The sequence below is a fragment of the Eubalaena glacialis genome, chromosome 7, assembly GCF_028564815.1.
Source record: "Eubalaena glacialis isolate mEubGla1 chromosome 7, mEubGla1.1.hap2.+ XY, whole genome shotgun sequence".
NCBI classification, from domain to species: Eukaryota; Metazoa; Chordata; class Mammalia; order Artiodactyla; family Balaenidae; genus Eubalaena; species Eubalaena glacialis.
Window position 1 is genome coordinate 8,055,729 of NC_083722.1, and position 107,572 is coordinate 8,163,300.

General features: G+C 40.6%; 2 protein-coding genes across 2 annotated transcripts; one reads left to right on the forward strand and one right to left on the reverse strand.

Moving 5' to 3' along the window:
* Positions 1–21,954: 21,954 nt before the first annotated feature.
* GCM2 (glial cells missing transcription factor 2) lies at positions 21,955–28,458 on the reverse strand. Its single transcript, XM_061194825.1, has 5 exons — positions 28,369–28,458; positions 24,746–24,998; positions 24,501–24,613; positions 23,948–24,073; positions 21,955–22,893 (listed from the first exon to the last, which is right to left on the reverse strand). The coding sequence occupies exons 1-5, from the start codon at positions 28,456–28,458 to the stop codon at positions 21,955–21,957; spliced, it is 1,521 nt and encodes a 506-aa protein (XP_061050808.1).
* A 4,242-nt stretch (positions 28,459–32,700) lies between these two features.
* On the forward strand, positions 32,701–103,530 carry SYCP2L (synaptonemal complex protein 2 like). The gene is made up of 30 exons (XM_061194826.1): positions 32,701–32,713; positions 34,003–34,071; positions 35,696–35,833; positions 35,927–36,046; positions 38,922–39,026; positions 39,430–39,454; positions 43,817–43,902; positions 44,013–44,101; positions 45,842–45,876; positions 46,986–47,128; positions 49,150–49,202; positions 49,844–49,889; positions 52,037–52,129; positions 52,229–52,289; positions 63,752–63,894; positions 65,475–65,568; positions 66,047–66,201; positions 72,481–72,493; positions 74,715–74,728; positions 75,430–75,577; positions 76,151–76,200; positions 78,261–78,390; positions 79,784–79,857; positions 80,021–80,090; positions 90,127–90,228; positions 91,286–91,392; positions 92,283–92,374; positions 92,910–93,009; positions 93,115–93,173; positions 103,452–103,530. The coding sequence occupies exons 1-30, from the start codon at positions 32,705–32,707 to the stop codon at positions 103,522–103,524; spliced, it is 2,496 nt and encodes an 831-aa protein (XP_061050809.1). The 5' UTR covers positions 32,701–32,704; the 3' UTR covers positions 103,525–103,530.
* Positions 103,531–107,572: the final 4,042 nt, after the last annotated feature.

The following is a 107,572-nucleotide window of genomic DNA, read 5'->3' on the forward strand; positions in this document are numbered from 1 at the left end:
TTCTCAATATTAAGGCATTAATATAGAGAAAGGTAACACCCCCTGCCTCCTCACCTATTTCCTGACCAAAATGTGTATTTGCTTTTCTTCATTTTTCCTTTATCTGGATAAGGAAATATAATTTTGAAAGCTCTTTGGGGGTTTGTTTTGTACCCTGTGCTATGAGTAAACAAAACACGGACTATGAAGTGTATGTCTTCTGATCACTTGGAATCTTATTAAATCAGTATTTTGCATTTTATTATCTTTCTTTCTCTTGGCACTATCACTAGTTTTTCTTTCCCTTTCTTTTTTTTTTTTTTGCTGCACCGGGCAGCTTGTGGGATCTTGGTTCATCAATCAGGGATTGAACCCCATTCACCGCAGTGAAAGCGCCGAGTCCTAACCACTGAACCGCCAGGGAATCCCTAAATTGCTTGACATTCTTTTCTAGCTTTTCTGTTTAAGGTGACATACTTATCTCTTTTAAGGAAATGTGCTTTCTAGAGGTTTACTGATTCTTTCTGGTTAAGTAACAATACAGAGAATAAATTTGTCCAAAAGGCCATGGTGTTTATCATATCAGTAAAATTATACAGTAAAAACACAGAGGGATTAAATGACCTATGAGCAATCAGAGAATCAATGACGGAGTCAGTCTAATAGTTGCATTAGCCTGAAGCTGTTTGGTTTTTTAGTGCAGTCCCCAACTGCTAAACAACCCATTCTTGTCAGCTTTTACAATCACTGGTGCAGCTAAAGGAACCAACCCTCTTCACTGCCAAACCGTGTAGAATCTACCCCGCAATGAAAGCTGCCCACCCCCTCCGCCCCCTAAAGATTCCTAACTCCTCACCCTAAAATGCCAAGATGCTATAAACAACCGGGAAAGTGCACAGGGTTCTCCCCACCCTGACTACACCCTGGGGCTACATCTGTCTCGTCCTGATACCTGGAAGGACTTAGTAAAAAATTATAGGCCAGAAACAGTGACGGGAAAGAGTGTGAGATGGGGGGAGAAGGGAGTCTTCCTGGAGTTCCTTAAGAAAATTATTATTTTTACCCAACCCCCCAAAATTATTTAAGAATTTTAATGGGATAAATAGCATCTTCTTTTCTTTGCAAATCTGCTGCATATGCAACAAATTATTTTCATGTTAACACCTCACTGAGGACAGGCATTGAGGGTCTGAGAGGTAGGCAGTTATATAGGCACTTCTGGAAAAGGACAAATGGCTTGAGAAGGGAGTGAAAGAGGGAGCGGCCCAGATGGGGAGAGAAGTTCAGAGGTAAGAGGTGCCAGAAACATGGAAACTTTCCCTTGCAGCGGCTCAACAACCTGCAAAAGTGGAATTAGCTGCCTCTTTCTGGTCCACTATTAAGACCATCAGCCCACCATCATCAGTACTATTAGCACAACAGACCATTCAGTCATTGACTCCTTTCTGCATTGTCCTGGAAGCCCAACCGGTTTTGGAGTGGCTATTGTAGAAACTGCACTCCAAGCCTAACCAATCATCTTCCAAATAAACACTGGAAACGCAAAGTTTGTTTCAAGTGCTTTAGCATAGGATACTTATATTCAGGGAAAAATAAGTAAGGGACACAGCCATTTCCCAGTTTCTTTCGTTTGAGGGGTGAAGATTATGGATATGACATAGATTTTAAAAAGCTCTGATTTGTGGCTCTCAAGAGAATTGGGCCAGTTTACTAACCTTTAAGTAACACAAGTTTACATACTATGCTCCCAAACAAAACTTTAAAAAGGCCTCTTTTGAGTCATGTTAAATACAAAATAAACAGCTCTCCAGGGTGAGAAGCTGACCATTTCAGCTGTCCCCTTATCCCCCTAAAAATATAAGGATAATGGCCTAATGGCATAGATATATAAAGGTAAAGGATTTTTTTTTTGTAATCATTACTCCCATGCACCTACTCACTGATAGCATATAAACAACTATTTTTATCAGTGTAGAATAGGAAGGTCCTAAACAGATTACTAGTCAAAAAGCAGTATATGTAACTTAAAAGACAGACTGCCTATGATAGGTCCCCAGTTCACACCCAATAATATTTCTCTGCAAGTTACATATATTCTTCTCTGTGGACCTTTGGAAAGCTAATTCTGCAAAACAGGGATGTATTAACATGATTTCTTATGCACATATTTCCATATATTTATATTTCCATATATATGCAACAAAGCAAAACACAAGTAAATGTAATATAACTATGATCCTCAATTAATTTAACAGAACTGTTAGGAACTTGGAATTTTCTGCAGTCAAGCTCCAATACTTACTGACTTCCTTATGAGTTATACAAACCTTATATTCTGGTTTAAGGAAAAAGACATTTATTTAGAGGCTCAATTATAGGCCTACATTAGATAAATACCCTTATCATTTCTCTCCCATTCTAGTTGTCTTACTTTTATCTAAGTGCGCAATTACTGTAAATTTGAGCTTTGTTCTCAACAGCTTCTACCAGCTAATAAGGGATTTAGATAGGATTAAAGAAGATTAACAGAGAGGGCAAATGGAGGGTAAAATTTGTGTCTGCCCAATCACTGAGCAGATAACTTTTCCATGTCTTCAACTTGTCTTTGTAGAATCTGCTGTAATGTTATTACCCTAAGGCTGGCATTAACGTTTGTTTAAAAAAAAAAAAAAGTAACGCCATAAGAACCATTGTTTCAAAAGCAAAAGAAAAAAGATTTCAAACTAACCAAATCATACGTTTACAGAAATTAAAAGGGGAGCTTTTACAATGGGAAAACAGGATTCTGTGTTAAAAAAATAAATAAAAGCATGGTGCTTTGTGCTAATATCCACAAGTTGTTTTAAAACGAAGCATAAACCAAACCAAAATAACCCACCCCAACGAAGAGATGGAACAGCCAGCTTTGCGTAGGCAGAAGGTGGCCGGCCTGGGGGGGGGAGGGGAGGGTAGGGTTTGTCCCTTCCCGGTCACTCGGCGGTGAACAGGGCGGGGGGCCGATAAAGGAAGGCCAAAAGGCTGGAAAGTAACTTTTGCCTCCGCCACTATTTCGACCGAACGGGTTGTTTTTCTGATTAAAATCATTCCGATAACTTTGACTCTCTTTGAGAATTCCATTACAATTAGAACAAATGCCTGATCATTTTAAAAGATTAAACACAATTACATACATTTCTTTCCTTTTAGAATTGAGATTACAAACCACTAAAAAGCCAGTTCTATTGCCTCCCCTCCCCCGACTCCAGCCCTGTCCTTAAACTGACCATGTCTCCGTCTTATTTGTAGTAAAGAAGCAGTTTTCGTTCCCAGACGCTCTGATCTTTTCTCGCAAACCGGGGCTTTTAAAAGACTCCGGTCTGCGGGCAGGGCTCGTCCCCGAGGCCCTGCGTGTCCGGCCGCAGCGGGCAGGTGAGCCCCTGACCCCCCCGCGGTTGGCTCGGCGTGAGGACTGGGGGCGCCCGCTGGTCCACCCGGTGCCGGGATTCCGCTTGTACCTGGGAGTCATTTGGGAATGCACGAATGAGGACTGAATTTGGACCCAGTTTCTCTTTCTCCTTTCTCCTTTTTAATTTTGTAACAGTTCTGAACTCAATTCCACTGCCTTCTCCAGACCTGATCCCGCCCCTCACTCCTAAAAGTAGCGTCCCCTCCAGCCTAAGCACTCAAGGGAGCGGGGGAGGGCGGGGGGTGCGTTGGGAGACCCTGGGGTAGAGGCTCGGGGGTGCGGGTCCCTCAGACTGCTGGATTTCCGCCGTCATCCTCCAACCCAGGACTGACCGCGCCGTCTAGGAGCGCAGGGAAGTGGTCGAGGGGGTCTCGGGGCGAACCGACAGCTACAGGAGCAGGTTGACCGCCTCCTGCCCGCCCCGCCCCTCCCCGAATTCTCCTCCCTCCAGTCCCTCCCCCTACCAGTGTCCAGGCCCCTTCTCTCGGCGGAGGTTGGCGCTGGTAGGACAGGGAGCCGAGGGGACATGCCGGGCCGCCTCGCAGGACAGGCTCGGGCTGGCTCGGACGGAGGGTGGCGGCCCCGCTGCCCTCTCGGGATTACCTGACCGCGCCGGCCGCTTACCTTGTTCACTCCCTTGTCAAGCTCTGGCGTGCTGTGTGTTTCATCTCCTAGGAAACCGCGGGGATGCTCCAGCTCAGCCCGCCCGCCCGCTTACGCCCCGCCCACGGGGCGTGATCGAGCCGGAAGACCCCGCCCGATACGTGCACGCCCCGCCTCCCGAGGGGGCGGGGCTTCCGGCAACACCTGGGTGTCAATGGAGTTAGCGCTCTCTGCCGTTTAATTTGGGGCTTGGGAGAGTCCTGATTACCTTTGTAGTTATTTATTGGAAGTTGGTTGGTTTGCTCTTTATTTTGTTTGCTCCAATTTATTCTACAAGTCTTGATTTATTGAATCTTGTTCCCAGACTTGTGAAGAGCAAGTTGAAGGCAACGTTTGCCTCCTAGTCCTTGTATTTGTCTATACATGTACTGCCTGGGGAAAAACTGCACTGGATTGCAACTCCGGTTGCAATCCAGAGCAGTCAACTCCTCAGGCATGTGTTATCTCCATTTTCACTTATTCGTTCAGAGTACTTACTCGGTACCAGTCACAGTGTTAGATCGTAGTGATCCCAAGGTAAATGAGTGAATGTGTGAATAAATGAGTTGTGAAAGAAGGGCACACTTGTGTTATTACCAAAAAAAAAAAAGCTCAATTGGCTAGAAAAAAAAAAGCCCATAAATCAGAAGCATGAGACATGGGGTAGTGATGTACCTATTAGTAATTATCCATTAGGTGTCAGGCTCTGGACCTGGCACTGAGAATAATGCCAGGGTAGCAGGACAGACATGTTCATGGTCCTCTCACAGCTTAAAGCGAAAAAGACAGGGGTAGTAAGAAGCATAAGTTAGATCATGGAGGTCTTATATGCCCAGTTATGAAGCCTAAGCCTTATCAGGCAGTAACTGGGGAACCAAGGAAGAATTTTCTACAGAGGAGTGATATGTTCACGTTTGCATTTCAGAAAGATCACAAAAGCAGCAGTGGGTAAGGTAGATTTCAGCAGTGATTGTACAGGCAACAGAATAAAAAGGAGGCTATGGCAACTGATCAGGAAGAAATGATGAGGATCCAACTATAGCAGTGAGGCTGGGAATAGGACACAGAGGGAGAAAATCCAAGGGATATTTAGGAGTTAAAATTGACAGGACCATGTGGCTTAGATGAGTGGTGTCATTCCAGTGCTAGGATCCTCTGCACCTGCCTCGGGGTGATCCCAGAAGTTTCAGGCAGAAGCCAGGGAGGGCTCATACCTAGGAGATCAAAAGACATTGAACCCAAAGCACTCAATTGGAACTTCAGCCACAAAACATCCCTATGGATGACTTTGACCATCTTGAAGGGCCACAGGACAGGGTTGGGAACCTGAGATCTGGCCTGTCTGTCAAGAAGCAGGTACTTCACTGCGTTATGTTTAAACAGATTATTCAGTTCACTTCGTTCCTTTTGCAAATAAGTCTAGAGTCTGTCCTGCTTCAGAGGAAGTCATAAATTATATCCCCTCAAGTGTGTTTGCTTCTGTCAAATGAATTTGAGGAGCTGATCTTTATCAATATGTTTCTAGGTCCAGCAACTTTGTTTATATGTTTTATTCACTGACTTAGAAGATTCTACTGTAATATGATATATCATCAAATTCCTGCCCAAAATGAAGTTTGAAAGCTCTGAAATAAAAATTTTTAAATACTAGAGGGACATCATAAAGACAAGTGACTATTGAAATTAAAATTTTCATTCCCAGCTTTTTTCACTTCTTAAAATGCATACTTTTTGATTTGGGTTATGATGGGACATTTGGGGGAGGTTAAGTTTAAAAACTCAGGAAATCAATGCAGCTTTTTAAAGTACAGGAGGTAAATGTAAGCTTCACATTTTTTTTTTTTAATTATTAGCACCTTTAATTATTATTTATTTATTTATTTATTTGGCTGTGTTGGATCTTCGTTTCTGCGCGAGGGCTTCCTTTAGTTGCGGCAAGCAGGGTCCACTCTTCATCGTGGTGCGCGGGCCTCTCACTATCGCGGCCTCTCTTGTTGCAGAGCACAGGCTCCAGACGCGCAGGCTCAGTAGTTGTGGCTCACGGGCCTAGTTGCTCCGCGGCATGTGGGATCTTCCCAGACCAGGGCTCGAACCCGTGTCCCCTGCATTGGCAGGCAGACTCTCAACCACTGCGCCACCAGGGAAGCCCAGCTTCACGTTTTTAAAACGCCACACAAGTCTTTGATTGATAAGTATAGTTTTTAATTGGCTTCATACGATGGAGACTTTAGAGGTATTTATTTAGATATGTTTGTATTTTATTTATTTATTTATTGGCTGCATCTCCCGTGGCTGGCAGGATCTTAGTTCCCCGACCAGGGATTGAACCTGGGCCCCTGCCAGTGGAAGTGTGGAGTCCTAACCACTGGAGTGCCAGGGAATTCCAGATATGTTTTTATTTAAATGTCAAGATTTATAGTTTTTTTTTTTAACAGAAAAGAGTTTGTTCTCTTAAGTTTACCATTTATTAATTAAAAATTAGTCCAGTTCACTAGGTATTTTAACAACAATTCATGCTCATTTTTTGTTTACTTGTAAACAGTCTCACAAAGCCTAAGTTTGGGTGAATTAGGACAAGTAAAGTACTTTTTCCTGAGGATAAATGTAAAAACATAACTGCAAAGACTAAGTGGCAAAGGAGAAGGAAGCTGATTCACACTCCAAACTCAGGTGAAGTTCAGCAATTGAATGTTTTTGCGGGACCCCAGAGAGTGGCTGAGGTGGAGCTGAAGAAAAGAGGCTTGGCTGAAAGTCTGTAAAAGAAGAAGACCCCGGGCTTCCCTGGTGGCGCAGTGGTTGAGAATCTGCCTGCCAATGCAGGGGACACGGGTTCGAGCCCTGGTCTGGGAGGATCCCACGTGCTGCGGAGCAGCTGGGCCCGTGAGCCACAATTACTGAGCCTGCGCGACTGGAGCCTGTGCTCCGCAACAAGAGAGGCCGCGACAGTGAGAAGCCCGCGTACTGCGATGAAGAGTGGCCCCGCTCGCCGCAACTGGAGAAAGCTCTTGCACAGAAACAAAGACCCAACATAGCCATAAATAAATAAATAAACAAATACTTAAAAAAAAAAGACCTTCGATATATGTTAATGACATTAAAATTTCCTTTAATAAAAAAAAAAAAAAAAGAAGAAGACCCCACGTCTTATCCTCTAGCCTGTCCAAACGGGCGATGCCCCTCGCTAGCACAGCAGAAGGCTGGATGAGGCAGCTGCTGAAAATAGGCAGGTTAAGAAAGGGGGTGCATTTTGAATGGTGAGACCCTGGACCACTTTCTCTGCTTGGCTTCCAGAAAGATGGCAACTGGCTCATGCCGTAGGTCATAGATTAGAGCAGTACTTTCTGGGCAAGTGGATTGGAATAAGAAAAAATCCTGCAGGTACTGAGAGTTGAGTCCCCCGGATTGACAAGCCCCATCCAGATAAGGACTGTGACCACTATTTAGGGCACTGCTTCTCAAACTGGGCTGCACATTGGAATCAACTGGTAAGATTTACCAAAAATACTCATGGCCTGTGTCCCGCTCCCAAGGTAATCTGATGTAATTGGTCTGGGGTGCAGCATGGGATTTGGAAGATTTTAAAACCACCCCAGGTGATTCTAATGTATGGCCAAGTTTTAGAATCATTAGTTTAGAGAAGATTTTAAACCCATTTTTCACCTTGCCCAAATTCTGGTTAAATAGCTTTGTATAGCCTACTAGTAAAATATGCCGCAGCGTTCATTGGCAGCATTATTCGCAAGAGCCAAAAGATGGAAACAACCCAATACCCACTGATGGATGTGAATGGATAAACAAAACGTGGTCTATACATATTATACAATGGCATATTATTCAACCTTAAAAAGGAATGAAATTCTGATAGATGCTACAATATGCATGGACCCTGAAAGCATCATGCTGAGTGAAATAAGCCGGATACTTCATGATTCCACTTATATGAAATTCCTAGAATAGTCAAATTCGTAGAGATGGAAAGGGGAATAGAGCTTACCAGGGACTGAGAGAAGGATGCATGGGGAGTTACTGTTTAATGGGTATAGAGTTTCAATTTGGAGATGATGAAAAATTCCTGGAAATGGATAGTGGTGATGGTTGTGCAACATTGTGAATGTTCTTAATGCCGCTGAATTGTAACCTTAAAAATGGCTAAAATGGTAAATTTTATGTTATGTATATTTTAGAACAATAAAAAATATTTAAACAAACAAACAAGGCCAAATAAGGACTGTGAGACTCTTAAGCAGATTCTGTGACTCAGAGTAAACAGAAACAATACAGGCAACATCTTCTTAAATGGCAATACAAACCAAAACTATAATTCATATTCTCCAAGCCATAAAGAGAAAATACTGTATCCGTGAATGTAACAGGAAGAGGATCCTGTAATAGGAATTAATATTCAGGGAATAATAAAGAGCTCTTAGAAAATAAAACTAGGGTGGCAGAAATCTAGAATAAATTAATAAAATAGTTGAAGATAAATTTAAGGAAAACTCCCAGAAATTAGGACAAAACAACATAAAGGTTTTTGAAAAAAAACAAGAGAAAAGATTAGAAAACAAGAGGATCAAGTATTTCCTCTAACTAATGAATGTGCAGAAGAAAGGAAAGAGGAAGTGGAATCAAAAATCAAAAAACTAACACAAGAATAGTACAGAATTGAAGGACACTTGTTTCCAGATTCAAAGAGCCCACCAAACACCCAGTAAGACAATAGGGGGAAACCCCACACAAAGACACATCACTGTGAAATTTCAAAAAATTAGTGATAAGTAGAAGATTCTAAAAGCTTCCAAAAAGAAAAAACAGGTCACACACGTGATTAGGAATCACAGTGGTAAATGATGCTGGAAACTGGGAAAATATCCAAGCAAACAAAAAACTCTTAGCAATGAAGAGACCATAAATTCAATAGCTGCCCATTTCCACACCTCAACAAACACAATTCCAGATTTCTAACTTCGGAGCAACCTGAATTATATTGACAGTTTCCTCAATTTTCACATTCACTTTGTACCAAATGATATATGCTGGAGAAGGGTTATCATTGGATTTGATCAGTGGGTATCACTCTTGCTGGGTCATTTTAGGAGAAAGCTGTAACATCAAAATGTGCAGGATTGCTACGTATTTCTCTGCTCTTTGCAGTACCAAGAAGGGGTGGGACATTAAGTGATCCACAATGTGTGACCTTAGTTCATACTCCTTCCATCAACCTAAAGAGGTTTTTTTTTTTTTTCTTTAAGTGCCTTGACATAATCCCAAAATGGATACCAATCTTCAAGAATATAGCAGTTTCTCACCAAACACTTTTCAGTAGGATTAAAGGATTTCTTTTTAGACTATTTGCCTCTCTCCCCAAAGTTATTTCATTTCTAGAGAATTATTCATAGAGAGGCTACTATTTTATTCTAGGAAATGCAAAGAATTTACTTTCTAAAAATTTGAGGCAAACGTTACATACATTGAAATGCCAGACCTTAAGTGTACAATTAATCGGGTGTTTATAAATGTGCACACCTGTGTTATTACTACCTGGATCAAGATATAGGACATTCCCATCATCCCAGAAAGCTCTCTTGTGTCCCTCAACAGCCAATCCCTACTCCTTTTCTCCACAAACTTCAGCTGATTTCTATTATCATGTATTAGTTTTACCTGTTCTTGAACTTCATGTAATTGGAATCATAGAGGATTTAGTCTTTTGTGCCCTGATGCTTTTGCTCAACATAGTGTTTTGAAACTCATCTGTGTTGTTGTGTTTGTCTGTAGTTCATTTTTGAAATTACGGAATAGGAGTCCATCATATGAATTTACCATCATTTATTTATTCATCTTCCTGTCAATTGACATTAATTAATATAAATAAAGCTGCTATGATAATTCCCGTTCAAATCTTTTAAATGAAAATATGTTGTCATTTCTTTTGAGTAAATACGCAGGAGTGAAATGGCTGGATCATAAAGGAGGTGTATGTTAAGCTTTAAACGAACTACCACATGGTTTTCCAAAGTAATTGTACAGTTTAACAATTCTACCAGCAGTGTATGAGAATTCAACTTTGCTCCACATCCTTGCTAACATTTGGCACTGTACATTAAAAAAAAATTAGCCATTCCACTGATTGCAAAATTTCTCATTTAGTTTTAATTTACATTTCCCTGATGACTAATAATTTTGAGCCTCTTTTCATGTATATATTAGCCATTCATACGTTTTCTTTTGTGAAGTGACTATTCAAGATTTTTGGCAATTTTTTATTCGGTTGTTTGTCTTCTTGTTACTGATTAGCTTGAGTTCTGTATATATTCTGCATACAAGTTCTTTGTCAGATATATGTTTTGCGAATATTTTTGTGGCTTGCCTTCTCATATTCTTAACGATGTCATTTGATGAGCAGAGGCTTTAGATTCTGATAATGTCCTATTTATAAGTTTTTTTCTTTAACAGCTAGTGCTTTTCATGTTGTAAGAAATCTTTGCCTACCACAAGGTCACAAAGATATTCTCCTATGTTTTCTTCTTGAAGCATATTTATAGTTTTAGCTTTTACATGTAGGTCTATTATCCAACACAAATTAATTTTTTTCTGTATATGTAGGAGTTGTGGTTTATTTTCCCCCCAGGTGGATATGTAATGAATTACATTAATTTTAAAAATATGTTAATATTTATTAGCACAATTACAATGATCAGTATTAATATTTAATGTTCATTATTAACATATGTTAATATAACAGATTATATACAACAAATATTTAATGTATTACATTCTAGTCACTCATCTAGGTAAGTGGATCACTTTTTTATGAGTTTGAAAGGTTATTTTCTTTTTTTAAATTATTTTTTTAATTGAAGTATAGTTGATTTACAAAGTTCTGTTAGTTTTAGGTGTACAGCAAAGTGATTCAGTTATATATATATATATATCTGTTCTTTTTCAGATCGTTTTCCATTATAGGTTATTACAAGATATTGAATATAGTTCCCTGTGCTATACAGTAGGTCCTTGTTGTTTATCTATTTTATATATGTGTGTATCTGTTAATCCCAAACTCCTAATTTACCCACTGCCTTTCCCCTTTGGTAACCATAAGTTTGTTTTCTATGGCTGTGGGTCTATTTCCATTTTGTAAATAAGTTCATTTGTATCATTTTTCTTAGATTCCACATATAAATGATATCATATGATATTTGTCTTTCTTTGTCTTATTTCACTTAGCATGATAATCTCTAGGTCCATCCAGGATTACATTAATTTTTAAAATGTTAAGTCAAAGTTATAAACCCCACTTGAAAATGATGTATTAACCTTTTTATATGTTGCTGGATCCAGTTTAATAATATTTCCATAAGAATTTTTCACTTATGTTCATGAGAGATATTGATCTGAATTTTTTTTTTCTTGTAGTGTTTTGTCAAATTTTCATATTAGGGCTGTGCTAAACTTGGGAAAACAGTTAGGAAGTGTTCCTTCCTCTTATTTCCTGAGAGAATTTGGGTAGACTGATACTATTTTTTCTTTAAATGTTTGATAGCCTTCAATGGTTTAATTATCTAGGCCTAGAGTTTTCTTTGTAGGAAGGTTTTTAATGACAAATTCATCTTCTAAAATAATTATAGGGTTATTCATAATTTTTATTTCATTTTGCATCAGTTTTGGTAAGTTTCTTTCAAGGAATTTTTCTCATTTCATCACACTTGTCTAATGTATTGCCTTCCAGTTGTTATAATCTTTCCTTTTATCCTTTGGATGCCTATAGGATGTGTCCTTATTGTGCCTTCACTTTTGAAACACATTTCTGCTGGATATAGAATTCTGGGCTGACGTGTTTTGTTTTGTTTTTCTTTTGGAAATTTGAAGATGTGATTCTATCCTCCATTATTTCTGGTAAGTCAGAAGTTGTGCTTATTATTTTTCCCTAATTTTGTCCGAAGATTTTAAGATTTTCTCTTTATTTTTGATCTATCAGCTGTTTGACCATGATGAGCCCAGGTGTGATTTTCTTTGTGTTTATCATTTTTGAGATGCACTGATCTTTTCGTATCTGTCTGTTGATGTTTTTCCACCAGTTTTGGGAAATTTAATAGAGTGATGATTTTTGTTTTAAGTAGTCAATTATGTTACTGACTCATTTGTGGATGCTTGGTATTGCACTTTTTTTTTTTTTTTTTTGGCTGCTCGGCTTGTGGGATTTTAGTTCCCTGACCAGGATTGAACCCAGGCCCCTGCAGTAAAAGCGCCGAGTCCTAACCACTGGACCACCAGGGAATTCCCTGGTATTGCACTTTTTTAAAAAAAATAAGGTTTCTTTTATTTATTTATTTATTTATTTATTTATTTATTTATGGCTGTGTTGGGTCTTCGTTTCTGTGCGAGGGCTTTCTCTAGTTGTGGCAAGCGGGGGCCACTCTTCATCGCGATGCGCAGGCCTCTCACTATCGCGGCCTCTCTTGTTGCGGAGCACAGGCTCCAGACGCGCAGGCTCAGTAATTGTGGCTCACGGGCTCAGCTGCTCCGCGGCATGTGGGATCTTCCCAGAATAGGGCTCGAACCCGTATCCCCTGCATTGGCAGGCAGATTCTCAGCCACTGCACCACCAGGGAAGTCCTGGTATTGCACTTTTGAAGATGGATTTCTTTTAGTTTTGCCATTAATTTTAGGGTACATTCTTTGGACCTAGGATATAAACTTTACTCCCTACGACCCTTCTAGGGTTTCGATGGAAAGCCCATGGTGTTTGCCAGGCCCAGCTTGGAGAGACTTAACTCCTCATTCTGTCTCCCTTGCAGCTGGCAGATGAGATGGTTGCCGTGTTTCTGCAGCTTTTCCAGCTGTTGCTTTAACAGTCTCCTTGGAGTCTCGTCTACGCAAGCACAGGTCAGGGGTCAATTTAAAGTGAGTTTGTACCTAGATTTAGGGGGCTTCCTCTCTGTGGCTCCTCTTTTCCAAGGTTCCTCCCTCAATTTCCAGCTGCTCTGGCAGCCCCAGACTCCATCCTCTGACAAGCCAGAAACGCTGGGTTCTGCTCCGGTTCTAGCTGCCCCGTGTCGTGTGGACGGGGATGTGTCCTGAGGAGAGAAGCTGTGTAGTCGTGGACCACAGCCATCGTGGTTCCCTTCCCTCCAAATTCCCTCCAATTTCTACTTGACTTTGGTGATTTTTCTAAGGCCTTCAAATAGTTACGCTTTATATTTGTCCAGAGTTTATAACTGCTACCTGAAGGAGAGTTAGTTCAATACAAGCCACTCCACCATTTCCAGAACTAGAAATTCAACAATTTACTTTTGAGTGTTGATACTTCAAATATTCCAGAGCAATATTGTATTCTATGACCTTAATATTCCTATTTGTATTTTGAAGGACTGATGTGTAGATGTGTAACAGCAAAATGGCAAAATATGTATTCTGAGTCTCAACATAACATCAGGATTGGCAGTGGCTTAATGTAATCATTATTTTGGGGAGTCCTTCCTATACATCCTCATTCTTGTGCTTTCCATAAATTGTTTCATCCTCAAATAATAAATTTTTCAGTGGTTAAACCTTAATTGAGGAATTCCCTGATGGCACAGTGGTTAAGAATCCGCCTGCCAATGCAGGGGACACGGGTTCAAGCCCTGGTCCAGGAAAATCCCACATGCCGCAGAGCAACTAAGCCCGTGAGCCACAACTACTGAGCCTGCACTCTAGAGCCCGCGAGGCACAACTACGAGTCCACGCGCCACAACTACTGAAGCCTGCGTGCCTAGAGCCCGTGCTCTGCAACAAGAGAAGCCACTGCAATGAGAAGCCCGCGCACCGCAATGAAAGAGTAGCCCCCGCTCGCCACAACTAGAGAAAGCCCACACGCAGCAACGAAGACCCAACACAGCCAAAAAATAAAAAATAAATAAAATCCTTTAAAAAAAAACCCTTAATTGATGTTTCTTCCAATTCTCCTTACAGGATGGAGTGTTGAAAAGAAATGTGTATATTTTTAAACTACCAGCATATTCCTTATCAAAGATTGGCAGCATATCCTTCAGTACTTGATTCCTATCAAGACAAGGGCTGACCTAGCAGCTTCACGGTTCTTTAAGGCTGCATTTCACATTTGAGCTTTTTCTTTCCTAGGAAGATAAGCATTCTTGAAGATGTCATTACACAACCTTCTCAGAACTTCCAATTGATAATATTTTGTAAGCCTAAAATCAATAGAGAATCTCTGAACTTCTTAGTACTTAAGATCAGCAATAAAATAGTTGAAAGACAGAACAAGAAAAACTTAACACTTGTGTATATCCTATTTTCCAAAAAAAAATGTTCTATTAAAAATATCTTTCAAAAAGTAACTTTAAAAAAATTGAAGTATAGTTGATTTACAATGTTCTGTTAGTTTCTGGTATACAGCGAAGTGATTCAGATATATATATTCTTTTTCAGATTCTTCTCCATTATAGTTTATTATAAGATATTGAATACAGTTCCCTGTGCTATACAGTAGGACCTTATTGCTTATCTATTTTATATATAGTAGTGTGTGTCTGCTAATCCCAAACTCCTAATTTATCCCTCCCCCCCCTTTCCTTTTTGGTAACCTTAAGTTTGTTTTCTATGTCTGTGAGTCTGTTTCTGTTTTGTAAATAAGTCCATTTTTATCATTTTTTTTAGATTCCGCATATAAGTGATATCATATGATATTTGTCTTTCTCTGTTGGACTTACTTCTCTAGGTCCATCCATGTTGCTGCAAATGGCATTAGTTCATTCTTCAAAAAGTATCTTTGATGTTCCAAACAGAAGGGTTAGTGGGTCAATGATTGCTGCTGTGTTATATTCATGAGTAATTACTAGGTAATGATACTTTATATTTGAATAGCATTTTACAACCTACCAATTACAAGTTTGATTGTATGCTGATGATTCCCAAACTTGGATCTCCAAATCTGTGCCTCCATCCTGAACTCTAGACTCAGATGCCAACAGCCTACTCAACACTTCACTTAGAAATCTAAGAGTTTGAACTTAACATGTTCAAACTCAGCTCCTAATTCTCTCTCCTTGCCCCACTTCCCCAAAGTGCTCCCCCTTCAGCTGTCCCCAACTCAGTTGATATAGATATATCACCACTGCAAATGTCCAATTAAAACAAGAAGAATTCATCCCTTACTCCATTTCTACTTTTTCTAGAGGGGGGGGGTGTGTGCCACGTGGCTTGTGGGATCTTAGTTCACCGACCAGAGATCAAACCCGTGATCCCTGTGGTGGAAGCATGGAGTCCTAACCACCAGACCACCAGGGAATTCCCCATTTCTACATTTTAGAATTGATTTCTTACTTAGTTTAGAATTTCCCTTGGAGAACACTTGAAGAGTAAGAGGTAACTGTGGGAGTTCAAATTATATTTATCCATTCTTTGCTGGATTATTTAAAGTAGGCATATTTATATTTTTGAGAACAACTTTTACATTTACAGTCCAAGGAATACTCTAGAAACTCAAGGTTTTGGAATGCCTGATGTTACTAGCCAGCAGCCATTTTTGATTTACAATCTATTACAAATACCTGAGAAATCACCTTGAAATTATTTTCCTGGCATTCGCACAACTGATACAGGTCACTGATAACATTTGTTATTCTGTCACCACTTGCTCCGCCCTTCAAGTTCAGCAAATGCTTGGTATAACATTTCCCAGACTCAAGGCAACTTGTCCTCATTAAAGAAATGAATCTCCAGGGTCTCATGACAATCATGCATATCTCTTCAATATTTTCCACCAGCAGTGCAGAGTGTAGAAGACTATCATTTGCTACCAAATAGTAGCAAAGTAAGAGTTACAGATTACTATGGTGAGGTTACCATGCTAATGAGTACACAAAGTCTTACATATATTAACTTTGCGTATTATTAGTTCTCTTTTCTTCTCCACGTAAAATATATTTTAGTTTTTTAATGCATAATCTGGTCTAATCTTAAATTATGCTAATTAAATTTTGTCAAAACAAACCAAACCTTTAAAGTCTAAGTAGTCTAAGCTGTGTTTTATGTTTAGGCAGTTTGTAAGTCTGGCCTGAACTTTTGTCCAGAGGGAATCATGGAAGAATACAAAACAGGAGACGTGTGATGGAATCGATATTTGAAATGTTGGAGTCTTACCATGTATCTTCCTTCTAAGGATGTCCTGAGTCCCATTCTCAGAGGGCTTAGCTCAATTCATGGATTCCAAGATCCATGGAAAAGATTCTATGATAACAAACTGCTTTTGCTTAATCTGATGAGTTTTTCTCCAGTCTTTTCCTGCGTGTCTGAGGTGGGTTGCTTCTAAGCAAACTTCTAGACCACATCCTTTTTTCTGGCTCACTTTCACTCAATTATTTTAGATTGTAAAGCACGTTTCCCATATTTCTGTACAAATCCTCCAAATAATTTAGAACCTCTGCCCCTGAATAAGAAGGAGAGATTTCAGTTCCCCTGAGAGGATGGAACTACAGCCCTCAATTCTTCCCAAAAAGGAACTGCCTTCCCCATGTTCACGGTGCATGGAAGGGCTGGGTCCAAATCCCAGCTCCCTCTAAACAGCTGTGGGAGCCCTGGCGGAATCCTTTCTCTGCTTACTATTTTCAGTTATATCTGAAGCCCATGACCCTAAATGCCACACTATCCTACAATCCCATCTCCGCTGGAGGTGACTGCAAATATTTCTAGATTTTATCATGTCCCATCTGAGTCTTTTCTTCTAAGCTAAATATCCCTGGTCCCTTTAATCCACCTTTATCAAGTGGGATGGTTAATTTTATGAGGTTACTGGCTAAGCTAAGTTGTTTGGTCAAACATTATTCTAGATGTTTCTGTGAAGGTGTTCACAGATGTGATTCACATTTAAATTGGTCGACTTCGAATAAAAGCAGATTGCCCTCCATCATGTGCCTGGACCTCATCCAGTCAGTTGAAGGTCTTAAGAGGAAAGACAGAGGTTGCCTGAAGAAGAAGCAATTTTGCCTCAAGACTGGAACTAGAAACCCTGCCTGAGTTTCCAGCCTGCTGCCCTGCAGAATTTGGACTCAAGACTGTAAGATCACCTCTTGCCAGAATTTCCAGCCTGTGGGCCTGCCTTACAGATTTCTGACAGGTCAGACCCCACAATTGTGAGCCAATTTCTTAAAATCTCTCTCTCTCTCTCTCTCTCTCTATATATATATATATATATATACACACACACACATATATATATATACTCATCTAGAGATATATCCTATTGGTTCTTGCTAAATTTGGTCCAAGCACCACCAGTCTGATCAAAATCCTATACAAGAAAAAAAGGCATTTAAATAGGACATAAGCGGGACATAAGGTTTTTGATACATAGATAAGGACATTTTTATCCTAGTGAAAGGCTCTGCTCTGTCATTCCTTTGTGCCTGGGATTTTGCTGTCAAAGGTGGGACCCAGGAGGAGGAATATTTATTTTTTACTTTTTTCTTTTTAATTTATTTTTTGGGTGCGTCAGGTCTTAGTTACAGCACACGGGATCTTCGTTGCAGCACGTGGGCTTCTCTCCAGTTGTGGCGCGGGTTCCAGGGCACGTGGGCTCTGTAGTTTGCGGCTCGGGGGTCTCTAGTTGAGGTGCACGAGCTCAGTAGTTGTCGTGTGTGGGCTTAGCTGCCCCGCGGCATGCGGGATCTTAGTTCCCCTATCAGGGATCAAACCCACGTCCCCTGCATCGGAAGGTGGACTCTTTACCACTGGACCACCAACGAAGTCCCTATTTTTTACTTTAAATAGACCTTATTTTTTAGAAGAGTTTTACATTTACAAAATAATGGAGGAAATAGTACAGAGTTCATATATGCCCTGTACCCAGTTTCCCCTATTATTAACATCTAACATTAGTGCTGTATGTTTGCTATAATTAATTAATACTTTTTTTTTTTTTTTTTTGCTGTACCGTTAGGCACATGGGATCCTAGTTCCCAGACTAGGGATCGAACCTCTGTTTTCTGCATTAGCAGGAGGATTCTTAACCACTGCGCCGCCATGGAAGTCTCTGAGATGCATCCTTGATACTAGGATTGTTAAGGCTCTCCAGGTGATTCTAATGTGTAGAGGGATGTTGTGAACCATAGAAAGATAGAGGCAGTGAGAGACCATTTATCAATCTTTCTTTTGTTGTTTGTAAATTCTATTTCCAGTGGTTTTCTTAGCACAACGCCTCACAGAATATTAGTTAAAATCATTCCATGAGATCCTAAAATTTGAGAAGAATTCTGTTAGCTTCTCCAACAGATGTTCCATAGAAACAATTTGTCAGAGGTTAGGTTCAATACTTTGAAGTTCTTCCAGGTAAGTATATCAAGTCTACTCCAAGACTATGCACTGTTCACGGAGAGGAAAGAATGGTTAGCAAGTGAATAACTTGTGTTTCTGTTCAGTGTCCCGTGGCACTGGTTAAGTCTAACTGGGGACAGTTGATCACAGGTGTCACCTCTCAGCCTGGCCTCACCTCCTTTGCATTATCCTCCCTGCTCTCAGTAGCTGATATAGTCAGGGGTCTGATTGAAGGCTTGGGCTCAACCCAATCATGAGCTGATCAGAACAAAGTATGTCAGAAGCTTTGGCTGCTCTAATTTACACCGGCTGCATTTGAAGGCTTTAAATTAGGAATCAAATAGTCATTACTCATAACTCATAGTCATAATTAATATTTCGTATTAGTAATATAACATTTAGGCCCTTGTAAGTTTCCTACTTCCTTTCATTTTCCACAAAACTCTTTTGCTTCCTAATAAGATCAGTTTTTTAGAGCAATAGCTATGACCCAGAGTCTAAATCTTCCTGTGCCTTCTTCAGGTGGCTCAGTTTGCAAGAACTCATCTGTGCTACACAGACACTCCGCCCTGGAACCTGGCTCCTTGGAGGATGGCGTAGCTGGGGCCCCCAGCCAACACTTGAGGTATGTTCTGTCTTCACCCCCTTCCCTGGGATCAAGTCCCACCGCCTGGCTCCTGAGTGTTGCCCAGTGTCTGGACTCCTCAATACTGGGGTTAAACTTGCAGATGTCCAACGGCACACCTGGGCTTGTTTGCCCCATAGGCTCCAGCTTTATGCAATCTTGTTGTCATCACCATTTCCCATTTTCAGCTGAGTCAGTTATTTTCGGGCCCCTGACCCATTGCTCTAGGAAACTATTGTTACTGAGTCCAAGCTTATACTGCTTGCTGAGTGACAGGCCAATAAATCAAGGTGTTAGGGCAAGGAATAGCGACTTCATTCGGAAAGCCAGCAGACAGAGAAGACGGCAGGCTAGTGTCCTAAAGAATCTTACCCAAGTTAGAATTCAGGCTTCTTTTATACTAAAAGGGGAGGGAGTATAGCTGATAGCTGCAAACTTCTTGGGGTCCGCCAGACCCCAGAGGGGATATGATAGTCCTTTGTTCTAGCAGTTGTCCAGGTAGGTCCAACAATAAACCTCCAACATGACAAATGTTATTCTCTGTTCTGCAACTTTTTATCTTTGTGTGAATGAAAAATGTCATACATTTAAAGGTCAAGCCTGGGAGGCAGAGCCTTGAGAATGGGCTATCGCATATATTTCAGGCTCTAGGCAACCTTCTTTTACAAAGGTGCAGAGCCGGCATGACTAAGCATAGGCAGCAGAGCACAAGCTCTCAACCATTTTGATGATTTTTTTTTGCATTTTCTTGTAACATCTGTGCTATTATTTGCTTAATATTTTTCCTTACATTACCTTGCCTTAAAACAAAAACAAACATTGTTTTGCTTTGTCTAGGCAAAAATATCCTGAAATCATAGGTTTGATGTGTTATTTATATCACTCCCTATTACACATTAAAATAAATCCGTAACTATTAACATAAAATATTTGTGGACCGTGTAAAATCACCCTGTAACCCAGAGCACACTTGTACCACGCTTTGGGAAATGCTTACCTCAGGGCTTTGCCTAGAGTCTGCTCACTCCCTTCCCTGCCCTTTCTACCCACGCTGCATGGATCCTTTGCATCCAGTGTTAGGACATAAATACTTAGAAGTAATAAAACTCTCTACTTCATGCCAAGTACAACACTTGCTAAGTACGAATGGGATTTCATTGATAAATAACTAATCAAAGCTAATGTAATGTGGTGCTTAAAAGCAGGGTCTCTGGAGATGAATTCAAATTCCAGCTCTGCCACTTACTGTGAAAATCACTTGGCCTCTCTCAGGTAGCTCAGAGGACTGTTATGAAGATTAAATAAATTAATACAACATGTTTAGGGCTTAGAACAGTGTCTGGCCCACATAAGTGCTATATAAATGTTAGGTATGATTAGAAGCTGCGAGTTTTGGCAATGGAAGTCTAAAGAAAAAAGTAGTCCATGAGTGTACTAGGCATCCTTTCCTTTGAGAAAAAGTTGGCTAGGGAATAGGCGTGTGCTGATATTTATTTAATCTTGTGGCCAGTACTGCGTGTATTTATTACATCAGGGTATGAGGGCTTTCTGAATCAGGTGAGCAGTATGTAAGGCTCAAAGATTTAAAATGGCATCTGATTTACTGCAATTTAGTTGTGCAAATTGGGTATTCTATGCAAATTTGAGGATAATCCTTCCCCCACTCCATTCTCAAAAATTTATTTACGTAGTTTGTTTTTATTTGAAAACTGAATATTTTCACTTAAGCATTGGGTGCTGTGCAAAAGTGTGTGTGTGTGTGCACGTATGCGCACTGTTTTGAAGAGGATTTCCGTTATCAGCATGGCAAATAGTTTTTTCTAAAATAAAGTACAAAACTTAAATAAACTAATATGTTTAATCTATTATAACAACTGTTTCCCAGGTTATAATATGAACTTTTTTTCCTATTTTTGTTTTGAAATAACTCAAGCATCAGCTACATTATTTTTAAATGTCTTCATTATGTTTAATTGAATAACATTATCAATTACATTTATGAGGAGTAACAAAGGAACAGTAAAGCTAAATTTGAATAAAACATCTCTATTCTAATTTTGAAACCTAACTGGAAAAAATGTATATTATGGTACAATAAAAATGCATTAAATACATATCATCAGTGTTAGGCTGTCTCTGTTAGGAAAACATTCATCAATGTTAAGAAAAGGTATTCAGCTGATACTGGAAAACAAAATTCTCTTAAAAACAACTGCACTTTATCATTGCAACACGGTAGATTTCTTAAAAAGCTATAGATATATACTTTGCAGGTAAAATGATCAAAATTACTTCCTGAAGTTATTTTAACAGGTTGTAAATGCTAAATAAAATCTTATGAAATGACTCAGGAGATAAGATTGTAAAGATTTCTTCCCCAAGCTATTTTGACAACCCCTAAGGGCCGAAGAGAGATTTGTGAAATTCCTTAATATGATCCAATGGGGAAAGGCTTGGAGTGGGAACCAGGATTCTTGACTTCTACTCCAGCTAACAAACTAAATGGACTTACTTAGCTCGTTAACTTTCATGCTTATTTGTTCATTTGGAACAGTCGCATTCCAGACCTAATTCTATGTGCTGTAGTGGGTTTGAAAATGCCATGCAGGGACTTCGCTGGCGGTCCAGTGGCTAGGACTCCGCGCTTCCACTGCAGGGGGCCCGGGTTCGATCCCTGGTCTGGGAACTAAGGTCCCACAAGCCGAGTGGCATGGCAGAAAAAAAAAAAAAGTAAGTAAAATGCTGTGCAAGATTTCCCTATATTATCTAAACATTTCCAACCTATAATTTACTCCACTGATAATTGGTTTTACTATTATATATATACATTTATATTATAATATATATATTTCTTTGCATGCTAAATTAATCTCCCAACTTAAGAGAGAGTTGCCATGTCATGTTCTACTGCCTGCATGGAGACCAATCTTATGCTGTGCCCCAGGACTGTTGTTCAAAAGTCCTCATGGTCATAGCTAAAGAACGGACTGATTCTCTCTGAATAACCAATTGTAGACCCCGGTGCAGATGGACACACATCCCATGTCTCTGCTACGTCTGTCCAGGAGGGTGCTGAGTCTTGAGGAAAAGGCAAAGTATGTCTGATGGCCCGGCAATCTCCAGGAATTTTCAAAGGAAGTGATGCTGTTGGAGAGGCTGCCATGGCGACTGTAGCTGGAAGGTCCAAGTCTTCCGGGTAGATGGACATTTGGGTGTTTTCAGAATCATAGTTACAGCCAGAAAGGCTCTTAACTTCCCGCACATTGTCACAGCATTTCAGAGCAGGAGGCTGGTAGGCCTGGTAGGACACTTTGGTGGTGGTGGTGATTACTGTCTGTAGGGCTGGGGCAGCTGGCGGGGCCGTCGTGAGGTACCTGCAGGGAAGCTCTGGGTTGTAATAAGGGCGAGCGGCCACGGCCTGGAACTGTCCATGGTCAGCGCTCTCCCCAAGGTCAGCTTTTCCAAGAGCTGGTTTCCAGCCAGGCTGTTTACTGGTGAAATCAAAGTTTCTCTCAAAGCTGCCGTAGGAGTTGATATTGTATTGCAGCGCATTCAGATGAACCCAGTCTGTGTCATCAGGAATACTGCTGGCATCTTTACAAAGGGTGGGATACGGGCCTGAATTTGTGTAACCAGGGCCTGCCAATTCATAGCTGCAGGGCGGCCTAGGCAAAAAGATTCTTGGGTTTGGATATTTCTGAAAGGGTGGTACTACATCTCCTTGAAAGGCAGCTAGGTCACAGGTAGCTTTGTACGCATCCGAGTTTGGAAAAGAAAAGCAAGGCTGCCCTGGAACAGGGAAGCCAGTGTCAGGAATTATATCAAACTCCTCGGGGTTTTCCAGGGAAGGTATGTTGCTGAAATGGCCACCGTTATCTTGATTCTCTCCTGCCTAAAGAAATGACACAAATTTTTGTTTGTAAATAAAGATGTAAATTGCGTGGACACCCTCACCTGTAACAGTCGTCAACCAACCAAATAACAAGCTTTCAGTTGGTGGGCTGTGTGTTAGGAGCTCAGAAACGTGATCTGAGCACACGGTCCAGGAATTTCACAGCTTGAGCTCAGGCTTGGATTCCAAGCTGCTGAACTAGGAGGGTCCATGGTAGCCAGGCAGGGTGGGTCTGAGTGGCAGATGGTCTGTTCTCCCTATACTATGTGCATACAGCAGAGGCTCAGGAGCCTGACGCAGACCTGGGTTCAAATCCTGACTGTCCCTCATGAACTGAACAAGTTACTTAACCTCTCTGAGCCTAAGATTCCTCACTTAAAAATGGGGCTTAAAGAGGGAGGAGATATGGGGATATATGTATATGTATAGCTGATTCACTTTGTTATACAGCAGAAACTAACACACCATTGTAAAGCAATTATACTCCAATAAAGGTGTTAAAAAAAATGGGGCTTAATAACAGTAATTTCTTCTTAAGGCTTTTGTGACCAATTCACGTGTAAGACTTAAACCCTATGTGCCTGGCACATAGAAAGTGCTCAAACAAGGCCAGTGTCTCTTATCTCAAACTAATATTCTGCCTCCTTGGCATACTGTGGTTGAACAGCCAAAGTGGATCAAGTTGCCCAAAGAAATTTTATCTGTTCTATGTAAACAATGTAAAGGACCCGCTCAAAGATGCACCGTTAAGTCATTGGTATGCACCCATTTGTTTCCGTATGACCATTCGATAATTGCCCTTGTATTAGGATGTCAGCTCACATCCTCACTCTATCATTAACTGTAGAGACATTCTGCTTTTTTATCAAGAAGAAGAAGGAATTAGAAACCCTATTCAAAATGTTGATTCAATGACATTGTTAGAGATATATAATTTTCACATAAAATCAAACCTTTTAAATGAAGGTATGACATTCACATCTTACATAATTCTCAGTGCATTTGGTGATGACGGTGAACACAGACCACAAGTGTAATGTCAGCTCCCTATTACCTTGGGTTCTCGAATTCTCTTTTTCTGGGGTTGGTAAAAAGAAGCCATTTGTCTCTTGATAGCACTTCTTCTAGCTTCTGTCTCTGATTTACTCTCTGGTCTTGGGTGATCATGAACTCCCTTGGCCTGCATTAATAAGGAGATGAATCACATTATTCCTCTGAGGGAAGCTGGCAACGCTGATCAAAAATTGAGTGTGCCTTTCCCAATACCCCAAGTTGTTTGTTTTTTGTTTTTTCAAAGAGACAGGGAAAAACATTCTTGAACAAATAAAAGTGCACCAATAATAATAGACATCTTAAAAGATGACCTAACAGTCCTTTTGCCATATGAAAACAACTATAACTAGGTTCACCCTCTCCCCCTTAGAGAGCACACAGTAGGTAAACTAATTGCTAGGAGCCTGGTAAGGCCCTGGGAGCCCCAGCACCTATTTCTGGCCATCAGAGCTGTATCTGGTTTGGTCCAGGGCTTCTGAGACACATGGCAGGTGGTTTGGTCCCTGTGACATGATGAGAATGTCCATCACAAACCGTGGTGTCCCCCCACCTACCTGAAAAAATATTGCGTTGCCATCAAGCCGCCAAAAGTTGGTTACAGGGTACCCGCTGTGCCCTCGACAGGGGATCAGTTCCAAAGCAGCTTGACAGTTGGGGCATGCCTTCTCTGCAAAGCCAGAGGCGAGAAATATTAATAACACCCTGACCCCAGACCCTGCGGAAGGAAGGAAGGGGAAATTCGCTGGGAAGAGGGAACTCACGACCGCAAGGCCACCCCGTACCCAGCCCCATAGCTCACTTTGCTGCTTCAGCCTGGCCTTGTCGCAGATGGCGGGCCGCAGCTGCAGACGCGAGCCGTCGGGCAGGGCGCAGTCCCGCGCACACACCACCACGCCCAGGCACGACTTCTTGAGGATGTGTCCGTTGTGGTTGTTGGTATTCCGCATGGCCCAGCCGCTCAGATGACGCTGCGCCTTCTTCTCGTCGCCGCGGTAAATGAAGCGCACGTAGCCGTCCGGCCACTCGCAGAAGCGGTCGAAGTGGGCTGGCTCCTGGGAAGGCGCCCAGAAGGACGGGTCGTCAAGTTTATCAAGCCCGAACCAGAGACCGCACGGTTTTAATCTTCCCCAAGCACATTAGGATAAAAACTGAGTCTTTTTAATTCCAGAAACTATGCTCTTAGAAAATGTCACTCATCCTGTGTATGCCCTTCTGACAACTGGCTGTAAATTGACGCTTACATAGTGCTTATCTTCTAAAAAGCTGTACATGTATTCGTTCATCTAGCCTTCATACTGCATACAGACAATAGGTACTATTATTATCCCCATTTAATAGAATAGTAAATGGAGACCAGAGAGCTTCATTGACTTGCCCAAGGTCACACAGCTAGTAAGACTTGGCTCTAGGATTTGAGCCCTCACAGTTTGATTCCAGAGTCTATTCTCCTTTCCACTATGTGATACCACTTCTCGGTGTATTTAAATGTTACAGATATTTTCTAGTTAAGCAGTAAACACCGGGGCAAAAAGTGATTGGAAAGTTCTATCACTGACATACAGTTGAGCCTGTAAATATCTTTACTTCCATCCAGTGCTTTTTCTTCAAAAGCTCTTGGCTTGATACCCAGCACAACATCAGAGAGACATGAACAGTTTCCCAAATTAGCCCTCCAGGTTTACAAGGGTGTTATGATGACAGCCTAACCATAAGGTAAACCCGAGAATTTGGTGGAGCCTGCTTAGCTAACCTCTTCCCAGAGCAATACGGATTGTCATTCTACTACACAAAGAACTGCATGGCTAAAATAATGTTACATATAAAATACTGAGCACTGCTTTACTGTTCATGTTTGTTGGTCCTTTGTCCATATTATGCATTATTTATACTGCAATATGGTTCTTGTACAAACTAGGGACCATGGGCCGAATCCAGCCTGCCACTTGTTTTAGTACAGCCCACAAACTAAGAATGATTTTTATATTTTTTAATGGTTGGGGGGAAAATCAGAAGAATTACATTTTGTGACACACGAAAATCGTATGAAATTCAAACTTCGGTATCCATAAATAAAGTTGTAATGGGACATGGCCATGTACATTTGTCTATGTATGGTCTGTGGCTGTTTTCACACTACAGTGCAGAGTTGAGTATTTGGGACAGAGACAGTATGGTCCATAAAGCCACATTATGCAGTATCTACAATCCTCACAACAACTTTGCCTCATAGGCATCCTTCCTCTTATTTAATAGATAAGGAAGTGGACGTTAGATGGATAACCTTCTCCAGTGGCAGAGCTGGGGTTTAAACAGAAGATCTGTGGCAGCCAGGCCCCACTGACCTTCCTGGTGTGATAGAGGCTCAGAAAACTATTATCGCAGTAATAAGCCATTTACACCTTCTCTCCCTTCCCCCAGCCCAGGATAATTAGATCCAACATCTGCAAAGCAAAAGTATTCTTAGTTGGACAATTCAGACTTGTGTACCACGTTAGTATTGTACATTCTAACAGTAATAAGTAAATGGGCAATTTTGTTTCCAAAACCGCAGAGATATTGTTGAAATCATTATTATTACTAATAGGCATTATTTATCTTTTCTCAGAAATATAATTGACATAAATCAATACATTAACTTAAGGTACATCACAAATGAAATCTATAATGATGTGCTATCAACTCTAAGTTTATGCTAAATGCTATATCTTTGTTTTTAAAGTGAATATTTCAATTTAAGGACCTTAGTAACAAATAGACAGTTTTCCAGAAGAGAATGTTTTGTTCATACTCCCCTGCAAGGGTACAGACTAGACCCCCACTACCAAAGTAGTGACACTGAAAATGAAGACACAGAGACTGCATTTTAAAATCAAAACAAGAATGGAGGACTCCTAGATTGGGTTTCATTTGCTCTAATGTCTTGGTGCAGGGGAGCACATGTGGTCACATACAGACAAGCGTGCCCACACTGAACATGACAGTAGATCTGGACGACAATTTAAGATTGTTGTCTAATTCCACGGCTTGATGACAGGTGAGCAACCTGAGACTAAGGCAAGTTCAGGAACTGTCTCAAGGTCATACAGCTAGTTTAGCGCTTCCTCCTTTGGTTAGCCAGAGCAGGGCTAGGATCCTCTTTCTCCAGTTCTCCTTCTATAGCCCAGTGCACCTGCCTCTTTTGAGATGTCACACACACACACACACACTTTCTCTCTGTTTAAGAACCAATCTCCCAGAGGAAAAATTATTCACATTTACATGGGAAGTCTAGAATAATACTCATGAGAGGAACCACCCTTCCCTTATTTGGATGTGGCTCTTTTCTAAAATGCAAGATTAGATTTTTTTTTCCTATGAAGATGTATGTGGACAGAAGTCAGTGAGAACGAGATGCCCTTTCTGTACTGTGGTCCACTTTCACAAAAATGGCACAGTGTGACTCTAAAGTAGGCAGACTTGAAAATAAACAAACTTACTGCAAATACGTACATCCCCAAAAGTACTGATCTCTTTGAGAGGCTAGACAACCTTGCTAATGAATTGTTATACGCGGCACACAGTAGATGCTGAATAAAGGCCAAGTCTCTTACCCCTATACCACAGTATTGCCAGAAATCCACCTTTGCGAATGCTTCCCAGGTCGCTCCTAACTCTCCCTCCACCTACACCCAGGACTTTAAAGTCACTTTTCAGTTTTTGCCCCAAACCAGTATGACGAATTATAACTGCCCAGCTCATTCCCTGTACTAGGCTCCAAACCCCTTCGTTCGGTTAAAACAAAACAAAATAAAACAAATTCACCCTAAACGGATGATGGTGATTTCCTTGTCATTAGAGAAGTAATCTCAGAAGTTGCGTCCAAAAGCCGGATTCCAGGGGCTCTCCGGGCGCCTGTGCCCTGGTTGGCATGACTATAGAGGCCCCCCAGGAGCCGCGCTTCATCCAGGCAGCCGGGGCAGGCGTCCGATGGCCCAAGTCCTGCTGTTTAAGAGTCGGGTCACCTCGATTTACAGTCCTATCTCACAGTTTTGCTGCGTGAGAAGCGCTGGTGTCTACATTAGCCAAGATTCTCCCCTACCTTTCTCGTGGATGGCAAAGAATGGATAAGGAGAGACTCAGCGGATTTCCACCTCGGTTAAAAGAAAGTGAAGGACGAGGTGTCCGGCTCCTGCCAGATGACCTGGAACTTGGAGCCTGATTGACAGTTCCTGTTGCTTTCGCTGTGTTTTCTAACAAGCGCGAGGTGAGAGCTGGGAGAAGACACATCTCTAAACCCAGCTCTGCCATCTGTGGAGTCCCTGTACACTGGAGGACTCTCAGGGGTGTGTGTTTGGGGGTGGAGGTGAGGTCTGTCCACAGTCTCTGCAAGGACATCCCTCCTCTTTGGATGGACAGCGCCGCGCGCGCGGGGGTTTCACGCACCCGAGGCATCTGCGGGTCGTTGATGTCCCAGCTGAGCTTCATCCCGTGGGAACACGCACCGTCCGCCTGCTGCCCCGCCTCCGCCGGCATCTGGCCCTCCTCGCTGGCGCTCTCCGCCCAGGATCCTGAAAGACAGAAGAAAAACAAACCAACCCAGAGGTGCCCAAGGTGATTCTCCCCCCGTCTTATAGGAAAGTGGAGAGAGACAGAGACAGAGAGACTGATGTCGAAATCCAGAAGCGGCGGACAAGGGTTAAGGACTCGGGCGGAGCCATGTCCTTGGCCGCGGTGCTGAGAGGTCTCCCCTCGGAGCGCAGCGCGGGCGCCCGGCAGCTGCCCGCACGTTTATACGGATGCACCCCCTCCCTCCCCATCCCGCCCCACTCCGCCTTTCCTCGCTCACCCGCCAGCTCCCACGCTCCGGGCACTCGCAGGGCCCGTCATCCCCTCCCGGGCAGAACTGGAGACGGAGGGGGAGGTTGACCTGAGCCCTTGGGGTGACAGGAAACTGAAGCCAAGGCGGGACAGGGCGGGGGGAGGTTGGAGTGTCTCTTGTAAGTTGAAAATCATTTGTGTTTCCCTAACCGCGCCCCGCCTCTGGGGTTTCGGATTGGATCTAGAGGGAGGCTTTTCAGACAGGGCCTTTGCAGCAAAGTCCCGAGAGACAGGACTCCACTCCCTGGCAGCCCGGGCACCACCTGTAAGAGCCTCGGCTGCCGCGCGCCCTAGTCTGAGTAGATGCGCCCAAGCCAGCTGGCTTTGGGCTGGCCCTTTCCGGAGATTTTGTTGTAGCTGATGTGCGTGGTCTGGAATCTGTGCTCATCTTCGGGGGGAGGGGAGGAGGGACGCCCGAGGGAGTGCCAAAAGTCCCTGTGTGGTCGTCGGCCTAGGAGGCCGCCTGCTCCCGGGGGCTGCGGAGAGGCCTGGCCCCGTGGGAAGAGAGTCCTGGAAAGTGAACCCGGAGAAGGTGGGGGAGATGAGCTAGGGGGAGGAAGGGGCCGAGTTCTGCCCCCAAACCCGTAGTTGTCTCTGCCGCCTCGGCTACTTCTGAGCCTGTTTCCTTATCTGTTTGAAAGAGGATTTGGGGCTCAGTGAGTTCTCAATCGCCATCCACCTGAAAGGACCCTTTAAAAAAATAGTCTGCATCGGTATTGTCGTGAAAATACCACGACAACCTTCGATTTACACCCCTTCCGTCTGCAGAGGCTTTCTGGAGACTGGAGGAACCAGGTGAGAGCATAGGGCGCCGTGGGCTCCCCAGGGCTGAGCCCAGGCCTTCTTCACCTGTGCATCCGTTTCATTAGGGTGATTGGAAGCGCCCAATACAAGAAACCGATTGAAGTGGCTTAAGTCGCTATTTAGCCGCTCTGGGCAGCAAGGGAAGGTGGGTTTCCGGAGTTTATTCCTTGCGCCCTTGTTCTGCGGGCTACACGCTCCAGTTCCCAGCCGTAGCCAGGGAGAAGCCGGCCTCTAAAGGCGGATCACTGTTAGAGGAGGATGCGCGCAACCTACATCCCGGCAAATCCTGAGACCTGCGGGCCCTAGACTCAGCATCGCCGAGCGCGCACCAGGTGCGCGGACTGATGCTACTTGGGAGCCGGCGGGGAGGGCGCCCAGGCCAGCGCCCGTTGCAGGATTACAGCCTCTTCTTTTGGCGAAAGGCGGGAAAAGCAGATGCGCCCTTACAACCCCAGGAAGCGAACCTCTTCCACGCTCCCGGTCCTCTTAACCTCCCTGGTCGGGGGCACAGTCAGGCTTGTTAGAAAAGTCAACCCGATAGTGAAGTTCGACTCTGAGCCGCCGACCGGCAGAGAACTCCCTAGACGGGAAAAGCCAGATTTGGGTAATTACACGAATTTTCTTCTTTCTCTGGTTTCAAGCTGGGATTTCTCCCCACCCTCCCCCCACCCCCAAGCAGAGGCGCAAAGTTCTCAAGAAAGTGACTAGTTCATCCCCTAGCCTCTTCCCACCCCCTCGTCTCCAAAGTTCTCTTTGGTCATGTCGGTCAGCGTTTCTGGTTAAAATCGCTCTCACAGAGTTGCCGCCAAGGTCTGGGAGGAAAAGAGGAAACGCGTTCACTCTTCACCTACTAGTTTCATCCACAAACTTTCATCATATTAACCGCCTACCGAAGGCCCGGCAGCTCCTGTTATTCAGTTGCTTTTTTGCGTTGTTTTGTTTTTCAAAGGTTAAAATTACTGACACTTCTCTGTTTATTTATTTACAAATTGACATTTCTTTGTGAAGTTTAAGATAATGTACTCTTTAAAATGTTTTTAACATAACTTCAAAGACTAACTTAAAATTACTTCTGAGAATTCATGGAAACTAATTTCTGGTCTTATGGTAACCATTGTTAAGACTATTTCTTGTCTCTGTAACTTTGGAATATTTCTAGAGAGTCCTTACCCTTCAAAAATATAAAAAGTACAATTTTTTAAAAATTAAAGCTAAATCAATTAATCAAATACTTTTTTTCCTAAATTGATTCCGGTGGCCAAAGAAATGTCATTGTCTCTACCATATTTAGTTTGAGCAGAATTAGAATACATATTCCCAGTTGCCCTAAAACTATGTCTGGGTAAAACATGTTAGTAAAAGAAGCTAATCGAAGTGAAAATATAACAAAATAAAATAAATAAATGGTGTTGTCTGTGGTGTTATCTTTAATGTCTCCTGAATTTTTGACTGTGTTAACAACCATATAGTTTGAAAGGATGTATGTTTTCCCCAAAGTCTGAAAATAATTGATTAAAACTTTTAAACTGATATTAAGAAAACTTTAATTTTGTTTTATATTATATTCTTATTGTATTACCTGTTTTATTCTCTAAAATAAAGTGCTTTTAAACTGTATTTTGATTATTATTTGTTATTATCCTTCAGTTTTTCCTGCACTCATATTTGCATTGATTCAGAACACTTTATAGTCACAGCTGGTTCTTCCTTGGCTAGTATTTTGAAATAGTAAAAGTCCGTTAATACAAAAGCAAAGGAAAAGGGCTTTGAATTTACTTGGTTTAGATTAAAATAGGTAAATTAATGTAAGTATATTTACGTCATATTTGCCAGGAAATGGATATGATGAGTTTTGAAATAAGTATGTATTGTTTTGAATGGACTTGGAGGTACAATGCAGAGATGCTGGTTATATTATGTTTTGGTTTGATGTAAACAAATACCTTCTGTAAACGTCATGACAGGAAATACCCATGCATCTACTTATAACACAAGTTGATTTTTTACAAGGAATGTTTGGATTTGAGGGGTCTTGTCTGCTTGCTTGTTTTTTTTTTTTTTTAATCTCTGTCCTCTTAATATACACTTTTATTTATTTATTTATTTTATTTATGGCTGTGTTGGGTCTTCGTTTCTGTGCGAGGGCCCTCTCCAGTTGTGGCAAGCGGGGGCCACTCTTCATCGCGGTGCGCGGGCCCCCCACTATCGCGGCCTCCCCTGTTGCTGAGCGCAGGCTCAGTAGTGGTGGCTCACGGGCCCAGCCGCTCCGCAGCACGTGGGATTTTCCCGGACCAGGGCTCGAACCCGTGTCCCCTGCATTGGCAGGCAGACTCTCAACCACTGCGCCACCAGGGAAGTCCCCTGCTTGCTTGTTTTTTCAAAGAAAACTCCAGCCCAACTTATTTTTGCCACCCTGTTCACATAACAGACAACCTATCAGCCTAAACCCGGCCATAAGTACATATTCTTGTTGGGTTAAAGGAAGTGGGCAGAAGAGCAGACTGGATGAAAATGTTTGTTTGTTTGTTTTTATTTTGGCTGAGCACACCGGGGTATGTATTAAAAGAAAACAAAACACTTCTTTTGTGATATCAGGAATAAACTCACAATTTCGGGGACAAATCTGGTTCCTATGGGGAAAGTTCGGTTTCAGTCTATAGCAGTATCAATGGATCACAATCAGCTCTACCAGCCGTTAAAGGTGGAGAGAAAGCAGCCGGCTTCCGCACAGGAGACGCCTATCAGTTCAGAATTTCGCCGACATGTTTACATCCTTTAAGTAATCGCTTTTCCTAAGGTGCGTGTGCGTGCGCCCAGGTGGCCTGACCCTGATTGCTAGTTAACTCCCAAGCGTTTCTCGCTCCTCAAACACGGGACTCTAGTAGATTTTCAGGGGCGGGTTTATTAATTAGAGTTCCGGGGAAGCTTGGCATCCGGGAGCCGCGGGCTCCCCGGGCTCTCGCCGCAGCGCACCCCCGCCCGCTCGGGCCTCGGACGGCGGAAGCGCGGGGGCTGAGAGCGGCGCAGCGGCGGGGCGCGCCCTGGTCCGGGTGTGCGCCCCGGGGCGGGTGCGCGGCGGCCTGCCGGGAGCCTCGGGATGCGGGAGGTGAGTGACCTCGAGCGGAGCCGGGCACCCGTCGAATCCCGGCCTCCTCTCCGCCGTTCGAGGCGGGCGCCAGGGCGCGCGTCCGTCGGCCTCTGGGCTGGGAGCCTCGCTTGCTCGCCCAGAGACCCGCCGCCGGGGGAAGAGCTCTTCGGGGGCCCTTGGGGCGCTTCACGTCCTTAGGTTTGCTTGGAGTTTATTGGCAGCTTTCAATGAGTGCATGAGGCGGGATAGAAACATCTGGTCCCTCGCTAGTAAAGCGTTCGGAGAAGGGGGAACTGGAGTATTAACGTTTGAAGGCAACGAGATGGTTCTTTTTTAAGTTGCTCGGGATGTTTTCCCAGCCCGTTTTCTCCCTCGCCGAGTAGAAAGCGCAATGACGTTAACCCACCCGGGGCCCCAGGTCTACGGTCCCAAGTGCTGGGACCCGCCGCCCGGGGATTGGGGTCGCGGGGTGGGAGGTGGATTGGTACCGTTACTGCGCCTGCTTTTCAGCATTCACTTTACTGAATACACTGCTGGTGGGGAAAAAAACAAATATGGATTTTGGTCTTTGAATTCATCCTGTTTTTCATATTTATAATAATGATATTATTGTAAAATATGCTGACATTTAAGGATGGTGGTCAAGTACATATAGGACCGTTAGCCCAAGCTAGATTTTTTTTTTAAACCTCTTTGGAAGAGGTTAATAAAATTTTTTAAAATTATTCTTTGATTGTTGGGATGAAGTGAGCAGATGAGATGCTGTTATTTAGCATGTTTGTGAAAACGAGGTTGGTAGATCCAGGGATTACTTCTTGAAGAAAACGTGTAACAACACATTACTCAATGTTTTGTAAATTTTCTTGTTGCTGTTCAATCCTTGAAGTTTCAGTTTTAAGTCCTAGAGTCACATTTAAAATTCATATAAGTCAGAAACATAAAGCTTAAACTCATGACTGGGCTTGAAACGCACTCTGAAAAACTTTGTTTTACAAGCTCTCATTCTAAAAACCGTTCATTAATTCAAAGTCTTTTTTATAGTTGCCATTATAGAGTTTAAATTTATTTTTTGTGATCATTTATTACAATGATGTTAGCTTCTTGTGATAGTTTGTATTCGTCAGAGGCAGTGTTAAAGAAGATTGGATAAAGCTTTTGGTTTTTTTTTAAAGTAGTGTCTTAGCTCTATTATCAGTGGCATGAATGAACAAAAAGCTTTATTCAGGAAAACAATATGAACCTTTATTTTAAAACTTAATGCATTTCTTTGAAATAAAATTTAAAAAAATATCTCTTTTTGTACACAGGAGAAGGAAGTTCCTTTGCAGTCTGTTCAGGAAAAGGATGGGAGTGGCGTGGCACAGGATGCTTTCTATGTAAAGATCAAGTTTGTGTTCTTTGTGTGTGTGCTGTCTCTAGTTCTGTGTTTCCTGGGCTATCAGCATACTTTTTCCTCCAGTTGCTCAACAAGAGGCAGAAGAATCCTCTTCTCCTACTTCCCTAATCTCTCACATCCAGTTTATCACCACGTCTTGTCAATTTTGCCTTTGATTACCCTACTAATATCCTAATCTACTTTGTACCTAGCACTGTTCTGGGTGGAGGTAGACAGTATTGAACAAAACAGACACAATTCTTGCTTTCATAGAGCTTTCAGCCTGGCAGAGAGTCAGAGACAGATTAGGAACAAAAGTAAGGTGGTAGGAAGAAAAGGAACAGGGTGTTGTGATGGAGAATAATTGCGGGGGGAGGGAGGCACTTGACTAACTTTAGGTCCTGGAAGACCTACTTGAAAAGATGATACTGAAGCTGACATCTGAGGGGTGACAAGGAACCAGATGGTAAGTGGTGGGGAGAAGCAGTGGAGGCATAGAACAGCCAGTGCAAAGGCCCTGAGGCAAGGAAGAGCTTGACTTATTCTAGGACTCAGCAGGGCAGTCAGGCAGGAGAAGCTGACAGAGATCAAATCGTGCAGAGCCTTGCAGACCAAGGCAAAGGGTTTGGATTTGTTCTGAGTATAGAGAAGCCAGGCAGAGTTTTAAGTAGGAAGAAGCCTGAATTGCTGAGTCAGAGAATTTGAGTGTGACTCTCAGCTGGGTGATCTCATACAGCCTTGCTATTATTATCCCCAGATAAAGAGGCTAACCGCTAGATTGGTGGTGGGGATTAAATAACATCTACAGAACACTTAACCCACTTGGCTCAAAAAAGCTTACTATATGGTAACTTAAAAAATCTGTTTAAATGTTTAATTTCAAATGCTGTCTCATTATTTAAATCAATACTAAGAAAAAGTGGAATTTCAGGCTGTATGTAGTAAAATGACTCCTTATTAAAAGAAGATTGTAATTTAGCCTGTAGAATTGGACTGCATTTTTAAAATATCTTTTATAGCACAGATATTTAAGAATGTTTCTGTTATTCAAATATATATATATATACACATACACACTTAGAAATAGGTCTTAACAAGCTTTCAGGCAGAAAAGTTCAATTTCATCCATCATGGCAATTTGCATATTTATCAATTGCCTTTAACTGTAATTATTACTGTTGAATTCATTTTTTTCTATTATGATCATTTATGTAACTTAATAAGTGATAATAGGCTTGAATTTTATAGTGTTTAGAATTTCTAGCATTACGGAGGATAAAGTCTCTTTACCCGCAGATACCTGTAAGTCAGGTGTAGTTTTCCGTAAGTCAGCGGTTCTCCAAGTTTAGCATGATGAGAATCACCTGACGGGCCCTGCGCCCAGAGTCTGACTCCTAACAAGTCCCCAGGTGATGCCCGTGCTGCTGGTGGTCTAGGAACCACACTTTGCCAACTACTGTCTTAAGACAACAAAATCACTGTCTACATGATTACTGTTCAAGATATAACTCTCTATATTTACCTTCTATTTCTGCACTGAATTATTATTGATAATGATAGAAATATTACTGTGAAATAAATGTTCTTGGGGAAAAATAGTAATTTTCGTACTATCAACTTTCCAGCTTCAGTCACTTATTACTAATGCATTCCATGATGAAGGATTTCAGAAAATAAAAGAATATTTTCAACAGAGAGAACGCCACGTTCCTCAAAAATATAATAATCTTTTGTTACACCATCTTGACAGATCAATAAATAAGGCAAGTGAGTTGTTTTGTTTTTTTGGTTTGTAACCAGAATGCCAATGTGTAACTATGTGTAAGGTTTTTAACTTAGTGTGGTCTAATCCCAAGGCACTGGATAAAAATGAATTTCAGTGTGTTTCACTGTTGCTGAGATGTGTTCAGCGATTCTTCGTTGATGGCCTCAGAGAAGATGAGCCTTTGCTAATTCAGCAGGGACTGATCCCAAAGATAAGTGTCATTTCATTTTGTATAGGTTTGGGTAACTTAAAGAACTAGAGAGGATTCAGTTGCCTAGTTTGGTATTTTATGTTCCTTTGAAATCAAATTTGAAAAGGAATCGGTACCAGTGCTTGTTGCCTACATCCAATCAAAAATTAAGTTCCACATATGTTTCCTGATGTATGGGGTGGGCAGGGCACTTTGGGGAGTGTACAGGAATAAGTCGGACACAGCCCTCTCCTCCCTTCGACAAGCCATTGCAGTAATAGTATGTTTTTTATTAGTGAATTTGGAGACATAGGATGGAGAGAGTGGACTGTTACACGCTCCCCCATAACTATGTTAATAAACTTTATCAACAAGATTGGACCTGGATAAATTATCAAATACTTCCCCTAGCCACAGCCCACTTTCCAACTTTCTAAAATCCTAGTTGAGTCTGAAAAAAATGCCAAAATACTTTTTGCTTATTCTAAGTCATCCCAGTTACGCAATTCTGACCTGTTCTTAATTAATCAGGAGGTAACATCATGCGTGCCTTAATAATGGCATCTGGAAGCAAAGCGGAGTTTGCAAAGTCTCTTGCTGCATTTCTCTTTTTTTCATGATAAGATTTGCAGCCCTGTGATTGATTATTGGTGAGAACGTGAGGGCAGAAGGGTGATCTGGCTGCCATTAAATCTCTGATTTACCCCCTGGACTTTGGTACCTGAAGTTTATCAAGATCAGGTTGGGCCAAGGAGATGTCTCTGTCCTTTTTCACTTTAAAATGCCTCTCATTATGGGGCTGCCCCTCCATGGGGGGGAGAGAGTAAACTCCAGGCTTTCCTAACTTCTCTCAGGAACTTTAAAAGTGTTTGCGGCTAGGGTAGGGGGTGGGTGGGAATGTAAATCTCAGGGCTGTATTTATGCAAGCCGTGTATATTTCATTTTGAATTATATATTTCATTTAGCCCCATCTAACTCCCTGATACACTTACTCAGGCAGATAACAGGAAGCAGGGAAAAAGAGCAAAAACTCCAAAGGAAATGGGGCAGGGATGTCCCAGGGGTACTTTGGAGCCTTAAGCTGATTTGGGGGAATGAATTGGGATCTGCTCCAAACTGAAATTCCTATTGAGACTTAAGAATGCCATCCCAAGGTTGAAAGTGTCAGATCAAGTCTCCACCGGAATTTTGAAACCAAATAGGAATTTCCACATCCCACTGGAATTCTAGCTGGTGATGGAAATGCCATAGCCATAATTTAAACACATTCTAAAGCATGTACTATTAATTCATGTAGGTTTTGGCCAAGGAGAATAGATTGATATTATCAAAGTGGATGGGATACTAGATTTTACACTTCTAAAGCCCACTGTGTTTGCAGGCTCAACATGAAGTGTGCTGGGAAGTTATTCTCCATAGAATAAGAATTTCCTACAGAAAGGAACATATTTGGCCCTGTACTTGAAGATGCAGAAGGATTAACTTGTCCTTTACCATATGCTTAATGAGTAACAGCTATTGCATCTGTCAGTAACCATCTGGCTTCTGGTAATGACGCAGCTGTGAGGGCAGCTGGTATATGGGTTACCATGTATGATCACGGCACATAAATGGCTTCAGAGTGACCTCCTGGTCCAAGTCTTGATCAAGTAATGTGGCATTTCCCCCACTTCTCTGAATCTATACTCAGCCAGTGTATTTTGGTGGGCTAGGAGGGGGACACGATTTGGGGGCATAAATAGAATAGTGACAAAAATGTATTAAAAAGCATAGAATTTTGAGTATGAACATGGGGAGGGAGAAAATGTCACCCTAGTGGTGAGTTTTGCTGTGTAGAGGGACATTTCTTCCCTCGGGCTGTTGGAGAAAGGTTTGCTTCAGGTGGTGGATGATTCAATCAAATGCAAATATTTGTCTGATTTGAGATAAAAGAAACATTGCCTAGTGACTTCCAAACCCTGCTGTACCTTAGAATCACCTGGAGAGCTTTAACGAGATGCACTGCGTGGGTCCCATCCCCAGAGATTCTGATTTTCTGGATCCACGACGGGTCCCACGCGTCAGGGCGTTTCAGAGCTCCCCAGGGTTTCCTAACGTGCAGCCAAGATGGAGAGCTGATCGGTTTGTCCATGGTCTTCAGCTGGTACCTTGGGTTCCTGGCTCTAAAGTGGACAAAGTTTCCAAGGCCCCACTCCTATAAGAGTTACTCATCACAAACTCATGTCACTAACTTCTTGGTCAACTGATGACTTCTAACTAGGATTTTTTCTTTCTTTTCTTTTTTTTTTTGGTAAGAGTGACTAGCCTCAGCAAAAAACGGTCCAAAGATGGCCTTTGCTTTATTGAATAAGTATGTTCTAGGAAGGTTTATGTAAGTTAATTTTAAATCACACCAGTTCTAGCAATGTAATATGAACTTGGATATATGTTCCCATGGGGAAAAAATCTCCAATTAGCTGGAAGCTTTTGACAAAAGGAAGGTGGCCAGGCCTGAGGCATGTGTACTGTACTAGCATACTTCTGGAGCACTTCCTAAAATCTGCATGTCCTTTGATATTTGATGACTTGTTTTCTACAGCCTCCCAGGTGTAACAGGAATTTCTCCTGTGTTGACAAGGCTCATTTATCTCTTAACCATTCACTGCCCCCTTTACAAGCCTTTCTAGTGTTGATGATCCTGGCAAAGTCTCCAGTTCTGGCTGGTATCTGAGAACTTGTTGCAACTCTGTAGCAGTCTGATTCCATTCTGGAGTGTTCTAGATGGGGGCCTCAGAATCAGGCCTAAGTGAAATGGAAAAGGGTCTTTAAAATTATAGAACTCTGTTGTGAAATTTTATCGAATGAGCAGTAGCTATTCAGTCATAGAGGTTGCATCAGTGTTTCTTCTCTTGTGTACATGGTTTCCTGGTTTGAAAGAACAACAGGATTTCTGACCATGACAGACCTAGCCTCGGACACATCTCTGATTACTGTGACAGAAGACTTTTTTGACACAGCCTTGGTAAGGATGAGGTTGGATGCTTTACTGAGCAGTTACCATTGGTAATTTGTAGGAATCTTCAAGTTGTTCATAAAACTTGTGTTTTTCTAAGATGTGGGTTTTACTAAAAGACTCTCATATTTTATTATTAGAAATATTATATGAAATAGTAACAAATGTATATAACCAATGTTATAGAAAAATGAGGTGATTGATTTTCAAATATATTATTCACCTGATTAGAGGTGATAGGCTGATTTTAATAAAGTAATTGAAAGTCAAATAGGATTTCTCTAAATTTTTTTCCTACTGTAGTTAAAGTCAACTCCTGCCTGTTAGAGAATTATCAGCATTAACACATTAATGTTATAGTTTATAATGCTTTTTAAAAATAATACGAGCTTTACTTTTTTCTTTTTATTAGATTATTTCCAGAAGTAGTAGGAAAGGTAAGTGTTTTACTGCTAATTGGCTGTTTACCTTTCATTAATAGAATATTCCTGTTTAGAGAAAATATTTATCTAAATGATATATAAAAGTGAAGTGGGTTTAACTATTATATTTGCATTAATTGGCCATCTTACGGTAGTCAGATTGTGATGCTGAAATGAATTTTGTTGTAAAGTGTGTCTCATTTGCCTGCGGTGCGTCTTTATTTAGCTGCTCCTGCCACCGTTTGGCCATTTAGCTCCAATCAGGGATGGAGAGCCACTTACGTCATTCCAAAACAGCAAAAGTTAGCTTTCTCTGTCTTTCAAGAGCTCAAAAAGTAGATAATTTGGAGGTTAGGGCGATGATGTTGTTCAATGTGGCTCATGTTAAAGGTAACCCAACAAACACTTTGAATTCTGAAACTGTGGATTCGAAGACGCACAGAAATCGGGGCCATCTTAAAATGCATATGTCTGTTCCCTATTGTCCATCTTTTTATTTTTCTTTTGAAAAGCTGTTATTAAATTGACACTACATTCTACAGTGGATGGTACCTTGTAAATTGAGGACATTTAGAGCTAGAAGCTTAAGTGTGCATGGTGCTTGGTTGATTTTTAAAAAGAGGTCTCCATAATCTAAGTCAGCAGATCCAAATACTTGCAAGTCAGTTTTTTCTGAACTTCATAAGTGATAGTTCCTGTCTCTAAAGTTGGTTCATAAAATACCCACTGGTAAAAACTACTTTGAATTTTGTAACTTTTAAAAATAAACATTTATTGATTTACAACAGTGTGTGTACACTGCATATTCGAAAAAAAATACGTATGAGAGAGATCTGTTGAGCCTATAGCTGTTGCTTGGACCACTTAATAGGTTCATATAGTCCCTGCAATCACTCCATTGTCCCAAATGGAGGAAACACTGCTCTAGGTGACTGTATTAGTCAGCTCACGCTGCCATAACAAAATACTATGGGCTGAGTGGCTTAAACAACAGAAACTTATTTTCTCACAGTTCCTGGCTTGCAGACAGCCACCTTCTTGCTGTGTCTTCACACGGGTAGAGAGTAAGCCACTCTCTGGCATCCTATAAAGACACTAATCTCATTATGAGGGCCTCACCCTCATGACCTCACCTTACTGTATGTGTTTCATTTTTATGATTCCTTTGTTTTGTGCTTTGCTATATGGATTATATTTTCTTTCACTATTTGCTCCTCTCTAGTGATTTGAATGGCTTATGTCCTAGTTTTATTCTTTGTTACTCTTAATTTGATTATCAACATCAACATGAGAGTGCCAAAATGATAGCACCTGTTTCTTCTTTATGTATGGCAAGGAATTCAACATGTTTTTATTCCTCCTCCATTTTCTACCCAGATTTATTTAATTTAATCCAGGGTTTTAGTCCTGTATTATATATATATATATGTCTTTGTAAATAGTATTTGCTCTTTGCCTTGTATTGCAATCTTATTTACAGTAGTTATTTAGGGCTCACTACCAGCTTGTTTATGGCCTGATGTTCTCATTCTTGAGTTCTTTATTCTGCTTTGTCTCCATCTGCTGTAATACATTTTGAAGAGGTTATTAGGGTATGTGGGTAGAACATGGTCAGTGCTTTTTATCATTTAAGAGTGTTCTTGTGGCTTTTATCCAATATAACTCTTGCTTTGCAGAGTCCAGAGTCTCCACCTCAAAACTGTTTCACTGTCTTATATTGAGTGTTGTGAGCACATGTGCACATGTGTTGTTTTATGTGGTTCTTTATGAGTTGTTTTGAAATCAGATCTTACTTTAGCTTGGGAAATTTTATTCTTTGATAATTTTATCAGTTAGAGCAGGGCTTCTCAACTTTGGCAATATTGGCATTTGGGTCGGGTTGGATAAATCTTTGTTTGGGGGGGCTGTCCTATACGTTATAGAATGTTTAGCAGCATCCCTGGCCTTTACCCACTAGACGTCAGTAGCAGTCCCTACTACTCGCCCAGTTGTGACAACATCCTCAAATATTGCAAGAGCGCCGTAGGAGAGCAAAAATCACCTCTAGTTGAAAACTGCTGAGTTAAAGTGCTTTCAGTATATGTAACAGGATATCTAGTTCAAACAGCCTTAAGTGATAAAGATGACTTAATTTGCTCAAGGAACTAAAAAGTCAGAGACAGGAAGTTTCAGGAGCAGTTTGGCTGTAGCTAGGCTCTGTTTCCTGCAGTTCTTTCTATTCTGCCTCCTCCGAGTCTTGTCTTTGAGCTCAAGTTGGTCTCCCTTAGTGGTTGCAAGATGGCGGCCAGCAACCAGAGCCGTGCTTCCTGGTTCACATCTGGGGGAGAAACGTTCACTTTCCTCAACCGGCTGAAGAAAGCCCTAGCTTGGCTCTGCTTGTGTCCCCCCACCTCCACCCCCTTAATGAACCGATCACTGTGAAAAGATGAATGGGATGCCCCTGCATAGTTTAAGCCAATGAGGATCCACCCCTGGAGCTAGTTAGTCCCACCCAAGAGCATAATTGTTACATCAGAGAGGAGGTGGGAAAGGATGATTACAGTTACTCTTTCTATTCTCTTCTCTTTCTAAGATTATCTATTATTCATCCATTGCATCTTTTTTTTTTGTCTTCACATCTTTTTCCCACTCGTTTTTTCCTGTGTATTTTGAGAACAATTGCTACTTTTTTCTTGGAAGCCGATGCTTTAACTAATTCTGCTCTCATTGCTTCCACTATGGACTTCAATTCTGCTCTCACATCTTTGCTTCCTTGAAACCCGTGGGTGGTGGTGATCTACCTCTGCTCTCAGATTCATTTCTCTCTGCCTTCCTCTCTCTCTACTTTGCAGAGAACAATTTCCTAGGCTTTTTAACCAACTGGTTGCCTGCCAGGTTTAGCCAATGGCAGGAAATTGGAGGTAGGAAGGACATTTCTCCCGCTCCCTTCTGCTGAGGTGCTATCTCTGGGAAGTGACTGCATAGTTCCTGTGACTCTGGCTTATTTGTGGCTACAGCATTTGCTAGGTGACCTTCATTCCTGGGATCTGGTAATACCACTTCTTTCCTGTGGCTTTCCAGGGATGTATAGGGGGTGGTAGTGGCTACCTATGTTTTTGTAACTAATTCCCTGTATTAGATTCTCTCAGATTGAAATATCTAGAATGGCTTAGATTTTCATATTACATATTTCTTTCTCCTTTACTTCTGTGTTCATCTTATACTGTTGCCTTCTCTTACAAATCTAATTTTTTATTTCATAGAATTCACATTCTTTTGAGTTTTGAGATGATAAATCAGATGCTTTTGATTTGGCTTCCCAGCTTTTCTATCTTTTATTTCCTGAAGTAAGCATTTTTCAAAAAGTCATTTTTTTGCTACCTCTTAACTTATGCTCCTTCCTTTTTCATGGGGCTATATTTGTTAGTTTCTCTTTACTACTCTTTAAGTGAAAAGGTCGAATGACATCTGATACTTGCTGGTTTACAGAGTGCATAAATGTCTCTAGGGTCCCCTGCTGTCCACCTGGGTCACCTGGGCTCTGTTACAATCTCTCTCTCAAGTTTTAAGCCGGCAGCCCCTGGCCATATTTCTTGTTTCCAGAAATCATTCAGCAGTATCAATGTGGCTTTTTTGGACTGAAGAGGGATCTTTTTAAAATTTCTGCTCCCTGATTTGGATTCCCACAATATCATGAGTTATATGGGGATTAAAAAGTATGCAATGTGTGGTTAAAAGAAAAAAAAATTCACATATCCAAATCGCACCTCTGAACCTATCAAAGTAATGTTAGGACTTTACCATGAGTTTTTGCAGTGTACACTACCACTGTCATATCTAAACACAATGTGCATAAATGAAGTAATAATAGTTTAATAAGCATAAAGCATTACCACATACCTTGTTTTGTTACTACGTTCTGACATAAGTAGCCATGGAAGTTTCTACGATTAAGCTATTTAACAAAGACCAACGCTTTACTTAAAAATTCTTGCTTCTGTTAGCGTAAGACCATTATAAAATTTTTATTTCTATAAAATACACAAATGTAAGAAATGCACAGAAACAGTGGGAAAGTGTGTGCAGGAGCTGCCCTTGCACATTGTTCATTCTGGACAAAAAAGTAGCTTTGCCTGAGATGCAGTGATCACAGACAGTCACACTTTGCACGTACTGCTGCTGTTTACCTCAGTGGGCGTCTATGCTGTGCCAATCGATGGTGGCCCGGGGGTTTCTAGATCTTGAAGCAGGCTGTGATTTGTCCCTTGCTCAGACTACATCATTTCTGAAATGTTTACTGCCCATGGCTGTTCAGCCTTTGCCTCTTCCTGCTGTGCAGGAGTCCTTTCCTTATTCTTTTTTAGCATCAGTTTGATTCTTTGAAAATTCTGCTTTCAGGGAAATGTCAGATGTTGGGTTCCTTCATATTTACCTTAGGATTTCTGGTGACAGAAGAGAGTGTCAGTCGTTTGATCCAGCAGGAGGTGAGTTGCAAATAGTGCTGGTAGCAGTTGCCCTGGACCCCGTGGAGAAGCTCGTGCCCAGGTCTCCGTTGTGTTTCTTCCTCGTGAAAACCTTCCCCAACTCCCAACAGGCACTGAGGAACTTGAACTGCATTCTGCAAGCTGTACCTCGGGAAGAGAGAAGACAACTCGTCTTGTCGGAAGGCTCGTGTCGTCTTATGTACGTGACCTTGACCCGATTAGGTGGTGACGTAAGGGCAAAATCTCTCCGGGTTGTACCACCTCAGTCTTTGTTCTCCTTGGGTGTTTGGGGTTGTTGGGTTGTTTTTTTTTTCTTCCCCATCAAATTTGTGCGGTGAAATGCTTTCTCAGGCTATAGATTATTTTTCATTGTGAATGTGAACTGGATTAGTGACTCATGGGAGAATGTTAAGAGTACAGACTGTGGTGCCAGACCTCAGGCTTCAAATCCTAGTTTGGCCACTTATGCTGGTTGCTCCCCTAGAGCACAGTCTTAGCTCACTACACCTCAGTCTGCTCATCTGTAAAATGGAGTCAACTTTAACACTGATCAATAGAGTTATTGTACAGGTTGAATCAGGCAATCCATTGAAAGCCATTAGCACATTACCTGGTAGAGAGCAAATGCTCAAAGGTTACCAGCTATTACCTATACCAATAGGGCATGTATTGCTTTTCAAGGGATGGATTTTGGGGTTTTTGGTGACCCACTCACAATTATGTAGTTCCTGGGACATAGAAATTTGGAGAGAAGGTTGTAATGTGTGACCATGGGAAAAGCAACACCAGCACCCTGTTTTGAAATCTGAACCTAAACCTGTGACTGTGTGCTGACCACCAGCCAGCATCAGTGACATCACTGTGGCACACCATCATTCGAGGGACATGCAGCCATGACTAGCAAGAGGCAGGGTGACCCAGTTTATCATAGTGTAGACCTGAAAGACGGGATTGGTGAGCATGGAGCTCATCATGTTTGTCCTTTTAATTTGTCTTTGCAGGATGCAGTGTTTTCTCTTCATTTTTCCTACAAAGTATTCATTGAATAGATTAGTTAATCATTACCCTTAGTGGGGTACTTAGATCTGGAGAGAAGCCGACCTGATGTTTTCTCCTAAGTTTTCAAACTAATGCAGTGGTCCTGCCTTACTGTTTGAGTGTTCTAGTCTAGTTCTTGAGTGTTCTGCACTTCAAGTCAAATGTAAAATCTGCAAACATAAAAGTAAGCAGAACTCTCAGTGATGCTGTTCTAAGGCTTCTATTTAATTGTGACAAATCAATCCATTTATTATGAGAAACTGAACTACCACACGATTTCTTAAATCCATTCTTTAACGTGAGAGTTATTTCAGATATTAAAAAATCAACATCAACACCTGTTAGCATTTAACTGAAATTCTTAAGTGAATATGCAATATGGGAGTCTGTGTTAGTTACAGTAATGTGATAACTTAATCCCATTACATCTCTAACTTAAATTCATCAGTTTTTAAAATAAGTTCCAAAAGCTTATAGGAAAGACCCACAGCACCTACTGTATCATTTCTTCCAGGTGTCAAACTATGTTAAAAAAAAAAAAAAAAAAAAAAGGAAGAAGGTATGCATCCTCACAGGCTGGTGAGGTGACTGTAAAATTCCAGGATCTTAGCATTTGATGAATCCTCAGAGATCATCAAATTATAATTCACTTTACAGAGGGAGAAATAGAACCTCAGAATGTATAGTAGCTCTAGCGTCTTTGTAAAAAGTATATGTAAGTCATTAATATATAAACTTGACAATTTTTCCATAAAAATGTATTTGTGACGTTGAGGAAATTTTGACAATGAATTTGAAATACTTTCAAAAATATACATCTCGGATTAAAATTTTAATGCCAATATAGTAGAGTTTTACTTATGTTCATCTCAGTAAAATGAAATTTATCTAAATGTTTCAGGAAAGACCTTGCAAGGACAATCTTGACTGTGGGTGGTAAGAAGTATTAAGAATTTTAAATGTTAGAATGTTAAATATTGGACATTGGGGGTTTTATGAGCATCTTGGAACTATGGGGAATAAGTTATGGTCAAATTAAAAATAGAAGTTAGGATTTTTATATTTAATTTATGATGAAAGCGTTAAGCATGCTAAAACCATAAAGAATAATTAATGAATATTCCTTTACTCACCAATGAGCGTAGTCAAATTTGATCCTTTTTCCACATTTGCTTCAAATCCTTTTTTAAATAAATCAGAGTTACAGGTAAAGCCCCTGTGTCCAGATCCCCATCCAATTCCCCTCGCCATTTGTAGAGGTAATCCTTTGACTTGGATTTGTTTTTCATTTTCAAGAATATTTTTGTAAGCAACATACATTATTGTTTTTGCAAATTTAAGTTTGCATATCCAGCTGCAACCTGCTTTTTACCTTTAAAATTGTTTGAAATCTAAACGTGTCGATATGTGTAGTTTTGTTTATCTGCTGTGAAATACTACAATTTCTTAGGATTTTATTTTTATAGACGTATTTAAGGCTGGATAAAGCTGCTTTTTAAACAGTTGAGGTACAGTTGATGTATAATATTATATAAGTTACAGGTGTACAATATAGTGATTCACAATTTTTAAAGGTTATACTCAATTTACAGCTATTATAAAATATTTGCTGTATTCCCCATGTTGTACAATATATCCTTGTAGCTTATTTTATACCTAATACTTTGTGCCTCTTACTCCCCTACTTCTATCTTGCCCCTCCCCCCTTCCCTCTGGTAACCACTAGTTTGTTCTATCTGTGAGTCTTGGACAAAGTTGCTTTTGATGAATGTTTTAATGTATCTAAAACATAAATTGCAGAAATATCATTTTTAAAAAATTCATTGTATACTGACCTATCATTTGGATTTTCCCCTAATATTTCTTACAGATGAATTTAAATGATTATAATTGCTCCAGGATGTGTCTTGCTGCTTATAACTATGAGACACAATGCTGGTCTTCTAAGATGGACCTTCTTAGAGCAAATGCTGATCTGTGGAACTGATTTTTTCTTTTGCTTTGTGCCCAGAATTATCCATGTCTGCCGTATTTTTAATCTCTAGATTATGACCAGCAGGTGGCTCTTTGTGAAGCATTGTGTAGACTGACCATGAGAAGATCAAGGGAAAACTTTGTCCATCAGTGGTTTGAAGATGATACCATTGCTGAGGCTTTCAAAGAAATTAAGGATCGAGAATTTGAGACGGTGAGATTCTTGGTCATGAAAATTCCATTTAATCAATATTTATGAAGCATCCTTTCAGCGCCTTCCTGTATGTTGGGCTCAGGGGAGGATTTTTTTCTTAAATGTGATTACGTCGCCATTCTTAAACTTCCTGTTTCCCACTTACGTGAAATAACTTGAGGGTAATAGAAACAGAATACCTGTGGACCAGATACCAGCATACAGTTAGGACATCTTTACAGGAAGCTTAGCCTGGAGACAGAACTGTGTGAGTTTGATGGATCCAGTCAGAGACAATGTCATGGAGCGGGAAGTGATTTTCAAGAAACCTTGAAGGGTAGGGAGAGTTGGAGAAGAAAAGAATGTGCATTTCAGCCTTGCAGAGAGCAGCTGGCATGACGACAGGAGGCTGAAGCTGGCATGGGTGCTCTGGTGGCAGAGGAGTATTATGGGGTGCTTGTGTCGTGAGCCCTCCAGCCTTCACATTTTGGAAGAACAATAATTTTCGATGTCTTCCATGCAACCCAGCCTCACTGTGATTATGTCCTCAAGTAGCACAGACGTAGTTTATGGCTTTGCTGTATACTCACCTTTATCCTAAAATAGCTAAAATGTTGTCCCTCTCCTTTAAAAAAGTTCTTAAAATGAGGGTGATTCTGTAGGAAAAGCTAAAATTATTAGTAACAGTGCTCATGTTGAACAAAGCTTTTCTGGTCAAAACTGCTGAGCACTTGGGATTTGATTAAATCCGAACCTTCAAATATATTATTAAATATGTTAAATTTGACTTTAAACCCATTGCCAGATCTGCGGTAGTTGTTTAGCCAAGATGCAGTTTGATCTAAATGGGAATACCATGAGTCGGGTTTGGGTCCCACCTCCCTGACTGATGTGATTTATACATTTTGGCAAAGTAGTTGACTTTTGTTTTTTTTAAAAATTTTTCATTGAAATACAGTTGATGTACAATGTTATATGTTACAGGTGTACAGTATAGTGATTCACAATTTTTAGAGGTTATAGTTCCATTTATAGTTATTATAAAATACTGGTTATATATTCCCTGTGTTGTGCAATATGTCCTTGGAGCTGATAGTTGACTCGTGAAGCCTGAGTGTTCTCATCTGTAAAATGGGAATAAAACCAACTTCAGAATTGTGAGAATTAAATGAGAGAAACTAAAAGTGCCTGAGATGTTGTAGGCACTCCAGTATGAGTTTCCTTTCCCCTCTGTGTGATTCTCATCTGCAGGGAAATTAGGGGAACATAAGACAAAAGTAATTATCCTCTTTCTCAAATCACTTTCCCCCTAGAGCCATCAGCTTCTTAGTGGAACTGCTTTTAGATGAAAGCTCACATTAATGTCCATTTAGTGCTGAATCTAGACATGGCGTGTGAGGACTGTTTGACTACAACAGACAGTCCTTGCTAACAAAAGGGATAAAAGTCTGGATCAGTATCTCTTTGGTTTTAGAAATTTGGGGGTAACAGTTTGCCTCCCTGGTCGCTGTTGGTTGGGAGAACTATAAACGTATTCTTTATTCTTAGAACCTTTAGCAGGAGAGAGATTCCAGGAAGGAGCAGGTTAGAGAACTCCTGATAAGGAAAATCTACAGTGGTTAAATACACCAGAATAAACCCCAAATTGATAAGTTTCATGGGTTTGTGGTTGGCTTGTGCTGGGGAGATGGTAGGGAGATGGATGCCCTGTGGGTTAGTCAAATATTACAATCCAGGTCATCAGTAAGAGGTATCTCTCTTGCTTGTTCCTGCACATAAAACTTTTGGAGACCTAAGCATTCCTCAGCTGCAAGTCTCATGGCTGGGGGTTCAGAACATGGGTCTGGAGCCTCCTCTTTGTGACACAAAGTATTATTTTAGTTATCGTAATTAATAATGAATCCTTGTGAAGCCTTGTGATGTCACTGGATCCTGGAAATGTAGTAGCAAACACTGGCCTCTACATGCTGCAAAGGGTAGTATTGAAATTAAATATCTTGATTTTTTTTTTAACAAAAAAGTTTGCATTATTTACTTTGAAGGATTGTAGACGGTTTCTCAATCACCTAAATGACAGACTTGGTGACCAAAGAAGGTAAGACGTTTCTCTGAGCTTTACTTTATTGACTAATTCTATTCTGAAAATGTCTAATATTAAAAAAAAATTTAGGATCTGTTTTAGGAGAGAATGTAGGATACAGAATTTACTGAGCATTACTAAGTTATCCATTGAGTAGAAACCTCAGAAGATTAGACACATTCTGCCTAGTGATTCATTCGTGTGTGTTTAAAAATGATTTCTATCAGTCTTTAACATATTTATTTGTGATTTGGAACAGTTGTAACTTTATATCCTCCAGGGAAATTTTATGAAGAATGATTTCCTATAGATCTGAGGTTACTAGGGAAAGACGTATTATGGACAGTTAAGTCCTTGATGAGAAAATATTGGCTAAATTCACTCCTTTCATTAGGACTCTTGCCAAGCAGCTGGGTTGAGGTATATATAGTACCAGAAAACCTGGCTTGTAGACTGCCAGATGGAGATTTGAATTCTGCCCATGGTAGAATTCATGGTAGATCTCCATTTGTAGGTTTGAGAGCCCCTTTCATACTTTGTACCAAGGGACATAATGGTGTACCTAGTTATACATGCTTGTTTATAGAACATCCATAGGTCGTGTGTGCGATCCATACATATTTTATTTCACTTTTTAATTGTGAGGTGTTTTGCAGGGTCTATTCATTTCCATGCATTGCTGCTTTTGCTGATGAGCATGAGGTATGTTTGTTTCTCTTTCAGGGGCTGTGAGGGTGGGGGGTGTATAGTGAAACCCATAGGTAAGTTTACATCAGGCCAAACGGCTCTTGCTACACAGAAGGGCTTTTTTAAAAAAGGAAACTTGCTTCTCCTCTTAGGCCTCAACTCTGACGCTTATTATTGAAGAGCCCTAGTGTTACTTCTACATAAAGGAATTTTAGGGTTTATACTGCGTTCATGAGGTCAGTTACAGGAACCTTGCCTTATTTTATCCTATTGATGAACAACATTATTCACGCCTGGATTGGAGGGAATAGGGCAAGTCCATTGCTTCTTTCCACCCAGTAGATACTTCCCACTCTGTCCCCAGCAATTAGGGCCACTCTCCTTTCTCTAGATCATTCTGCCTTGTACTTTATAGTCCAAAACTGAACAGTCTCTTTTCACCCCCTTCTTTGGTTTCTAGAGGCACAAGGTCCGTCATGTAAAAGTGCCCCAACTTGCAGCATCTCAGTTTCCGGGTAAACTTTTCAAAGGTCTCTGAACCTGGACTGTGCTGAGGTTTCCTGGATCATGTCTCTAGAATGTTCTAGTTAACCATTTCATTGTTTTGGGTTGAGGGCCCCCTTCTTGGCCTCTGTGAGCTGAGCCGTTAGCTCAGGACTACATTATACATTTTCTCTCTAGAACTGATTTTGGTAGCCTGATTCCTGTATTTCAAGTCTGTTTTTCTTTCTGGTTGTCTGAGGATTCCAATCTCTGCTTGCTTCTTCTTTCTAGGACTTCTAAATTTCCATCAGCTTCAGTAGGGGTCCTTACACTGGCTTCCCGTGACATAGACTTGTGTTAAAACCTTTGTTCGTATAGACGCCAAGGGGAGAAGGGGGTGGGTGGTGGTGGTGCTGTGATGAATTGGGAGGTTGGGATTGACATGTATACACTAATATGTATAAAACAGATAACTAATAAGAACCTGCTGTATAAAAAATAAAATTTAAAAAAAAACCCTTTGTTCAACTCTATAGCTGTTAAAAAGTAGACACGTATGATGGAACAATGGCCAAGAAATGCTGTTTACTGGAAAACAAGTGGAAGAATAGTTAAGTCTAGTGTTTGTCCCATTGTTGAGGAATAAAAACTTTGTATATACTTCCTGAGTATGTCTAGAACACATCTGGGAAGAAGCAAAGGCATTGTTAATGGTTCCTATGGAAAGGTACCTATGGGAATTTGAGGGACAGAGAAGGAGATATTTACTCTTTCTATTAGCATCATATTGTTTGAATCCGTCTTTCCTTTTTTTCTTTCCGTCTTTCTTTCTTTCCTTCCTTCTTTCTTTCTTTAAGAGCGTATGTTTATTTTATAATACAGTCATTTCTTGGTACCCATGGGGGACTGGTTCCAGGACCCCTCGTGGATACCAAAATCTGCGGATATTCAAGTCCCTTATATAAAACGGCTTAGTATTTGCATATAATGTACACACATCCTCCCATGTACTTTAAATCATCTCTAGGTTACACCTGATACCTAACACAATGTAAATGCTATGCAAATAGTTGTCAGTACAATGTAAATGCTATGTAAATAATTGCCAGCATATGGCAAAATCAAGGTTTGCTTTTTAGAACTTTCTGGAATTCTTTTTCCTAAATATTTTCAATCCACATTTGGTTGAATCTTCGGATTCGGAACCCGTGGATACAGAGGGCTGACTGTAATCAATTAAAATGAAGATAATTTGAAATCTTCAGGTCTTAGCCTTATTCTAACATATGGTAAGTTAGATGGCAAGTCACCATTTATATTTGATCACAGTACCTCCTTTGCTAGAAGTTTCTATCCATAGGCAGTGTGGATTGTTACTGCTTTAACATAGAACAGTTTTCTCTGTGATTCGCACCAGAAAAAAAAAGTTTGTGTGGTTAGAGTTATCTGACACATTTAAACATCTATTAAATTGCTAAGTATAGTAGGGTTTTTCCAGAAATAGATTGGTTATATAAAATTGAAACCTTCCTCCTATTTTGCAGAAATGAGTAAGGCAATAGACGGTGGCCCTATAATCTTAAAGTAGGGTTGTTCTCGGAAAAGCAGTTCTGTTTTTAATGGAGTAATTTTCATTTGACCCTTTCATATGATATTAATGCTGAAATTATATCTTACAGATGAGAAAACCTGCAGATGAAAAATTAGAGAAATTTTGGATTGATTTCAACCTAGGAACTCAGAGTGTAACTTTTTATATAAACAATCCTGAGGTAATCATGTTCGATTCCTGTTTAGACCTAAGTGCGTAGAGAGTGTTTATATCCAAGTATGTGTTATGTGCTCATGAATTTCACTTATTTTTTTCCAAGAGCGCTTTATGGGACTCAGTAAGACTTTTGAAGGAAGCAATGATTAATTTCAGCATAATAGGTAAGATGTTAATTCTAAACTACCCCGCATTTAGTCCTGAGTATTGTTTCTGTTTACAGTTGCAGTGTATGTTTAGTTAATTCCCGAGCAGACTTGCTTGCACTTGACATGGAGGGGAGGTGGTGAGTGCTGTGGACAGAAGGCTGTGCTCAGGGCAAAAGATTAGTGAGTCCTCCACTCTGTAACTTTGGGGTTCCATGACTTGCCTGGTTTTCTCGTTGTAAAAATGATTATGGTTCCTCAACAAACTGAAAATATCATCACCATATGATCCAGCAGTTTCACTTCTGGATATATATCCAGAAGAATCGAAAGCAGGACTCGAAGAGAATTGCATACGAACGTTCACTGCAGCCTATTCACAAGAGTCAAGAGGTAGAAGCAGGGACTTCCCTGGTGGCGCAGTGGTTAAGACTCTGCACTCCCAATGGAGGGGGCCTGGGTTCCATCCCTGGTCAGGGAACTAGATCCCACATGCATGCCGCAACTAAGAGTTCGCATGCTGCAACTAAGGAGCCCACGAGCCGCAACTAAGGAGCCTGCCTGCTGCAACTAAGACCTGGCGCAACCAAAAAAAAACAAAAACAAAAGAGGTAGAAGCAACCCAAGTGTCCATCGACAGATGAATGGATAAAGCAAATGTGATCTGTACCCACAATGGACTATTATTTAGCTTTAAAAAGGAAGGGCATTCTGACACTTGCTACAACATAGATGAACTTTGAGGACATCATGCTAAGTGGAAAAAGCTAGTCACAAAAAGGCAAATACTGTATGATTCCACTTACATGAGGTATCTAAAGTAGTCAAATTGATAGAGACAGAAAGTAGAATGGTGGTTAGTTACCAGGGGCTGCAGGGAAGGGGAAATAGGGAGTTGTTTAATGGGTACAGAGTTGCAGATTTGCAAGATGAAAAGGTTCTGGAGATCTCTTGTACAACAATGTGAATATACTTAGCACTACTGAACTCTACACTTAACATTTACCTTGTCAACCATCTTTATGTTTTGTACCACCATTTTTTAATTTATTTTTTTTTTTAATTTTATTTTTTTATTTTATTTTTTAAAATTTATTTATTTTATTTATTTATTTTTGGCTGCATTGGGTCTTTGTTGCTGTGTGCAGGCTTACTCTAGTTGTGGCGAGCAGGAACTGCTCTTCGTTGCAGTGCGTGGGCTTCTCATTGCGGTGGCTTCTCTTGTTGCGGAGCACAGGCTCTAGGCACGCGGGCTTCAGTAGTTGTGGCCTGGACCAGGGCTCAAACCCGTGTCCCGTGCATTGGCAGGAGGATTCTTAACCACTGTGCCACCAGGGAAGTCCTGTACCACCATTTTTAAAAATGGTTATAGTACCTGCCCTCCCTTTCCCACATATTTATACTAATAATTGGGTATGTACAAACTATTTAAATATCAGCCCTCTGACTCCCCCTTCTTTTTTAAAATAATTAAATAATTAATTTTTATTTTTGGCTGCATTGGTTCTTCGTTGCTGCACGCAGGCTTCTCACTGTGGTGGCTTCTCATTGTGGAGCATGGGCTCTAGGTGCGCGGACTTCAGTAGTTGTGGCTTGCTGGCTTCAGTAGTTGTGGCTCGTGGGCTCTAGAGTGCAGGCTCAGTAGTTGTGGCGCACGGGCTTAGTTGCTTCGCGGCATGTGGGATCTTCCCGGACCAGGGATCGAATCCGTATCGCCTGCATTGGCAGGCGGGTTCTTAACCACTGCACCACCAGGGAAGCCCCGACTCCCCCTTCTTAAATCTCCATCATTCACCTTTCTTCTCCTCTTGGTAGGTAGAGTTGAGGGGCATGGAGTCAGGAGTGATCCTTTTCTGGGTGGGTAGAAGTAAGGTATTGGTCCAGTTCAGTATTTCAGATATAGTCACACTTGACCAGGATTCCTGAATTGGGTCTTTTAAAAAATAAAAGGGGCTTCCCTGGTGGCACAGTGGTTGAGAATCTGCCTGCCAATGCAGGGGACATGGGTTCGAGCCCTGGTCTGGGAAGATCCCACATGCCGCGGAGCAGCTGGGCCTGTGAGCCACAACTACTGAGCCTGCGCGTCTGGAGCCTGTGCTCCGCAACAGGAGAGGCCGCGATAGTGAGAGGCCTGCGCATCGCGATGAAGAGTGGCCCCTGCTTGCCACAACTAGAGAAAGCCCTCGCACAGAAACGAAGACCCAGCACAGCCATAAATAAATAAATTAATTAATTAATTTAAAAAACAAAATAAAGGGGTGTTTTGAAAATAACTCAATACACATAATCATTTTTTAAGTAATTGGCTTTACTAAAGAGTTAAAACTAAATACTATGCAATTATGTGGATTTTATACTTCTTTTCACAAAGGATTTAGGGCAGCTTGCATATTTATAACAAAATAATAGAAATGGAAAATTGGAACCACAAACAAGAATAAAAATGTCTATCATGAAGGTTGATCTGGCCACCATGGAGATTCAAATTTGGTGCTTAGCGCTTCCCTGGTGGTGCAGTGGTTAAGAATCCGCCTGCCAATGCAGGGGACATGGGTTTGCACCGTGGTCCGGGAAGATCCCACATGCCACGGAGCAACTAAGCCCTTGCGCCACAACTACTGAGCCTGCGCTCTAGAGCCCGCGAGCCACAACTACTGAGCTCACCTGCCACAACTACTGAAGCCCACGCGCCTAGAGCCTGTGCTCCACAACGAGAAGCCTGCGCACTGCAACGAAGAGTAGCCCCACTCTCCGCAACTAGAGAAAGCCCGTGCGTAGCAACGAAGGCCCATGCAGCCAAGAAGAAAATAAATAAATTTAAAGAAAAGAAAATAAAATTGTACAATTAAAAAAAAAACAACAAAAAACAAATTTGGTGCTTAGCTTCCTGAAAGCTAGGGTGAAAAGTATAATGGATAACATGATTCTCATCATACAAGTCCTGGAAAGAACAAATCCATCCTTCCTGGCCTTGAACTCTTAACTGAAGGTTCTCCCATGGGACTACTTAGGATAAGGTAATCCTTCCTCAGCCCTGAGCGTTCCTTGCTGGAATTTCTTGTGTACATAAGTTAACTTTGGTGTTTTGTTAAAGGGTAATTTTTGAAAAGGTAAAATCATGACCCGCATACAAATATAAAATAGATGTGGGTAAAAGATTTCATTAATTAATGAGCAAATTAATAAGATGTAATAACCAGGAGAATACAAAGAATCACAGATATAAGCAATGCTGAAATTAATTTACAAACACATGTATGACTAGACTGTTGCACTCCACAGACACAATTAATTTGAATTTATATGAACAAGAATCACTTGCATTATTATTTTTAATTTCTCCTGTTACACACTAGAAAAAGAGGGAAATTTGGGCTAGATTAGGCAGTAAAGGAAGTGGCAGAAGAGGAGGAGAGCCTTTCACCATGAAGCTCTGGGAGAGTGAAGGGACAGTGAAGACTGCCCGCACTTCAGATGCTAATCGCAAGTCTCAGGTTGACACCTGTACTTCTGACCAACTGGCTACCAGTCAGAGGTTCCCACAAGCTCCTCCTCGGGTTTGAAACTTGCTATAATGGTTCACAGAACTCTGGGAAACACACATTTACATTTACCAGTTTATTATAAAAGGTATAATAAAGGATACAGATGAACAGCCAGATGAAGACAATACCCAGGGCAAGATCCAGAAGGATCCCAAGTGCAAGGGCTTTTGTTTCTGAGGAGTTGGGGTGCATCGCCCTCCTGGAACGTTTGTGTTCACCAACCCAGAAGCTCTCTGAACCCTGTAGCTTGGGGGTTTTAATGGAAGCTTTATCATGTAGGCATGATGGAATATTAACTCAATCTCTGACCCTTCTGCCCTCCCTGAAGGTTGGGGAGCTGGAAGTTCCAACCCTTTAACCACACCTTGGTCTTTCTGGTGACCAGTCCCCATCCTTTTTTTCTCTTTTCTAGAAATATCATTGATATGTAAGCAAAACTGTTTGTTTTTTTTAAATTTTTTAATTTAATTTTATTTATTTTTTATACAGCAGGTTCTTACCAGTAATCAATTTTATGCACATCAGTATATACATGTCAATCCCAATCGCCCAATTCATCACACCACCCCCCCCACCCCCCCGCCGCTTTCCCCCCTTGGTGTCCATACGTTTGTTCTCTACATCTGTGTCTCGATTTCTGCCCTGCAAACCGGTTCATCTGTACCATTTTTCTAGGTTCCACATATATGCATTAATATACAATATTTGTTTTTCTTTTTCTGACTTAACTTTACTCTGTATGACAGTCTCTAGATCCATCCACGACTCTACAAATGACCCAATTTCGTTCTTTTTTATGGCTGAGTAATAATATTCCTTTGTATATATGTACCACATCTTCTTTATCCATTAGTCAGTCGATGGGCATTCAGGTTGCTTCCATGACCTGGCTATTGTAAATAGTGCTGCAATGAACACTGGGGTGCATGTGTCTTTTTGAATTATGGTTTTCTCTGGCTATATTCCCAGTAGTGGAATTGCTGGGTCATATGGTAATTCTATTTTTAGTTTTTTAAGGAACCTCCATACTGTTCTCCATAGTGGCTGTATCAATTTACATTCCCACCTACAGTTCAAGAGGGTTCCGTTTTCTCCATACCCTCTCCAGCATTTTTTGTTTGTAGATTTTCTGATGATGCCCATTCTAACTGGTGTGAGGTGATACCTCATTGTAGTTTTGATTTGCATTTCTCTAATGATTAGTGATGTTGAGCATTCTTCCATGTGTTTGTTGGAAATCTGTATATCTTCTTTGGAGAAATGTCTGTTTAGGTCTTCTGCCCATTTTTGGATTGGGTTGTTTGTTTTTTTAATATTGAGTTGCATGAGCTGTTTATATATTTTGGAGATTAATCCTTTGTCTGTTGATTTGTTTGCAAATATTTTCTCCCATTCTGAGGGTTGTCTTTTGGTCTTGTTTATGGTTTCCTTTGCTGTGCAAAAGCTTTTAAGTTTGATTAGGTCCCATTTGTTTATATTTGTTTTTATTTCCATTACTCGGATGTGGATCAAGAAAGATCTTGCTGTGATTTATGTCAAAGAGTGTTCTTATGTTTTCCTCTAAGAGTTTTATAGTGTCCGGTCTTACATTTAGTTCTCTAATCCATTTTGAGTTTATTTTTGTGTATGGTGTTAGGGAATGTTCTAATTTCATCCTTTTACATGTAGCTGTCCAGTTTTCCCAGCACCACTTATTGAAGAGACTGTCTTTTCTCCATTGTATATCCTTGCCTCCTTTGTCATAGATTAGTTGACCATAGGTGTGTGGGTTTATCTCTGGGCTTTCTATCTTGTTCCATTGATCTATATTTCTGTTTTTGTGCCAGTACCATGTTGTCTTGATTACTGTAGCTTTGTAGTATAGTCTGAAGTCAGGGAGTCTAATTCCTCCAGCTCTGTTTTTTCCCCTCAAGACTGCTTTGGCTATTCGGGGTCTTTTTTGTTTCCATACAAATTTTAAGATTTTTCTGTTCTAGTTCTGTAAAAAAATGCCATTGGTAATTTGATAGGGACTGCATTGAATCTGTAGATTGCTTTGGGTAGTATAGTCATTTTCACAATATTGATTCTTCCAATCCAAGAACATGGTATATCTCTCCATCTGTTGGTATCATCTTTAATTTCTTTCATCAGTGTCTTATAGTTTTCTGCATACAGGTCTTTTGTCTCCCTAGGTAGGTTTATTCCTAGGTATTTTATTCTTGTTGTTACAATGGTAAATGGGAGTGTTTCCTTAATTTCTCTTCAGATTTTTCATCATTAGTGTATAGGAATGCAAGAGATTTCTGTGCATTAATTTTGTATCCTACTACTTTACCAAATTCATTGATTAGCTCTAGTAGTTTTCTGGTGGCATCTTTAGGATTCTCTATGTATAGTATCATGTCATCTGCAAACAGTGACAGTTTTACTTCTTCTTTTCCAATCTGTATTCCTTTTATTTCTTTTTCTTCTCTGATTGCCATGGCTAGGACTTCCAAAACTATGTTGAATAGTAGTGGTGAGAGTGGACATCCTTGTCTTGTTCCTGATCTTAGAGGAAATGCTTTCAGTTTTTCACCATTGAGAATGATGTTTGCTGTGCGTTTGTCATATATGGCCTTTATTATGTTGAGGTAGGTTCCCTCTATGGCCACTTTCTGGAGAGTTTTTCTCATAAATTGGTGTTGAATTTTGTCAAAAGCTTTTTCTGCATCTATTGAGATGATCATATGGTTTTTCTTTTTCAATTTGTTAATATGGTGTATTGCATTGATTGATGTGCATATATTGAAGAATCCTTGCATCCCTGGGATAAATCTCACTTGATTATGGTGTACGATCCTTTTACTGTGTTGTTGGATTCTGTGTGCTAGTATTTTGTTGAGAATTTTTGCATCTATATTCGTCAGTGACATTGGTCTGTAATTTTCTTTTTTTATAGTATCTTTGCCTGGTTTTGTTATCAGGGTGATGGTGGCCTCATAGAATGAGTTTGGGAGTGTTCCTTACTCTGCAACTTTTGGAAGCGTTTGAGAAGGATGGGTGTTAGTTCTTCTCTAAATGTTTGATAGAATTCACGTGTGAAGCCATCTGGTCCTGGGCTTTTGTTTGTTGGAAGATTTTTAATCACAGTTTCAATTTCATTACTTGTGATTGGTCTGTTCATATTTTCTATTTCTTCCTGGTTCAGTCTTGGAAGTTTATACCTTTCTAAGAATTTGTCCATTTCTTCCAGGTTGTCCATTTTATTGGCATAGAGTTGCTTGTAGTAGTCTCTTAGGATGCTTTGTATTTCTGCAGTGTCAGTTGTTACTTCTCCGTTTTCATTTCTAATTTTATTGATTTGAGTCCTCTCCCTCTTTTTCTTGATGAGTCTGGCTAAAGGTTTCTCAATTTGTTTATCTTCTCAAAGAACCAGCTTTTAGTTTTATTGATCTTTGCTATTGTTTTCTTTGTTTCTATTTCATTCATTCATTTATTTTTTTAAAAAAATTTATTTATTTATTTATTTTTTGGCTGTGTTGGGTCTTCGTTTCTGTGCGAGGGCTTTCTCTAGTTGCGTTAAGCGGGGGCCACTCTTCATCGCGGTGCACGGGCCTCTCACTGTCGCGGCCTCTCTTCTTGCAGAGCACAGGCTCCAGACGCGCAGGCTCAGTAGTTGTGGCTCACGGGCCCAGCCGCTCCGCGGCATGTGGGATCCTCCCAGACCAGGGCTCGAACCCATGTCCCCTGCATTGGCAGGCAGACTCTCAACCACCGCACCACCAGGGAAGCCCTATTTCATTTATTTCTGCTCTGATCTTTATGATTTCTTTCCTTTTGCTAACTTTGGGGTTTTTTTGTTCTTCTTTCTCTAGTAAGGTTAGATTGTTTATTTGAGATTTTTCTTGTTTCTTGAGGTAGCCTTGTATAGCTATAAACTTCCCTCTTAGAACTGCTTTTGCCACATCCCATAGGTTTTGGATTGTCGTGTTTTTATTGTCATTTGTCTCTAGGTATTTTTTGATTTTCTCTTTGAGTTTGTCAATGATCTCTTGGTTACTTAGTAACGTATTGTTTAGCCTCCATGTGTTTGTGTTTTTTACGTTTTTTTCCCGTAATTGATTTCTAATCTCATAGCATTGTGGTCAGAAAAGATGCTTGATATGATTTCAGTCTTCTTAAATTTACTGAGGCTTGATTTGTGACCCAAGATGTGATCTGTCCTGGAGAATGTTCCGTGTGCACTTGAGAAGAAAGTGTAATCTACTGTTTTGGGATGGAATGTCCTATAAATATCAATTAAATCTATCTGGTCTATTATGTCATTTAAAGCTTGTGTTTCCTTATTAATTTTCTGTTTGGATGGTCTGTCCATTGGTGTAAGTGAGGTGTTAAGGTCCCCCACTGTTATTGTGTTACTGTCGATTTCCTCTTTTATAGCTGTTAGCAGTTGCCTTATGTATTGAGGTGCTCCTATGTTGGGTGCATATGTATTTATAATTGTTATATCTTCTTCTTGGATTGATCCCTTGATCATTATGTAGTGTCCTTCCTTGTCTCTTGTAACATTCTTTATTTTAAAGTCTATTTTATCTGATATGAGTATTGCTACTCCAGCTTTCTTTTAATTTCCATTTGCATGGAATATCTTTTTCCATCCCCTCACTTTCAGTCTCTATGTGTCCCTAGGTCTGAAGTGGGTCTCTTGTAGACAGCATATATATGATTCTTGTTTTTGTATCCGTTCAGCAAGCCTGTGTCTTTTGGTTGGAGCATTTAATCCATTCACGTTTAAGTAATTATCCATATGTATGTTCCTATTACCATTTTCTTAATTATTTTGGGTTTGTTTTTGTAGGTCCTTTTCTTCTCTTGTGTTTCCCACTTAGAGAAGTTCCTTTAGCATTTGTTGTAGAGCTGATTTGGTGGTGCTGAATTCTCTTAGCTTTTGCTTATCTGTAAAGCTTTTGATTTCTCCATCGAATCTGAATGAGATCCTTGCCGGATAGAGTAATCTTGGTTGTAGGTTCTTCCCTTTCATCACTTGAAGTATATCATGCCACTCCCTTCTGGCTTGTAGAATTTCTGCTGAGAAATCAGCTGTTAACCTTATGGGAGTTCCCTTGTATGTTATTTGTCATTTTTCCCTTGCTGCTTTCAATAATTTTTCTTTGTCTTTAATTTTTGCCAATTTGATTACTATGTGTCTCGGCATGTTTCTCCTTGGGTTTATCCTGTATGGGACTCGCTGTGCTTGCTGGACTTGGGTGGCTATTTCCTTTCCCGTGTTAGGGAAGTTTTTGACTCTAATCTCTTCAAATATTTTCTCGGGTCCTTTCTCTCTCTCTTCTCCTTCTGGGACCCCTATAATGCGAATGTTGTTGCGTTTAATGTTGTCCCAGAGGTCCCTTAGGCTGTCTTCATTTCTTTTCCTTCTTTATTCTGTTCCACAACAGTGAATTCTACCATTCTGTCTTCCAGGTCACTTATCCGTTCTTCTGCCTCAGTTATTCTGCTATTGATTCCTTCTAGTGTAGTTTTCATTTCAGTTATTGTATTGTTCATCTCTGTTTGTTTGTTCTTTAATTCTTCTAGATCTTTGTTAAACATTTCTTGCATCTTCTCGGTCTTTGCCTCCATTCTTTTTCCGAGGTCCTGGATCATCTTCACTATCATTATTCTGAATTCTTTTTCTGGAAGGTTGCCTATCTCCACTTCATGTAGTTGTTTTTCTGGGGTTTTATCTTTTTCCTTCATCCGGTACATAGCCCTCTGCCTTTTCATCTTGTCTGTCTTTCTGTGAGTGTGGTTATTGTTCCACAGGCTGCAGGATTGTAGTTCTTCTTGCTTCTGCTGTCTGCCCTCTGGTGGCTGAGGCTATCTAAGAGGCTTGTGCAAGTTTTCGACCAGTCCCCATCCTTAAGTCCTCCAACCCCCAGTCCTCTAACCCCAGTCACCTCATTAACTTATAAAACACTCATCACCCCGGGCATTCCAAGGGCCTTAGAAGCTCTGGTGTCAGGAACCAGGGTCAAAGACCAAATATTAGAACAAAAGATGCTCCTAGCACCCCATCACTTAAAATGCATTTCAGGAGCTCTGTGTCAGGAACTAAGGCCAAGATCAAATATATATTTCTTATGGTGTCACAGATGGGAAGAATCACAAACGTGCAGTTATAGAGTCACAAAATTGGAAAGATAGCATACACTGAGTTGGAGGTGTCTCCTATCTGTAGTAAAGGAAAGGGGTTTATAAACATCTTACTAGAAATGTAAATTAAATATAATCATAAGTTAAGAGTAACTTAATTTATATAGTCATTACCTGTTACTGTTCACTTAAGATATGCAAAATATCATTGGTGTTTATTCTGAAGTCAATATTTTATAAAGACTTCCATGGATTTTCTCTGGTACCCCTAACATTACATATTTTAAGTTTCTGAACCTGAACTTTGCTGTTGAGGTGGCTTTCAGCAACCAACTTGCCAAAGTTAATATTCTACACTTCATAAATATATCACATTTTGGGGAGACTTTAAAATTCATAAAGTGCCTCACAGTAGCTGGAGGAAGTAGGTGTGATGTTTTAGTTTTATAGCCAAGGAAACTGAGGTTTGTGTAGCAAACACTACAAGCAAGACTTGCGTTTTGCAAGCCGAGCCCTTCCTGCTAAGGGGTTGACAGTGTTTTAGGAGCCTGTTGAGGGCAGCCCTTGGGCTATTTCTTCTTGCCCTTGTATGTTTGCATCGAGCCCAACAGCCCAACTAGCTATTTACATTTTCAGACCTTGTTTAGAATTACTTTTGCTGCAGGGATTTAGAGACTTTCTCTGCAGTGACTGAACGTCCGGTAAGATCAGCATTTGGGGGATTGTTGAACTTTACTAGAGGCCAGCACTGTTGTATGGAGATAGGATCTGAACCATATATTTAATTAAAATTTTTCTAGTAACCTCATTAAAAAGTTTTTTTCAAGTGGACTAATTTTAATAATATATATTTATTTCACTCAGTATGTCCAAAATATTAACAGTTTAACATGTAATCAATATGAACAATTAATGAGATATTTTACCTTCTCTTTTTTGGTACTGTGTCTTCACAAACTAGTGTGTATTTTATGCTTATAATGCAATTCATGTTGTACTAGCCACATTTCGAGTACCACTGGCCACAGATCTAGACCCAGGTGTGTCTCTTTTTTCCTCTTTTCATTCTCGTCAATTTGTGACTCTGAGCTTTGCCTGCTCTTTCATGGGTTTTACTCTTTTCACCCCTGCTGCTTCCAACACAGCTTGTACTTACTGTGGCTTATTCTTGGGCTCGCTATGAATTGTGGTCTAAACTATTTTCTCTTCTAAACCCAATTACTATTTGTCAGTAAAGGGCTGATGTCCTGGTAGGAGGCCCTGAAGGAGACTGTTGTCTGAGAATTAGGCCTCTCTGGAGAATGTTTCCATTTCTCTTCTTTAAGTGGAGTCTGTTGAGATGAGTGTGGATTATTCCAGTTTGTATATTGAGAACAGTGGATTTTATTTTGAATTTTAGAAATGAGTGGGATCTGAGAGAGACAGAAAGAATGAGAATGAATGTTGTGCTTAATATATTGAGAAGTAAAATACCTGTTACAGATGTTAGCTTTGTATTCACACATGTTCTTTAAAAAATGGATTGAATTTTAGAAGACAAAATATCTCATTTGCTATGCTGCTAAGTTAGTTCTACCTCTGCTAGATTAACTGCTTAAACATATTGTGTGTGTGTGTATGTGTGTGTAAAAATACACATGTGCATCTAATAAAAATAATTTCAGAGTAACTTTATTAAAATAATTTCTTTTCAACTTCTCATTGTGGAAGAATCTGGACAGTGAACAAATATCCCAGTGCAGTTATTTAAAATTATAAAATTTAAAAATATAACCTTTCAGTATGTTGATCTACATTGGTATACTTTATTTTTGCTAGAAACTGAGATGAAGATGCTCAAAATTTACCTGAAGAAGCCTATTAATATCAGAAACAAAGAAGTGATGAAAATAGAAATTCATTTTGAATTGCAATTCAACATAGCACAAGCTTCCATTAAAGCTTTAGGAGATGACAAACAGGTGGCATGTTTAATTCTTCTTGATTATTTATCAGTAAATATGTTTTAGTATGTTTTCATGTCTCTTACATTTCCATGTTAGGATTTTAAAAATTGAGATATAATTGACATAAAACATATTAGTTTCAGGTGTAAATCATAATGATTCCATTTTTGTATATATTGTGAAAAAATCACCACAATGAGACTAGTTGACACCTATTACCATTGGTAGAAGTTTTCTTTGTGTGAGAACAAAAAAAATTTAGAGAATTTAGTCTCTTAGCAACTTTCAAATATGCAATATAGTATTAACTATAGTCACCATGTTGTACCTTACATCCCCATGACATATTCATTTTATAACAGGAAGTTGGTACCTTTTGACCCCCTTCACCCATTTCACCTACCCTCAACCCCCTCCTCTGGAACCACCAATCTGCTCTCTGTATCTATGAGCTTGTTTTTGTTGTTGTTTTTAAGATTCCACATATAAGTGAGATCATACGGTATTTGTCTGTCTGTCTGATTTATTTCACTTTTCATAATGCCCCCAAGGTCCACCCATGTTGTTGCAAATGGCAGGATTTGCTTCTTTTTTATGGCTGAATAATATGCTGTTTTAAATATAGATAGATAGATACACACACATATATATGTGGATCCAGCTAAATGTTTGTCAATTTTGTTTATATTTTCAAAGAACCAGCTCTTAGTTTCATTGATCTTTTCTGTTGTTTTTTTAGTCTCTTTTGTTTATTTCCGTTCTGTTCTTCATTTTCTTCCTTCTACTAACTTTGGGTTCATTTGTTTTTCTTTCTAGTTCCTTGAGGTGTAAAAATATGTTGTTTATTTGAGTTCTTTCTTTTCTTTATTATTATTATTGTTTTGGTCACTCTGCACAGCATGCGGGATCTTAGTTCCCCAACCAGGGATCGAACTTGTGCCCCCTGTATTGGAAGCGCAGAGTCTTAACCACTGGACCACCAGGGAAGTCCTTCTTTTCTTTTCTGATGTGGGCATTTGTCACTATGAACTTCCCTCTTAGAACTGCTTTTGCTGCACCTCATAAGTTTTGGTATGTTCCATTTCCATTTTCATTTGCCAAAAGGTTTTTTTTTTTTAATCTCTTTTTTGATTTCTTCATTGACCCATTGGTTTTTCAGAAGAGTGTTATTTAATCTCTATGTATTCGTGAATTTTCCAGTTTTCTTCTTGTAATTGATTTCTAGTTTCACACCACTGTAGTTGGTAAAGACGCTTGATATGATTTCAGTCTTCTTAAATTTATTAAGACTTGTTTTGTGACCTAATAAATGATCTATCCTGGATTCCATATGTGCTTGAGAAGAATGTGTATTCTCTTGCTTTTGGGTAGAATGTTATGTATATGTGAAGTCCATTGGATCTAACGTGTCATTTAAGGCTCATGTTTCCATATTGATTTTCCATCTAAGTGATGTATCCATTGATGTAAGTGGGGTATTAAAGTCCCTTCTTATTATTGTATTGCTGTCTATGTCTCTTTAGGTCTGTTAATAATAAATTTTTAAAAGGATTACTGCTTTTAAAAAATCATGTGATTTTTGGTTTGCATTTCAGGTGAGGCCTGACCAGACGAAAATCTCCTCAGACCTTTTTGGTGAGTTTGAGAAAGAAGACACTGAGATTCCTAGCAGCCACGAAAGAGAGACAGGTATGTTGGGAAATAACAAAATTTCTTACCTGGATTCCGTAGAGAAGCAAGGATAAAATATTACCTGAAAGAGGTCACTGAAAACCTATGGTCATATAGGAGTAATTAATGTGTTACTATACCTTTGGAGAAAGAAAAGTTGCTGATTAAACCTTGAATTATTTTCTCCACCTGATACAGTCTGTGTTGGGGTCAATTGGAAATGACAAAAGAGAAATTACGATGGAGTGGCAGGAGGCAAGTGTGTAGGGCCCTGTCTACCCACAAAGCTGGCCCTGCACAGGTTACATATCTCTTATGAGTTAGACCCAAAAGCAGTTTTCCAAGGTGCCCATAGCAGGTCCTAATTACCAGCTCTTACCAAAAGATGGTGATGTACTAGCAGTATGAATCTCATGAAGAGCATTTGGAGGGTGTATGCAGCATCGTGTACGGTTATTGTTACCATTCTTTATTGCTCTTTTCTTAATGTGTATAGACCAAGCAAAGGAATCTACCGAGCTGGCAGAGTTAACCAGTGCTGAAGATAACCGTTGCCTAACAACTCTCCCCTTAGATAACCAGTCTGAGCCTGCTGTGAGTACAGGGAACTGGGGACAAGATTCTGCACTGTATCCACCGGGATGCTGGCAGGTGGAAGCTGACTCCCCGGCTTGTTGTCCATTTTCTCCTCGTCAACCATCTCTCTCTTTTTCCACTATCCCCTCCTTTCAATTACTTTTGCCTGCCGTGTTTACTTTTTCTCGACTTTCACTCATCTTGGCTCTCCCACGGAATGTGTCACTTGGCTGGCTTTGCCTCATTCCCTCATTTGGGATCTGGAGACTGAGTTTGGGGAAAGCAGCCTAATGTTTGGAATCAGACCTGGTTTTCACTTACTGATTGTGGGAACTTGGGAAAATTACTTAACATCATTGAGCCTGAGGCTTCTCATCTATAAAACAAAGGTAATAGCTGGTTTACAGTGTGGCCCTCTTAGGATTAAAAGCATAATATACATAAAGCACCTAACACACTGCTTGGCATGTATTGGTGTTCAGTCCATTTTCTTATGTTTGATTACATGGACATATTATACAGAAATGTGATAGTGTTATGAGTTTTTTAAAAACAAATACACCAAAGATTATTCCTCCAGATAGATTGTCTTTTGGGGAACTTGTACATATCTCAACAATTATGATGCTGTGGAAGACATTTTTGTAAGTCTTCCTTTCATGTTTCCCTTAGTAACTCTGAGACACTCTGTGATTGTCTTTGATGGTGGCAAATCTTCTGAGGGTGGTTATTGATGTTTTTGGAACAGCCAACAGTCATTTGGAGCTAAATCTAATAAACAAAGAACCTGATATCCTACTATTTAAATGCTTTTCTTTGGAATTGTAAAAAATTTCAAAGACAACGTAATTAAACTTAGGTATATATGTTTTTCCTGCAGCAAACAAATACAGCTGATAATTCACCTGAAAAATCGAAACTGGATGATACACAAAAAGGTCAGATTTTTTTTCTGTCCTAAGACTTGAATGGTATATTTAAATGTTTACTTGAGGTGCTTAATAATTTTTGTTTTTCATTTTCATGCTTGGAAGCTACTTCAAAACTCGAGCATTCTTTAGATTTACAAGAACCATCAGCAAAAATGCAGGTTCCTAAATTAAATGATACATCTAGGTAGGTGATTTTCAAAACTCATAAACCATGTAGATTGCTGTTAATGTGACTCATTAATTACAATTCGACTGTCTAGGTTTTTCCGCCTTTTTTGCATCTGGCTGTGCTCCACACAAGGAGAAAGCGTTGTGTGCAGTTTTCTGCAGAATGATTTGAGCAGGGCTGGAAAGTTCTCTTGACCTATGCGTCTCTACCATTATAGTCCCAATGTTATCTTTGGTGATGTAGTTTTCTGTAGCAGAACACTGAATATCCCTCGCCAGAAAACATGTATTACTTGGCATTATTTTATTGCCACTTTCCATGTAGGCCTCTGAAGAATGGGTCATACATGTGATTTTTTTTTACAGCTTTATTGAGATATAACTGAAATAAAATAAAGTGTACATATTTGAAGTGTACAATTTGATGTATACTTTAACATCAAATTTTTGACACTTTTTTTTTTAACATCTTTATTGGAGTATAATTGCTTTACAATGGTGTGTTAGTTTCTGCTTTATAACAAAGTGAATCAGCTATACGTATACATATATCCCCATACCTCCTCCCTCTTGTGTCTCCCTCCCACCCTCCCTATCCCACCCCTCTAGGTGGTCACAAAGCACCGAGCTGGTCTCCCTGTGCTGTGTGGCTGCTTCCCACTAGCTATCTATTTTACATTTGGTAGTGTATATATGTCTGTGCCAATCTCTCACTTCATCCCAGCTTACCCTTCCCCCTCCCCGTGTCCTCAGGTCCATTCTCTACAACTGCATCTTTATTCCTGTCCTGCCCCTAGGTTCGTCATAACCATTATTATTACTTTTTTTAGATTCCATATATATGTGTTAGCATACAGTATTTGTTTTTCTCTTTCTGACTTACTTCACTCTGTATGACAGACTCTAGGTCCATCCACCTCAGTACAAATAACTCAATTTCATTTCTTTTTATGGCTGAGTAATATTCCATTGTATATATGTGCCACATCTTCTTTATCCATTCATTTGTTGATGGACACTTAGGTTGCTTCCAGGTCCTGGCTATTGTAAATAGTGCTGCAATGAACATTGTGGTACATGACTTTTTTTGAATAATGGTTTTCTCAGGGTATATGCCCAGTAGTGGGATTGCTGGGTCGTATGGTAGTTCTTGCGACGGTCCAGCCACCGCAGGGGGTCTTCCAGGTCCTGACGGAGAGGGGTAAGGGACTGAATAGCACCGTGAGTATGGGGTCAGAAGGACCAAGACAACTAATGGTTGCTAGGCACTTTATTTAGAATTTACTGAATCTTATATAGACAGAAGAGGAACTCATTATTAGACAATAATCCCATGGAATTGCTTATCGTCTCACTTCAGTCACTACCACGGACGTCAACAAGTTTACAACAACTATCCTTGAACATTATCTTCCCTTAACCAGGCTCACACACAGCCCCCAGCCATAAGGAACAACCAGGACTCTCAGCTCCCTGAGGTCTCCTGGCTTGAGATAGCTTTGCTAATCTCTTTTACATCCCTCAGGCCTGGGAAAAAGAGTGCATTTCAAGGTAAGGGCTTTGCTTTTTGTGAGAGACATACTGTCTCCTCCAGGAGTTACCTCCGGCTAAGACTGCATGCTTCCGACAAGTTCTATTTTTATTTTTTAAGGAACCTCCATACTGTTCTCCGTAGTGGCTGTATCAATTTACATCCCCACCAACAGTGCAAGAGGGTTCCCTTTTCTCCACACCCTCTCCAGCATTTATTGTTTGTAGATTTTTTGATGATGGCCATTCTGACCAGTGTGAGGTGATACCTCATTGAAGTTTCGATTTGCATTTCTCTAATGATTAGTGATGTTGAGCATCATGTGTTTGTTGGTAATCTGTATATCTTCTTTGGAGAAATGTCTGTTTAGGTCTTCTGCCCATTTTTGGATTGGGTTGTTTGTTTTTTTGATATTGAGCTGCATGAGCTGCTTGTAAATTTTGGAGATTAATCCTTTGTCAGTTGCTTCATTTGCAAATATTTTCTCCCATTCTAAGGGTTGTCTTCTCATCTTGTTTATGGTTTCTTTTGCTGTGCAAAAGCTTTTAAGTTTCATTAGGTCTCATTTGTTTATTTTTGGTTTTATTTCCATTTCTCTAGGAGATGGGTCAAAATGGATCTTGCTGTGATTTATGTCAAAGAGTGTTCTGCCTATATTTTCCTCTAAGAGTTTTATAGTGTCTGGCCTTACATTTAGGTCTTTAATCCATTTTGAGTTTATTTTTGTGTATGATGTTAGGAAGTGTTCTAATTTCATTCTTTTGCATGTAGCTGTCCAGTTTTCCCAGCACCAGTTATTGAAGAGGCTGTCTTTTCTCCATTGTATACTCTTGCCTCCTTTATTAAAAATAAGGTGCCCATACGTGCGTGGGTTTATCTTTGGGCTTTCTATATTGTTCCATTGATTTATATTTCTGTTCTTGTGCCAGTACCATACTGTCTTGATTACTGTAGCTTTGTAATATAGTGTGAAGTCAGGGAGCCTTATTCCTCCAGCTCAATTTTTCTTTCTCAAGATTGTTTTGGCTATTCGGGGTCTTTTGTGTTTCCATACAAGTTGTGAAATATTTTGTTCTAGTTCTGTGAAAAATGCCATTGGTAGTTTGATAGGGATTGCACTGAATCTGTAGATTGCTTTGGGTAGTATAGTCATTTTCACAGTGTTGATTCTTCCAATCCAAGAACATGGTAAAGCTCTCCATCTGTTTGTATCATCTTTAATTTCTTTCATCAATGTCTTACAGTTTTCTGCATACAGGTCTTTTGTTTCCTTAGGTAGGTCTGTTCCTAGGTATTTTATTCTTTTTGTTGCAATGGTAAATGGGAGTGTTTCCTTAATTTCTCTTTCAGATTTTTCGTCATTAGTGTATAGGAATGCAAGAGATTTCTGTGCGTTAATTTTGTATCCTGCTACTTTACCAGATTCATTGATTAGCTCTAGTAGTTTTCTGGTAACATCTTTAGGATTCTCTATGTATAGTATCATGTCATCTGCAAACAGTGACAGCTTTACTTCCTCTTTTCTGATTTGGATTCCTTTTATTTCTTTTCCTTCTCTGATTGCTGTGGCTAAAACTTCCAAAACTATGTGAATAATAGTGGTGAGAGTGGACAGCCTTGTCTTGTTCCTGATCTTAGAGGAAATGGTTTCAGTTTTTCACCATTGAGGACAATGTTGGCTGTGGGTTTTTCATATATGGCCTTTATTATCTTAAGGTAAGTTCCCTCTATGCCTACTAAATGGGTGTTGGATTTTGTCAAAAGCTTTTCTGCATCTATTGAGATGATCATATGGTTTCTCTCCTTCAGTTTGTTAATATGGCTTATCACATTGATTGATTTGCGTATTTTGGAGAATCCTTGCATTCCTGGGATAAACCCCACTTGATCATGGTGTATGATCCTTTTAATGTGCTGTTGGATTCTGTTTGCTAGTATTTTGTTGAAGATTTTTGCATCTATGACATACAGTTTTTGACATATGTCTACATCCAAGAACCATCACCACAGTCAAGATAAGGACCATATCCGTCATCTCCAAGAATTTCTTCCTGCCCCTTTGAAATCCCTCCCTCCTGTCTTTCTGCATTCCCACCCCTTGGCAATCACTGATCTGCTTTCTGTCGCTATAGATGAGTTTGTAGTTTTAAAAATCTTATTTAAATGGAACCAAACAGTAAGTACTTTTTTTCTAGCTTCTTTCATTCAGTGTTATTATTTTGAGATTCATCGTGTATCAACAGTTCATTCTTTTATATTATTGAGTAGTATGGAGAATAGTGGATCCATTGTATGGATATACCACATTTTGTTTATCCATTCTCCTGCCGATGGACATTTGAGTTTCCAGTTTTTTGTTGTTACAAGTAAAGCCCTTAGGATTCATGTGTAAGTCTTTGTATGGAGATGTGTTTTCTTTTCTCTTGGGTAAATATATAGGAATGGGATAGCTGGATCATAATTGGTATATGTTTAACTTTTTTAAAAAGTGCCAAAATGTTTTCCACAGTCTTTGCAGCATTTTACATTCCCACCAGCAGTCTTTGAGGGTTCTATTTGATTTTTTTTTTCTTTTTGGCTGCGCCATGCAGCAAGTGGGATCTTAGTTCCCCAACGAGGGATCGAACCCACACCCCCCTGCATTGGAAGTGCAGAGTCTTAACCACTGGACTGCCAGGGAAGTCCCAATCTTTGAGGGTTCTAGTTGCTAGACATTCTTGTCAATAGGTTCAGTAATACAATTTCATTGATGGATGGACTGATGAATGAATGAACAGATCCATTACTGATGTGGGCTATTTCTTCATTCCTTTGCCAGAACCACACAATCCCCCAAAGGGTCCTCAGTGTGTTATAATTTCCTTTATTTACTTCTTTAATTTTTATATGTTATTGTGGCTCCACCTCCCCAATACCATTCTTCTTCTTTGAGTTACTAGATATCTTTCCTATCGTTTTTCTGTGTCAGCCAATATTGGTTTTGGGCTTTAAGGGTTTACAATTTATATATGAACAGTGCTATTTCTCCTTTATGATGTTAGTTTAAAGCACTCTGTCACACTGTGAAATTTGTTCTTTCTTGACCTTAAAAAATGGGAGTTCTAAGCCAAGAGTAGAGCCTACATTTCTGTCAGGCCATGAGCCAGGAAATAAAAAGTAGTGTTTTTATACCATCGCTATGGCTAGCCATTCATTGTTCAAGGATCTCTTTCAACTAGAAGAGGGTAGAAACCTGCCCTACCCTACGCTTCCTTCCCACCACACTTTTTTGTCCAGGCATCCAGTGTCTCACTCTTTAAGATCCTTGGAGCAATCCAGGTTTCTTCCGACTTCACCTCTTCCTCTCACATCTGCCCCAGAAGGAGTGGGGTGCTGGCAGGGGCTTCCAGCATGGTTTGGAAGTGTGCTGCTGTAAGGGAACCCTGCCAGGGCTGTGCCTTCCCAGCAACCTGCTGCCACTCTCTGTGCCTGTCTGATCCTCCGTTCAGCAGTGAGAGAATTCTTCAGCCCCACTGGAATCTGAGAATCCTTTTTCTCGTTCTGAGAGGCATGGAACATTGTTGCTGTTACTCCTAGAAGTCCAGATTCGGCTTTGGGAAAGGGCTGCGTGCTTGGTCCTACGGAATATTTCCACATAGAGCAGAAGGGTAGGTCTTGGACTTATGGAGGGTACATAATTCCCCTAGAGCATCGAACAGTAACACCACAGACTCTGAGTTAAAGATTCCTGACTGGAGTAATCTGTTCATCTCCGGGTCTCTGTTTTTTTGTTCTGCAAATGAGTACTTCAATTAAAAGGGACGTTCAGATGCCATTATTGCAAAGAAATCTTGGGTACTGCTCAGAGCTTTTTAGCTCTTTCATGTTGGAATAAAACAGCACCTGCAACTGCTTATAAATTCAGACTGAAACCGCAGAACGCATTTCGGGACTCAGTAGAGCATAGGTTTTTCTGTCTCAGCACAGAAAGAATTCAGCAAGAGGCAGAGTGACAGGTAAAGAAAGTTTATTAGTATAGGAGACTTGTGAGGGGTACAAGAGGTACAAGCGAGAGGGCTCTGCCCCTAGCACTTAATGGGTTACATTTTTATAAACAAAGGAAAAGTGGGGAGGGGGGAGAAATCCTAGCACTTAATGGGTTACATTTTTATAATCAAAGGAAAAGTGGGGAGGGGGGAGAAACCCACTTTCTTCCTCATTCTTGAGTAGACATCAAGCTTCCCTCATCACCTCCTCCTCCATGTCGGGCAGGGAAGTTTTCTTGTCCCTAGTGGTCAAACCAGGACGGTCATGGCGCTATTCAAATCAGCAGAAGGATGATAATGTATGCTAAAATATGGTAAGTCATCTCAGGTTTCAGTATAATGAGGGTCTTCTGCTTTGGAATGTCACCTTTCCCTTATATTTTTGTTTTTATTATGTGCAGAGGACCATGTCCTAGGGATCATTAACTTACCTCAACCAGCAGGACACAGACATCATTGACTTGATGTATATTTTTGTTGTTAGTTTCGTTGTTAAGCGAGCCTGCTTTGTTTCATGATTTTCCGATTGCTTTCTTGAGTGATCATTAACTTACAGTGGTCTCCCAAAGCTCCCTGAAGTTCCCTGTCTATCTATAATCCCCTAGTGGGATTTTTAACTAGCTATTTGATTATCCTACTGTATCCCAATCAAGACTATACACACACAAACTACCAGTGTAAGACTAACTTTTAAAAAATTGTGATAAAATAGGCATAATGTAAAATTTACCATCTTAACCATTTTCAAGTGTACAGTGGCATTAAGTACCTTCACCTTGTTGTACAGCCATCACCATCATCCGTCTCCTGAGCTTTTTCATCTTCATCTTTCTGAAACTCGGTCCCCATTAAACAACTCCCCTTTAACAAAATGGAAGGATGTAAGATTAACGTAAAAAAATCAGGTTTCTTTCTATATGGTAGCAAATAGAAAGACTTGTCTTTTGGTTTTTTGATAATAGCAAACTATGTATCTGATAAGGGGTAAATATCCAAAGTATAATATATAAGGAACTCCTACAATTCAATAGCAAAAAAAAACCCCACCTGATTAAAAAAAATGGGGAAAGGACTTGAATAGACATTTCTCCAAAGAAGATATACAAATGGCCAACAAGTATATGAAAAGATGCTCAACATCACTAATCATCAAGAAAAGCTTGCCTTTTTAGCACCCAGTTGATTCTAAGGCAGAGCCAGGCAGGAAACACTGCTCTGTAGCATTGTCAACTCACTGCTTACTTGCTCATGTTACCCTGCCAGCCTCTTCTTTGTATGCCTGACAGAGAAGGGCTCAACAAAGGTTTGTTTTGTGTTAAATAGCAGTTGTTGGCAGGCAGAAGATGTATGGAAATGGATTGCAAGATAAAAAGTTTGTCTCAGAATGGGGTACTTCCCATGAGTTGGGCTCACAATCAAAGGACGTGTGAAGGGGAAAAAAAAGTGCTGTGAAGTTGGGAAAGGAGAAGATGTTGGTGAAACAGTTCCATTAATTCAATGTATTTTGCTTTTAGGGAAGATTCTGCTTTTGAGGGTGACAGAAAGCAAGAAACAAGGATGTCGGTAATGGAATCACTTTCATTGTTTTGGGGCAATCCTTCCCATGTTTTAGTTATTTGCATACCATCTTCAAACTTTACCATTGCTCTGCTCTTTGTTTCTCAGTTAAATTTATCTTAAGCTTGTTTTATTTATTTACTTATTTTTTCTTTCCTCACTTTTATTTTTTTAATAGATCTTTATTGGAGTATAATTGCTTCACAATACTGTGTTAGTTTCTGTTGTACACCAAAGTGAATCAGCCATATGCATAAAGCATTTCACTTTGAAATGGAAAGTCAGCATTAGTTGTAACAAATAGTTGGTAAGCCCCCAAATAAGTATGATGGAGAATAACAAAGTTATATCGAATTGTACTTTTCCTTGTATTAGGCCTTGAGCCAAAAGTCTGTTCTTGCTTTGTTAAAAAAAAAAAAAAAAGATTATGAAGTAGAAGAGAAATATTAAAGACCTACTAGCTGCTGAGATTTACTCTGAATAGAATCAGAAGTGTTAATGAATTGAAAAGAAATTTTTGGCTCTGAGTCAGTGATGTGGTTTTGTACCTGTGTGCGCCCGTTTCCGTCTCTCCATTGTTGTTCTTGCTTTGGGAAGCAGAGTGCTTTAAGTCTATTGTCAGTACGTTAAAAAAAAAAAAATCTCTGTATGAACAGTAAATGAAATTTTTTTTTCTAAAATAAGAGATCATGGGCTTCAAACAAACAAGTTAAGGCTCCTTCTGACTTTCTTTTAGCGGTGGTTCTCAGTCCTATGGGTTAGTGTTTTGAAGTTAGTGTTGGCCCAATAATCAGGTGCATCAGCTTTTGGAAAGTTACCTACCATCTCTACAGCTAGCAAGTATTTGATTAGAGAGGATTGTGTCATCTTTTACTACAGCAGCTTGGTGGAGAACTGACTAATGAAATAATCATCCTCTTTTTCTCCCTTCTCCTTACTTCTGTGCCCTTTTATTATGTAATAAAGCCCAGTCTTCTAGAAGAAGGAGTTACTTCTCTGTTGTCTAACTTCATAGTCATATGTTTAATTGCACATAAATGGTACTAACATCCTTTTAATAGTTCTCATTTATCACCTGTGTTTGTAAAAGCTTAATTATAGGAAACACCTCTTCTCGGAGAGTAATGAAGATTCAAGTACTAGTGCCAGTGAACTGTCTTGGACCAGTAACCAAAAAAGGAAATCCCTAAAGTCATATCCTAGTAGAAAAAAGATAAAAACCAGAAGTAACATAAGAAGTAAGTTTGGTGTGTGTTTTCTTTCCAGTCACTTTTCAAATAAATTATCAGGTATTAATTTTTCAGTACGTGATGGGAGCAGCGGGTACCAAAGAGATATATGATCATGTGGTCCTCCTTCCCTGGTAGACTGGAAAGGGAAAATGTACATATGTAAAACAGTATGAAAGAATATGGAATTGACCAATAATTGTTAAATTTGAGACGTAGATAAATGGAGTAAGGAGTTCAGATAAGAGGAATCTGACGTAAGCTGAAATCATCAGGGAAAGCTTCAAGGAAGTGCTGGGTGGGACCTCAGCTAATGCTTGGGAGAAGAATAGGATTTGAAGAGGTGTGGAGAAGGGGAAGCATTCTAATTAGGTAAAACAAGAAAGACGTGAGAACAGCATTCAGGAACAGGATCTGGAGCAGAGAATTCATGCTGGGTAGTGAGGAACAAAGTTGAATAATTAGATCATAAGAGCTAGACATTTCAGCAAGCTGTGGGAAGTGGGAATTGCTTCTAGTGTGTATTTTGGTATTTCTGGTAAGTAAACTTACCCATTGTACTCATATTCCCTTTCATTCTAGCCTTGCCACCTTTCCCTCTCAGCAGTGGCAGTGACCTTGAGAAAGGCCAAGTAAGTAAATTTTGTCTGGGCTGCTGTGTGCCCTTATGGTGTAAGCTCGAAACAAGTTGATCTCTTTAAACCACCTTTATTTCTCAAAAAACTCCTCTCTGAAATATGAGAATAATAAACCAGTGGTTTACTAGTATGTAAACCACTTTCAATAGAAACTTCAAGGACTTCTAAACATTTTATATGAATCTTGGGTAAAAATTTAGGATCTTTTTTCATTGGTTGCAAATTTGTTGCAAGATGTTTATTATGAACTAAGCTTGAAATCTGGGCTCTTCTGATTTCCTGCAAATGTATGCTTTTTTGAATTTATATTTTAAAATAAACTTCTTGGTTTAATTCTTCCGTTAGTTCTCAGTTTGTTGACATGTTACTGCCAAAGATTTTAATGATTTAAACATTTAAGTCTTTATTTTGCAAGCAGTTGAAATGCCTTCAGCCATTTCAAATATTGAATAAGCCCTGAAAGTTTCTTAATTCCTCTCAGTTATCCTTGTTTTATATCAAAGTAGTTAAGAACATGGACACGAGTGTCCTCCGGGCCAATTCAGAGCTTAATTTATCATGCTTTTAGCTGAATTACCTCTCTAAGCAGTTGGCTTTTGTTCTTTGTCAAATGAAATTAGATAGATAGTATATATAGTATAGTGTGTATATATATACTGTATATATGATATTTTATATAAAATATGTAACATAATATATATAATCATGTATATATGATATGTATTATATATAATTGTGCACATATTTTATATGTACAAACTATACACTTATATATTAAAATACATATATGTACATATTACACGCATGTAATACATATATTATATACATATCTAATATATGTACATATATAATACATATAATACATATATTTTATATATGTGTATCTACACACACACACACACACACACACACAAACACACACACTGCAGAATATAGTGCGAAGTGTTTAAGAGTTTTCTAAGGGCAGCTGCTGGCATTCTGAGGGTGTCAGCAGTACCCGGCTTGCCTGTACAGAAATAGAATGTTGTTAGTGCTCTAATAGTAGCTCGTCATCTGCCCTCCCTGCCCGACCTGCCTTCTGCCATCAGCCTGGGGGCGCGGGGTGCTGCCCTCTGTGAGGCTAAGGGACACTCATGTTCTGAGGTGACAGAGAGAGTTGATAGCTCAAACCTGTGAGCCAGAGCAAGTACCTAAATATTTGTTGAATAGTTCAACCTGAGATAAGGAGTTATCAGTTAGAAATAGGCCAAAAGAACAGTTTTTAGCAATATACAGCTTTTTAAAAAAAAATAGGTACCAAAGAAGAAAGAGGAAAGCTTTGAGAAGCCATAAATTTAAGCTGTGCAACTGACAAGAAGTCTATGCTGATTTTCAGTGAGGGCATTGCTGACTTTATACAGACATTGGTATCTAGAACTCACTTCTCTGTGCTGGAGTTTAAGAGAATAACTTAGAAGCAGGGGTTGGCAAACCTTTTCTGTGAAGGGCCAGGTGCTAAATATTTTAGTCTTTTCGGGCATATGGTTTCTGTGGCAGCCATTGAACTCTGCCATTGTAGCGTGAAGGCAGCCATGGACAGTACTCAGATGAGTGGATGTGTTGTGTTCCAGTAAAACTTATATTTACAAGAACTTTATTGACAGTGAGCTGTAGTTTGCTGGCGCCTGAATTAGAGCAGTGGTTCTCAGACTTTAGTGAGCAGAATGGCCAGGATGGCTTGCGGAAATGCAGATTGCTGGGTCCCGTCCCCAGAGTTTCTGATTGAGTACATTGTCATTGGGGCTTGAGAATGTGCTTTTCTGTCAAGTTCTCAGGTGTTGCCGAGCCTGTGGTTTGGGACCACACTTTGAGAACTTTGACTTAGAGTCATCAATTGATGCCTGATGGAATGTGCTTCCAACCCTGCGATCTTATGGTCTTACTGTTTTTTTCAAATGGAGCATATCCAATACTTAATCATTTAAAAACGTTGTTGGAAGTGTCTTGGAATGTTTTGATAACATTCACAACCACTCAAAACAAGTTAACGCTTTATAAAAAATACTCTATTTTAGGCTAAAACTCTAACACCATTACAGAAAGATACCTCCGGGCAAAATAATGTCACACCTCCAAAAATTTCTGGAACGGAACTTCAGAGTAGTTCTGCCTTTTTAACTCCTGAAGATTCTGCCCAGAAGATAGGTATGTGATTTTCTGTCAATCTACGTAGAAAAAATTATATTTTGGGAAAAGTAGTTTGAAAAAGCAAAATGTATTTCTTTTAATATCTGTTGAAGAAAGTGGGGGGGCTTCCCTGGTGGCGCAGTGGTTGAGAATCTGCCTGCCAATGCAGGAGACACGGGTTCGAGCCCTGGTCTGGGAAGATCCCACATGCCGCGGAGCGGCTAGGCCCGTGAGCCACAATTACTGAGCCTGCGCGTCTGGAGCCTGTGCTCCGCAACAAGAGGGGCCGCAATAGTGAGAGGCCCGCGCACCGCGTTGAAGAGTGGCCCCCGCCCGCCGCGACTAGAGGAAGCCCTCGCACAGAAACGAAGACCCGACACAGCCAAAATTAATTAATTAATTAATTAATATTTAAAAAAAAAAAGAAAGTGTGAAAGTATGATTGATCTTCTCTTTTATGCCCTCATTAACAAAAGACAGAGGACATTGTTTTAATTCTGTTTTAACGTTTGAGATCAGCTTGTGCATAAGAATTGCTGGTATTCTTCCTCTTTAAAAATAGCAGGAAGCTCAAATGATGATTTATTGCAGGGGTTGGTAAACTTTTTCTGTAGAGGACCAGAGTAATTACTTTTTGCTTTGTGGCCCCTAGAGTTTCTGTTGCATCTATTCAGCTCTGCATTTGTAGCTCCAAATGAGCCACAGACAAGTTGTAAACCAATGGGCATGGCTGTGTTTCCATAAAACTTTATTTATAAAACCAGGTGGCAGACTGGATTTGGCCTGAGGGGCCAGAGTGTGCCACGCCTTGACCTGTAAGGTTTACCTCAGCCCCCACTGTATTTTATTAAAACAATTCACATCTTTTAAATTGGTAAGAGTAGGGATTTCGTTTTCTTCACCTCTGTCATTTCAGAGCATAGCACATTGGCAGGCACATAATGGCATTAGCAAGCACACGACTGCCAGCCTCTTAGTTTGGCTGCCACTGGAAGAAAAGAAGTAGGGAAAGGAAAATAGGAGAGAGGGAAATATAGCAGGAGAGAGGAAGAGGAGTAAGGGAATGCGTCTAAGAGAGGAAAGAGAAGGACCACGTTGAGGTGGTAGAATCCTTACTGTGTATTTGGGGCCAGATGGGCAGCTACTAAAGGTGCTGACCTAGTAGGTAACTGGCTATTCATTTTATCTACAGACCTGTAACCCCTAATACCCATGCATGCCCTGCAAGATACAAAGTGGTTTTTGGTTTGGGTTTGTTTTTTTTTTTTTTTTAAGAACTGTGTCCCTTTTGCGGGAGGTAGGGCAGGGGATGTTGAAATTTAATTTATAGACTGATAGTGAAATGTTATTGCCTCAATTGCCTCTCAATGTGTTTATTCCCTTAAAACTATTCATTCTCTCTAATACTCAGAACTTCAAAGTCCCCACCCACTGAGCGATCTCTCTTCCTTGGAGCCCTCAGATGTTGAAGAAAATGTATCTGAGGTATTGTACTATTTAATTGTTGGTTACTCATCTGGTTTTCCAGAATTAATATTATATTTGCTTAATGTACTAGCTTATTCCTTCTTAAGGGCTAATGTAGCACCATGTGTTTCTTATTTTGACATGAATACATGTATTTGTGGCCTTTTTTTTTTTTTTTAAGACTGTGACCCAAGAGTCATTGATGAAAAGTACTAACTTCAAACATAAACTGCAAAACTTGGAAGACAGAGGTGAGAGAATTCTAAATTTTTTTTGCAGAATGAATAAAGCAAAAGTAATCTGATTTTGGCAGACTGGGCTGTTATTCAAATTGAGGCAGATACGGTCACTATACAGAGTGACAATTGCCAGGCCTTGGAGAGGGCAGTGTCATCTGCTTACCAGCTCCAAGTGTGCCTGAAGGTCAAGGGGAGGAGCAGAGGTTGTCACTCAGGAACAAGCACGTCTGTGTCAAGAAGCATATGGCCTGGGACCCAGGTCCCATCAACCAGCATGCCTCCTCTCCCACCCCACGGAAGGCAGTCCCCCACTATTATAGTGTTGTCGCTTTCTCCCTTTAGATCTGTTAGTGTTTGCTTAAAATGTTTAGGTGCTGTGATATTGGGTGCATATATATTTACAGTTGTTATGTTCTCTTGATGGAGTGACCCCTTTATCATTATGTAATGAACTTCTTTGTCTCTTGTTAAATTTTTTGACTTTAAAGTCTGTTTTGACTGATATAAGCATAGCTATTCCTGCTTTCTTTTGATTTCCACTTGCATGGAATATCTTTTTCCGTTCTTTAACTTTGAGCCTATGTGCGTCCTTAAAGCTGAGTTGAGTCTCCAGTAGGCAGCATATAGTTGGGTCATATTTTATCCATTTAGCCACTCTGTGCCATTTGATTGGAGAATTTAATCCATTTACATTTCTTTTCTTTTTTTAAAATTAATTTTTATTGGAGTATGGTTGCTTTATAATGTTGTGTTAACTTCCACTCTCCATTTACATTTAAAGTAATCATTGATTTGTAAGGGCTTACTGATGACTTTGTATTAATTGTTTTCTGGCTGTTTTGTAGTTTCTTTTAATTTCTTCCTCTCTTGCTGTTTTCTTTTGTGGTTGATGATTTTCTATAGTGCTATGCCTTGATTCCCTTTTCTTTATTTTTTATGTATCTACTATAGATTTCTGCTTTGTGGTTACCGTGAGGCTTACATAAAACATTTTTGAGATATAGTTTAAGCTGATAACTTCTATTGCATACAAAACTCTACCGTTTTTCTCTCCCCACCCACATTTTATGTTTTAGATGTTATAATTTATCTCTTTTTGTATTGTATATCTATTAGAAATTATATCTATAATTATTGTAAATATTTTCACCTTTTGACCTTTACTCTAGAGTTCATTAACACACCACTGTATTACAATATTACAGTATTCCAAATTTGAATATATACTTTACCAGTGTGTTTTATATTTTTTAATATATTTTCATGTTACTAATTAGCGTTTTTTCATTTCTTTTGACAAACTGCTTTCCACACTATTTGTAAGGCAGATCTAGTGGTGATGACTCCCTAAGCTTTTGTTTTTCTGGGGAAGTTTTAATCTTTCCTTCATTTATGAAGGACAACTTTGCCAGGTAAAGTATTGTTGGTTGGCAGTTTTTTCTTTCAGCACTTTATATGTATACATTATCCCACTCTTTTTTGACCTGTAAGGTTTCTGCAGAGAAATCTGCTAATAGCGTTACGGGTGTCCCCTTATATGTGAGAATTTTTTTTCTTTTGCTCCTTTTAAAATTCTCTCTGTGTGTTTGATTTTACACAGTTTTGTTATAATGTGTCTTGCAAAAGATCTTTGTGGGTGAATCTTTTGGGTGTTTGAGAGCTTCATGAACTTGGATGTCCAAATTTCTCCCCAGATTTTGGAAGTTTTCAGCCATTATTATTATTTTTAAAAATTAATTAATTAATTTTTGGCTGCGTTGGGTCTTCATTGCTGCATGCGGGCTTTCTCTAGTTGCAGCGAGCGGGGGCTGCTCTTCGTTGCCGTGCACGGGCTTCTCATTGCGGTGGCTTCTCTTGTTGTGGAGCACGGACTCTAGGTGCGTGGGCTTCAGTAGTTGTGGCACGTGGGCTCAGTAGTTGTGGCGCACGGGCTTAGTTGCGCCGCGGCATGTGGGATCTTCCCGGACCAGGGCTCGAAACTGTGTCCCCTGCATTGGCAGGCGGTTTCTTAACCACTGCGCCACAAGGGAAGTCCCTATTATATATTTTTTTAATTTTTTATTTTATATTGGAGTATAACCGATTAACAATGTTGTGATAATTTCAGGTGCACAGCAAAGCAACTCAGCCATACGTATACATGCATCCATTCTCCCCCATCAGCCATTATTTTTTAAAATAGCTTTCTGCCCCTTCTCCCTCTTTTATCCTTCTGGGACTCCAATAATGTGTAGATTGTTTCCATTTTTTTAAATTGGGATATCATTGACATGTAGCATGGTGATTTCAGGTAGCATATTAATTTCAGGTGTATAACATAATGATTTGATATCTGTACATATTGTAAAATGATCACAACAATAAGTCGAGTTAACATCTATCCCCACAGGTAGTTACATTTTTTTTTCTTGTGATGATAGCTTTTAAGATCTACTCTCTTAGAAACTTTCAAATACACAATAAAGTATTAACTATAGTCACCATCCTGTCTGTACATTACATCCCCAGGACTTATTTTGTAATTGGAACTTTGTACCTTTTCACCCCCTCACCCACCTCTGGCAACCACCAATCTGTTCTCTGTACCTATGAGTTTGGTTTTGTTTTTTGTTTTCCTTTTCAATTCCTCATGTAAGTGAGGTCATACAGTATTTGTCTTTCTGTCTGACTTATTTCACTTAGCATTTTGCCCTCAAGGTCCATCCGTGTTGACACAAATGGCAAGATTTTATTCTTTTTTATGACTGAATAATATCCTGTTGTATATGTATACCACATTTTCTTTATTCATCCATCATTGGACACTTATATTGCTTCCATGTCTTGGCTACTATAAATAATACTGCAGTGAACATGGTGGGTACATATATATTTTCAAGTTAGTGTTTTCATTTTCTTCTGTTAAATACAAAGAAGTGGAATTGCTAGATTATATGGTAGTTTCATTTTTAATTTTTGGAAGAACCTCCATACTGTTTTCCATAGTAGCTGCACCAATTTACATTCCAACTAACCGTGCGCAAGGGTTCTCTGTTCTCCACATTTTCACCAACACTTGTTATCTCTTGTCTTTTTGATAATAGGAATTCTAATAGGTGTGAGTTTATCTCATTGTGGTTTTGGTTTGCTCCAGTCATTGGTGATGTTGAACATCTTTTCATGTACCTGTTGGCTGTCTGGATGTCTTTGGGAAAATGTCTATTCAGATTCTCTACTCTCATTTTAATCAATTATTTGTTTTTTTGGCTATTGAATTATGTGAGTTCTTTATATATTTTGGATATTAACCCCTTGTCAGATGTACAATTTGCAAATATTTTCTTCCCTTTTGTAGTTTGATTTTTCATTTTGTTGATGGTTTTCTTTTCTGTACAGAAGCTTTTTAGTTTGATGTAGTCCCACTTGTTTATTTTCGTTTTTGTTGCCTTTGCTTTTGGTGTCAAATCCAAAAAATGATCATCAAGATGGATGTCAAGGAACTTACAGCCTGTATTTTCTTCTAGGAATTTTATGATTTCAAGTCTTACATATAAGTCTTTAATCAATTTTGAGTTAACTTTTGTGTATGGTGTAAGATTGTGGTCCAGTTTCATTCTTTTACATGTGCCTGTCATGTTTTCCTAACACCATCTATTGAAGAGACTTTTTATTTTTTCCATTGTATACTCTTTGCTTCTTTGTTGTAAATTAATTTGATTGTATATGCCTGGGTTTATTTCTTGGCTCTCTATTCTATTCCATTGATTTATGGGTCTCTTTTTTATGCCAGTACCCTACTGTTTTATTACATCTTTGTAATGTAGTTTGACATCAGGAAACATGATGCCTCCAGCTTTGTTCTTCTTTCTCAAGATTGCTTTGGCTATTCGAGGTCTTTTGTTGTTCCGTACAAATTTTAGGATTGTTTGTTCTGTTTCTGTGAATTGTTTCTATTAATGGTATAGTTTGTTTGTATTAGTGCTATCGCATAGTTCATATAGGCTTTCTTACTCTCTCTTATTCTTTTTCCTTTGTTCTCCTCTGACTGGATAATTTGGGTAAATGATCTGTCTTTGACATAGATTCTTCTTCTTCTGGATCAGGTCTGCTGTTGATGTTCTCTATTATTGCATTTTTCATTTCACTTTTGTATTCTTTCGCTCCAGAGTTTCTGTTTGGTTCTTTTTTTATTATTTCTATTTCTCTATTAAACTTTTCATTTTGTTTGCTTATTGTTTGCCTGATTTTATTGAATTGTCTTTGTGTGTTCTTGTAGCTAACTGAGCTTCCTGAAAGCAACTACTTTGCAGTCTTTTTTAGGCAAATTGCAGAGCTCCGTTTTCTGTGGCAGTCCGTGACTATATAATTATTGCGGTTTTTTGGAGGTGTCATGTTTCCTTGAGTTCTCACGTTCCTTGAAGTTTTGTGTTGCTGTCTTCATATTTGAAGAAGCAGTCACCTCCTTTAGTCTTTGCTGACTGGCTTCAGGAGAGAAATACCTTCTGTCTACTAGGGATTCTGAAGCCTTCTCAGACCTTTCCTATGGCTATGCCTGCTCCACACTTCTCTCTCTCTGGGGGACCTCTGCAGATCGCGCTTTCTCTGGACTCTGCATGGCCAGGCCAGGTGCTCACAGCCTCCTGCTGCTTTCCCTAGGGCAGTGGTGGATGTTCAAGCTTGTGTGCTTAATCCCCATCCTGCTAAGTAGGGCTGGCTATCTACAAACGTTCACAGTCATTGCCCCTGGGGGGGGGTGTGCAAAGTGAGCCAACCACAGGGTGGGGCTGTGTATGGGTGAGGCATATGGATTGGTTGCGCTGTCCATGGTCCAGTTGCGGGGGAGGGGATCTGTAGGTGAAGCATCCCCAGCAGCTCATGAGTAGGCTTCCTAATGGAGTCTCTGAAACAGTTAGTAGGATCTGCATCCCTTTGATGCTCCCTGAGAACCCTGGATTCTGTTCTCCCAGCCACTCCCCACCCCCAAGCCATGTAGTGTACCTCAGTATCCTGGATGGGGCAAGCAAGAAACGGTCTTGTTTGGCAGAGTCCCTCACAGCTGGGGAAACTGAGCGCTCCCTCAAACCCTCTCACCTTCCCCAGTGGAGAGATCATGAGCTAAGAGGGTCTCTCTTGGCCCTGAGCTGTGCTGCCTTGAGCAAGTGGTGATGTGGCTCAAGCAAAAGTGTCCTTGTTACCCTCTTCAATGCATCCAATCTTGGATTTTTTTCTTCCTCAGACAGTGTGCTAGATCTTCCCCACTGGACTCTCAGACTTCCACAAAGGCCACTCTGTCAGTAGGTGATTTTCAAAATCGGTGTCCTTTGGGGGAAAACAGTAGAAAACTCCTATTCTGCTATTTTGCTCATAAACTGTTGTTTTAATGTTTACCCTGGAACTTTGGAAATGCCGTGCTCCCAGAACTGCAAGCAAACAGGATGACTACTCATGATTTTGCATTTTGCCCTCATGTACCTTCTTGGAGAGGCCTCCAGAATTGGGAAGGAGTCAGGAGGACAGCTTCTTTGTTCCAATGGTGCTATGAATGCCTAGTTTGGTGCCTGGCATATAGAGGCATTCAATAAATATTTGCCAAGGAACCAGAATAAGAAACTTAGAAAATGCTAAGAAACTTAGAAAGTCATTTAGTGATGAACCTCTGCATAATTCCATATTGAATAATCATTTATACATAGTCACAACTAAGTATTATTAATTGATTTACTGATTTTTAAAATGCATTAATCCAGGCAAAAGATATTTCAGTACTCCCCGTCAGACTGAGGAATTCAGCAATAAAGATTGTCTTCAATTTTTCATATTCTCGGCATAGTACACATTGGTAGAAAAAACAAAGGAATTGGCGCTAGGAAAATGCCTCCACAGGAAGGATATTTTGGTAAAGAAGACTATTCTCGCTCCAGTGAAGGCTGTTGGCCTTTATCATTTTAAGCCACAGGGTGTCACCTCAGAGTAAGATTTTTTTAAATGCCTTAACTTAGGAGAACTTGGCTATTAATCATAGGGTTGATTCTGTGTAGCACTAAAAACCGTTTTATCAGAAGTATGAGTAAATAAATGTAATATGGACACCAAATTATTCTCTACAGCCTGTGCCCAAAATAAGTTCAGAAGCTCCTCAGATGGCAGAAGTCTTCAATTTTCATGGCAATGAAGACAGCTGTGTTCAAAAGCAAGAGTACACTCCTTCTACCAGCCACCAACAAACGAGTTAGCATTCATTTGAGATCACTCTAGTTTCAGCCACAGTGTGTTTACTGCTTGTGTTCATTTTTGAAGTGCTGTGTGTACATAGTTTTAACCCCTTTATGAGAATGTCAAAAAGTCCTGGTTAAAAGAGGCATGCAGTTACCATGGAAACAAAGCTGAGCCAACTGCATCACTTAGGACCTGCATCCTTTAACAAGTGCACTGATTTCCCTAGGGGTCCCTGTTCTCTCTGGAGAGCCATTCCTTTGTTTCAGGCGAAGTACTTAACAAGATTGCCTCTTCAAAAAGGGTTTTCTATGCCAAATTATTTCCATGTCCTGGAAGTGGTCCATCTGGATGATGACTGTTTAGTAGGTTCACAAATTCCAAGCAGCTCATTCAGGGGGCAACCAGCTTATTTACACAGTGTTACTGGATTCGTCTCTCCATTGAAGGTAAATATTGTCTGTGCCAGCAGATGCCCTGCTTTTCCACGGGTGGTGCATTAGCATGATAAGTCGAAATTCAAGGCCATGCTTTGAGCTGTTACTACAAATATGTTGTCAGAAGAGAAAAAAAAAAAAAAAAATCCAGAGGGACAGAACAGGCAGCAAGGAAAGAAATGTAAAGAAACGTAGTAGTTGTTCATTGGTGCCTAATTGGGGCTGGCTGGAATCCTTTCTAAGTGGTTTCTTTGGGCCCTGACTGGGATATGGACACCATGTGAGATTCAAGCATGAGCTCTATTTGTTTTGAGGCTGGAAGAGGACAGTGCTGTGTCTGGATTCTTTCTTTGATTTTAAAAAATCATTTAGCCTTGAAACAGTGCAACTCCCTAGAAAATATCCACCCATACTTTTCAAACAAATGAACACAATCTAAGAGCAGTGAGAAGAGATAGTGGCACCTCTCAAAGCTGAGAGTTTTTCTTATGCTTTTCATTTTATTTTATTTTATTTTATTAGAGAGGCTGGTTGTGGGCTCTTTCTTATCCAAGTGAGAATGTGACCTCTAACGAAGTTTTCAGTTTATGAAACTTCTATTATAGCAAAGCAACTAAGGTGTCCCATGAAGGTCATCATTCATATATGATCATTTTATCTATATGTCTGATATTATTAATTTAGTTCTTTCTGCATTTGGTCATCCTTTTCTCTCAATTAGATATTTATTAATTCTCTTGTTTTACCTCTTGTTTTGCTATTTCCTTTTCGTTTCTTTAATAGAAAATAATCCAAGTTGACATTTAAACCTAAGTTGTTCATTTTTCTTAAAAATGTATCTTCTATTTTACCACAGGGCATGAACTATTTTAACATTGACTATTCTCTGTTTTGCATAATTTTAATAGCAAAATTCTTTTTCTTTTCCTTCTGTCACTTTGATGTTTATGACTGGTATTTCCTACTATGGTGCTATTTCTAAAAATTAGTATTCTACAGTTCCTCCCAAAAGGTAGTTTTAGCAGATCTTAAAATGCTAAATTTTATTAATTTCAGTTTGTTATTTATGTAGTAGGTATTTGGGTCTCTAAGGTTTTTGATATTCCTGTATCTCTACCCTCACTGCTAGTATAAGATAATTAGAATACATTCTTGTTTTACTAAGATCCTTTTTTAGAATATAAGATATATCTTATTTTGTAGAATCTTGGATATTCTGCAGCATTTACTCACTTATTCGTTCTTTCATTCAGTGAATGTCTACTGATACCTACTATGCACCAGCCACTTTCCTATGTGTTAGATATTCTAGTGAACAAAACAGACAACATACCTGCCCTCACTGGACCTTACCTTCTAGTGGGGGAGACATAATACACAAGAAAAGTGAAATATGTAGTATATTTTATTGTGATAGAGGCTAAGTAAAAATTAAGCAGGGAAGGATTTAAGAGCTGGGGGGTTGGGTTGAAATTTTAGTTTGGATGGCCAGGGGAAACCTTAGTGTAGTTATGGGGGTGTGGGGGGAGGCTGCAAGTCAGAAGAGCAGCAGGTGCAAAGGCCCTGAGGTGAGAGTGGCCCAGGGTCTGAGGAGCTGGAAGGAGACCAGGGTAGAGCAGTGGAATGCAGAAGGGGAAACTTGCCTCTTTGCTTTCCCACCATTTTGCCCAGCTCCCTGCACATAGTAACACTCAAATATTCATTGAGCAAATTCATGAAATTAAATTCCAGAACTTTCAGGGGGAAAATCTATAGTGACTAGCTAGATGTGGGAGGAGAGAGGGAAGAGCAGATGTCTTCCCAGTTAAGTGTGTGTGGCGGGGCTGAGTGTATGGTGGGGAAGAAAGAGCAGCTGGGGTGGAGAGGAATGGAAAAGAGTGGGTTTTGAGTGGAGATGTTGGGTAAGCAGTTGGGAACACAGGTTTGCTGCTTGAGAGAGCTCGGGCAAGAGAGGGATTTGGGGGATGACAGTTGAAGGGATGGGACTGATGAGCTCCTCCCGGGAGCTGGCCTTGGACAGTCACGGTGTGGGGATGCAGAGAGGTATGGATGCTTTCTGTAGGCAGAGCCTCAGGCCTTGATGGTGGGAGAGAAGAGGGTGGTAAAAAGCAGGGGTCGGGCCTGGTGCTAGTGCACTATTGACAGCGACAAGATGCCACTGATAAGACAGAGGGCCCGGATGGGGTGAGGACATGTTTGGGGTGAACTGAACATCAAAATAAAAGATATTGTACTTTTTATTTCCCTACCCCTATCTTTCCCCTCCCTGCCTCCCTCTCCCCACTGGTAACCACTAGTTTCTTCTCCATATCTGTGAGTCTGTAAGAGGTACAAACTATGAGGTATAAAATAAGCTACGAGGATATATTGTACAACATGGGGAATATAGCCAATATTTTATAATAACTATAAATGGAGTATAACCTTTAAAACTTGTGAATCATTGTATTGTACACCTGTAGCTTATCTCACATTGTACAGCAGCTATACTTCAATTTTTTTTAAAAAGAAAATGTTTAGTAAATGCTGAACTGAAAACAGAATCTATTTAAATCTCATCAGCAGAGGCTCTCAGTCACTTGAGCTAGCGAGGACCCAAGATGAGCTCCTTTATGAGGCAGCTCTCAGTTCGGTGCTGAAGCTCCTGTGTCACCAGCAGGTGGCGCCCTCCGCGGGGTGATCCGATGCGCTTCCAGGGGCCAGTCTGCCTGGAAACCTCGCCACCTTGCTCTTTAGCCCAGAGCCCTGGAAGTGGTTTTTTTTTTTTTTTTTTTTAAAGCAACCATCTGCCTTTTTTTTTTTTTTTTTAAATTAATTAATTAATTTTTATTTTTGGCTGTGTTGGGTCTTAGTTTCTGTGCGAGGGCTTTCTCTAGTTGCGGCGAGCGGGGGCCACTCTTCATCGCGGTGCGCGGGCCTCTCACTGTCGCGGCCTCTCTAGTTGCGGAGCACAGGCTCCAGACGCGCAGGCTCGGTAGTTGTGGCTCACGGGCCCAGTTGCTCCGCGGCATGTGGGATCTTCCCAGACCAGGGCTCGAACCCGTGTCCCCTGCATTGGCAGGCAGATTCTCAACCACTGCGCCGCCAGGGAAGCCCCTGGAAGTGGTTTTGATGCGAACCATTACAGCTTTTCGTTTGATGCAGCCTGTATCCTGCTCAGGGGAGTGTTCCTGAATGTTACTGAGCTCATCAAAGGGATGCACGTTCCCGTGGGTCCTCTTTCAGGCACCAGTAGACTTAGTGCTTTGATACTTGTGTTGTTCTTAGTCAACATGTCACATGATAAGCAATTTGTAACAAGTAGGGAATGAGTCTGGCTTGCTGCTCATCAAGGCTAGATACCAGCGAAAAGAGAGCAAGATAAATTTAGGACCCAAGAAACGTGTGTGTGGTTATCAGCGAACTGCGCTTGTCTTCAGACAGAGCAGATGGTCATTTCGCCAAGTGGAAACAGTCGCGATTGGAAGAAGGCAATGCTCCAGGATGCCTTTCCTCAGTGGCAGAAGAAACAGACTTGGCAGGTAACATGTGCGCCCAGCCAGCCGGTCAAGCAAGAATGTGGCAAATGTGTAAGCACTGAATGTCCCAACGGGAATTACAAGGCAGTTTCAGTTTTAAGATCATAGTAGCTGCAGGACCCTAAAAACTAAGCACTTTGTCCTTTCAGAGACAAGTGCATTGCTGCACAAATGGTAGCTAAAAGCAAGCACTATCTCCTCCTGGCAATTTGATTTCTGCCTCTTAACTCTTTGTGGCAATTTTCAGGGCCTAGGTGTTCTTAAATTTACAGGTCTCTGCTTTAGGTGATGATTATTAGCTAAATTTTTGAGTTAGAAATATCCACTCTGTACAAATGAAGGAGACTGATCTGAAAAGGCTGCATATGTGGCGTTGGCCTTCTGGATGAGTGACACTATGATACTTTGAAACAAAAGGCTCCAAGAAGGCAAATTTGGAAGCCCTGAGGTACTCGAGGGCGGTGGTTAAGAGCCAGGCAGCCTGGGTTCCAATCCTGGAGCTGTCAGTGTGAGCTTGCACCAGTTATGTGATATCTGTGTTAAAAGTGGGCATTAACAGTGCCTATCTCACTTGGATTTTGTGAGAATTAAATGAGTTGATACATACAAATCCCTTAGAACAGTGCCAGACCCCTCATGAGCCCTCGTAAAACACCTTGGCACCCAGAAGCTGTTATGCCAGCATTGCCCCTAGAAATGCCCTACCCATCACATCCTCCGAAAAGCCTCTTACAACACCTCAACCTGCTTCTTAGACGTACTATCAGTTGCTCTGATTTAAAGTGCTGGGAAAGTTTGGATGAAATGAGCACTTGCCAGAGAGTGAGTTTTAGTGGGAAGCAGCATGAAGCATCCGCCGAGGACTCTTGGCTCAAGCTGGCCTGGTGGGTCACGGCCAGAGTCAGCCCTGCTGCGGTCACAGCCAGGCAGCCAGTGGGGCTTCTGTGGATCGCATCTGTGCTTCCAAATGACTGTCCACGCTCTGGGCAGCGGGTGGACTGAGCACACCTATTTTGAGCCCTTTGTTAGTTTTATTTAATGTTCTATTCTTCTTGTTCAGAAGGCATTTCTACTTCATCCTTAAAAGTTATTCCAGAGAACTTGAAAGGTTCTGCGATGATCACCACCTTTGAAAACTTCACTAGAGAACTGAAAAGAAAATACGAGGTAATGGTCCACTAAAAATGAAAAGCTAGCTCGTTATGTGTTTAAAGTAACAGGTTCATATTCATTAATACCATTGTTATCCTTCCTGTGTGAAGGTGTCCCTGAGTCTCTGGGGAGGTAGGTTTGTTTTAGCTGTGGTCACTGAATTTAGTGCCTTTGTGAATTGTGGTTTATATTTATAAGACAGCTATTCCATGTCCATTTGCTACCATGGGACGAGATGGACCTATATGGAAAGGTTTGGTTTTGTTGATCGCATTCTCAGAAAACTGGACAACCAGGAAGCAGTGATTTGGTCACAGTGATAGACAAGGAAGAGAAGGCAGGGGGACCATGTGGACGAGAGAGGTGTCTGGGACAAAGAAGGAGGTGACCGTGGGCAGGTGGTCAGCTGAGTGGTGGCCAATTGAGACACACCGCACATACAGGCTGTCACAAAACCTTGCCTGCAAGGTGAACTTTGAAACCACTTCCATCCCCTCCATTTTGTCCTACTATTTATAAATCCCTACTGAGTTATTTATTAGCACATTTGAGAAAAGTATCTTACCCTAACATAGATTCATTGAACTAACTTGGAAGATCTCCAATCTTATTTTCTGCAATACCAGTGTAAGCTAATTTATCATGGAAATTTGTTCATGATATTCAATATGTGTATTAATAGCATGAATATAAGTTTTACTATTTTTGGCTTATTGTCCTTTATGGGTATCAAACCTGAGGTAACACACGAAGTGTGTGGCATGGTGTCTTATTACAGTTCTTTAGTGATAATGTTTGCTGTGAATATTATGTGCAGGCAACATCTTTTTAATACAAAGCCCACACCCGATTTGGGTAGTTATGTTTAACCCAACCGTGCTCATTTTGTTATTGTTATGGTTTAGCTTAGGTACAGAAGGAGCCCACTTTATTCAGAAACTGCAAAGCAAGCACCAGATTGCCTAATAAAACTTTTAAACCAGATACATCTGTGCAGGTAAGTGTTGGGTTCAAAACAAATTTATGGACTTGGGATCCCTCACAAACAACATTTCCAAGGGGAAAGAAGAGAAAGGAGACGTGTATTTTTTTTTAAATAAATTTATTTTATTTATTTATTTATTATTATTATTTTTTTTTGGCTGTGTTGGGTCTTCGTTTCTATACGAGGGCCTTCTCTAGTTGCGGCGAGCAGGGGGCCACTCTTCATCGCGGTGCGCGGGCCTCTCACTATCGCAGCCTCTCTAGTTGCGGAGCACAGGCTCCAGACACGCAGGCTCAGTAGTTGTGGCTCACGGGCCTAGTTGCTCCGCAGCATGTGGGATCTTCCTGGACCAGGGCTCGAACCCGTGTCCCCTGCATTGGCAGGCAGATTCTCAACCACTGTGCCACCAGGGAAGCCCAGGAGTTGTGTATTTTTAAGACAAGAACCGTCTAGAGAAAAATATGAAGTATCTTTGCAGTAAGATTAAGAAGGTCTTGTGTCAGGTCCAGGCGGTCCCAGTGAAATTCGTTGCTTTTGTTTTTGTCAGACTGAATAAACTAGAAAAGTTTCACACTTTCGTTCTTCAAGAGCTGAGCAATCTTGAGGAGGATATTGGGGGTCTGCAGCGCCTTGAAGAGGATGTTCTGGTAAGTTCTTTTTGTTTGGAACATTCTCTGTGACTTAAGAGGATCTGTTCCCGGGTGGAGTGACTGTCAACCACTTCAACCAACCAACCTTTTGTTCAATTTTAGGAATTTTGGGGGAAACAGTCTGATGATCTGAGATCGTTCTGTGAACTGCAGCTGCTGAGGTATTTATTTATTTATTTTTTAACAAGCATTCTTTCTAGAAGTATCTTAGTGGAAGTATGAGGTATTTAGCTAGAGCATGAGCGGTCGATGTTGGTAAAAGCTTACATAAGTAGCTAATTAGCCGCGTCTTTTCTAACCAGCCACTTCCGGGGCACTCTCTGGGCACAGGGCGTGGCTTGGAATATCACTCAGGATCATCCGAATTTCAGTGTTTTTTGATACAAAGTGTTTTCTTTTTAAGCAATATTTTAAAAAATTAAAATAGATTTTAAGAAAAATATAGAGGTTTCTGTGTGAACAGTTGATTTTCATTTAAACTGAATTGTGTTCTTGAAAGAATATATTCTATACACCTTATGTATATGTAAATATTTTAAACATATATATATTTTAAAACAACACATGGGTTTATCTTGCTGCACGTTCCTTTCACTGTGATTAGTCAGTTATATTCTGAGGCTGCTGCTTCTATCCATTTGGACCATTGCTCCTCTTTCTAGAGTGTAGGGAGTCGGGGAATGGAGAGTGGAGCCCTTCACTCCACTGCCTGTGCCCTGGGAGAAATTCTAGTGTTTTCTTCCTGCTTGAATCAGAAGGGATCCCTATATAAAGTTATAATGGCTAAGGCTTTCTCTACCAGTTGAGCATCAGCTTTCATCACAGAAATGTAAGTCACGTGGTTTTCAAAAGGCTATTATTCTTTTTTTCCTTTTAAAATATTTATTTATTTATTTATTTATTTATGGCCTCCCCGTGCAGCATGTGGTTCCCTGACCAGGGATCGAACCATCGCCCCCTGCGTTGGAAGCTCAGAGTCTTAACCACTGGTCCGCCAGGGAAGTCCCCAAAAGGATATAATTCTGATCACATCGTGTTTTTCAAACCAGAACAACAAAAACTGTCAAAATTTGAGTTATCCATTCTACTGTTTACTCCAGTTAACATAATGAATAATAATGACAGCATAGTCTATAGATTTTCAAAGTGCTTTCATACACACATCGTCTTCCATGTACCATTATACATGATGAAAGTGGATATCCATTTAAAATCTCTTCACTGAATGCCCGTGGTTGGTTATGAATGGTTCTCAAACTGGTTGGAATAAGACCTCCTAACACTTTTAAAATTTATTGAGGATCCCCAGAGAGCTTTTGCTTTGTGGGTTATATCTGTGAATATTTTCCACATTAAAAATTGAGACTGAGTTTTTTAATGTATTTATTTAAAAATAACAGTAATAAATCATTACATACTGATTTAAATAACAGATTTTTATGAAAGATAATCAGACTTTTCAAAACAAGAAATTTGAGAAGAGTAGCATTGTTTTATGTTTTTGCAAATCTCTTTCATGTCTGGCTTAATAGAAGACTTTATATCTGCTTCTGGATTCAATCCGTTGTGACACCACACAACACATGGCCTCTAGAAAACTCCACTGTACATTTGTGAGAGAGGAAGAATGAAGAAAGCAGATAATGTCTTAGTACTAGTAACATTATTACCAAAATAGTTTTGACCTCACAGAACCTTTGGAAACATAGTCTCCTTAGGGGTCCCAAAGGTTCACACTAGAACTTTGACATCTTTGAGAAACTGAAAGTTCTTGGATCATAGTAGTATAAGGGGGACAGTTACTTGAAATGAAGCTGGGAGCATGACCGACTCTCTGTGACCATGTTTGTTTGTTTATTTATTTATTTATGGCCGCGTTGGGTCTTTGTTGCTGCACGCGGGCTTTCTCTAGTTGCAGCGAGGGGGAGCTACCCTTTGTTGCGGTGCGCGGGCTTCTCATTGCGGTGGCTTCTCTTGTTGCGGAGCACAGGCTCTAGGCACGCAGACTTCAGTAGTTGTGGCTCGCGGGCTCTAGAGCGCAGGCTCAGTAGTTGTGGCGCACGGGCTTCGTTGCTCCGCGGCATGTGGGATCCTCCTGGACCAGGGCTCGAACCCATGTCCCCTGCCTTGGCAGGCGGAGTCTTAACCACTGGGCCACCAGGGAAGCCCTCTGTGACCATGCTGAGTAGTTTGAATTTTATGCTAAGGGTGAAGGAAAATATGGATGGGTTTGAGCAAAGGCATTGGGTGTGATGGTGATATAATCTGATTTATATTTTAAGAAAATCTTTCTAGCTGCTATGTTGAAAATTGATTGGAAGAGGGAAGAGTAGAGGAGGAAAGCTTGACTGGAGGCCTTTGGAGAGGGTGAGAAATGGAGAGATTCCAGATACGTTTGGGAGCTGGAATTCGTAAATTACTGACAGATGGAAGCAGTAGGTAAAGGAAGGAGAGTTAGGGATATGCCTCCTAGGTTGCTGTCTTCTAGCAATTGGATGGTGCTGCCACTTAGAGAGAGAAGGAAGACTGGAGAGGGAAGTGTGGCTGGAGCAGAACCTAGAGTTCATTTGTTAACATTTTAACTTTCAGTTGTCCACACACCTCCAAGTTTTGATGAGAACCTGGAAAAATGGACAATTTTCCAGAAAAATACAATTTAATAAAACAGACTTCTAAACAGATGTGAAAACATGGGCAAATATTCATAGAAGAAATAAAGTTGTTAAAGAACTTCCCTACAAATATGTGTATGGTCCAGATTGCATCACAGAGGAATTCTACCGGTCCTTTAAAGAGGGATAGCTTTAGTGTTGTTGAAACTATTCTAGCACATAGGAGAATAAAAATTCTCAATTTTTTTAAATGAATCTTGCATTGCAATACCAAAACAAGAAAAATTGCAGAGACCCATGGAATAATCTCACTTATGATTGCGGGTGGTACCATCAGAAGTCAGTCACATTTTAGTTAAAAGAAGGAGGCAAGGAGATATTTTCTTCCAGGAAGAGGCTGAGGATTTTGGGGAATTTGTTGCCAAGAGATTGAGTTGTAGGGGCTAGAGAGGAGGAGCTCAGGAGGGTGGGGAAGGGGAGTAGGTTGGAGGAGGAGATGTACAACCAGCAGCTGGTGAGAACGGATGACAGTATGGGTGACAACGGCTGTCTTTTGGCAGTTACGAAGGCAAAGAGGGATTTGAAACCAGACAGGATTGACTCTGAGAGACTTTCAAAGGAGAGAGTTTATAGAATTGCCACTGTGATCCCTAATGCTTCCCGGATGGGCCAGTGGCTCATGGGGCTACCACTCCAAGAGCTTTCTGGCAGTGTTGTCAGGCCCACCGAGTAAATAAATATGGAATGTGTAGAGCAACTGCCACATCTTCTGTTTTTGGACACAGTCACTTTAAGGACAACCACCCTCCCACCCAGCTAGATTCTTCGAATACTATCTTGTTCATTCCTACAGCATTTAATAACGGGGCTTGTTGAGCAGATATCAACTTTGAGATTTTCTTCAAGCTAGAGGTCGGAATTAGATTCCCTAAGTAGACCATATCCAAATGCATTTTAATAAGAATGCAATTTCATTTATCTTAAAGAATTTAGTATTTCTTTTTGGAAAACGTGTGTTCCGTTTCATTTTATTTGAAAGTAAATGAAGTGGGTGATTTTCTAAAAACTCCTTCAGTGTCCAAAGTTGTGATTTGAGATTTCTGACACAGCAGTTATTCCACTTGTAGGAAATGACCTTAAAGATGAAATCGGACTGTGCAAAGACATGTAGACCAACATGTATTACAAACTACTCTAATAGGGAGATATTGGAAGGTATCTAGATGCCCAGCTAGTGTCTGGTTAAGTAGATTGATACATTCATGTGATATACCACGTTGCCATCAAAAAGAATGACTTAGATCGTATTGACTTGAAAGATGTTCAACGTGAGTAAAAAGTAAAAGCTTGTCGCAAAGCAGCTTCTATAACAAAATCCCACGTATTTTTTTTTTAAAGATTGTACCAATTTACACTTTTTTAAAATAAATTTATTTTATTTTTGGCTGCATTGGGTCTTCGTTGCTGCGCGCGGGCTTTCTCTAGTTGTGGCGAGCGGGGGCTACTCTTTGTTGTGGTGCGCGGGCTTCTCGTTGTGGTGGCTTCTCTTGTTGTGGAGCACGGGCTCTAGGCGCACAGGCTTCAGTACTTGTGGCACGTGGGCTCAGTAGTTGTGGCTCACAGGCTCTAGAGCGCAGGCTCAGTAGTTGTGGCGCACGGGCTTCGTTGCTCTGCGGTATGTGGGATCTTCCCGGACCAGGGCTCGAACCCGTGTCCCCCACATTGGCGGGCAGATTCTTAACCACTGTGCCACCAGGGAAGCCCCCCATCTGTTTTTAATGTTAGATGAGGGTGCATATGTTCGTATGTTCACTCACTCAATGAACTGTTGAGTCTTTTAGGTACCAGGTACTGTCTTCGATCCTGAGGGTAGAACAATAGGCAAGAGGTCCTCGACCTCACAGGGAGTACATTCTAGTAGGAAGGTAGAGGGTAAACAATTAAACAGATAAGAATTCATGATAGTGGTAAAGGCTAAGAAGGAAAAAAGTGTGAGGTGAGAGAATCTGATAGTACGGAAAGAGGAGAGTCAAGTCAAACCTTCCGAAGGAAGTGAAATTTGCGTTCAAACTTGATGGGTGAGATGGAGCCACTGGTGGGAGAGCGGGGCAAGAGCTCTTCGGAGGAAATGGACGGGATGTCTGAGGCCGTAAGCAGCTTGGTATGTTCTAGGAATTCAGTGAGGGCCAAACAAAAGGACTGAGGGTGTCGCGGTATAAGATGAGGTCAGGAGGCGGGTGAGTGGTGCTGGTGGTCACCTAGGGCCCTGCAGGCCACAGTAAGGACACTGGATTAGATTCTAATTGCAATGAAAGGGATAAAAGTAAAGGACTGTCCGTTCTCAGGGGCGTGTGTGTGTTGGTGTGGGGAGTCAGATCAAGGTGCCGGGGCACATGGAGCTGGAAGGGTTGCTGGTGGGTTAGATGTGGTGGGTGGGGAAACAGCAGGATTAAGGGCAACTTCCAGCTTGGGGCTTGAGCAGCGAGGTGGAAATCGGTGTCATGTAAGGAAATAGTGAAGACTAGGAAAGGTCTGGTTTTATGGGTAGGGGGAGGAGGAGGATATGGATAGATACTGAACACTTGATTTGACACATACATCTGATTTGTGACTTCAGCGTCTGGATGGAGTTGTCAGGTGGGTAACTGGATGTTCAGGACTGAAACTCACGGCAGATGGGCTTGAGCACGAGACTGGATGAGTTGACTTAGGGACCAATTATAGAGAGCAGTTGTTCCAGGACAGAATTCTCGGGCTGCTCCAGTGTGTTGAAGTTTGAGAAGGGAGAGGAAGCCAGCAGAAGAGGGCGAGAGGGCTTCCCTGGTGGCGCAGTGGTTACGAATCCACTTGTCAGTGCAGGGGACATGGGTTCAAGCCCTGGTCCGGGAAGATCCCACATGCTGCGGAGCAACGAAGCCCGTGCGCCACAGCTGCTGAGCCTGCGAGCCACAACTACTGAGCCCGTGTGCCACAACTACTGAGCCTGTGCTCTAGAGCCCACGAGCCACAACTACTGAAGCTCGTGTGCCAAGAGCCTGTGTTCCACAACAAGAGAAGCCACCGCAATGAGAAGCCCACGCACCGCAACTAGAGAAAGCCCATGCGCAGCAACGAAGACCCAACTCAGCCAAAAATAAATAAATAAAATAAATAAATTTATAAAAAAAAAAAAAGAAGAAGAGGGCGAGAAAGGATTGTCCAAGGATGGGGTGGTGGTGCAGAGGATGAGAGCGTGTGGGTACATGCATATGTAGTAAGAGGTCTAGATTCTAGAAGATATTCATCAAAATGTCATCTGTGGTTATTTCTGTGTGGTGACATTTTAGGTGACTTTACTTTCTATATAGGCTGTTCTGTATTTTTAGAATTTAGTGCAAGATATAAATTACTTTTGTGTAATAAACTCAAACAGCATAACATTTATAAAGTAAGAGTGAACTTTTTCCCCTCTCCCTAACCCTCCCTCTTCTCTATGATCCAGAGAGAACTATCTCCGTACTGTTTAGTATATGTTCTTCTAGATATTTTCTCTATGTTTATGTAAGGATATATACAAATCTCTTTATAAGTTTAATTGTGTATATTTTAAGTGACATAAATGATATACTAAATATTATGAGTATTGCTGTTCCTTTGTTCTCTCAGTAACAGAAGTAGGATTCCTTTCCAAGTCAATAGTAAGGATCTGCTAATTTTTTAAATAACTGTAAAGTATTCTAGCTTATGGGCCTACTACAACTTATACATGTGATTTCCTATTGATGAACATTCAGATTATTTTAAATTATTTCAAATAAATCTGTAGTGAATACCCTTGTACCTATATCTTGAATGACTTTCGTTATCAGGAAGACATTACTATTTTATTTGGGGGAAACAAAAATAACAAATCTCCAAATCAGAATAGTACTAAAAGAGGATATGGGTAAAAGACTAATCTGGGCTAAGAATATTAGAATTCCCAGCCCTAGTGGGGAATTGGATCAAATGCGAATTAAATGTATGTGTTATAGTTGGTCATATGTAAGAGAAATCAGACTCCAGTGGCTAAACCAAATAGGGATTTAATTTTAACCCTGTAAGCAGCAGCCCGGAGGGCTGAAACAGCAGCTTTAAGTGGTCGTTAGGGACCCAGGTTCTTCTAGCCTTCCGCTCTGCCATCCTTCGTGTGGCTTTGGGCTTCTTGGTCACAGGATGGCAGCTCTGCCTCTAAGCATGTCTTCTATACTCCAGGCAGGGAGAAGGGGATGGGTGAAGGATTTGGTAAAAGACGTGTGCCACTAGAATCTATTCTCCCTTTTTTTTTTTTTTTTTTGGCTGTGCCACATGGCACGTGGGATCCTAGTTCCCCAAGAAGGGATCAAAGCCATGCCCCCTGCCGTGGAAGTGTGGAGTCTTAACCACTGGACTGCCAGGGAAGTCCTTCTCCCCTTTTTTTAAAATTAGGGAAACAGTTTTCATGGAAGCCAAACCAATAGACTTTTGTCTCCATCTTGTTGTCACGTGACCCTCCCTAGTTACAAGGGAATCTGGGGTGGCAAGAATCTAACTGAGCACATTACCGTCCTCCCGCAAAGTGGGGTTCTGTTAATAAGGAAGAAGGGGAGAACAGATGTTGGATAGGTAACCAGTAATGTCAGTCATGCCTAAATTAAATTATACGTGCTGAACACAGGAAGAAATGGAGAAATAAATTGCACAGGTGATTCTGTCTGCCATTCTTCTCAATGAGCATGCGCCCTAGTGTTTGCATGAGGATGGGAGACTGTGTTGCCTCAGTTGACATCAGCTCCTACCTGCCTCTTGTGTGAGCATCCAGCTGGGCTCAATGACAACCTGGTTATTAACAACATGCAGTTTTTTCATACAAGGTGGCCCCAAAAGCCAGCCCAGCCACTTTATCTGGTCCTTCACCCAAGAAATAGCTGTCTTTTCTCCAACACCAGAGGGAAAAATAACCTAGTGCATTAGACTGTCAGGAGATGGCATGTGTGTCTTGAAAGCAGCACATGTTTAAGAGAATTTTGAGAGCGATTTTGACCCCGGGCAGTTTCCCCCATTGCACTGACCTTAGCTTCCAGTGGCCGTGTAAGATGCAACTTCAGTGAATATCTGAGTTAGGGATGGAGCCAATGAAAAGGAGTGACATTCATGTTGGCTTGCTGAGTTCTAGAGACCAGGAAGGGGATAGTTCAGGCTCCACTAACTACTGTTCTCCTGTTCCTTTTCCACCAGTCTGAGCCACGGGAAGGAGATAAATCTACCTCAGGCCACAGCAGCGGTGCCTTAATGCTCTGTGCTCATTCACTCCAAACGGAATTCCTGAGACCAGTCAAGTTGGAATAGTCTGTAATATGTTGGTAGTTTGTCCATTTGTTTACAAATGTTAACCTTTTGTATTAAAATTTGGTCAGAAAATAGGAAATTCAGGATGTTTAGCAACTTGGAGTGATTTGCTTTTTTTTTTTTAATGATTTTTTAAAGTAAAATTGATTTTTGAGAAGTGTCTTCAAGTTATTTGGGGGCAGGGAAACCTCAGCATCTGTATATATACTACTTAGTATATCTCTGTAAGGGAGGGTTTACTTTTATTTTCATAGCTCAGATGAAAATGGTGTTGTATTTTGAAATAGTTACTCTTTCATTTGATCTGCAAATATTCTAGTTTCTGTAGAACTTTAACAAAACTACCAGCTTTAGCAGAGGAGAAATATTCATCTTTCAGTAATTACTAAATGCTCTAATAAAGTATGGTGCATGAAGTTGTATATACAGTTGAGTGAATTTATTTTAGGAAAATGAAACCTACATAAGTTCAGGCCATCTACAAAGTAACTTTGCTTATGATTGGATAAGTACAATTAAAGACTGTAGACTGAAAACCAGCTTATACATTATATAATTAAGTTACATAATATAGCTTATTTATAGTTTAATCAGCCTAAAGCAATCTTTACAACCCCTATTTGTCATCATTTTTCTTGAAAATTTTTTAATGAGCTATGTTTTAGTATATTGTTGTAAGCTTTATAGAGTATAAAAGTGTTTAATAAACTTCGTTTTTAGACGTGATTAACATTTAACTCAGTGGACTTTGAGTAAAGCAGATTACCTTCCATAAAGTGGGTGGGCCTTGTTCAATCAGTTGAAGGCCTTAAGAGCAAAGACTGAGGTTGCTGGAAGAAGCAGTTCTGTTTCGAGATTGCAGCATAGAAATTCTGCCTGAGTTTCCAGCCTATTGGCCAGCCCTGCAGATTTCACATGTGCCAACTCCCACAGTTTTGGGAGCCAATTGCTGAAAAATATCTCTCCCCCATCTATAATTTACTTATACATATATTTTGTAAATCAGGATATCTATATATATATCCTATTGGTTCTCTTTCTCTGGAGAATCCTGACTAATACAGGGTGTCTCAAAACCAGTGTAGCTGAGACCTCTCCAAGGAGCCTAAGGAATGAAGTGTGTATGTGTGTGTGTCAGAAAGGTGGGCAGGGGGTCGGAGTGGTTAGAATATGTGGATAATAAGTGTCAGTTTGGAATTTTGGTGCTAGAAAACTAGTATGTTAAGTAAAGCAATAAATCTCCAACATGAAAAAAACTCAGCTTTGCCTTTGGTCAAGGAAAGCTGGAAAAACTTGTTGCCACGTGGACCAGGATCTATTGAGCAGGAGGCCCAGCTGTACTTGGTCAGGCTCTTATGTTTCTGGTCATTTAATCATTTGATTCTCCCATTGATGATATGGTCATTATTACTGACCTGATAATAGAGAAACAAATGCTGTCTGCGTTCCAGAGCACTGGTCACCATTGGCTGAAACCCCTCTTACCAGGAATTCAGGTAAGCCTAGGGGCTTGCCTTTCGATTTTTCCATTGGGTCACTGGGTTTCTTTCTTTATGTGGCACAGGCATTTTAAATTGGTTATAACGGGACATGGTGGCTGTGTAATGTGTCGGCTAGGCTGACCTGAATTTCCCAGGATCCCTGCTCCTGTACCTTTCTGGTGAGAGGTGGGCCACAGAGAGAGGCCAGCAGGAGGCTTGCAGGGCAGAGTAACGGATTTGCCATTTTGTGTGCACGTGCCCTGAGGCAGATGCTGGGCCTGCAGCTACTCTGCCTTCCCCTGATCCTCTGTCACCTCCTCCTCTGTGATGGGCCAGGTGTGTGCATAGCTCTGTGACACAGGCCCTGGCTTTTGCAGGTCACCCTCATCCCCAGGGTCAGAGGCAGCTAGGCTGGCAGTCTGTCCTCGGGAGCTCCAGCTCAGGGCTTGCTCTCGGTCTTCCCCACTCCGTATCTATCCCCTCTTCCTGACTGTCTGCCGTGTAGACTTCAAGCTCTAACATCAGACCTGACGACAACAGCCTTACAGAGGCTGCTTAATCACTCCCACAGCTGTGTAAGGTCAAGTTCTGTAGGGATATATGTGGGTCTGCTTCTCAGCTTGGACACTAATAAACAGTGCAATAGTTTGTTTGGTTTTTTTGGTTATCAAAAGAAGAAAAAAACTTCAAATAGACTTCAGAAGTGTGATTATTCTCACTGGGTGATGGTGTTTCAGTTGTCTTGGTCATTTTTCTCGAGCCAGGAGTAGTAGCACGGTGGTGTGAGCTGAATCAGGAATAAATAGTGGCCTCAGCGTTCATCTTTGGTTCCCCACGTGAATGAGGGGAGACTGAATCCTGACATGTTTAACAGCATAAACAGCACATTCTTACCATTTTGTGTTAACCCCCGTTTTCCCTCTAGGGGGTGCCCACTGGACGAGAGCTCTTTGAGCAGAGACCTTGTCTGATCTCTTCACCATTTTATTCCAAACCCTAGTGCGATGCCTGGCACGTGGGGGGCACTGGAGGAAGTGCCTCACCATCGCGGAGGGGATCGTGACTCCCATTAGAGTCCTGGGTGTTTAACCTCTGGAGTTTCCTTGGACAAAGTTTCCTCCTTGTCTATTTGGAGAATTCCTCACCCATCAAGACAGCTCAGGCACTGTCTCCTTTGGGAGAGTTTTCGAGGTAAGCTGTTTTCAGTACTTCTGTTATTTTATAATTAAATGTTTCTCCATCTACGTTACCAGACTATGAACTCTAAGGGCACATATTTCATCTGGGTCACTTCTGTATCCCGAGTGTAATATACAGCACTGGGAAGGTAGAGTTGATGCGCTTTGCAATTGAACATTACTATTTCTAGTAGAGTCTATCAAAGCCCATAGGATTAAACTAGCCTTAAAAAAAATAAAGGCTAGTTCTACATGGACTATCTTTGGTAGAGGGCTTACATCTTTCAGAGAAATTTGCCACTTGTAATATTTATCATTGGGGTCACAGTCAACAGGAAAGTTCATTTCCCTCGAAGTACACGACATCAGTCCAGGCAAAACTGTGCAGAATTTTTTTCAGTGCTCAGATCTCACGAATTGAGGTGCCTCCCGGGGTCAGCTAGGTTCACAGGCCAAGTGTAAAAGGCTGCGTGGTGGTAACTGGCAAGCACAAGAGCACTGCCCCGTCTCAAGGGAACAGACTGGTGCATGCAAATGCCACGGTACGTGCCGGAGCTTGGAGAGCGCCGATGACGGCTGTGCTGAGCCTCACCCCAGCTGGGCTGCCACATGGGATTTGGCCTCAGATGGTGTCATAATGGGCTCCCAGTGGGTTGCCCGTTAAGAGCCATACTGACTGCATTTACAGAGCGCTCAGTGAGGGTATGACTTTCAGATTTACTCGTCCTCTTAGTGTCATCCCATTGTTCCCTCAGCGCGGCTTCTCAAGACAGAAAAATGACCTACAAATCAGTAGCTTTTTTTTTTTTTTCCCCATGACTGAAAGTCATGTGTTACTGAAGGTCAAGGGATATTTTAGGTGAGTGTAGTTTAGGGGTCATAAGAGTGATTATTTCTTTACCTGCCCTGGAGTAGAACTCTTCTGTAATGTGAATGTAATTTGATTTTGAAGAAAGCCTAAATAATGAACTTAAGTAGTAATAATAAATTTAATAATAAAAACACACTGAATTTTCCTTTACACGGAGACACTAAAACTTATTTAGGTGAACGTTTATCATGTATAAGCAGCTTCTAGTTTGCAACGACAGTTTTACTGTGCTTTAATGAATTGGTTCCACCCGTTGTTTAAAATAATGAAATCCCAGTAGATTAAGGGGAGGCTCTTTAGCCCCCATTCAGAGGTAAGATGAAGTTTCCCCTCGTCAGGGCCACCTCCCCCTCCCTCTTCCCCTCCTGCTCTTCAGTATTTTCTGCCCCATCCTTGTTACTATCCAGGACTTTAAGCTACTTCATAAGCAGACTTTGAGCCCTTTTGTACCATTCTGTGTGTTTGTTCTCAACGTCACATTAAACCTCTGCTCTCTGCGTCGACTATGCCAATCTGTGATCCGCTCCACGCCCTTAAGTCTCTGCCAGGCTTCACCAAGGTCAAGCCTCAGCTCGCAGGCCTACTCCTGAGCTGCGGTGGCCTCCTGTCTGCCCGTCTCTGCAACGGGAGAGTCCAGGGCTGCGGAGCCTGGCACCATGTTGTTTGTGCCTAATCTCATCTCTTCAGTGATCCTCCCTGGGTTACCCTGTAAAGCGGTTTTTGTGATAACCCTTATATCCTCTGCTTATCTAACTGGTCTTAACTTTTCCTTATGAATGACCATTTTCTGAAATAGTTTAACTTGGTATATGAATACTACATAAAGGTAACAATGTTACATAAAAGCCCACTGCTTATTGAAATGAATTAAACATCTAAAATTAATTGCTAAAATGTCACTTTAAAAAATTCCTGAGTAATAAGGTCATTTGGAACAGCATGCAGAACACATCTTAACTTCTTTGAACCAAACAAAAAGAATCACAACATACTTTAGTGTACAAATCAATTTATTATACAACAATTATACAGAATGCTTTTTATCTACAAAGAAAAATGGCTTCTCCTGCCTCCCTGGCTGCCCCAATCATGATACTATATTCTTAACATATAAGTATTTTCAAAGGAAAACCAAAAAAGTGATATCCTTATTTTCCAAATAAGGAAGTCCCCAGAAACATAAAATGATATGGAAATACTGGAAAGAACTAGACTGGTCTCTTATACGAAGTGTTAGTGGTCCATCACAGTAAACTTAAAATACTTAATACTTAAAAATACTTCTCTAATGGGGAGGACTTCCCCCCCCAACACAGTATGCCTAAATAGTTCAGTATATAATTTCAATGGGTTGAAATTTCTATATTTAACTCCATTAAGTAAACATTCCATTTTGTTACTTAAAAAAATTGGAATTAGCAACATATATGCTTACAATATGCATTTAAATGTTTTCATACCTATGAGTAAGAGGAAATTTATTTGGGGAAAAAACATTTTAACAAATTATACAGATTTTTTTTTTTAAAGCTTTGCTTTAGGAAAATCACATTAAAAGTAAACATTTTGTTTAAAATTGTAACACTTAGAAACAGGTGAAGATATTTACCTGATTCAATTTTTGTGACTAAGACTTTATATAGCTCTGTATTTTTTTACCAGCCCTTGAATGGTTTAAGGCAATAAGTGTTTCATTAAGCTTCTCTAGAATTAAAGACCAAGTTGGAAATATGCATCCTGAAACCTCTAGCCAAACTGAGCTTGAAAGTGTAAACTAACCAAGTTTTTCCCTTTGATCAGAGAGGTTTCCAGCTGCCTGGGCTTTCTCCTTCAGCTGAAGGGTGCTTCCTTCCTTGTTGTGCAGATATGAAGCCCATCAGAGCATCCAGAACTGCAGGTATGAGGCCAAGTGGTGAGCCCAGGGCCTCCACTGACGATTAAAAATAAGCTGGAGCCAATGACTGACCAGTGATGTCTGTCTTTTGAGTCTCATTTTTACCTGCGGTGAGTGCACTTTGGTAACAGATTTTAGCTCATGTCTGAGACCTAAAACTGAAGTAGAGCCCAGCTGCTCCAGGGTGCTTCGTCCTCAGTCTGTCGCGGGTTTGGTCACAGAGGAGTGCTGAGCCATGCTCGAAGCGAGCCCTTGTTTTAAAGTGAGTTTCTGGGAGAGAACGAGACGTATAACCGTGCAGGTATGATGTGATGGAAGCGGGGATTAAGCACCCTAAAGCAAGTCAGTTTTAGAAAACTCTTTAGAAAGATCCAAGAGTAAGGGGGCATCAGACAGAAGATGTCTGTTCGGTAGAAATGGGTCAACTGGCAGAGAAGGGGCTACAGGGCACGATGCCCTCACCGTGAAGACGGGACTAAGGTCAGTCACCTTTCAGAGCAGCAGAATCCCAAGGGGCGTTTACAGGAAACAGAAGAGTTGGTTTCGTCAGTGTATGTGTCAGTACCGAAGTCAGTGTGTTTGTTTGTTTTCCTGTAGTTTAAAAAAAAATTTTTTTTCCAAATACTCGTAAAAAAAAGAAATGCCCCCAAAAGGACAAAGTCGTTCCGAAACAGACTGTAATGTGTTGGGGCAATGGTGAAAACGCCTTTCTGGCACTTAAGCCTCTGATGTCCATGTTATGACCTAAAAACTTCTTAAAATAAGGTAGGAAAGATGATTAAGTTGGCAAATCTTGTTTTATAGGGTATAAAAATTTTACAGTGTATAAATCTTCATCAAATCTTCAGAAAATATCCTCAGTTTCCATTCTTGGGACAATTTAATAGTAAATAATAGCCCCGCCGCTGGGAGAAGGGAGATGGTCCTGCTAACCATCCTCTACTCTTGTGCTTCTCAGTGGAGCTCGTGTTACTCGGAGCAGGGAAAGGAAGCGCCGAGTTTGCCAAACTGGTGCTTTTTGTTGTGGCTCGTTCCCAGCCCGTAGCTCGGTGCCGGAACCTTCCCATAGCCCTCTTTTTCTTCCTATTTATTTTCAAAAACTTAACCTGCAAAGAGTGATAGCAGGTATTTGGGGATAATACTCAAAAGGAGGCTCATGAGAAATCGTTGGCAAGTTC

Excerpts from the sequence above, each read along its gene's own strand:
- GCM2 (XM_061194825.1), bottom strand. The coding sequence starts at position 28,458 with ATGCCGGCGGAGGCGGGGCAGCAGGCGGACGGTGCGTGTTCCCACGGG. Across the intron at positions 24,074-24,500 it reads GCAACGCAATATTTTTTCAG|GCCAAGGGAGTTCATGATCA; the intron begins GTAGGTGGGGGG and ends TTATTAATGCAG. Across the intron at positions 22,894-23,947 it reads AGAGAATTCGAGAACCCAAG|GCAGGAGAGAATCAAGATAA; the intron begins GTAATAGGGAGC and ends TCATTTCTTTAG.
- SYCP2L (XM_061194826.1), top strand. Across the intron at positions 45,877-46,985 it reads GACAATCTTGACTGTGGGTG|ATTATGACCAGCAGGTGGCT; the intron begins GTAAGAAGTATT and ends TTTAATCTCTAG. Across the intron at positions 52,130-52,228 it reads TTTATATAAACAATCCTGAG|AGCGCTTTATGGGACTCAGT; the intron begins GTAATCATGTTC and ends TTTTTTTCCAAG.